The sequence below is a fragment of the Phalacrocorax carbo genome, chromosome 7 (assembly GCF_963921805.1).
Source record: "Phalacrocorax carbo chromosome 7, bPhaCar2.1, whole genome shotgun sequence".
NCBI classification, from domain to species: Eukaryota; Metazoa; Chordata; class Aves; order Suliformes; family Phalacrocoracidae; genus Phalacrocorax; species Phalacrocorax carbo.
The window spans coordinates 11,186,128-11,330,306 of record NC_087519.1 but is presented as its reverse complement, the minus strand read 5'-3'; the positions used below and the strand labels follow the sequence as shown (position 1 = coordinate 11,330,306).

At 39.0% G+C, this 144,179-nt stretch overlaps 1 protein-coding gene across 1 annotated transcript; it reads left to right on the top strand.

The window, feature by feature from the left end:
• Positions 1-85,526: 85,526 nt before the first annotated feature.
• On the top strand, positions 85,527-143,747 carry SH3GL3 (SH3 domain containing GRB2 like 3, endophilin A3). Its single transcript, XM_064456294.1, has 9 exons — positions 85,527-85,692; positions 124,444-124,512; positions 125,756-125,828; positions 127,322-127,465; positions 129,008-129,141; positions 130,546-130,704; positions 134,924-135,027; positions 136,281-136,408; positions 142,956-143,747. Exons 1-9 carry the CDS (start codon positions 85,648-85,650, stop codon positions 143,159-143,161), a joined length of 1,062 nt encoding a protein of 353 aa, XP_064312364.1. The 5' UTR covers positions 85,527-85,647; the 3' UTR covers positions 143,162-143,747.
• The last annotated feature ends 432 nt before the right edge of the window (positions 143,748-144,179 follow it).

The window sequence follows — 144,179 nt, the reverse complement described above, 5'->3', positions numbered from 1 at the left end:
GGCTGAGGATACAGATACTGAAAGGTACTGATGTGATATAAAGCTCCCTTCCTTGTATATGAAGTACCGTACTGATAGAGTCAATTATTTGGGCCATTCATTAAAGTGCTGATGGACTTGGCCCATATAAATTAAAGTTAGTACTCAAATCTCATGAGACAAAGAATGCCCATTTATACATTTATAATGATAGAAAATCACCAGCAAAATAAAAATCTATAGTTTACATCATAAGGCCTTGCAATACTATTGTAACAGTTTGTTCCATAATAAGGCAGTAAAAGTTATTAAACAAACAATGTTTATTTATATAATATAACCCTAGTTAGTATCATGACGGGGGTCTATCTTCCTCTGAGTGCAAATATTTAACTCCCATTAATGTTAACGAGAGGTTACCTAGCTTGTACTTTGGCAAGAGAATAAAACCTGAATTCTAACATTAATCTCAAGCAAGCTTTCAACTTGAAAGAATCTTGAGAGTACCTTGTATTAACACTACCTTTACTGCTTTGAAATCTGGATTTTGCGTGAAGCATATACACAGATAAAAACAACTCGTATTAACATGTTGCACATTTTAGGATAATGGGAAATAATTGTGTGTCACGTTTCTGTAAACTGCATAGATTGCTCTGTGAAGGCACTGATAGCACAGACAATGATAAAATCTTTGAAGAATTCTCTCCATTTCTAAGAACATTTTTTCCCCCTAGCCTTGACTTCACAGAGGAGAATTAACTCATGGCATTTTTCACATTAAGAATTGTGGAGGAAATTCCTGTTATATTTGAAAAAAAATAACTATCTACAGTTTGGGGAATCTCCTTTTTCACATATGCACTCTCACTGAGGACAGTGAGGTAACATAGATATATATTGCAAGTAGAATCTGGCCCTTTTCATTTTGTGAAACTGCTTTGATCATGACTCTCTCAAGACATTATTTTAAACTAGAATGCAATTGACCGCTATTGCACCATATGTTCCTTATGTGTGAGCTCTGTCTTGTTCATTAATTTTTATGCCACTGCTTTTGGAATTCAGCCAGTGTAATGTGGAGGCAATTAGCAATGTCAGAGTGTTCATGCCAGCATATAATGAGAGGGAGAGAGAGGAAAAAAGAAAGAAAGAAAGAGAGAAATGGGGAGATTATACTTGCTGCTAAAGGCAAGGGTCCTCCTCAGAGGGTTTTCTTTCTTTTTTTTTTAATGTTATTTGAAAACTGAAAAATCTAATAAAAACAGACAGGTGACAAGAAATAAAAGTCTTGTTATAGAGTTTTTATGAGTGAGTAAATCTGACTTCTCCCATAGCTTTTTAATATGTTCACCTATTTTCAGAGGACGAAACTGAAGATGCCCTGTGGCCTGATGACCTTGTCTTCTAATCTTACAAACGCTGCAGTCTGCTTTAGCTCTGTTTCAAAATGTTTAATTTTAGACTACAAAAAAAGGATGCATACATATACTAGAACAGAAGTGTACATTAAATAATAAATGTTCCTATGACATAGCATTTACTGACCAAATCTGTGGCTTCTTGATCTCTTAAAAAAAGAACTACTATTGCAAATCTTGCCATCTGATACCCAAGATATTTGCTATTCTTGTTGCTATTTGTGTTTTTTAAATTTTCAAGATAACAATGTAAGACATATGCCTGAAGTTCCAAGGAGTAGTAGACACCTCACTGAAGTATCCACCTCTTCTCATTCTAAGGGTACACACACAGAGACAACCCTCCTTCCCTTCCAGTTTCAGAATATAATTTCTGCCTTATCTCAGGATACAAATGAACCTAACATAAATGCTGCAAAAATTCTGCAGTATTAGGAGTCTTGTGCCCATACGTCCCAAAGCAGAACTCTGCTAGAATTCTCTCTCTCACAGTACCTTCCTGTTGAACTCCGTATTATTCTCCCATGAGACAGAAGACAAAAACCAATTATATATACAGCAACCCTTTCACAGGTCAAGAGTTTATAGAATTTTATTGTTCTTGTGTAAACATCTACACGTATGTTTACAAAGTAGATAACTCAGAAAAACCTGACTAATCAGAAGAATGGCTCAAGCTGCAAAATCTAAATCCATATTCTCCTATGCTTCTTTCCACTTCATATCATATGTGATTCAGGCCCAGCCTTGGTTTCACAGTCCGTTAAGAAGACAGACAACTTTGAATTTTGCTGGGGACACAGTTTTCAGTTCTGTAGTGTTTAATGGTTTAATTATCTATTTGCCTATGGAGTCACTACGCAACTCTGCACTAGTAATACGGTTATTAAGAGAGATCTCCCAGTGCACCCATTTCAATACCAGGTACAGTAGCATGGTGCTGCTTGCGGTAAGGGTCTTGTGGCTTAGTGGCAGCCCTTCACTTTTGAAAGCTCGGCAAGTATATAAAGGTAGTTTCACTAATCCACTTCAATTCCTACTGGATATTTAACCTCATCACAAATCACAGCATCTGGCTAGCTACTCAGGGTACTGTTGTCTTTAAAGAGTTCCACTCAGAGGTTAGCAAAGGCATTGCTCCACTGTATTAACACATAAAGAGCCCAATCCAAAGCCCACTTTGGTCCAAGGCATGGCCTATTGGGCCAAGAAAAAATATATGCAGTTTGCCAGTATGGCCTGCCTAGGATCCAGCTATTGTCATTTGTTCAAACTTCATGAGCAATAGAATTCTGTCAGAGTTTTTAATAAGCTTCTAAAGCAGCTGAAAGAAGTGTCAAAAACTTTCTAAATTGGAAGAGTTTTAGTGAAACTTAGTCAAAACAAATGTTTCGGTAGCATGACATTGGAGAGTTACATTGAAATACTGGAATTAATCAGTTTGAATTAAATTATGAAATATTTTGCTTTGAAAGTACATTTTTTTAGTCCAATTCATTTGGACTTTTATGTATTATATTATATTTACTATCGAGAAATAGAAGTGGAAGAAAGCTGGGAACTTCCAAAAGGACAGATTTCTATAGCTTAGCAGCTTCCACATGCCCATTTGTGTCTTCTTCAGTGGATGCAGTAAGAGACCTGCATGGCTATTTAAATCAAGACTAAACCCCACCTTTATATTAGAGACAAACAAAATCGTATCTACTCATTACTGAACATCTACTTATTCTACTAGTAAGGGGACAAATTATGTGCTGGCCTAAGTCCAACAAAGTCAACTAAATTATCAGAGCAATACAGGTTAACTGATAAGAGTGAACAAAGCATTGACATTTGAAAAGTATGTGCTTCGCTTACTTTCATGTTGTTTGCAGCAGTAATACAGGGGAGTTTCACTTTAATTGCATGTTAAGAATAGAAGAGAAAGGAGAAGGCTTAGAGAGCAGTCATGAGGTGATTGGATTAAGAAACAAAATACAGCACTACTGGGGGTAGCAGGGTAATTCTTCAGTCAAATGTTATTAGAACAATTAATATACTCCCTCCACTGCAAATTAATCCAGTGATTTCAGTTTCTTCTGTTAGTTAAGGTGTTGGTTTGTTGTTTTATTTTTTAAAAGTTTATATATTTGCATGTAACATGCAAAGCCATTTTAGAAAAAATCTTTTATAGCTTTACAGAAATCTTACATTAGTAGCCAATTTTGATCATAGATCATATTAGCACATGGTGTCTCTCAGACATTTGCACTGCAGTTTCAATAGACTGTCCTCCACCTTTTCTGACCACCCGAGAAGAGCGACAGTGAACTCTGCTCACTGAGCCTGTGTAGTCATCTGCCCTGTGGCTCCCCTTCCCTGGCATTCACTTCCCAGGCCCTCCCTGCAACGTTCCTAATGTGTTTAGACACCCAGGGTGCAGGGAGAGGCTGTGCATTAAGCATGAGGCATGACAGAAATGCCAGCTACAATCATAAACATGCCCCAACCAATTCTGCTTCCGATAGAAATTGTGCGTGAGACACAGAGTTGGCAGGAAGCAGTTTCAGGTGCAAATGGCAATAAGTGGAATTTTATTTCTGAAGCAAATCTCTACTTTGCTTCTTACTGTCCTTGGCTAGAGCTCTCTCCAAGGCCAAAGTACTCATACAGTATGAAAGACAAACTCCAATTCTTCTGCCTCAAAATCTAAGGAATGTGCTGCATGCTGCAAAACTGCAGGTGAGCAAGAAACAATGCAAGGAGTCTTAGCCTCTGTGAAGACCTAGGCACCAGTAGTGTTTGGTTGCTCAAAGGATACCCCCTAACAAGTAACATGTAAGCCTCCCAATTGCTATAACTTGCATATGATGCAACCCTGACACTTACTTGGGACAGCACAAGTCTCCCTGAGCTTAACCTCATGCCTGTTTGAAACGTAACTGAAGATTCCCTTCAAGCTGTAGATTTGGCACCAGGGGTTCTATTCTCCTTCTTGAGAGCCCCAGCCAACATATAACCAACAGATACTCCATATCTGTTCAGACAGGTTGGCTGAACTCTGATCACTTCATCCCACTGCAGGATTTGGTGTATCAGACCCACAGCAGGACTGGACATTAGTAGGTACATTCCCAGAGCTACTGCCTAGGTATCGCTGCTACAGAGGCTACTATACCTTCCAAGTCTACACTCTGGCCATGTTTTCAAGCTTCCCCTCTCCAAGTGAAGACCAGAAGGATGCTCAATTCAAAATGAGCTGAAATTCTGAGGTAATCAATTTCAAAATATGTCCAAGACACAAACTGATGTAGTTACACCTTAATGTGATCCACAGCAGTTGCTGGCAGAAGAAAAGAAATCCTGTCTCCAGAGGTCATCCTTTTGCCCACAGTTTTCAGAGGAAGGAGTTGTGATATTTACCTTCTATCCTAGTTCTGAAATGGATCTGCCATGCACTTTTGAGCACATCACCTAAAATATCCATACCTTCATTTTCTCATATACAAGATAAACAACATTATCCATCAGCTGGCCCACTAATCAGGCTGAATTTATTCTTTGTGAGGGACTTGAGAACCTTTGGGATACGGTGCTGTATATAGGAAAATTATTATTACTCCAGTCTGGTAATAACTCCAGAACATCCCAGAGTCTAACAGCAAAGCTCTCCCACTGAACACAAAAAGGGTTTTACAAAAAGTAAAAATTAAAATAGTAAAATAACATAGTAGTTAATTCTCCCGAATGTTCAGTAAGAGACCGGCCTGTCATTTTCATGTGCAGTCATCTGAGTCAGCTCTCCAAGGAGAGCCAAGGGCTAAATTCATCCTTGAGCTATGCTGGCTTCTGCCAACGTAAACCAGGACACATGGCCTCTGCCAGCAAAGCAGGGAGAGGCTGCAGCAGTGGAAAGCACCCACAGCCTTCCTCTTTGTTGGGGGTCTAAATGCAGCAGGAGGACTAAGAGACCAGCCTGGCCAGGGCGGGTTCATAGCCATGGCAAACCAAGATGTCGTGCTGTAAGCATCTTTCGCCGTGGGCTCTATTACAGAGATTGAATCAGATTTTAAAGCAGTCTTTGGCAGAGCCTACTGGAATGAGGAATAATGGTGACCAAACCTCTTAGCAAACCAAGGCAAGGTGAGCTTATAATGGAAGTCTCACTGGTAAACAGAGAAGCAAACCCACCTCTAGGGATCTTGTCCACCTTCAGATTTTTCTGTGCAGTTTGTATCACTGGCCAAGCTTGCTAGCCTGTGTTGCATAACACAACTTAATGTACAGTCAGATTGACCCTGCAATTTAACTGGGAAACAGCTGTGTGACTCAGATGTTTTAAGGAGAGGGCAGAATACTGTGTACAGAAAACTGTCCTCATTCCACCATGAACAAAGGGTGGCAAAAACACAGGCACCTCTGCTACGCCAGCTATATTGCTGCAGCGTAACAGTCCTTACTTGGCACGATATAAAAAAGATCAGCAAAAATAATAGCATTTTACTGTGCTCTTTAGACTGAAAAATCATTTGTATGTTGCCACTGCTGATGGTCCAAAACCACAATGCTGAAACTAAACACGGAATCCAGATTTGAACCTTCATCCAAACCCCACCCTCTGGGTTCAGTCCTTTGTTAGATCTAAGGCTGGAAGGTACCTATTTTCTGTCTTCTGGGAGGCTGGCGTTTTGCAAGGCCTCATCAAATTCATACACTTCACAGCTGAAAATCTTGGGAGGAGAATCTCAGTTTTGATTGCCACAAACCAGACTTGCCAACCTAACTGGCAACCCCCAAACTAAATCTCCACCAGAAGCATGCACCACTGCCCAGTCTCTCCCAGGGTGGAGCTCTGCCAGCAGAAGAGGCCAGCAGCCGCCCAGCTATAGCTCCATTACATTATGAGGACGGCTCCAAGTTTAATCCGGAGGAATACACAAAGATTTGGCTTAATGTAAAGGCTAAATTGTGACTGAGTGTCTCATCTTGGTCCCCATTGGAGCAGAGCCCAAAACCACCACACGCTTTGGCACCATTTGTTGTACTTGGCAATCTTTGCTCAAGCTAGGTGGGTGCATTGGCAGGACTTGTGAGGAACCCCTCCTCTTTAATTGGTGGGAATGTACCTGTAAGGCTGAGCTGTGTTTGGTAAGGCTAAGTGTTCCCGCAAGGGAAAACGACTTGAGACAATGCAGTTGGTGTTTAGAGTAACAAGACAGAGGATGACTGAGGCACTCTTTCATGTTACCTGGAGGGCCCTGTTAAGCTCTTACTGCTCTCTGTTGTTTCACCATGAAACTGTGTCCCTTGCTTTAGTTAAAGGGAAAGCTGATGAAATAGTGAGACAGCCCAAGAGTTTTTTCCCCAATAACTGAAACCTAGTCATATCTAGCTTCAGTCACTACTTCATTCCACATCAGGGGTTAAAAAAACAACAGAAATACAATTTTTGCCATGAATTGTCTAGAGCAAAGAAATTAATAGCTACAACTGCTGCTCTTTTGAATTTATTAAAAGAATTTCTTACGGACAGGAAGATTACATTAAAATTAAACTTTGTTCTACTTACAGGCTGCCTAGTGCCTTTTTTTTATTTGTGTGTGACAAGAGTTGGTGATGATTAAATATCTCCTAAAGCTAAGTATACATTTCATGCATTGACTTGAGAGGTATTAGTTCTACAAGCATGGAATATAAGGGGTTTAAGCTGTGTTGTGATTTTAACATTAGTAGGAGTGTTTTCTCCAAGCCCCATGCCTTTCCATTAGACGACAGAAGGCTGTATATCACTTCCCGCACAAAATTAAAGATGTTCAGAGGTATGTGACCTCTACTGTCTGAGCTAATGGAGTCTCAGATACCTCAAGACTAAAATTATTACAAACAGGTAGCTGAAATATCATATCTCATATTCTATTCAGTAGAGGGCAGTGGTTAGATAAAAGCCATGCACACCTATTAACCTCTTTAAAGTCCTGTCTCCAAACTGGTTGGCTGTCATGAATCTAATGGCAGCAAACACTTGACAGACAGAAACAAGAATGATGGATTCGGGTCTTTTGGTCATGTTCCTCTACTCACACTCTCTCATTTCCCCTCCTACCCCCAACCCCAGCCTTTTTTTTTTCCTGCCATGGTTGGTATCATCAAGGCTGAATGCCTTCTACAAGGTGTTCCCTGAAAAGCTGGCAGGAAATAAAAATGCTCAGAACCTTGTGGGATCAAGTTCTTAATGGCTCTAAATGAGAGTAAAGTAAACACACACACATGTGCATGCATGCACACACACACCTATCATCTATTTGTCAGGTATTTTTACCAGAAAAGGGGAACACTAGCTGGGAAAAGACTGTTGCCTAGTGGCAAGGGCACACAGAAGCATGGTGGGGAGTAAGTTTTGGTGCAGTTCCTGCACTTAGCAAATTAATCAATTCATTATACAGTGTTACAGTTGCAATTAAGCGTAAGTGCCAAGAAATACAGCAAGAATGTTACATTTTACCCCATTACCTCACAATTACACATGCAGTGTCACCTCACAAACACTGATTTCTCAACCTGTGCAACTGGGTAGGAAAAAGATAGGCACATACATTGTTAGAGTATGTAGCACTGTACATTTAAATTTACATACACGAATATATATGAACAACTGTACATATTCTAACTTTCTGACCTAAAATATCTTAGCTTGGCGATCTTAAAGCATACAAGAGAAGAAAAACCCTACTGAACAATGGAGAGATTCCAAGTGGGAGCATAAGGCCAAAGAAGTAGGGCCCAGGTCAGGAATACTGGAAACAATTCTGAAACAACTCTTACTGTATTTGTTTTCAGGGAAAAAAAACCTTGCAGCCCCACTTCTTTTGTTACAGGTGGGGATAATTCTGCCAGAATGGTGTATATCTTTATGCCTTATTACAATTATCTTCAAAGAGAACTACTGTTGCATGTAAGAAACATGGTGTGTGTATGTCTTTACATAGTTATACAAGCTGCTAAATGATGAATGGCAAGAAATACTGATTCATTAAAAAAATATCCCTGGCACCTTAACTGGTGAGGGGTGGAAAAAGGCAATGACTACTACAGGCACAGTTTGCTATAAATGCAAGTTACTGCAACATTTCTAAAGATCAGACAGTTTTACCTGCCTGGCTGCAGAGTGGACAAGACATGCAAGTGGCACACCAGCCTGATTGACGAGTGCTGTCCTGTAAGGCTTTGCCTCAGCACGCCTGCACCTGCATCCCCTCCTTGGTTCTGTAGGCTTCAAGTTCAGTTCAGCATACAGCCTTTCCAGAGACCTATCTGCAATTGTCAGACTTTATAGCTGTTGAATGACACTTCCTATCAGCAGCTACTTAATGAAAGAGGCTTTCCAAGAGAAGGATTAAATGTCAGTCTACTTTGCCCTTCTTCTTTTCTGGAAAACCATGCAGGTCCAAATGAGAAAGAGTATTTAGCTGCTGTCTCACAGGATTCCACCGCAGCCCTTTAAACGTGGCCCAGTTTCATCACTGGGCTGTTTTCTCTTCAGCTAGAATGGATTCACTGGGGAAAAGTGTGATAGCCTTTCCTCCTACCCCACAGCACTGCTGAAGGCACTGCTTGTGTCTTGGGTCATGTGGAAAAGTCGCAGCTCAGTAGCTCAGCCAGCCCACATCCATCTAGCCTTGCTCTTCGGAGCCTCATCCTACTGCTTTTACCAAAAAATTTCTTGAATCAGGAAATATGGCTGGGAAAGATCACAAGTGTGTAATGACTTTTTAAAAAAATGCAGCTTATGCTTCACAGTCTTAATAGTGAAGTACAGCTTTATTCTGCTCCTATTTCCAGCCTTCAATGTTTTGAGCTAAACTTAGCTGAAGAACTTTATTTGCATTGAGGAACAAACCCCATATTTACTATGCCAGATGATGCTATTCTGCTTACATATGTGTTTGTATGTAAGCAATAATGTCATTCACAAGCAATTCCCTTTATTTCCAAGAGACTTTAAATGTAAAAAAAAAAAAAAAAATCACAAAACTAACAAATGTACGCCAGTACAATCTACTGAAGCATATGCTGAATTAAGGTACCTTATAACAGCAGTAAAGAAAGAAAAAGGCACAAACCCAATGCTAACAGTAGAATTAACCATTTGGTTCTTAGTAAGATATTACTGTCCTCTTCGCCAGAGCACCAAAGAAGTTTCTTGTTAGCAAGCTGGCAACATCTGAAGGATCATTTCCTGATTAAGTTGATAGCTGGTGTTCATTGCAATCACTTGAGGATATCTTAGTATCCTGTGCAATTTTAACTCCCCCGTAAAATATCTAGAAGGAAGCCTTGCAGGCTATCTAGCATTGACTCAGCTACTTGGTGACCAGCCGCTTTGCTGTGGTAGCAGTAAACTGCAAAGTCCTGTACTTACAGAACACTAAACAGCAAACCTTTAAGTACAGAAACAATACACTCAGCAACTATTTGTTTGCTGCCTTGTCTCTCTGGGAAAAGCCCTGCAACTTTCTCATAGCCTGCCTAACGAAAGCCCTGCATGGATTTCCTCCCACATGGTACATGGGAACCTACTGCTTTCTCAGAAAGAGCCGTAACTTGTAATCTTTGCCCAGGTTTGTACATCCAGCCATCGGGCTGAGGCTTGGCAGTGGTCAGTATGCAAAATGCTCCCACACACAACTAACCTCAGAGGCAAAATTCATAGAGAATCCACCCCCATGTAGACTGGGGAGGCAAAGCACAGCTGTCTGCAGCTATCCGAAAGTCTCAGGCTTGGTCATCTTGATCTTTTTAATGACCCCGCGTATCAGTAGAATACAGGCATCTGTTCAAAAGAACCTAGCAGCTCCTGACAGAGCAGAGCACACATCAAAGCAGAGTGGGTCAGATTCTGCCCTCACTAGACACATTAATTCAGAATAACTGAAACAAAATCAACAGAATTATCCTTCATTAACACTACAGTAACCAAGACCTAAATTTGCACTGTTCGCTTTTTACTGTAACTTGCGCAGATGTGCCACTTTTTGTACTTCAAAATATCTGTATGCTTTATGGTCTAACTATTTTTCATTTCCTTTGGCAAAATCAAGTGTAGATTCTACAGAAGGCAAGAGACAGACTATATTTCTTTCAGAACTTTGTCACTGGCATTACTGAAATGCCAGCAAATGCCACAGATCTGCAACGCATCTCAGGATGCAAAGAGTTAATCTCCTTTCTCACAGATCATCTATGTCAGTCCAGATGCTTGGTTGTGAGGAAATATAACCCAAGTGCCTGGACTAGTACAGGAGCCTAAAGAATAAAAATATTTTTATGTACTGTGCTTATAAAATATTCTATTTGCTGTGCAGTACCAGTTATATTTAGAACCTTCCTTCAAGGATTTTCTTTTCACATTGAGAAAAATAGATCCATACACTCCTTGTTAAAAACCACCCCTGCCTAAATGTCTAACCTCCTCTGTGAAAACTGATCCTTTGCTGTTGGTCTGCATCTTTATTGTGCCTTCAAACTTCTATGTTAAAATAAAACCGAGACAATGAGAATCACAGTAAAGTGCCACTTAAAGTCAATGTAAAGTTTATAATCCTTTGCAGTCCATTCTTCTATTATACTGATGACAAGTTAATTTGGGTGATAAAATGGAAACAAAAAGCAAGGAAGTAATCCTGTTTTACAGAATATTATTCAAACAATAATAGCTTCCTTCGCATAACACTTATTTCATTCCATCATTACTACTATTATTACTACTATCTTAAGCTATGACAGATTGTGAAGGGTCAAAGATAATTTTTATCAATCAGCCTCCCTTTGTCTTTGGCAGGTTTAATCATGTCACTTGGAATGTAGCACGAGGGGCCTGATGAAATTGGAAAAGCATGTGAAGATAAAAATCACTCTCAGATGAATTCAGACACTTCCTGCCACTCTGCAGATGCCACAGTGCTGCAAGCCACCCTCCCAGGAGAGATGATTCACCTGGAAGGAGGGCCAGGCTCTGCCAGATGTGTAGGAGGCTGCCTGAGACCCACATGCTAACACTGTCTCAATTGTATGAAGCATATGCTTTCAGTCAAGGGTGAAAAATGCAGGCACCAGCACATGCCAAAAGTCTTTCAAGCATGGCCCACCAGTCAGCCTGAAGCTTAATGCACTGATCCATCGAGTCAGCAGATGTGTGTCACCACAGTACAAGTTGAAGCTGGTTAAAGCTATAAAAGAGTGAAGTGACCTAATGCAGACATTCAAATCTCACAAAGAAAACCATATTGTTGTCACTTTGCAGGGCTTAATGTGGGACTTTAAGCACAAACACTGAAAGCCTTCTTGGAGTAAAAAGATACGTTGCTGCGAAAGCATAAATCCCAACCCTGAGCTACACTTGTAGTGATTTCAAGTTGATCTGATAAAAGCATAGCATGGCTTTCCTTTTTAGTACTGCACTTACAAAAAAGAACATCTGCAGAATTTTATTGCTAAAGCCATAAATGCTCCTTATCCGATTGGTATGAGGCAGAAGTCCAAAAATACCTGGATAGAAAGTTTATTTGCAGAGTACCACTATGTACTTGGTAGAGCCAGTGAATTATACAACATATTCTTTCACTCCTGGCAGAGTGCTCTTGATGTGAGCTAGAAGTCCAGCAGCAGAAGCTGGCTCTGTAATGCCTGGGAACTCCTCCCTCCTTTCCATTTAATAATCATTTAGTGGGTACCAGTATTTCCTGACACACTCAAAGTCAAAGCACACTTTACAATGAGAATATTCACCTTGTTCACATGCAGAATGTTTTGTTTAAAGAAACCAGATCTCCTTAGCACTCAAAGATCAGCCCAACACTGGACATGTGCAAACCCACTTCACTGTCAACAGCAGTTGTTTCAAATAGTTTGTGCAGAGGTAGGTGATAAGATGTAGCTCTCACTGGGCAAACACAATTAGGTAGATGTAAAGATTTTTCCTGAAGTCTTTTCTGTCTATCACCTGGAATCCAGTTCACAGAGCTTTCTTAAGTATTCCTGTCTGTAATAGCCAGGTCTCTGGAAGAACACTGATGTTTCACAATGACCTCATTGTGCTTTGACATAGCTTTCCTGAGCTGTGGCCTGTGGCAAACGCACACCTGTTCCATTTATGCCCAAGAGGCCAAAAAAAAAAAGTAACTTCAAATAATATTCAAGTTCAAACAACAAGCAGGGCTCTTCTACCTTAAGAAAAGTCCATCCTGCAATCCATTTTGCAAAAAACGATACCTGGTCATTTAGACATTTTAGTCACCACCACAGATCAGGGTTAAGAAAACCCGTACCAGCTTAAGCGGGGAAACACCCACCATGCACCTGAAGGTTCCCCCCCGCAACTCATTTCCCCATTTATAAGCGTTGAATATTACCACTGCTTAATAACGGAGGCTTTCTGAGCCTAAAATCAGGACTAAGCTGGTAACGGCGCTAGGAACCATACATATGTATTATGAAAATGTCACAAGACCAAAAATCTATATAAGCTAAGTACAGGATGAGAAGCAACAGATATACAAGACACAGATGGTACTGCCAGGAACAGAAGTACAAAGTAAAAAAGTGTGTACATAAATACACACACGTATACACCCCCACCCCCCGTCTCCTGTGTTACTCCTATCCAAATAATTAAGGGTGTTTTAAATTATGTTGATCAAAAAGGTTTTGAATTAATTGGGTTGGGTTTTGGTTTTTTAAAGTTCTCTCCTGATTTTTCCATTGCTCTGCTCACCTGCAATTTATGGTGGGCCAAAAAAGATTTCTGGCAACTGCCTTTATACCAAGTGCCTTTTGCATGCCAGCTATACATTACTTTGCATCATCTACAGTCTCCATTAGCAAATTTGCCCTTTCATCCCAGTAGTACCTATCTACCACTTTGACAGCTTCAGAGGCTTTTCGTCCTCCACCAAAGTACATTTGGGGCTGGTTCCAGGGCAAATTCCTTGATTCTGGTAGTGGGGCACTAGTGAGAAGAAAAAAATAGGAGAAAACAGTTCAGTTGTTTCAAAATAAAATGAATAAGACAAAAGTAGAGCTCCATAACCATGGGGTTTTTTTTCCACAACTCCTTCCTTCTTCTGTCTTATATGAAATAATTGCTGAATACTACTGTCTCTGCTCGAAAACCCTTTGTTCCTCAGAGGGGTAAAGGATGTGCTGTGGCTCCTATGGAAGAGTAACTGAAGGCTGGTAGAAGAATGGAAGTGAAAGGGTCCTTAAGACATCCCCTGTGGTTCTTGAAGGCTTTGTCTTTGACTGTCATGGCAAGACTGGATTCATCAGGAGCTAAAATAATATCAATGCTTGTGCAAGATACTGAAAATGTAAACAGAGATTGGAAGAAAAAGATAACAGAGAAAGAACACAAAAAAAATTAGCAGGTATAAAGTTGAGTTTTGTTACAGTCGAAGATAAAACATGGCTTTGCACTACCTAAACGCCACTGAAACCTCACATGATAGCATTTGTTTTCATGGTTTTACTCTAGCTAATGCCAAGGCAGCATATGTAAAATTAAGTTATTCTTCATTCATAATATGTTTTCCAATTTTCTGCACTATGTGCTGCAGAAGCATTCATTGCTTATTTCTTTTTTGGGACCAATATGAAGAAAATAAATTAAGAGCTCTTCAGGCTTACCACCTTTTTCCCGCCGAGCGCATGGACGCTAGCAAGTACGATAGTAGTACCGCTGTGACACTGATATCAGGTCACGCTCTTGAAGAGTTTAAGGAAGTAAGAAATTCTGCAGAACAACAGAATTGCATTAAGTGATTGAGATATGTTTATGCTTTTTTGCAAAAATAAACTGTTATTAAAGAGTTAAGCCGCTGTATGTGTGGGCGAAATGCTTTCTGTAATTGCTATCTATACACAGATCTTGAGAGAGATGTTGATCTTCTGAAATGAAGGGTGCAGACGCAAGTCTTTTTAAACCAATAAAAATACCAACATTTAAGAGGTTTGGTTTTTTTTTGGCTATAGATCCTTTGTATGTGAATCACTCAGGTCAGATAGAAAATTAAAGACTTCTCCTTGGACAAAACTTTGTCATTTGAACTTCGGAAAATACATGGCTGCCAATAGAAACCTAATCTGTGTTTGACAAAGTGCTCCACTTTCCCATCAGAGAGTCTAACTATATTATTTGTATTTGGAATTCACACATATTAATATTAAAAAAATAATCATGGCTGTCGTCCTCCTGCTTCTTTGGAGTAAGCCATTCTGTAGCACTATGTATGTGACCACACATCTTCCTTTCTTTGAGTTTGATTTTGCAAAACTTTTTCTTCCATGAGTAACCTTCTCTCACACAAGGTTTATCATCATGGACATCTGTACTCAAGTAGGAAAAATACTTCTGAAGACGGAATTAGAGCATGAGTGCCAAGCAAACAGCTGGTGGGCTTACCTAGCCTGCAAAATATCTCCTGGCCCATGGTCTCCCCATGAATGTTGGCTCGTGTCAAAACTGCATAGCAGTGCATGGGGCAGAGTGCTGACTCACACTGTAAGATTTCACAAAGCTCTGCAGACCTGTCTGGAGGTACCAGTTCAAGCCTGGAAGCAGTAAAGTCACATTTGCATTGAATCTTCCTCGTAGGGTTTTAAGCTAGGAAGAAACACTACGCAAGGGTAGCTATGCCACTTCCCCAAAGCAAATCTGCCCCAAACTGGTTCAGACAGTGCCAAATATCAAGGAGCAGTATACTGGTATTCAAATTTAGATTTTATCTGTATATAACTGTGCAGAATTTAGTAACTTTGCTGTAAGTGGCCCTTCTACATGCCAGAATATCAAGTAGATCTGGCATCCGTGGATTATAGATTGATGCCTGCAGTTTGCAATTCCAGGGTTTGCTTCGAAGCTTCACCTTTTTCTCCTTGCAGTGGTTTGACAGTGGTCATGATTCAGCATATTCAACATGCTTAGATCCATCTGGCTTTTCCTTTATCATTTGGAACTGAAGGAAAACAACAAGGACTTTTTCTAGCCCTTTATGTCATGTTAATGGACCAGTTAGATTTTACAGCCCTTGCACTCTTCAGAGGACACAAACGAATTCCTGATCCTGCCCTGCACCCCAAGAGGAATGTTACAATTGTATATAAATAAGTCTCATTTTTCATCCCACCAGAACTATGAAAGTAGACACAAGATGGAGCAACACTTGTGCTCCCCAGGAATGCCAGACAGCATTCAAACAACACTCAGCAGAACCACCCTGAGGTGTATTTGCTCCATATTGTTCCCAGTGCCAGACAGGCCCCCAAATTAACTGTGATCCATTGTTTCACTGAGTTTGAATGTGAGGTCAGTGGGACTTGTCAGAGTCAGCCTTCCTATATTTGTGGAAGGAAATATTTCCTTTTCTTTAATATCTCTTATCTACCCTACCTGTAGACATAGCATTTGTTACAGGTTCAATCAACGAATTAGGATATTTCTCTTAAAATCTGCATTAATTCACTGACTTGACCATACTACTTGTCCAAATATTTTACTTCTTACTCTTTCTGTGTATGAATCTTTATTCCTACACAGTGATCTACCTGTGCTGTTGGTAGTTTTCCGACAATAATTCACTCCAAAAAGGGCACCCTCTCCCCAGGCATGATTAATGACAACTTGATTTGTGTACAACTAGTCTAGTACAGACTATTGGATTCTTTCACTTCAAACAGTCCAAACTGCAAAGATGAACACACAGCATGTTTTGGAAAGGACCATTTGTGGAATAGGACATACATTACAGTCATTCCATGAATGGAGCTGTGACCTCACTGGGTCATTTTAGGAGAACCTTCCACACTTTCAAATGCTAGGGCTGTAGTTAGGCCTAATATATATTCTAGTGTTCCTAATAAATTATTTGCATCCTTATACACATACTGCTTCTACAGAATGTCACAAAATTGGATTATGAGCAACAAAAACCTATGCTGCTACCTTAGGGTTACTCATGGGAACAGGACAATTACTTAGAAATGCTCTTGTAACTAGAAATAATCTGTGGGAGGAGACAATCCAGGCAGCAGTTAATAGTTTTGGGGTTTTTACAGTGGTCTTAGGGATCGGTGTTTCAGTTTAAGACTTGCATTTCACTTAAGCCTTTGCAATGTCCGTCATGATCCAATTGCAAACTGAGTCCTCACAGCTATGCTGGTTCTGCAACCAGGCAAGATATCCCAGCTTCAATAGAAAAGTAATTTTTTCCCCCATATACTATGATGAGGTACAAATTTTGAAGTTGGTATTATTACAGAGATGCCAAAATTGACTTTATTCCCTGCTGAATGCCGTCCCTCTAGGTACATTCAGCAACAGCTATAACTAAACACAACTGGCCATAGTTGGCATGCTGTGATACTACATTTGTTCAAACAGATATTCCACGTAGACTGATGCCAGAACACATGCATGTTCCAACAGTGAAGGCTGTGAAACATCAGGTTGTGACAGCTGGCTTTAAAATAAAAACTGTCCAATGAAATATAGGAAAACATAAACAAGAAGACTCCTGTTAGCTCAGGGTTTCAGTCATTTTCTCAATGCTAGTTATAACTTTGCTATGTCTATACCTGTAACGCATACATAGTTCCACCTATTTATAAAGTGAACAACTGAGTACATGCTGAAGAGTACCTTCTGTGCAGAGAAATAAGAGATAACATCTCTCAGCTTCCTCGTTATTTTAATCACTACAACTTGCACAAAGCAAGTAGAGAGGTCATCAAAATGCTGTGGCAGTGCTCCACGTTCATATTGCAAATACAGAATCAGGAACTTCAAGGTCACAATGTTTGCTGTATTTCTGCTTTCCTCACAGATATCCCCTTGCAGAAACCAGACAGAGTAAAAGACATATGGTCATCAACAGTTTTAGAGCTACAAGACAGTAAGGAATTTCATGAAGAGCTGCAATTTCTAGAAACAGTTCACCTGCAGACAATCTAGAGTGCCACCACTCATCTGATGGGGAAGGATCCACAAGTCCACTTGCTTTTACTCTAGAAGTCTCCTCTATTTACTAATCAGAAAAAGGCAGGTAGCTTGAAAGCTCTGGCCAGCAGGAAGATCATGACTGCAGTTAGGAAACCCATTACACTCCTGCAAGCCTTTTCAGGGAAAAGAGCTGAGAGTCAGGTCTCCAGTTTTCCAAAGATACCTCATTTCAGCCTGTGGCATGAATCAGGTCTTTCCAGAGAATACCTACACACTCTTTCTTAATTTTGCAGTACCTTTCCTGTCATTTAATAATTCAGTATCACTTTGAATGTAAGGCTCTAATTTCTATGAGATGCCAAAATTACCTTTACATTTTCCTCTTTATCTTCCCTGTGCACCCTGTATACCAGCTAGCGCTACAAAAACCCACAAACAAGGTCTTCCCCTGGGGTGTAAAAGACCAACAGAAAAAAACACCATATATCCTTACCTCTTAGAATGAATAATTATTGCAAAAGGGCACTCTTAGGCTTATGAAGAACAGCCGTTTCAAAATATAAAATTATATAAATTAGCCTTTTAATTATTATTTTTGTCTAAAGGTGGAGCTCCTCTAGAAATGAGGGTGAACATTAAAGGTTGGATTGAGAGACAACTCTGCATAATTATTTTTTCCGTCTTAGTACTCATTTTTCCAGTCATTAAATATCTATTTGATAATTTTTTTTCATGTGACATGCTTCTCCTTGACTTACAGCATCATCCCAAGTGAACCACCCAGCATTACTTGATTCTTCACCTCAAACAAGAAGCATGTAACTCAGACTTAAACTCACAAAAATCTCGTTACACAGTATCCTGCTAAACATGATCCAGAGAAATAGGCAAGTCATTACTTCCCGTCTGTCCCCTCCCAGTTATCCCTATTTCCCTGCTGTCATCTCCTCCACCTACATTCTGAAAACATAAATATCTGCTTTTCAGGGTAAGGCTATAATTTTGGGGTAAATAAAAGGGAATCTTGAGAGAAAACTTTACCAGGAATCTAAAAGGAAAACCTGTAGCTTGGGAGTTTAATAAGGGTAAGTTACATGAACTGTCAGTTTGAAGCATATAAATGGTTTATATTTTTGGAAGGAAACAAAACCACTATGTCCTAGCTAACGATTTATTAAATTAGTTGATCCAAAATGATGATCTTTCTATTAAGTATTAAAATGTCTTCTAATAAATATTTTATTAGCTTCCAAGCTCTGTTCTGTATACACAATCAGACAAGTATTATACCTGTATCCTGTAGATACAATGATAGTCTACTGGAAAAGTTGTAGGCTACCCTAGAAAAGAAAAGAATGCCTTCCCAGAGAAAAATGCAGTGGCAACTGTGACTGTATTAAGGGTATGAATAGGCCAAATGGTCAGGTTTTGCGTATCCACTTAATAGGCTTGGGGGCAAATGTTATCTGTTTGGTCTGAGTCTACAACAGCCACTATTTTCACTGGCAAAATAACTCCTCTGGAGCTGTTCTACCAGCGACTCAGGCAGGCTGGGGCTAAGCTGCTGCTCCCTTTTGGGTCCTAAAGACACAAAGAAAGGCAGACAGCAGGGGACAGATGCAGTATTTCCCCCACTGAGTCACCCAGGGCCACAGAAAGCCCTGTGTGAGGCTCCAAGGTGGTGAGAGAGCTGCCTACAGAGTCCCCCTTTACATCTGCAAAAGACATAGTCCGTGTCCAAAAAGCCTTCTCTGCAATAAAGCGTGGGACACACAACTCCCAGTTCTTGATTTACATGAATATACACAGCTTTGATGACAATGGAAATACCTTGGCTTCAAAACTGAGTGTTTTGACAGAAGACCTTACTAGAAGTAGTAAGATAGGTTTTATATATGTTTTATGCTGCTACTGGTCATTGCATTCACTAAACAGTACATTTATAAAACCTAGTTCAAGAATGATTTTTCTAACTTTGAAGTGGTACCAATTACACTGTAAAGGTGCACACTGAAGTAAATATTACAGATTCTATTATTCCTTTTATACAATATTTATTAATATATATTTTATAATATCAACAACATTCTATTTACATAAATATTTTAATTGAAATCAGACAGCAATACAGCCCTTACATTTTATGCTTTGAACTGCACAACCATGACATGGTTTTGTCATTGGTACAGTAGAGCGAGTCTGGTATTTCAGATCAAACACAGTATGTAGTCCAGATGTGTTAGCTGTCACTCTGTGAGTAAACATTTGTGATGGACAATGTGTTAACAACAGATTATAACTCATGATGTTGCATGATGGTTACAAATGGTAGTCCGAGTGTCAGAGATAACACCAGTGAGAAATGCTGGTGGAAGTGATGCAGACTGGTATGTTTACAGTGATTTCTGTCATGTGCCTCCCCTCCATTTACTCTTCCAGGGGGAATCAAATTTGATTTGAACAACTCCCCATAGGGACTATGGTGGAAGCACGGAGCTATTTGATGAGGGGCAGGACTCACACTGAAGCAACAGCTATCAAGGAATGTTAAGCAACGCAATATTAAATTCATAACTGTGCAGTTAAACTATTAAATACGTGCAGGCTTGCCTGAAGTGCTAAGCACATTAATTTATACTGTCATTTATGTGCCCTTTTAAGGGGATACTTGTGAAGTAAGCGTCTTACATTAACAGATATTAAGTGACAAAATGTTTATCAGTCCATACAACAAAGGCAGGACAAGCAATTGTATCTGCAGTTTAAGTTTCTCTCTGCACAGGCTGACCTCATCCTGGGCCAGAAAAGACCCTTCCAAGACAGGGCCACCATTTACGTAAATACTCAGCCTTCAGTTTCCCTTCTGTCACAGGAAGAAGGGGCATCCAACTGCTAACAAGGTATTGTGGCTTTGTGCCCTTGACATACCTCTAGAAAATGGGGGGGGGGGGGGGGGGCAAGGCATGCCATGCAGATCAGTAAGTTCCAGTACTCGTGCAGTGGGCACCTTCTGTCATGCACATACAGCCCAAACAAAAAAGCTCTGCTAAACCGTTGCTGGTTTCATGCAGGGTGAAGCCTGGGTGTGTCTGCACCCTCCTCCTCGAACTGGAAGCAGTGGCAGCAGAAGCTGGGAAAGAAGTTATATTGCAAAGGACAGAAGTACTGAGGCAAATGTCTGTAGTCCTGGCAAGGCATGAAAGATTGCCTGTTTCTTCCAGCCTGGTTAGACTATCTCAGAATCACAGAATGGTGGGGGTTGGAAGGGACCTCTGGAAATCATCTCGCCCAACCCCCCTGCTTCAGCAGGCACACCCAGAGCAGGGGGCACAGGAACGTGTCCAGATGGGCTTTGAATATCTCCAGGGAAGGAGACTCCACAACCTCCCTGGGCAGCCTGTGCCCCTGCTCTGGCATCTTCTATCACTATCAGCTAATTGAGAACAGTTAGTATAGATCCCTAAACTGACTGCATGGCCATCGCTTCTGGCTGTTGAGCTGAATGTAAGCCATTTCATAGTGGTTCCCCCCCCCTTGTTAGAATATGACTGTTGTGATACTCTCCTCCACTTGTCACTCCTGACAACTGAAAATAACAGAGAGTATCTAATACACAATTATGTTCCTGTCAAAGACGTGGAGTCCCAACGCAAGGCTAGATGTGTTACACCATAGAGAATTACAGGTGATTATATAAAGAGGTACATATTCACGTGCTAACAAGTATCACGAGACATGTATGAGAAGAGGGCACTGGTCTATTTTTCTTCCCCATATCTGTTACTATACAACGTAAATTCTGAGCGGCAGGTTACAGCATTCACAGGACCACCCAGCAGCTCAAGCCGCTTAGGTCTGATATAAGATCATGATCCAAATTCTTAAAAAGGGCAGTTTCATTTTTCTTGAATTCAACAACTCACAGAAAAGATACGGTTTTGCATAAATTGTGGTTAAGGAAGCTGCCCATTTTCTTCAGTAAAGAGATGTTTCCTAGTATAAAAGGGACTTGGAAATTTTGGTCTCTTTCAGTATTATCATACACAAAAAAAAGCCTAATCCCAGCTATTCTACCTGAGAAAACACAAAGTCCTTACATGTTACAAACTCACACTTAAAATTTATTAGCCACTCTATCACCTCAGGCTAATCTGCAAAATATCACTGCCTCCAGTTGAATCACACTGATATACGCCAACTGGAGAGATAACTAGTCCATCCTCAATGCCACAAAATTATAATTTTTAGATTTTTATGAAAATATAGCAGATTTAGAAAACTGCAGGAAGCATAAAGTCCACTTCCCGGCATACTGGGGATTGATTTTATTCTTAAAAATTGCCACAATGTATGTTTCTAGTTACGGAGGTGTGCCAGTAGTGCTACAATTAGGGTTATGCTGTCACTTCAATTATAAACCAAATTTTTTGAGGGTTTACTAAACCTCCAGATTAAAAAGAACAGTGTGCTGCAGGCTGAAATATTTTGTACAAGATCTCAGCCAGGGGATAACTTGTTTCCAACATTCTGGAAAAAATGAATCAGGTGCTTCAAATGTTAGAATTTAAATGTGCCTGAATAGACAAAATAAATTAAAAAAAAAGAACATTTTGTTATTAATTCTCAGTGCAAAGCAAGTTGCTTCCTGGTTCCTACCAGAAATACTATGCAGAAGCATGACTGCAGATTATGCAAGTAGAGAGGAAGAATAAGGAAAACAAAATCCCAAATGTTTGTTGGTTTGGGGTTTTTTTGTTGTTTTGGGTTGTTGTTTTTTTTTTTAAAGAAGCACCAAACAGTTCTGTAACTGGGATTGCCTAGATCAAAAAAAGACAGTGACCCTTAAAATTTTAAGGAGGGTGGAACAGCCACCTTTTTTAAAAGTGAGAAGTAGGGCAAAGACCACACAGACAATGTAGGCTTCCCTCACTTGAGTGAAGGATGAGGCAGAGGCGTGACCATTTTCACACGTGCCCACAGTATTGGCAGCTAGTGTTGACATGCCTCAGACTAAGTTTAAACCAAGAATAATATAATGGAAGATGCACAAATCTCAGGGTAGGCTGCAAAATTGAAGTCAGCAGGCAGCTTTATACTGAGATAAATATCTTGCCATGAGCTCTTTGCTGAAAACTCAGTATCTGAGTAAGACAGTTTAAAATGATCCCAGTTAAATTTGCATTAACACTCCTGACTGCAGTGTGGGCATAGTCTCCAAGGCTGAAGACCATTAGTTAAACAGAGAAATGGTACCACACATTGCATAGTAGTGGTTTCTTCATGCTGCCTTTGCTCACTTCTACAAACACTTCTTACAGAGGAGGGATATCTTTTGACCTGAAAATTTATTCCTTGATCCCTCATGCTGGCAGGCTGGTGACGCTGACACCTCTTTGCTATTGAAACAACTATAAAACATACCCATGCAATACAAACAGACCCTTGTTTCTGCATTTCTTGCAGCTTAGAAAGTTCCAGGTCCCACACATTCATTTTTGCCAAATTGGCAGTTGCTAGGAAGCAAATGAAAAATGCTGGCAATGGTTCTGTGGGACTGGGGAACATGCAGGCGGTTTTCCTGCAGCACAGGAAACAGACAGGAATTTTCAAATGACTTTCCAGGCCAGAGACATCCAGGGATGTCTACTAATAAGGAAACCAAAGTAACTGCAAGGAGGTGACAGGAATGAGCTAAACAATAATGATGCAGCATTTATAATTAATTTAAATTGGACACCTTGATTTACTTACCTACTCTAGCTGAAGTTTCTATAGAGGCAGAGAAGTCAGTTAAACACTGATAGCCTGCAGTCTATCACTGCACAGAAGCAGCAAGTTTTTAAATGGGAAGTAGTCAGCCTGAGCCGAAATACAAAGACATAAATTGCAACTGATAATATCAATTAAAGACTCCCTTAATATATGAGAAACAGTTCAACAACTGTTCAGAAAATAATCCAACACTGTATTGCTGCCACACTTCAGCAGCAGTTTCTTTTCTTACACAGAGGAAAACAGCACCAAGCAGAACAACTGTCAGAAACCTGCGAGGTTAAAGGTATACCAATAAACGGAAAGGTCAAAAGCCTATTTTTACAGAGCACCGAGCCTAGCTATTTATTGCTTTGCACTTTTGGGAAAGAGGGGTTGTAAAAAAACCAAAATCCCATACCAAGACACAAGATCAAGCAACTGTACCGAGACTGCTGTTTTCTGAAATATTCTTCTCATACAATAATGAAAAATCACACTTGGTAGCAAATGAAGTGCAACTGGTTTCTGCCCACTGAAGCTAATAGCAATATATCACAGTGGTGAATTCTTGCCATTTAAAATATATGATTTAAACATGTAAAAAATTATTCTGAGTTTCAATTATAAGTACTGTAGATAATGTACTTTTATCTTTGATCACACCATATAGTAATCGATTATACCCAGCCCTCTACGTAGCAGCAGGAGCCTTCTTCATTCCAGCTGCTCGATTCTTGCAAGGAAGTCCATCAGGGCTCTCAAAGGCAACCATAAGCTTCACATTCTGCAACAGCAGAGATTTTGCCCAGGGTGTTTAAGGATCTGCAGCATTTCTCCCCCTCTCCACTTCCTCCACGGTGCTCATTTATAGTAAAATAGGGAAAATGCTGTTGGCAAGGAGATATAGGAACGATTTCCTTCTCTTGCTACTTTGATGATTCCCCTTAGGGGACACAGAACAAAGAAAATCCACACTGGCAGTAGCAGGGAAGATCCAAAAGTCTCTTTTAGGGCAAAGGACACAGGTTGTGAAACAGCTCTCTTCTTCTGGATCTATTCAATACAATTCAATTGTACACTCCATGTACCTGACTGCAGCTTCTTTTATGTTGCTACAGTGCCCGACACCTCATGCAGCGGGGCACTGCATGACCTCTACTTCCAACAGACAACACAGAAGAAAATAAAAAGTAATATTCCCCCCATAAATGCAGAGTTACTACAAAAGGCAATTAGGGGAATTTTCTTCCTTTAGAAATACCAATATTGTCTCAAATTCAGGGATGTTTGTGGAAATTCACCAAGAATTGCTGTCTCTAGTGACACTTAACCATTTTAACACTAGAAATATTGAACCCCTTCCTTAATCCAGGCTTAAGCTGACAAAATATAGACAAGTAATACAGGTAATTTTGCAAAAAGCAGCAAATATCTGAAGTACACATTGTTTTTTGTTAGTCCTTGACCAGAAGACGTGCATTGTAATTGTCTAACACACAACACAGAGCAAGCTAGCCAGGGAAGCAGAGTGATTCATGGGACCTCCGATCATGCAGGGTTCTGTATTTCCAACACTTCAGGAAAACTAAAGCCTGGGAGTTCAGGAAGACTGTTTGCTGGGCTTTCAGCTCTGTGACCTGTATGCAGAAATACTGTACCACATCTGACTTCTAAAACCTGTGATTATTTCCTAGATACACTGTACAGCTGTGAGTCCCTTCCCAAAATACAAGAAAAAAATTGGTTTGGGAAATCCATCAGCTTTTTAACTTAAAGCACCAACATCACCAGCACGTACTTCTCAGTCAACTAGTTGCACCAGGAAAGGCCAGGCTGGGGTGGAATATGTTGCACAGTTCCTGATTCTTTTTGGTCCTCAGTGAGACCCACTGGCATAATTTAAAGCAGGTCTCCATAAGGTCATAAATTGATAAAATATTTCTTACCAATTTTCAAAAGCAAAGATACCTGATCCAAGACTTTTCACAAAGTTTTGAGAAGAACCAAAGCTAACTAAAAGGTTGATTAATATAACAGTATTGAGTCAGAAGCCCCACTTAATTTACAGTGGTACAAATGCAGAATGAATAATTCAACTTGCAAACTCATTCCCTCATGTCTGTTTGTATGTGTGTGCGTATACACAGGGCTACCTGAAAAACAAAAGAATATTCATGTTTTGGCAAAATATTATTTTGCTTTTACTGGCATGTAAGACCAGGCTGCACTAGGCATATTTTAGCAATAATGATCAAAGCACAGGCTTTCCCTGAAGATTAATGACTGGCTAAGAGGATAGTTTGAGGTCTGTTTACCCCAGCTGGTCCTTAATTCCCAGGAAAAGCATCTGCAAAGCTTATTATTGCTATAAACTTAAGACAGAGGGAAGGGTTATGCTGTTTCAAATGATATGTACAATGACTTTTTAGAGACTTAACGTCTTGTATATTAGCCAGACTGTTTAAACCATCTCTTAAAGAACTATTCATCTTGAAAGTAAATAACTTCATACTTCCGTAGCAGCACACTTCATGTAAGCACTGCAAACTCCTTTACAACCAATTCATTAACCCCCCCGCCTGCCTCTATGGCAAGTGAGGAAAGAGATATACAAGGATCATTTCGCTCTTCATTGAAATACAGCTACAACTGGGTGGAGAATGAAAGCTATTTAACAGCAGACAGAACTCCTACGTATTACTTAGGACAGAAAGCAAAGAATATCATATTTACTTTAAACTGAAGAGGGTTTAGCTACATAGAAAGCAACTGCTTATCCTAAAAGAAACTAATGTGTAACACTCTTGGAAAATATGCATGTGGTTTTTCAGACAGATTGTGAATCTCTTATCCACACTGCTGAACAGCTACTCAAAGGAGTAATTGCACTGATTTAATGGAGGAACAGTTCCAGTTTGAGTAAGTAGTTTCCAACCTGAATCTTATTTATCACAGTGGTCAAGAATGTCGTGGCTCACCAGAAGTTCCCAAAAGCCTGCACTTAAGATAGAAATGTTATTTCTTAAAATACATGGAATTCTTACTTATGATGAACTTGCATCTTAAAATACAAAAAACGAACAGCAAAGATAATATGCTAAGCTTAAATTCACATAAAATTCTGGATTATTAATAGTAACAGGCACAAGGAGGGGCTATGGATTTTAAGTTATTGTAATGTGGCAACCCACTGACAGGTTAGATTCAAATCTTGAAGGTGTTTCATTTAATTGTATACATGTTAGCAATCATGTTTAGACTTGAAGTAGGCTATATGCTATACTTTCCTGTATATTTTCCCACAGACATAATCTAAACAACAACAAAACAAGTTGTTTTTAGCATCATTATGAAAAAAAACAAAACAAAACTCGAAGTTCCATATTAAGCATGTGATTCAAACAGTCTCTTTTAAAGGATGAATAAACCAAACAGGATGAATTTATTAAGACTCCAATGATCGAAAGCCTATTCAGGGCCAGCAAAAATATTCATGGTCTTGAATGGGATTTGCATAAGATGAACCCCTTTTCTTCCACAAATAAACCTGATTTGCTATGTAAAGAAAGATTCAGAAAAAATGTGCAATATTTTTGCCACTGAAAAACTCTTTTCTGCTTGCCTCCTAATGAATTTTCTATATCTGTTGCTCTGTTTTAAAAAGACAGGTATAATAATTAATACATTCTCAATTTAGGTCTCTAGATTCTTCATTATCAGTTTGTAAGGTAGAGAGTAGACTAAGTGAACAAAAACAATCCAGCGGATAAAGGTGTAAAAATGTATTTCTAAATATTTTTTCTCATTATCTGAAACAGAGCTCATAAAAAAAATGCATTACAATTCCTCAAGTGCTGCACTCACTTTGGAAAGATACAAAGATTTTTGGAAAACCAGCTTCCAACATGTTTGAATTTACGTGTGTGTCTAGATCCTTTCCTATAATTAAAAAGGCCTTTCAAACCACGAGCCCATGGGCTTTCTGTAGCTAGTAGGAATGATCCTTCTCTCCATGACAACTTCTAGCTTGTTCCAACATATCTCCTAAATGAAGGCATCCATAAATGGAAAAGCAGCTGATCTCATTTTTGCAGGTAGGTGTGATGGAAAACAGCAGAGTAGCCTGGTTGTTAGACACCCATACCTATACTTACGGGCAAAACACTCTTTGGACATTAAAAAGGGCCAATGCCTGATCATGACAAGACATGAGTAACATAATTTGTAAGCATAGTAATGTGTGGTATTTCTAGTCGCACACGCAACTGTGAAGACACCAAAGGAAGCAGAACTCTTTGGCTGGTACATGCTTTCTCAAACCTTTTACTTTCATGCATACAGCAGGGTGGCAGGATAACAAAAGTAAGGATTTGCTTATGAAAATTGCTGATTTTTATGTTTTTATAAACAAACCACATTTATGAAAGATGCTGAGTAGGCTGACATTATTTATCAGCACATCATTATGTGATCTTACAATTCATCACTTCGTTCATATCCTGTTTTATGCATATATAATGAATCCATGTTACTGGGTTTTTTTGGGGGAGGGTTGGGGATTTTTGTTGGTTGGTTTGTTTTTGTTGTTTTAATTTGGCTTTGTACAGCTGAGCCATTGTCTCTGGCTTCAAGCTCCCTCCAGAAGTCCTGACTAGTCCAAAGCTATATAATTTTGAGAGAGAATACCTATGAAATTATGATCCTCTTCTTCTGCTTTGGGGTTGGTTGGTTTTGGTTTTTTTGGTGTTCCCCCCCCCACCCCCCGTATGTTGTTTTAATAAAGTCTTATTGGCTCCAGACAGTTACAGCACATGAGCTCAGATGGTACTATATGAGAACCCAAGCAGACAAAGATAAGATTATACAGAGATCCCAACAAACAGAACTGAAATCAAATGACCTGGCAATCCAAACAAGATTCAGACGGCAAAGATAATCAGAAAGATAATCCACTGAGTAATACATATTTGATACCTAAGTCTTCATTGCTCTTTAGCTTCCATTGTGCCAGGTAGTTCACCTAGACCTGTGCAACCTTAATGTAAAGCGATGCTGAGACAGACTTCACTGTCCAAAGGAAGGTACCAGAAAAGCAGCTACTTCACTGCTCTGAAGCAGATTAATGTGGAATCCCAATCCAATTCTAGCTGCAGAACACTTAGGGAACCTGATAATGCCAGCAATGTTTCAAAACACAATCCTAGCCTAAATCTCAGAAATTACTGCAAATTTCTAAACACATTTGACAAAAGCATCTCCAAAAACAGTAGTTCACAGATGTTCCTGAGTGTATAAACTGATCTGTAGCATTTTTATCATACATCTGGGTGTGGAAAGATGAAAAGAACTACCCAGATGTCAGTGTGAGTAACTGTCTGGCAAAAAACCCTCCCATTTCAAATACCTCAATAGCAGCACAACACTATTTTTCTCCTTCAAAATAATTGCGAATGCAAAAAATCAGATCACCAAAAAAAAGGTAAAAAATAATTTAAATATGGGTTTGAACATATTGTTTTATATGTTAAATATTATATTTTAAAAACCTAATTGTGCTTTTTCCTCAATAAGGCTTTAGCACTGCTCTTGCTCCACAGTCAATATGAGTTTTGTTATAATGATAAGGAAGACAGGATTGGTTCATTGGTTCTTCAGGTCCTGTTACAGAATTTATCCTAATACAAATTAAAAAACCAGCATCCCTGACATCAGCACAAATACCCTCTATTCCTAGGAATGTCATTCACACCCTAATCCACCAAAATGTGTTTCCCAATTTGGAACTTATTATGAATCAGGCTCCAATTTCAGCATCAACTGGGTAAGTTAGAACTTATTCAAGCATAGATATCACATTGAGCTCTGAGCTCTTATGATATTTTTAAAGCAAGCAGTATTTTAGAAACTGGATTGCAGAAAGCAGTTTAACTTTGAAAATACACTACTTTTATTGAAAATAATGGAATTATTATCCAAATAATATATATATTTGTCCAAAAAGGTAGATCATTATCTATAAGACTTCATGTACATCATGCTATATCAGAAAATTTTTTAGATACTAGATATGATGTTGATATTTAAGTGCTAACAGCTTCTATGACTACATCTGTATTCTACTATCATGAAAGATTTATCATTATGCTTTCAGAAAGCAAAGCAGGAAAAGCAATTTTATGCTATAAACGGGACCACTGTTTCGTATTAAACCCTGCAAGTCGGGGTTATGCCATATATCCAGAGTGAAAATTAAGAATACTGGGAAAATCAACAAAGTTCAGTGAATTGCTTCCAATAAGAATAATAAATATTGCTTCAAGAGACAAAAATAATTTAATCCATCCTGTCAAAGAAACAACCAACTTGTTTCACTCAGTTAACATTTATTATATGGGGATATTTTGACAAAAATCCACAGTACTCATTTTGTTCCAACAACTGTAATTATTGCATATTTAGCTGTGTCAGGATAGAAAGAAGTAAAGGATGAAGTTAATTTTATTATTAAAAAAATGCTTGCAGACCTATACTAAAACTTAACTTCCTATAGATGTCAGATGTAAAAAGATGCCAAATCATAAACATAATATGCTTACATTTGAGCTCCATTAACATTATCGGTTAATTATCCAACCTGTCTTTCCTAAAGACAGTTAATTCCCTACTTTCTTCATCTACTGTACCCGTTATATTTATTTGCAAATGAAGGAGCAGAAAGTACATTTATTTAAATGTTATTTACAAGCACTTTCAATGAGCCTCCAATGTAATATATCATCAGCGCAGTCTTTGATTTAATTGTTGCCGTCATTTATTTTTGTGCACTAACACATGTAGGAGTTCCAAATTCCAAAATACTGTTGCCTTTTTTTTTTTGTGCTACATACCAGATTTTGTAACCTGTGTCAAGCTACCTCTGATGCTTACAACTTGTGAACAGAGGCCAACAATGAGCCTCCCCAGACACTAAATCATAATCTTCATGTTTTTCGTATTTCACATTCTAGCCACAGTTTCAACATCCATACCCCGTGACATTAGGGAAGGATAAATCAAGGAGGATGACAGCTCCCTTGTAGAGACTGGTACGGCCCTGGGATCTGCCACACCCAACACCCACAGCTTCTGCCAGATGTCTTGAAGAGTTTTGTGGTATTAACCCTTTCAGGAGTAACTAAGGGGTTTGTGCTGAACCTTTATTAAGCAATTGCTCTTTCCTTTTTTGTTGAAAGGGGAAGCAAAAAACACCCTTGATCCAGCTTAATAAAACTCTAACTGAAAGACAGATAGTGGGCTATCAGTAATAATCAGCAAATGAGTCCTTATATTTTCTTAAAGACAGGAATTAGAAGTTAAGAGTTAGTGTTATGCAACATTCCTTCTTTCATACCATGCTGTGGTCCCACATGTTTATCTAAAATGACACAGTAAAAATTTCAAAACATTTTTATGTTCATTCTTTCAGACGTAGGACACTGCTTTACCTTCTTGGAATCAGAATGTCCATTAACTGCCCTTCAGCCAAACAGACTATTCAGGCCTTAAATCAACAGGATTTCTAATCCAAAATCAGTATGGTAAATGCTACAACCGTTTCTCTGGGTCTGATCTGGCCCCAGGGACATAAATTTGCATGCAACTTCTAAGTTTGTGAATAGTCCCTGGGCTTAAAGATGCACATGTGCTTAAGTACTTTGTTCAGTCTGGGTCTAAGACAGCTACTTTAAAACTAAAACAGAAGCCATATAAAGAATAACATTGTTAAAAACAATTTTCCTCTGTAAATATTGTACTGCAGGAAAAAATATGTAACAACATACCAATGCTTAAAAGCACATACCAACAATACACAACCAGCAGCAAAAAGCCATCAGCCAATATTCATGCCATTTCACACAAAAGGGCAGAATTTAATAAAAAATATAATAATAATAAATTTGAACCGTATCCAAGATTCTTTGTACACTATTGCAGGTAAAAGTGTCTGTGGATATAAACAGCAAGCAAGCGGTCACAGCTCTCAGAGTAAGACTGGCCCCTATTCTTCACCTAGTTTTATTTTATGGATTTGAAAGTCCTTGTCTAGGCAATTTCATTTGTCTCTCCTGTACAAAATGTGTTCACTTCTCCAGTTTGTGTGTGGTTTTTCAGAAAAACAAAAACCTCAGTAGTAAATACTGCAAGGCTAGTGCTATTGACAAATGTGCTTAGGAAAATGGTACTTCCCAAAACTACTTCTGATTTGCTTTCCAATGGGCTAGGACTCAAGCTGAACATCAGTAGTTCTTTAAACAGTTATAAAGAATACATTTCAGGTTTCCATCATTTGTGCAAGAAATTACACTGAAAGTAATAGTTATTTCAGCTCTTGTTGAAAATAAACATACAGTAATCAGGGTTGACCTTGGTCAGAAAAAATTAACGTTGCTGCAACTATTTTTCATTTGGGGAACATACCACGAATAATGTTAAAAACAAAGAAATTATCCACATATCACAAGAAACAAACTCAGATGCAGTTTTTATAATTTAAATTAATTGCTCATAAATATCAACACTGATGGGCTAAGGGATTATCTCATTTACTAACAATTCAAGACAGAGAATTAATATTTCACTGTACGGTTTGCAGCAATATATTGAGAAGAATTTTTTCCCACAAATTTGTTCTTTATACATGTGCTACATGAGTTAAAGGGTTAAGTAACCATTATATTCTAAAGAGCAAACTGTTTGCCTTAGGGCCATCTCCTCCTTACTCCAGATGAATTGCCTGACACTTCATGTATCATACATTACTTTTCACTAGGAAGTAACATTTGGCTCCAGACATGGTGTAAGACCTGACTTTGGAAGTATGAAGCAATATGGGATAGATCAAAAAAATTAAAGTACATCATCATCCGCTAAATGATCTATACCTAAATAGTGAAATACTAATTTCTAAATATGTATGTTTGTACTTAAAAAAAAAGGGCATAGAAGTCTATAATGAGAAATTCAATGCATACTAAGATGAATAAAAGACCAACTGTGAGAATCAATAATCTGACTGACCGGACACTTTTCTGGACTAGAATGAAAGAAATGCAAATGTTATTGAGGGCTTTGCACTAAAAATGTTTGTTAAATATAAGCCAAACACAAGCATAACACTTAAAGTTATCTTTTAAAAGAATTATTATAAACAAGATTTAAGTAGGAACAGTCCAACAAGTAGCTGACAGAAACCGACCTGGGTTTCAGCTCAAAGGCACAGTGTTGATTCTTTTCAGTGTATTCTGCGGAGGAGGGGACGTAAAACTCCTGCTTGGAACAAAAGCAGGAAAGCAAAAGCAAAAACAGTGGCATCAACTTCTGGTTTAGATTTTTTTTGCAACAAAAAACTTATTTAGATACTTATTTCAAACATAACCCTAGATGTGTTGTCACTTGGGTGTCAGAACTTGCTCAGGAAGTACAAAGGCAAAAAAAAAAAAATTCTACTCAACTTTTCCAGGTTATTCAAAAGCCAAATTAATGACTTCTGCAAAAACCTCTAGAAAACCGTAGTATCCAATGATACTATATTAACTTTGTGAACTAAAATACTTCAATAAGTACTTCAGAGCAGTTTACAAAGCTTTGCAAATATTACATGAGACAGCAAACCAATCTTTTGTAATTAGAAAGGGTTTGAAGTTTTTGTTAGGCAGAGATTGAACTTGAAGAATTAGGCTTATATTTTTCTCTTAATGTTAAATATATTTTATTTCGCTGTCTTGCTTCCTAGCAAAACCTATGCTTAATGGATAAGATTTATATAAATGTCCCTCTATAAAAAGATTCAAGCTACAGAGACTAAATTCAGGTGAACAGAACTGGAACTGTGTGCTGCCCCTTTGTGGAGGGCAGCTGCTTCCATTAACTATACATCTGATGCTTCTATGACAGAGTACTAAAAAAGGAATGTGGTTTTTTTTAAAAAAAAATTAAAAATCGGCAGACAAGTTCTGGCCACTGAGGAAAGGACACCAGGTAGTTAAAGCACACCTCTTGAGTGGAGGTTCTGCTCCTGGGCTTGGCCCAATCTCCTCTGTGATCTTAGGCAAGCTGATTGTAAGACACTAGAGGTTTCACGTGCAGCTCCCACTTCCAGTGCTTCACACCTCTGAATCATCAGTGCACCTTCCTCCCTCTCTTCTGTAGTTGTGAAAAAGAATGCTTCATTACCACAAAGGTACAGCAAGGGTTAATTAATAAACCTTTATACAGTGCTTGAGATTGCAGGGCATGCAAGGACTGAACATGAATTTTAATCAAGTTACCTCCATTAGATGAAGGAAGTGGCCAGTATAACAACAGGTACCAGAAGAGAGAGGAGAAAGGATGCCTTTTTCAAACACACTCTGTCCAAAACATTCAGACGGTGTAGAAGAAGAAGAAAAAAAAATTGTTCCTGCTGTGGGGAACAGTGGACAAGAAGCATGCTTATTTCACAGACTTTACAAGAGACAGGGGGATAGGAATAGATGGACCAAAGCAGAAGGGTATAGATCTCAGGAATACAGATTTCTCAACAGCTGTCAGCAAACAGCTACAGCATACCTTTATAGAACATATGTCTGATCTCTTCCCAGTTTGCTTATTTAACAGCCTGTTTATTGTTACCAATAAGCCCAGTGAGGTGGAGATCCCATGTGTGAAGCTCCTTCTACAGGCTTTGCCCTTTAAATCCTGTCGTATAGCCAATGAACGTGGTTCTATGGGTTTTACTTCAGACTTTACTAAAATACATGTTGAAAAAAATAATATACAGGTTGCAAAGTTGAAACGTCACCTGTTAAGAAATGCCAAAGGGCTTCCCTGTATGTGTGCACCACAACTTGGTTTTATGTCTTACAGTATGATTATCCAATTATTCCATTAGAAAGGACAAGAGATGTATCAAAAATCCCCTATAAGTTGGCATTATCCTCTATGTGTGCTGAGTGAACCATGTCCCCTGGAAGGCACATAATGATAAATAATTAAATGAGTACCAAGAATGCAGAAGGCGGCCAGAATAAGACTGTCCAGGCAAACACCATTCCTAATTTGAGAACCTGGCTTTGCAGCCTTTTTTTTTTGTTTGTTTTTAGATAGAAGCACCCCTGAAAGATTAAAAAAACCTTTGCTATTCAAACAGCAACTGAAGAAGTGACCAACTGAAGAACACATCAAATGAGATGGTGTAATTAAGACAATCTACTTCACAGGTAAGCAGTTCAATCTTTTGAAGGTAACTCATGTGCTGATATGGCTACATGAGGGACTGCGAAAAGGGTTCCAGGAAAAAAATAGATGTAAAAGAAAAAAAAAAAAAGATAAAAGTATTTTTGCAGTTTGTAGAGACCTTTGTACATGAAAAGATCACATTCACCTATGAGTAATAAACATAATCAGAAAGTTTGCTCACAAGAGCTCAACCGGGCTTCAGCCTCTCAGTAGTTTAGAAAGAAAAGGCACTCCCAAAACACAGGATGGGATGTCTGAATGCAGGAGGAAAGAAACCTTAAACATTAAGTCATAATGCAAAACCATAGTGTTTGTGTAACTCCTTAAAACTTGAGTGTCAAAGCCAAATCTGAGAATTTACCTTAAATAGCAGAACAAGTATGATGAAACCAGGGGGTCTTCTGGAAGATTCCTGATGGTAAGACTATATTGCTGTCAACTTTTCAGTGATTTCGCATACATACATGTATATTTCAATAATTTCCTATGGCCACAGAAACATTTCCTTAACTGCTATCAAATACAGCAATTAACCATCACCTAAATGCTAACGAGCGTCCTAACAGAACGGGCAAAAAGTCACGTCCTCTGGCAGTTAGAAGGAAAAAACTGAAGAAGTAAAAAAGCCCTAAGGCCAAGAGCACCCTTGTGCCTTCCCGGACCACGGGGAAGGGGGGATTAAGCGTGCCTGCGCCCCTGCGCGTTTCACTCCGCTCCTTCGGGGACGCGGCGACAGGGCCCGTTTTCCCGCCGAAGCGCCGGCCGCGACCTCGCCCGTTCGCGCTCCCGGGGCCGGGGCCGAGGCCGCCCCGCCCCGTCCCTCGCCGCCCCGCTGCACATGTGCGGCTGGGCCGGGAGCGGGCGAGGAGAGCGGCGGCTGGGGAGCCGGCCGTGACCCGCCCCCGTCAGGGACCCGCCGGCCCTCACGAAGGCGCTGTGTCAGCCGCCGGCCCGCCCGAGGGGCTCCAGCGGGGTTTCCCCCCTTCCCAGTGCCGCCCCACAGAAGCCCGAGGTCCCCTCCGGCCGCCGCTGGAGGAGAATCCGCCCGCCCGTTCCGTTAACCCCTCGGGCAGGTACTTACGAGCTCCATGTCCGACGGGACCTCGAAGCACCCGGCGCAGGGGCTGGCCCTGAGGCGACCCGAGACCGGCGGCAGCGCCCCCTCCTCTCCCAGGGCGAGCGGTGCTGCCCCCGCCATGATTTTATGCCCGCTGCCCTGGGCCGGAGGAGGGTGACAGGCTGATTGTCACCTGCGCAGCTGTCACCCCCCCGCTGCGCGGCCCCGCTCCGCCCCGCCACACCTGGGAGCGCTTTGCGGCCCCGGCCCCGGCCCCGGCCCTGGCCCCGGGCGGCGGGAGCCGCCACCCGGCTGCCCGCCTCACCAACCCCACCGCCGCCCCGGCTCCCTCGTGGGGACCTGCCACCTGTGGGGCAGGCTCCTCTCCAGACCCCCGACCCACTAAGGGAGGGTGCTCAGGCCCCTTTGGCAAGAGGTGGCCTTTCCTATCAGTCAGTGTGTCCGCACAGGAAGAGTATAGTGAAAAGTTGGAATTTGACTTCTAAACCAGTGTGAAGTGGGAGTGATGCCACATCAGTGTGTGAAGTTCCATCAGCGTAAAACTTGGGCAAGTGGCAAGGGGATTAAGTTTTTCCTCTTCTTCTAGAGGCTTCCACACCTAAGAAGGGCCACCCATGTGGTCAGGAGGGAAAAGTGAATAGTTGCCTGAATTCCATTTATGTTCCGAAGAAGATGTACTCATTTAGAAATGGTGACTCCAAGGTATGGATCACATGGATCACTATATGTATAAAAAAGAGACTATTGCATAATCATTGTGTGCCATATACAAATTATATTTGTGCATACCATGTACACAAAACACAGGAAAAAATGTCTTAGTGCCTTCTTGCCAAAATAACTGGTGTCTTTTTAACTAGGGTAAAAGGTTATTATACAGTTCTCGAACATTGTTTTGCATGGACATAGTTTCATCTTTACGCTTTTATTATTTGTTAAATAATGTGTACTTAACAAGGGTCACTGTGCGTGATTTCTTGTAGCAACAGGCAAATATAGTTAGATGCTCATGTGATGTACAAAATTTGAACCCTTTAATCACTTTACACCTTCTGCAATCTCATTGAGTCTTAGTGAAACCAGTAACTACAGTCAACCAACTATCCACAGTTAATCACATGAGAAAGTGTTTACAGAATCAACTTACTAATCACACAAAAATATTCAAATAATTAAATAAATTCAGCATATTACAGCAAGCAAACTGAGAATGTAATACAAGGTTTTTGATACATATGATATCTGCACTGAAATTCTTTAATGCCATGTGTTGTTACAACTATTCAGAAAGCAAGCAGCTTCAGGGGAAAAGTCATGTTGATTTAATGCTACAGGCGAAGTTACTACTACGCTTTATTTAATCTTGCAATAAAAATATGGGAAATACACAACAGAAAAAAGTCTTTTAAAGGAATCTTTTGTAAATGTTTAGCATATGATTACCAAAATGGTGAAGTTCACTAAGCCATAATGTTTCTTCTTGAAGTAGATGGGTCTTTTCAAATTAAGAAGGTTTAAAATGCATGTGAATAATAGAGATCTTATAGACAACTCATTCTACACACAACTCTCCTGTTTTATGTCATGATTGTCATGATTCTGAAACAGAATCAAAGAATCTTCAATTTTATAAACAGGAGTTTAAAGAGTCATTGTTTTCCTCTTTGAAATGAATCAATGCTCTAAAAGCATAGTGCTGAAAGGCTGCCAATCAAGTAGTCCAGTAGCACTAGGAAGAGATTAATTCTGTACCTGGAATTGGTGTATATATTTTCCATTCCGTTTAGTGAAAGGGCTGGAATGTGAACTAGTGTTTCCTTCATGGTGCAGTGTTGTGTTAAACCCTGGAGTAATGAGTCAGCCTCCAGAACAGAGGGAGTCTGAATGCAGGACTGTGACCAGCTACGGGTGTTAGTCCACAAAAAGTAAATCAAAATGGGATGTTTGAGATGCTTACTTGCTTGCTTTTTTTTTTTCCCCCGGTATTTTGTTGAATACTAGTACTGGTACCCTGAAATCAATGTGAATATTTGGGAATGAAAATATGTTATGAGCACTTATGTGTACTTTGAAACATGCATATATTAAAATGGAGAGGTGTGTGCTAGCAAGCACAGTCTCCTCACTAGAGAGGTGTAGCCTGAGGTGTAGCCAGAGTTGTAATCTCCAGGTGTGTTCTTTGTACTTTTCAAAGGATGCCTGATCAATAAAAAGAGAATGAAGGCAAGGCGATGGATCTACTTCCACAAACTGGGTTAGCCAGCAGTAACTAGATGAGGAGATTCGTAGTTCCAGACCAGTTTTGTAAACTGTGCCTTTAAATGTTTTCAGAAAAGTTTTATTAAATTGTCTTTTGTTCTTCTGTTGCTCACTGCTGACTGCACAGAACCCCAGGAATGGTTTTCTGAAGAAAAAACCCCAAACCCAGGCCTTTCTGATTATTAATCACACTAAGGTATTTGGTGCAATATATTGGGTCATACTACCAGGATCCATATATTGGGTCATTCTGTTGGGATAATTCAAATTTTGTCATTCACTGTGAAGAAATGTACAAGGAATGGGAGGATGACATCCCCTCCATTCCTTTTGCAGGGCAGCTGAGAAGAAGGCAAGCATTTCTTGCTTGGAGGAATTCAGCCTAGGTTACCAAGCGGGAAAACCAATGCCGAAGGAGGGATTTTTTCCTAAGCAAAACTGTAAGTAAATTGTACTCCTGAAAAATTGTCAGTTTCTAGCTGATGTTCTCGGTCAGAAGTCAATGGCATAGGACATCATGAATATTTGGAATGTTAAAAAACGATCAGAAGGAGCAAAAGTATTACAAGAGTTGGTGCTTTACGCTGCATGTCATGCGAGGTTGCTATTCCAGACAGAAACATACCGAGGTAGGTGACCACACCTCAAATTTTTGGGACAAAAAGGGGCATTGCATCATTCCTTTTGTCCAAGAAAATCTCCACAGGCAACAGTTACAGCTGGTTGATATAACAGGGTTCTACACCTAGAGACTTGCACAAGTAAATGAATTGACTGCTAAATCAGGAAATTGGTAAGCCAGGGAAAGCCCCTTTAAAAGTGTTTGAGAGAATGGCTGGGCCTAGTGGAGTACTTAAAATAACACTAAATTTCAAATAAATACCCAAAGTCCATGGTTAATTTTTATATTTGGCTGAGAAAGAAATGTGCAGAACTGTACCTGTAGAAGATTTTGTCAAGAATCACTTGGAACTTTTTCCAGTCATTTAGAGATTCATGTTACACGATGCTAAATGCAAACCCGGATGAAGTTTTCTTTTTTTCCAGGCTTTTTGAATCTTAAGTATGACTAAATATAACTCTGAAGTAAAAACACAATGACACACAAAACTTAAGGCCAGAGGTTTCATTAACCTATATTATCCAACTTCTTAAATACTGGAGATCATTACCTTTCATTCTCACTGTTGTGTTTAATTCATTAATACACTGCCGCTGCAGACTCCAGCAGCCAAGGAGACATTCCAGACCCCAGATCAGATTATGTTCTGACTCCCTTCACCCTGTGGTTATTTTCTGTTCTCCACGTGTGATGACTTCACTCCATCACAGTCACTCAGATGCTATTACATACTACATACAGGAGAAGCAACATTTGCCCATAATTTCTTCAGAACTGCATTAGAAAAATGAAGGGCTGTACTGAAGAATAAAGAATTCTGAAGAATAAAGGGAACAGGGGTAGCTCTGTTGTGAATCAGCCTTGTCTTATAATAATTACTCTAGTAACTTCATAATAAACATTAGCTATAGCATTTGATAAACAAAGCTTGTAAATTATTTGCATTCTAAAATCTTTGGAAAATGCATCTAAGAATAATCATGGTTCTAACCACTGGGAAAAAAATAATGTGATCCATGCCAGTGGCACATTTTTGTTGAGCCACTGAAGAGTCTCCCTGCATGAATCTTTGGTAGAGCTCGGATTTTTATCATGTGTCAGTATATAAATTCAATAGAATGAACAGCATTTTTTTTTTTTTGAGTAAAAAATTTTATTAATGCCACAGTGACCTCATACAGCTATGATTTGTGCTTTTGGTGTTTTGACTCACCGCAGCTAGTAGATAAGAATGATATGTGTCCAGCTGTAAAGAAATAAACAGTCTAATCATACTGCTGAAAATGATATGGTGCTGTTTCTCTTCTGGTTCATCTTGTTTCCTCTTGTACCTTTACTGCTGGGTGAATGGGCAAGGTTATGCTGTTGTTCAACTAAACAACTGGTTAGCAATGCCACGTCAGCTAAAGAGTCTCTGTCTTAAGACAGCTGATTTTTCTCTCTGTGGGGCCGTAAATGTGAGTGGCAGTGGTGAAATCAGGAATGGCATGAAACAACAACATTCTTAATTTATCATTCTGTGGGTGGCTGTTGGATTGCTGCATCATACAGTGGATCATATGAAATGCAGAAAAAAGGTGTCATAACAAAAAAAGTTATTAATGAATGCTACTTTTCATTAAGGTGTATGAATATATGCTTTTCAAGGGTATGAATTTGTTTTGGGTAATGTCATGGTGTATCAATCCAGAGGAAGTAGCAGGAGGCATTTTGCATGTCCACTGCTGTGTACATATGAGTATTCTGATCAATTTTGTGGGGACTAGGTCCATGGCTCTTTTGCTTCCTCCTGGCTATCTCTGTTACAAACGAAGCAAGAAAAGAGTACTCTGGAATTTTGCTTTCTTCAGGTTATACAAAACAAGAATGAGACTCTTTGTGGGCTCCTCTCTGCCCTGGCAGTGAGACGGCTCTTCCAGAGCTAGTCAGTGGTCAGTGTAATTCTAGTGTTTAAAAAGAAGAAAGAAAGTTTGAGTCATCATGACACAATAACTCATGTAACACTTTCTGAGGCAAACCAGGACTTTTCTGACTGTGTTACAGCTGCACAAGCAGCATATGTCAAGTCCTCACAAATTATATGCTCTTCTGTATCATTATTATCTTTCACTTTGAGCCTTCTTTAATAAAGATCTTACCATGTGGAATTAGAGATGAGTTAGCTTAATTTCTGTAGGAAAGATATTTGAAAGATTTTTAACAGATTAGGAGAAGGAGTACCTAGTAAAAGCATCCTTCAGCCTGATTAGTTGTATACACATGGTTTAGGGAAAAAGAAGTCATGCTTCACTAGCCTTCTGGAACTCTTTGAAGATAACACTGCCAAGATAGGGTATACTGTGGACATTATGTTTTTAGATTTTCAGGACTCATTTGACAATGTTTTACCCAAGAGATTAATGCTTAGAGAGAGGGGAGTGAAGGGGCAAGAGAAAAGTTCGCTCATTAAATTGAAAAGTAGGTCTAAGCAAGAACAATGAGGAGCTAAAAATGTCATTTTTACAGAGGAGGGGAAACAAAATTTGTAAGGCTGCAGCACTTCTGTGTATCAAGCTAACTTGTTTACATAAATGGCTTGAATGGATGTACTCTTTTGAAACTAGAATAGGCTCATTATCATTCATTTGTAGTGCTAAGAAGCCCTAACAAGGTTTGTAATCCCAATGTGCTGAGCACTGAATATGTTAAGAGACTGTCCCTGCAGCCAAGTAGACACTGTAGAATAAAAGTAGAAGGGAAGTTATTTTCCTGATTACATAGAGGAGGTTCTGACGTCTGGGCAGACTTGATCCCAGCCACAGAGTAAAATCAGAAGATCTGATGAGTGAACACATTTTTTCAGACATGAGACCAGATTTCTGATTTGGAGATGATACTTCACAGGAAACAACAGTAAATTCCAAAGAGCAGTGAAGTGCTGAAAACCAAACATTGCCAGCCAACAAATGTGAAATACATTTCCAAATGAATATACATTCTAACCAGAAAAGAGATTTAAAGTTTATTGTAAAAGTATATCTTTTAGCATAACTTATGTGTCTGTAAGACATGTAATTTTTATGTATAAGTGATTTAGAAGAACATATTTATAAGAGTTATCACTTCATGATGTAAAAAATCTTGCAAAAAATGATGCAACATTCCTAATTAAAACTTGCTTAGTTCACATATAGCTTTCTAAGTTAAAGCAATATCTTAATTATTTCTGCATGATTAGTTCTTTTATTGCAGATGCAAAGAGCACTTGTTTTGGCCCACAGCATATAGATAATGGTACAGCAGTGACAAATTGAGTGTTAGAACCATTATGTCTACAAGTTGGGTTTGAAATATCAAACTTTGCAAGACCTGAACATGACCACACACATGAAAATGATGTTCCAAGATGATGACTCCTTCATCCTGTGCATCCACTTCCTAGCATACTAAGCTTAAAACTGTAAGTTGTAGATGATTTTTTCAAAGGGATTGCCTATACTGTAAAAAAGCCCAAACAAACTCTTTTTAGACTAGAGATCCATCTTGCATTCCTATATGCCTTTTACCATATACCTGAGTTAAATACCCTCTTCTGAAAAATGAGACCCTACCCTTCTTCTTTGTTTTTGAGTGCCTAAGAATCCTGCCTGACTACGCCTCTGATACAGGATCCAGATTTACTCTTGCAAAGGAGACTTCATAAGACTTCAGCACAGATAATCCTGATTTACCACGCTATGAAATGGATAAGATTCAAATCTGTCATCTTAAAAAATATTGCTCCTCTCTTCCCATTCTGCTTATCTTCCCCAAGCTTTACTGAGAGTTCTTGGAACTACTTAATGCTCCTCTCTGCCTGTCTGTAGTCCCCTTGCTTTGTGCATGTAGACACATAACTAGCACATAACTGTGGGAAAAAAATCCTGTGAGGCAAGTTAGGGTGGTAGTTTGGAGTGTTCAATACTGCATATTTAATGGTTAGGGTATACGCTCTTACATCTTGGTAAATGTAAGGTAATTTTAGGTAGCTTGCTGCTCCATGAAAGTGGGCTGATCAACCTTGTGCCCACCACAGGAAAACAGTGCACGCAGGAATAGCTACCAGGAATTATCTAATACAGTGTAAATTCTTACCTTTTCTTACTTCACAGTTAATGCCTGGAAATAACTTGTTCTGGTTCCTACGTCTAACCCCTTGAATGGCTGAGTGATCGTAGGAACTAATCCATTCGCTACCTAAAAGAGCTCTCCTTCAGCTGGAGTTGTGCAGGCTAAGGATTTTGATCTTAAAGACAAAGGGTCTAATCCTAGTTCTTTATCGATGTGATTAATGTAATTATGTATTTCTGAGACCATTGTATTCTTTATCCAAGATGATGGCGATAGGGTCTTTTATAATAAGACTCTGATACAGACCTTAGCCGTGCTTAGGTTGGAGGTGCCACACCTTTTATATGGCATAAATAGGTATCTAAGTTAGAAAAGCTGCTCAGTGTGCTGTTATTGCTTGTGTTATGTCCTAAAGGAACATGAGTCAATCAATAATTAAGCCACAAAGTACTGCCTGTTGACATGGCAACATGTTCACAGATGTGACGTGAACTTAATGTCCTTCTTTCATGTCTCCTGTGAAAGTAAAAGTCTCCTAAGCTCAGTAACAAAGAAATGAAGGAGGCATTGGCAGGGGAAAATGAGAAAATAATAAAAAAAGGATTATTTCTTTTAAAAAATTGTGTGCCTTTGAACCTCTTCTCCCTCAAATCCACTGTGTAAATGGTCTCTCTTTTTCTTAGTACCAAGACATTTCCCTAATCAAAAAATCCCCAATCACTTATTGCCAAATCCTTTTTAGAAGTATGAAATGAACTTCCTTATGGATCGTTTTCACGATTGCTTCTTTCCCATGTACTTCACCCCACCCACATTTTTTAATGGAGCTGAAGTGAACACAACACTTTTAGGTTACTTCTGTTTAGGCAAGACTCTGTCTAGCTCCCAAGAATAACATTGGCTGCTGCACCACAGATGAAGGGTTGGCATGAAGGTCCAACTGTGAGGTTGTCATTGTCAGTTGATGCCTGTTGTTCTGAAGACGAAAGAAGAAGCACGAGTTTGTGTGACATCAACTTCCATATGTTGGGATCATTTTTGCTGGCTGTTTCTGCAGCTTCTCTGCACGTGCTCCCATTCTCACATTCTCTCTGCTTGCCAGTTACCCTATTCTCCTCTTGGCTTGCAAGTCTTTCTTCCAAGCTTTCTGCAGCAGATGTTAGTGGGCCTCGCCAACATGTTTTGTTTGCCACATGTGTTGCTACCTGTGTCACAATGGGTGAGGTTCTTTTTTCTTTTTTTCCAGGGCATCTTTTTACTTCTACCTCAGTCAGTCTCTTGATCTTTCACACATTAAAAGTTTACTACATGTTTTTTCCTTTGGGAGCTTGGTGTCCTCCATGCAGAGGACATGTCCAGTCCAGCAAAACTACGCTTTTATAAGATTGCTTCAACACTGTTTGTGCAACCACTTTGCAGAACTTTGTTATTCATGATTTTATCTTGCCACTTGATATGCATAATAGCTTGAAGGTGCCGTTGATTAAATTTTTCCAATGCTTTGATGTACCAGTACTAGCATTTCCATGTTTCTCAGCTCTAGAGTGAGGTGAAAATTAATACACTACAGAAAAGCTAGGGTTTGGTTTTATGTCTAACAGTCTGCTAGTTCCAGATTTATTGGACCTAATTCTCCATCTCAGTCCATCTAAATATACAAAACCTAACTGATGTATAAAAGCCAACTGTTTTGAAACTCATGTTAGGGAGAAACTTTAGATGCAGCTTTTAAAATTCTCCTGTGTAATCCTTGCCCTTTAAGAAATCAGGTAACAGTTTTGATAGCTTAAATTTTATAAAAGTACAAATCTCAGCTGCAGGCTACTGCACAGCTGGGCAGTCTGAATGGTGGACCATATACCCTTCAGCAAGTATTAATCCTAACCTTCCAGAAATAAGATATGTAGAAAACTAATACACAAGTTCAGTGATAAAAAGAGACAGACAAGCCTGCTGACACAGCAGAATGACCTCATACCTCATCAAATATGTCCCCTCTTTTCTCCCTAACCATTTTCTTTTTAATGTATTTTCTTCAGTGTCCTATGTGATTTCAGATGTCTGAGCAGATGAACTTTTCTTTTTAAACAAGAAACCTCTTTCTGCTTGTATCACTTTTCAGAACAACCTTGATAAAAAAACTGTACTCCAGCAATATATTTTGGGTAGGGTCGGGAGCAATTCAAGAACTTACAGTCCTTAACAGCATTTTTGGGTTTAGGTCTTGGCAAAATGTGCAGCTGAATGACATGTCTGCTGTGCCCTTAATAAATAAATTGCTCACTGCCTGTGTTGCTTGCAAACTGACAGCCTTCAGGCAATGCCCAATTGTCCTTTGTAATATTCGAAAGACAGATTTGGTTGAGCTGGAGAAAAGGGCCCAAATCTCCATTTTAAAATACTGACATGGCTTCTACTTTTGCTGTTTTGATTTACTGAAAAATAACATTCTAAGGCTCTTTACTTAAAATTATTCTGTGAATTTTTAACACAAAAATCAGTTAATAAACCTTGCGATACATATAATTTACAAACAAAAGCTAGGCATTTAATGGGATTTCTCCAGGCACATTATAATTATACTTGAACAATAGTCAACAGGGAAGGGAGTGATGGTAGCACCATTAGGAAAAGAGAAGCATGACTGCTACCTATGCAAGACTTAACTTGATGGGAACTCAGCTATTCCCATGGCAATTCAAAACACTGAAATTATATTGATTTAGTACTTGGTGTGCAATCGTGACACCTTTCCTTTTTTTTCTCTCTCTTTTTATTTTTTAGATCTTATTTGAAAAGTATCACATTGACATAAGTGGGTCTCGTTTCTGGAAGAGTTTTATCCCAGGCAATAAAGTTGGAAAGATCAGTCCCTTACAAAATAAATTAATATGTGCAATACCTTTAGTTCACACTCCAGCACATACACATTGTTTAAAAAAAATACGGTAAATTATTTTGTTATTGAATGCATCGAAATCTCTTCTAAGCAGTGAAGTATACTCTATTCTGTGCTTCATTACTTAGAGAGTTTCATTAATTTTGCAAATTACACAGTTACTGTGTTTCATTCATGTGACTTTAATAGCCCCATCTGCTGGCTGAGCACCAGGTAGGAGAATTAGCACATACCTTTGAAGGTCTTTTGTTCTAACAGGGCTTCCAGGAACTTGCTACTGAAATGCTCTGTTTTTTTTCCTAAGTAAGACAAAAGACAGAAAACTGGAAAACTGCATTTTATAGACACATATTGTCTCACATTACTGTGGAATTTATTTTGTGTTTACAAAGTTCTTGCTTTCTGCCAGTGTCAGTCTGCTTTGTTAATGATAAATATGCACTTTTGTTGTTGTAGGGTCTTAATTTCCTAAAACACTTTACTGTTTGCTAAAGGGGAAAGGCATGAAACTGTAGAAATTGGAAGAAAACATCAGATTAAATGTAAATGGAAATGCTCACTGCAAAAGGAACTAAGAAAAGATTTGCTTTCAGATGCAGTGCATCAGTAGCTTTGAGACTGTATTGTGTTCTTCAGAATTTGCCTCATTGCTACCGTTCCCTAGGCATCCATTTATGTTGAAGATAGGATACGTGGCAGGAGAGACTCTGGCTGTGACTCAGTAGGCTCATTTTCGTGTTCTAATGTCCTTTTAATGGAAATAGGTGCCACAAATCTCCCAGAAGTAATGAGGGGGCCAGGATTCATCTCCCTCATTCTTTAAACGGAACTACACTGCACTGCTTTTTGAGGGAAAGCTTCTCATGTTATGTATAGGGCCATGGTACCACTCGTTCTGCATGGATGTAAAGCAGTAGCTTATAGGATAGCTAAGTAGTATGAGCATGTGTTTCTTGTGCATCATTGAAACTGAACACAAAATTGATACTGCATCTGCAGATTGTCTTGAATAAGTATTCTGACTATAAACCTGTGATTTATCTATGTCTTAATACAGAAAAGCACATTAATAGACTTTAATGTGTTAAAGAATTGAATAATATCTTATTTATACAAATATATTATGTAAAAAACCTGACAAATAGCCTGGGAAAGGAAAAGGAAAATCCTGAAAAAGCCAACACTGGGAGAGGATGTTTGTTGGAGGGGTGTCCTAGGATGCAGTCATCTGATTGTGATCACCTTGAAGAAACAAAATCTTGAGGGGGGAGGGAAAAGGATTAATGAAAGTACCTTTGCTACAGTCAATAAGAGAGCCTAAACTGCATTATAACTTCCGATGCTGTCCACTGCAATAAAGATCACCTTGATTCTTTTGCAGTGAGCAGCAAAGAGAACTTTGCTCAATAAGAGCAATCTACCTTTTTCCAAAGTTGATTCCAGTGACTCAAGACAGAAAGAATGATTTAACAGAGTTTAAACAAGCATTAACAGAAAAATAAGTTACCGCAGTCATCCTGTTAATCTGTGGATTCTGGACTGACAAGATACTTGGATGCTTTTTAGGGCAGTGAAGTCTACAAAAGCAACACAAGTCAAAATCACTTATGATATGATGGGCTCAGCAATATAGCAATCCACATTGTCTTATGACTGTGAAGATGTTGAGTCCATCATTGCAAGGAAATTCCAGTGAAACTATTACTCTACTAGTAAATTAAAGTTTACAAAGCCTTGTGAACTTAAATTGGTAAGTAAATATTATCTTTGCTTGCAGCCTGGTCTAAAGATATAGAGGGAATGAGTATCAAAAAGAAATGAAAGATTTCTTTCACAAAGACGAAGTACAGGATTGTGTTCATGCTCTTACAAAAGCTCTTTCAAACATTGGTTGCTGAAATTTTCAAAACACCTAAATGTTTCAGATGAGTTTTACTGAAAATCAGAAGGGCTTGTGGTCCCCATTCACAAAATTGCTTGTGAAAATATCAGCTCCTATCCTAGTTCTATAATAAATAGCACATGACTTACAGGACCAAAGGATAGCTTCCTGCTGAAGATCATGCACAAATACTAGCATACCGTGGAAAATTTTCTGCTGATGTCAGTGCAGAAGATACAACACAGGATGCCATTAACTGCATTAAAACAACACAGATGATTTTAAAAGGAAACCTGGGAAATGCATTCATTGTATGTTCAAGATCAGCATTTTCCAGTTAGTAGTAGTGTTCATATAATATCTTTCTTATTGTGCAAGAAGCTGCTCTTTTTCCTTCCAAATGCATTTAACATAGCGGCCCGAGTAAATCCACCCTGGTGCAAGTTTACCAGCTGCTGTACTTTTTCCCTCCTGCAGAGGTGTTCTTTAATGAACACATGTTTCTTGGTCAGAGGTTGTTTGCTTTATGCCTGACTGCATTTCTTTACAGGCTTAAAAACCCAAATCCTTAAGGCACGAGTGCTGTGTGCATACTTAATGGAAGCCCGATCCTTCAGTGGACAGGTCAAGTGATTATGAATTACTCACTTGTGAAATCCTGAAGTGATATAACCAAAAGGACTGGTGGATCGTAAATACACTGATTTCTGTTTAAAAAACAATTCCATTAATTCAAGCACACAGTTTTAAAATTAACTGAAAGATTTGTAACAAATTTTCCTTGAGAAATAGATACATATATAAAGCTCTTACATAAATAATTTTTACTTTTTAAATATCACATAAAAACATGCAGAGCGGTAACCATCAAAGAAACTGTTACGAACAGCAAGCCTTAAACTTTGTTTTGGTAGGACTGGCAGCTAACACTGACCATTTCTTCACAGCAAAGATCTGAATTTGTCTTTTCCTAAGACTAGCTAATCCTTGCTGTCTTCTTCAGGAATGGTATTCACATCTTTTTGCATTCACTTGCAGAGCAGGTGGCTCAGATCAGCCAAACCTTAATCCTAGCAGACCTTGAACTTACTGGAACACTATTACCCTTCCAGTGGGCTTAGAAGTTTTCTTTCTTTTTCCTGCCATTACTATGATTAATAATGATCTTGACACACAGACACAGATGTGCTCATATACACACTAATAAACACAAATAGAAAACATAATAGATAAAATGCTAAAACCAGAAATCGGTCAGGAGGGCAGAAACCAGCAGTTTTTTTAATGTGGTACAGCAAAAAAAATCATATTTTTACTCAACAAAGGCAGAGTTAGTATTTTGGATAGTCTTACAAGTCAGAAACAAATGCTCTTCATTATCCATTGATTAAAGGAAAGACAATTTCCTAATCTACATTAATTTACTGAACAGCTGGACAAATCTCCAAAACTTTAAAAAAATTATTACCAAATGTTTTGAAATATTCTGTGCTTTGCCTGCCTTAAGTCTGAATGCTGTACAATTTGATTATCTGAGATAACCAATTTGTACTCGGAGTAGCACAGAGCCTGTGACAACACACCTCTTGTGACTATCCATACCTAGTAACCGTTTCTAAAACCCTGAAGTGCCCACTATGGGGTTTGGGTACTGAGACCACTTACGGACACTTTTCCAAATTATGGCTTATTACATTAAGCCTTCTTTTCATGAAACTCTGCTTAACTGTGCATGTGCTGATTGTTTTCTTTGTCATCTGACTTTCAGACTGGTTACTGATCTCCTTTGATATACTGTACATGACATCCTAACAAAACCAAGTCTTTAATCAAAATGATGAGGATTCAAATGTGTGCCACTGTCAGACAGCAGGGTAAGGCTAACATGCAGCAGATGTGTACTTGCAGGTCAGATGGAATGAATGGGTTTAAGACATGCAGTTGGTACAATCTTTAGTTTAACCCTAGATCTGATTGTAAAACCCAGGCAGAACATTTTCACAATGAGCTGTGTTGTTGATTTTAACTGTCAGCTGGCAAAAGACTGGTACAAACATTTTATACATGGGATAGAGCTGACAAGCCTTGAAAGTCACAGTCTAGAAAGCAATAGGAATTCATTTCAGGGAAAAAGACAAATGGCTCTGTGACTATGTTTTTTGCTTTATGACAAGAATCACCTGACTTAGTAGTTTTGTGTAAATATTTTCTTTTCCGTGCAGCTAATCTACAAGGTGTGGAAAAGCAAAAGACACAGCCACATCTGATTGCTTCTAACAGATTTCTAACAGATTTCATTAATGCAAGCACAAAACACTAAGATTGCATAACTGAAATCTGCAGCTGCAAATCAAAAATAACACTCCCTGGTTAGTCAGTTAAGGATCAGGAAGCACCAAGAGCAAATATGTCAGACCATGATCTGCTTTAATATATTTTAGAAGAGAGCTCTCAAATTGAGACATTTAATTGTGTAAGCTGAACTTTTCTCAAGAAAACAATTTATAAACTGTGGGATAGAGTAGCATATCTTCCTCCTACACGCATGCAAAAGTTTTCATCTTAAAACATAGTGTCAGTGTCACTGAGCTCAATGGGAATTGCGGTGCTCCATACTTACTGAGAGGTGTTTTGTTGCAAACCATTTCCAAAGTGACTGATACCACCAGTGTTTAAGCTACAGCATGATTAATTTTCTCAGATTTGTTACAGACATTGAAATTGTGGTAGTAAAGACTGTTCAGGGCACTGCTATTCACTAGGGAAAGTGTTACCAGATAGTATTTTTACTTCATTATAGGGAAGTACAGTAGATATAATTTAATCAACTATAAAAAGAAAGAGGCAGGTTATGCTTTTTGTTCTGCTCTGGGAAAACTGAAATTTTTATGCACTGTAGTGATATTTATTTCATGCTGTTGATTATGAACTGAAGAGTTCTATCCCCCCATTGCTATTGGCAGATGCCAAGAACTTCTGGATTCAAGCTGTGCACTGGTTAATTGTAAGATCCACAAGAAATGCTGATGGCAATAATAATGCTCAGCTGAACAAGCAGTTAAGCACATCTTAACAAGCTATCATGTTGATGAGCCCAGTAGAAATACTGAGGTGGACAAATTAATCAGGGGCAGGGGTTAATTCCTGAGTCCTGCTCAAGATCCCTGAGCAGAATGTATCATGCCAGGGATACAAAGGAACCAGAAAGCTAGTAGGTGTCTCCAGATGTGAATTCCTCTTGAGTAAGAACTTTTCATATACAGCATTTCCAACAGTGTCACTAGTGTGGATGTCCATTGATCCCCAGCTGAAGCATCAGTCCTTTGATGATTATAGGTAGAGGGATTTAATTCACAGTAACCCTAACGGTGCTCTAACATATGCCAGACAATGAAATGGCTTTCGTCAGCCACGAATTTGGGGAAATGTTACAATTTGCAGCTTAATCTTTCACTGAGAATAGTTTTTACTCTTGGACAGAGGTGAATGAGTCCACTGAGGTTAATGAATTCATGAACATGAGTCAGAGATGCAGATCAAAACTCTTGCCTTTATTCTCTTACTGTATACTGAAGTATTTGTAGTTATTGCTTTCCTTTTACTTGGAGAGAATAGCATAGTGATAGCTTTTTTAAGGCATTATAAGAAAAGTATCACTATTGTGTAGTAGTATAGCATAATGGGTCTACCAAAACATGAAATTTGTATCAGAAACACTTTCAAGAGCACTCAGAGACTACAGGGCCCAGTTTTGTACTTGGGTGCCCCACTCAAAACCAGTAGAATTATTTTCAGCAGAAAGCCCATACGTGACGAGTACCATTTCCTTTGTGATGGCAACACTCCATATATTGCAGTTCACCTGCACCCGGGGATCTTTGGGCAAAGAAAAGAATCCATTTCTATATTTTTCCTTATTCTATTGGGAAGAATTCTGTTGAAGTTTTGTATGAGAAAAGGTAACTACTGAAAATGTAACGTCACCTTTGTGATCTTAGCATGTTTTCTTCAGTTTTGTTCAGCACATGGAAAACTGAGAACTGGAGGCCACGATGAGTGTGCACCATTATCAGAGAGTAAAGCATAACATGCAGATGCACGGTGCTGTAGTAGTTGAGGATGGGAAATTTATTTCTGTCTTTGTGAACACTGTAGTTAAGTTATACACCATACACGTTAATAAATCAATATATTCACATATTGCTGAAGAGGTATTATGCTCCATAGTATTTATATATGTTATCATGGAGCATTATGGCACGTCACCAGGTAGTCCCTATTTTATTCTATCAGCATACTCTGACATACTGTAATTTCAAGCATCTGTATAACCTAGAAGATAACTTATGCCACCCGTGTATATGATGTCCAGCAGCAGTGACTGCCAATGGACACTCCATATTTTACTATTGCAAAATATTCTAAACCCAAATCCTCTTCTCGGTGGCATCTAGACTGGGCCCTGTAGTCTCCGAGTGCTCTTGTAAGGCATTTTTGATAGAAATTTCATGCTTTGGTAGACCCATTATGCTATATGACTAAATGCAATGATACACTTTGTAGAAGGGTTGACATAGCATGGTCAGCACAGGGTTTGCCTTTAAAGTGCACTGTGGAAAAGTTTTGGTTTAGGCTATAAATGCTCTGCAGAGAATATTGTCTAGCTCTTGCCATCTTTGCTTTCTATAATTGAGTATAGACCCACTAACTTCTGACTGAGCATCTAACCTAGATATCAGATTCTCAGATACACATTCTTCTCTTAAAAATCAAAAAGGAAGAGTTGCACGTTATTGCTAACCACCAACTACACACCTTCCCTGTGACGAAGAATGTTATCGGAAGTCAACATCTACACTTCTGTCTTTTAATCTTATGTCTCTGTACAGCTCCATGATAGTAATATTGGCTACCTCCTCTCACGTACCTTATGATTCTTCCATCCAGGACCTCAAATCTCCCACCTGGGCTTCCTTGTCCTTTCTCGCTGCCCATACACAGTATCCTGAGGTCTCACTGCTATACCTAATTACTAGCTGGGCAAGAGGCAGCATGTCCTGTGGCTGGTTATGAGCTGTATGTGTGTTGATTGTCCAGCTGGTAAGCCAGACAAAACAGAACTTTTGAGTTCATGTTGCAGTTTTTCCCTTAATGAGCCCAGTCATCTATCTAGTCATCAGTTTTCATGTAGCTGGGTAGAACCGAATATCTTTGAGATCGCTGCTCTTCTATCAAATTTGTTTGAGATTGGCCAATAGATTCAAAAGTTAGTGGGAAAGACAGAAAACATGGTTGCATAAGCTTGGGATGATCAGGTTAGGAACACAGTAATGCTTTCTGAGTACTAGACTAGGCGAGTGTACTGCTTAGGTGTGTACTCACTAGGCTAAACTAGACAAACAGATTCAGAGATCAGATAGTTTCCTAAACACTGTAAATAATGCTATCCCAGAAATTGGTCAAAGGAGACCTGCTTATGTCAGCATACTCACATTGCCTCTCCGTCCACATTTTGTGTCATGGATAACTTTGAAACTAGCACAGTCTCTAAGGCTAATTATAATAGCATCTAGGGGAAAGTTTTAGCATTGTAGAAATGTGCAGCAGAACCCCCATATGCTACATTTGGGAAAGGATTTTTGAAGAAGCGGTAATAAACTCAGTTGTTTCATTTAGTTCTTTGTTGAATGAGAACCATCTATGGTGTGCTGGTTGTTCAACTGGTACATATTATCCTTCAGATAATAAGTAGGCAGAATATGTAACTGAATTTTATTTGAGGTTTGAATGCTCCTACCTACTTGCTCCATAAAGGTTTACCATCTTGGAATGACCGCTGTTATGCCAAAGGGAACAGGCCAATCCATTTTAACAAAGTGTGCCATATGAATTCTTGCTGTAAATCCCCTGCAACCAGTGGAGTTAACAGTGGTTACAAATTTCACCCACAAAATTAATAATTTTTTTCCCATATGTGTTCTGTAAACAATATTTTGAAAATACTCATTAAACTTCTCAATCTCAACACAGTAGACATCCCATGCTTGAACTTTATGTAGATTAATTAATATAAAGATTCTGTCTGTGAATTTATTTATGTAACAAGATTTTGATGCCTTGATTCACCAACGTAGAGGTCACCTGCTGATGTCTCAGTGCTGTTCAGGGCTTTTTTTTTTTTCTTTTCCATTTCTGATTGGCAGGCTCAAAAACAACATGATTCCTCAATAAATTATGGTCCTGTGCTAGACATGGAGATATAGAAACATAGATGCATACCTATATATGTATAAATTTTTATGTATGTTTTGACTGGCATACTAGTACATGTCAGTTAACAATAGGATCAAATCTTCATTCAGTTTTGAGAATAGCATATCATATGATCTGGCTGTGAAGAGGACATAGTCTGTAGGTCTTTGATGTAATATTTCTAATGTCTTTGTAATGGCTGTATACATACAGTTTTTCATTAAAAAATCATAATCTTTACTTCAAAAGAAGAGCTCTTACCAAAGAGCCTCTTATGCTGGAAAATTTGTGAAGATGCAAATCAGTCAAAATAAAATGAATGCCTCCTTGCCTTAATGAAGAGCTAATTCAGTTCCTTTGAATTCAGTGTTATTGAGCTGCTTCTCTCCAGTCTTATATGACTCGTAATATGTGATTTGAAAGAGCAGGAATATATGGACACATTTACAGGACTGTTCCTGTAGCAGCAACCAACTATGGTTAGTTCAGTTGGAACAACTGTCTTTAATGCACTGTTTTAATTAGATTAACTAACTTACACTCTTACCTAAAAACTCAGGTAGGACTTGCTGGTAAATTCGATTGGCTGTATTTGTCTTTTAAATTGAAACTTTTTAAAATCTACGATTTATAAGAGGCTAATTAATTTATAGAATTGGTAGACTGCTATTTACTTTACATGGTGATTAATTAGCCTGATTATAAATAGGAAACATTTTTTAAGTCTTCTGCTATCACAAAGCAGTTTGCAAAGTCAGCATTACATAGAATAAAAATGTCAAACAGAAATACATCTGTCTCTTGTAGTTCTCTGATCACCAGATGTGCCTGTTTCCCTGTTTTTCTTCTGAAAAAAACCCCCAACTTAATTGTGACCTTCTTTTGTGCTAAAGTATGTCCCTCTTAAATTCCCATTTTTTTCTTTTTTAAGAGGTAGTCATAGGCAGATCACAAACTTGAGGGTGCATATATTGGCCTTTACATAAAGCCTCTGAGGGAAAATGCATCTATTTCTTCAGCTTAGTTTCTGTAGAGGCAAAATAAGTCAAATGTGTAAAATTTAGATACAGAGTTCACAGATTGTCCTTCACAGATGAAATCAAATTAAGGCTCTCTGAATAACCCAAATAAACAAACTTATTTGATGATGGATGTCCTGAATTTAGCTGAAAAAGTTAGCAGTTTGTGTTGGGATCTGGCTTATATTAATGCAGATAGAAGGCCGCCATCCTAGAAATATTTTACTGTATCAACACCAGGATTTATTTGTGTAACCTGTGCTAAGCTGTGGGCCTTTAGAGTAATTGATTTCTGAGATCAATTGCACAAATATATCTACTGCAATTCCATGTTACAGAACTAGACCTCAGTGTACCAGTCCTCATAAATAACTAAGAAAAAAATTTTCACTGAAATTATAAGCATTTTACAAACACCAGTGACATTTTTTTGCAGCAGTTTCCAGGGGGCATTGAGCAATGCTTGTAAATTGCCACCGTATTTTTAGGATGCAAAAAGATGGGTCTCTGTTTAGTTCAACTGAGAAGTGGAGGCGATACTGCTACTGGATTCCAGTGCAGGACCAAATTCATTGGGCCATTAATTTTGCTTTGCATCACTGCCTCAACACAAAGCAGACTTAATGCTACATTAACTGGCAGACCAATGGTTCACAGTGTCTTGGAGAATCCAGGTGGTGCAGCTCTGGTGAAATGGCTTGTATAGTCCCTTCCATGCAGTTTCAGTGTGGATGTTGAGCAATAGAGGGTGGGCAAAAGCAGGGGCAGATTAAGTTTTCAGTATAATTTTTTTCATAAACTCAGAGCTTCCAAAATTCTGTGGCTAGGTAAGAATCTCAGCTTTCCTTTAAAAACTAAGTCTCAGAAGCCATAAAGTAAATCAAAAGAAAAACAGACAGATATTAATCTTGTGATGTTTGATCCAGTTTTGTGTTTTGGGAACTGGCTTCTGGTTTTTGAACACCTGGATTTGGCAAGACTGCTATCATGCCTGGAACAACATACCCAAAGAGTTTTCTTACTATCACTATTCCCCTCCCACTCCCTTTCAGGCAAATGAACTAATTTGAAACAATATTTCAATGCATTTTTTTCATTGAGGTGGCTAATAGCCTACTATAAGCAGAAAGAATATCTCTAAAAGTCCAAATAAATAGCTGAATAATGTGCTCTCCACAAAGTGATCCAAATCTTTTGTAAAACAAAATATTAAATATTAATTCATCTACTTACCTACCTAAGCCTAAGTTTAGGATTCATTGTTTCACAGAATCACAGAATCACAGGGGTTGGAAGGGACCTCTGGAGATCATCTCGCCCAACCCCCCTGCTTGAGCAGGCACACCCAGAGCAGGGGGCACAGGAACATGACCAGGTGGGGTTTGGATGTCTCCAGGGAAGGGACTCCACAGCCTCCCTGGGCAGCCTGTGCCCCTGCTCTGGCACCCTCACAGTGAAGAAGTTTTTTCTCATGTTTAGGTGGAACTTCCTGTGTTCCAGCTTGTGCCGGTTGCCCCTTGTTCTGTCACTGGGCACCACTGAAAAGAGTCCAGTCCCATCCTCTTGACACCCACCCTTTAGATATTTACAAGCATTGATAAGATCCCCTCTCAGTCTTCTCTTGTCCAGGCTGAACAAGCCCAAGTCTCTCAGCCTTTCCTCATAGTCCCCTGATAATCTTGGTAGCTCTCCACTGGACTTGCTTGAGCAGTTCCACATCCTTCTTAAACTGGGGGGCCCAAAACTGGACACAGTACTCCAAATGTGGTCTCATAGGGCTGAATGGTGTAACTGAGATTCTAGGGGCTATCAGTTCTCACGCTTTAATGAGTGCCTTGACAGCATCAGGATATACATTAGAAATGTTTTATATGGTACTACAGAAAATGCGGGAAAGAATATTCAGTACATGATTTTGTACTGTTTGTCAGCTTAAGAAAGTAAAAAGCTGAGTGTATACATTTATTTAAATTAGATAGGCTTTAAAGACCCTGAATTCCCAGACCCGTCAGAACTAAATCCTAAAATGTGTTCTGGTAATCAGCAGTTTGACTGAAGTAAAGCACGCATTTGCAGTTTTTTGCTGGATCAGTATCACATTAGAGGTATCCTGCAGATTTGTGTCTAAATGTCCTGAAATTTTACAACAGTTACTTATAATCCCAAATCAGAAAACAAAAATATTGCATAAGAACTTGAAATGGAGGAAAAGGCTTTAAAATCCTAAGTTTTTGAATAATGGGATCCTATTTTGATATTTGCAAATGCACTTTATTAAAGACTTAGGATTTAATAAAAGAAATTTCTTTAAAACTTTACAGTTTATCTTAGTATGAATTAAGGAACATTTTGAAATACCTATTCTTCTGTTAAAATGCACTTTAGAAGGTTCCATGAATCTTATTATTTACTGAATGGACCAGAGTGATTCACTCAGAAAAGTTAAGGGGTATCAAGTAAAAAAGTATTTAGGGATTTCTTTAAATGTCTGTTATTCACTCAACAGACTGGAACTGCTTCTCTATTGTACTCATACCTAGGGACCTCTGTTGATAGTTATTCAGCTGTTTTGTATAAGAAGATATCTGTATGCTAAGAATTCATTAACAGATCATGAGTGGAAGAATTTCATGTGCTCTGAGTGGCTTTTAATGTGGTAATATACCATGCATGTCTTTTACTGAAATACCTGGTTTACTTTTCTGATTTTTTTTTTGGTGACTTGCTCTTTTATTTAAAGACCTAAATGCAGTGGTCGGTAGGACTAGAGAGCTCAGAATGTTAGTAATGAGATGTGGAGGCTTTTTCTTCTAGGTCACTGGCATGAATTTGACCCTGGTTAGTAATAATGGAGAGTCATTATCAGCTGGTGACTGTTTGGTGGCCTACGACATACAAGCTGGTGGTTTCACTTTGTGTAATGACCCATGGCTGTGTACACATATACACAGTCTTCAGTTAAAACATGTGCAAATAGCTTGGAAAATACCATATATCTCATGATTGAAGTTCAAAACTCAGGCTGAAAGGTCATCTGTGGTGGCAATTAAGAGTGACAGCCACAGAGAACGAGGTGCTCACCCGCAGTCTCACAGGTCATTTGCTTCTGCTTGGACGGTGGTATGTACAGATTTAAGGCAGAATAGCACAAAATAATGGATAAGTACTAAATTCATTCTATAGAAGATGAAGTTAGGAAGAAAAGACCTTACAGGTGTGGACCCTGTAAGCAAAAAGGAGGGAAGCAGAAAATAAAGGGGAAGAAAGCCTGGGGAAAAAAAAAAAAAGTAGTGGAAAAGGGAAGATATGGAATGGTAAAATAGAAATAATGGTAACATTGAAAAATGTAAAACAGCAAACACACTGCTGGCCTGTGCTTCCCAAAACACCTGACCTCTCTCCCCACCTCCTTTTCAGAATTAATCTACTTCCTGTGAAAAGATGGCTTGTTATATAAGAAGAAAAATTCAGCGAAGTATTTAAGCACATTTTTCACTTTTGGCAGTGAAACTTCCTGCTTGTTTCAGCAGGGTGACTGTCATCCTTTACATTAGGTATTTGCTTATCTACCTTACCAAAGAGAAGTTTCATAATTATGCTGTTCAGACTAAGTGAAGGGCTTGGTTATGATGATGGATGGTGACTTTACTACATCATCAGCAAGCAGCATGATGACTAGGAAATTAGCAAGGAGTAACAAAGAAATAAGATCCCCACTGATGTGATATGAACTTCAGAGAGGGTTGGGAGGGCTTTTGGGGCAAACACATGCTGGGTCAGGATTTTCCACAAACTGGTTCACCCATCTCGACAGTTACTGTTAAATATCTGTGACATACATGAGCTGATTCAATGGTGAAAGGCTTAAAGATCAGGCTGGGTTGACATTTTTCTTGTAAGGCTCAATATCATGAAAATATTCGAAGTGTAAAGAGCTGTAGAACTGGCTAGTTTCACATGTCATACTGATGCTGTGTGGCTTTGTAAAAGAACTGATACACTTTGACGCTCTAGGCCTGAAGCAAATACAAAGCATAGGACTTCTGAGCAGCATGGTAAGAGACCGTGAAGCAGCAGCACAGAGCACCAGGTAAGAACAAATTCCTGGCTGTATTCCATTTCCCTGTCACACTGTGTATGCTTAATAAACTGTTTTTACAGTAGTGATAGGATATGACTGCCACCTGCATGCTATGTAATATGTATACTCTACAGTAAGAACATTTAGCAGCTGCAAGATATAACTAGTTTAAGCCTCGAATGCCTGGATGTTCTTAGGTGAGCTCACTACTTTCTAAGCTGTAAAAATGTTTAATCCCTGTGTCACTTTATATTATTTTGTAGTTACTATTGTCAGTGGGTTGACAAAGGCACATATCCAGGGGCAGTATCTGGCCTATCATATTTAGTAGGATATGATTCCTCAACTAGAGACACTACAACCTCATAAGGCCACATATTCTGTTTTGTTTTTGCATCTGAAATGTGAGAGAGTAGATCTTCTTTTGCAGAGCTGTAATTGCCAACTCTGTGACAAACATATGTAAGCTCAGTGCTGATGCATGATAACTCACAGATGCTAAGGCCACATTTTGGTTTAAGAACTTTAAACAAATAACCAACTGACAGCTTAGCAATGTATTCTTGTCTGACGCTTTTGACCGGCACATAGATGGAAAGCCGTTTGGAACAGAAAATAATCTCTCATTTGGTAATTTTATGAGGCCCTGTTCCTAACTAAAGTTCTACTGAAAAATTATTATTATATTATTTAATGATTTTTTAAACTAAGAATAGTGCAAACAGTGTAAGTGGTTTATATTAAGTTCTGAGACTTATTAATACATCTTGGATAAAAGTACATTTCTCCTCTTTAATCTCTTCTGCTTCCCCTTTTTGAGTTTGCAGTCACTTTTCTTTAAGCTTCAGTTATATTACCTCCTCAACCTTGCAGTAGATTCTGCTCTGCTCAAAGGCAAATCTTTATGCTGTAGTTAGCAGGGGACTGTTTGTGTGTAGGTCTTCACTTCCCACTCATTTTGGTACTTCTTACAATAAACTTGGCAAAGCTAAGGCTTTTTATATATCAATTATAGTTTTGTCTTTTACAGTCCTCCATTGCTAAATAAGAAAGCCAAGCATCCTTCACAAATAGAGGAAGCATCTTGCTGCTTTCCAATAGGCAACCACAGACACTTCATACGTAACCATTGATTTTCTATCCAGGGATATGTAGGAAATCTTACAAAGAGCATGAGTAAGGACGCATCTAATAACATGTCAGACTTTTCCTGTTTCCACACTTGAATGCTCAGTCCAGAATACTGATCCCTGCACCAGAGAACAGCCACAGTTTACAAAGTCAATATATACTGTATGAAGTAGCTGTATAGTTATGATAGTTACCACAGGGAATGAAACCTAAAATTTTCAGATGCAAGCAGAGGGCATAGGCATGATCTGACTTTTCTCTGAAGTAGGCTCAGCTAGAGGAAAAATATTGATTTTCACCACAGCCATCCTTCCTTCAAAAGTTATTTCATGTTTGAAAGGAATGCATGAGGCTATAGAGGAAAAGAAAAAGGGTGATTTTTTAATCTTAATTCATTATTTTACTTACAGGATTCAGTTATTTTATGTTTGTTCTTCCTTAAACAAAAGCAACTAAACCAGAAAATGTTCTTTAACTGCAATGTTTGATGCATACTGCATTCGAAGTTATCAATTAGTATCAGTGGTCAGTCATGCAGTCATGCTTTCTTCCAAATAGGTGTTGCAGACATCAAACAAAAAATGTAAAAATAACTTAAACTTGAAAGTTTTAGTTTGTTGCATAAAGCACCCAAATGTTAACAAATTTCTGTGAACCAAGTGCTAAGTCTTAAATCTGCAAAGACTGAAACTCACTTTTCTAAGGCTACGTGCAAACGGCCAGCTCCACTTCATGAGGTCTTTGCAGACTGAAATCAATTGCTTGGTGTCAAAACCCTTTAGTCAATACTGGCTTTCAGTAGGAGAAAGGCTGCTGGACTTGGTGGACTACTGGTCAAATGCAGAATATGTTTGTTATTGGGGTTGGGTGGTTTTTGATAGAACACATTTATACAGAAATGCAGGTGCCATCCTTTCAGATGGGGCAAATGAAAAGTGGAGGATGATGCTGGGGAAGTAGATATGCAGATCACATTCTCTAAGCCCCCGAAAGATCTAGTTTTGCCTGTGTTCCTACACTCATTTTTTCAGTGTAAGCAATTGATAGCTTGATATTCACGAGCACTAGGAAAAAATGAAGTAAAATCAGTTCAAAAAGAGTATGCTACGTAATTCTCATGATATGGCATTTACTTGAGATAACTACCTGTTTTAGAAATAGACAGTCATTGTGTAACAAAAACAGAATCAGACCCTGTATCCAAATAAAAACATAACTGCATTGTAGCATATTTTGTGAATTCTAGTATTATTCCGGTCTTTTTTGAAAAAAAAAAGTAACCTTTTTTAAAATTATTTTAAACAGTTCCACTTGGCGTTCTTTTTGCTCATTCTTCTGAAGAATTTCTGCCTGAAGCACACCTACAGTTCAGTCATGAAACATAGCAAGGTATCAGCATTCTCCAGTACTGCAGCCACTCCGATCACTGCTGTGTGAACAGCTGAGAGTGCATTTTTTTAATATTCACAACTAAAAATACTTCAGCACTTAAAAGTGCTCAGTTGTGCAAGCCTTCCTTGGCCAGGACATTTCTCAAAAGTCCAGTGCAATTCTAAACGTAGTAGGATTCCAGATTCAAAATAAAAATCTTGGGGATGTACTTCAGGGGGTAAAGAATCCAAAGCAATAAATGAACTGCAAGGAAAAAAATCCTTTTTTAATTTAACAAATGGTAACAAAACAAATAATCTTAAAAATACTATCAAAATACAGTACTGCTCTGTATTTCTAAGAAGCTAACGCCTTATGCAGGAAATACATACGTAATTAACGTTTACTAAAGCAAAAGCCCAAACCTGCATTTTTTGCCCATTCCAAACTTCTGCTGACTTCAGGCAAACATAAGTGCTTTAAAAATATCCTACTTTTTAATGAAAAATAAATACAGAGTTAATAATAATGTAAGGAAGCATGAACCTTACTAATACAGCACCTATACAAATTTACTACCGATCATGTAAGCGTGGATATAGTATGACGTATGCAACAAAAGGTCATGGATATTAACAGAAATTAAAATGTGATTTCAGTGATAGACTTCAACAGATCCTGCTAAAGAAGGTGGGCTGCAAACCCAGTGAGTCCAGCAGAGGGTATTAGATGACCTAAATGCAAGGTTGTTCATTCCTCAGTTGACTCTGAAGTAAAACAATTCTGCATGAACTGAATATACCAATGTTTTCAGCCACTGATACTTAGAACACTTAATTTTTAATATTTAGAATATTAAATATTTGCATATTATTAAGTGGGTGAATAGTTTTCTGGTTGTTCAGCTGTTAATAGTAATTACTGATCCTTAGAAACAAACATGCCAAACATAACAGTACAGGAATATATATGCTGAGGCTGCCTGACAGAGCACTGTCATGGCAGGAAGTACACAAATACTGGTTCAGTACTTCAAGAGTATTTTTAGGCATGGCAGTTTGTTAGTCCTAAAATAAAGTAAAACTTATAAGTTTTGTATAAGTTATAAAACAGTAAGGAGAAAATCCAGACATTTAATTATATAATAATTTTAATATTTTTTTGTTATTATTTGTTCAATTTATAAAAACACCACATTTAAATTAGATGGGTTTATGTGTAGCTCATCTATACTTAGTATACCTACCTCCCAACAGAGATTTTTAAAAGACAGTGAGAAAAACATCTTCCTCTTTGTTGTCAGCTAATTTTGTTTTGTGCTTACCACTGCAGTCTCATTTGAACTGAAGGATGCATAGGTTGTAAGGTATGAGATATAGAATGTGATTTTATATTTTCTACATGACACAACAGACAATTAAAGCACTAAATCAGCTTGTGAAAGAATTCTGTTGCTCTTATCACAGTACACATGGTAAAAAAATGCACCCAAAAGTTTTAGATTTTTTTTTTTAACTCTTGAGGCCAATTAGTCTAGCCAGGTGAAAAAAAAAGACAGGGAAATGAGCCATCAAATTGAACTCTTAATTCTTCAGAGAAGTTCATCACTGGAAGAGTGCTGCTACATACAGTGATAAGGCCTTAGTGTATATTGGTTCTTGTCTACTCAGTTGTTCATTCTTCCAGCAAATTCATCTCATGTCTCTTGCTTCAGTAGCTTCTGCATTTAAGACAAATCAAAACATGTAGATGGTCAAGCGTTTACAGTTCCTTCTTCAAACTGGCTCACAAAACACCAATGACTGTGTCTTCTTCATGAGATAATGAACAATGAAAATCCATGGCATGAAATTGGACTTTTTTGAGCTTCTTAATGGAGGCAAAGAACTGAAATAGGAGAGGAAAACAACAGTTTCATTATTAAAACAATCGGAGTAACTAGTCTAGTGTTAAGACACTTAATCTAGTCTTAAGATACTGCTTCTATTCCAACATGAAATGTAAACCCCCCCCATTCTAGGAGCAACTCTTTTCCAGATTCACATGGCAAACACCATTGTGTTCAGTTGTAGGGTAGGTTTCTGAGCCACAGTAATTTCAATGCCACAAGGAGCATGGGCTGTTAAGTAAGTAGTAGAACCTGGCTAATTCACATCAGTGGTTCAAAGCAACAATGCCTATTACTGAAATTTGTAAATTAGTAAGTTATCAAGCAGCATGGCCCATTTTTACAATTTTCCCATGAACGTTAATGATATTTGATGTTTTTTTAAAGTCTGCTCCTGCAGGCTAATGAATAGATACAAGCTTCAGCTTCCATAAAACAAAAAAAAGTTCTAGCCTTTATGGTTAGAGATAAAACATGTAAACATGAGCCAACTGAACCCTAGAGTATCAAAAAACAGAAGGCAAATAAGCAGAACCCCAAATTTATTTATTTATTTTCTAAAGATCTGGCAAGCATCAAACTAATCTTTTGATATTTGACGGACCACTTTATGCTTTTTAAACACCTGTAGTTAGCAATATTGAACTGGCACAGTATGAAACAGAAAAGCATTCCAAATATCATTGTACCAGATCCTGATTTTGCAAGTCGATAAACACTATCCAGTGGGAGCTTACGGCACTGTGCAAGTTTGAACCTTTATTTAATAGATGCAGTTTAATATTAATTATTTATTAAAATATAGTGTAAAATATTCCTTTTTTCCTGTATAAAATTAAAGTAGTCCTTGTAATTTGAAACCTGAGCACAGCTCTCTAATTTAGCACAGCACACAATTATAGAGTTAAGCACGTGTGAAAATGCTGAATCAGCTTTTTTTCTTCTGTGTATGCTGAGAAATAGGGAGGAATCTCCATATTACTTAAAGTTTCATTTAATCATTCATTTAAGAAGAAAACATTACAGAAATAAAAGGGACAGTGGGGTCCAAAAGTGTTGGAGGCACAAATCTTCAAAGACTGTGACCCATTTTATTGCATGTGAGAGATCGTCAGGCTCCTCAGAATGCATCCATGAACAAATTTATTCAATAAGTTTCTGTATGTAGATTCCAGTTTGTGCAAATAATGAAGTAACATTTGTAACAGATTTGGCTTTCTAAGCCTTGTTGACCGAGTAGAATATGGCTCATTTTCCTTCAGGATCATTGCAGGAATCTCAGCTAAAACCTTACATCTGCCAGAATACAGGATTAGACAAATTGGCAGGTGGTAATAGATTCAGAAGTTAAAAGGAAACAAACTGAGCAGCAGGATAAAATCAGGGCAAGGTAATTAACATTCTGTTTATATTTTCAAAGAAGAAACAACAGGAAAAGAACAGATGCCGGTTCAGATTTGTGGGCACTCCCAGGAATTTTTTGCTTTAGGTAAAACAGTAAGAACTGCCCAGAAGCTGCGGGACTCAACTGGGCACTCTGGTGAAAGAGGTCAGATTGCACTGAGAAGCAAGAGGCATAGAAGGGTGTCATTTAATACACATGGCTGCTTCCTGCACAAAACTGTTTCTCAGTTGCAGATGCGCTTGTGGAAAAAAAATATCACCAGGGAGCAACTAGATTTTAGAAATTATAATATAAATTAAAAGTGATATCAGAGCTATTGGGAATTTGTTTAATAAGGCAGATTTTAGTCTGGCATCATACCTTAACACACCCGAAGGTATATAGTCAGCCCAAGAGCTACAGGGAAAAGCAGAACAATCACGCAGCAATCAGTCATTTTTTAAAATACCACATGGGGCATATGGCAGAGAACTGAGATTATTCTGCCTACAGAACATACTGCCAATATGGTGTTCTTTTAGCGGCTGATTCAGAAGTCAGTTGGATGGAGAGGGGATTGGGCTGATACCAAAAGATGTAAGGTTTTGGAGACCTTACCAAAGGAAAGAGAAACCAGATATAAAATGTTGGCCCCAGTGAGGGCTATAGCAAAATTCCCAACTGTCCAAGATGGACCAGATCATTAGTGATGAAGTGTCCCTGCAGCTGTCAAATAAGCTTCAGTTTCACCCTGTTGGCCACAGGCTTGATCTAGTGACTGCTGCGGTCTTTGTAAGTTTTTTTCAATAATCTCAGTGAGCTTTAAAACATATTCCCATTCAGGATCTGTAGCCTTTCACCTATAGTGAGCACAAGAACTACCTATGCATCTGATTTTCACTTCTACACAATTAATATTAAAATAATTTTAACAGTTTGTTTGAATTGTATCAGAAGTTTTATTTAGGCCTGTAAATACATAGCAGTTGTATTCTGTTCTAGGGAAAGAAAAAGAAAAAGTTTAGATGTCAGTGAAAGGAAATGTTGAGGCAAAATACCTTGCAATATTGACTCTGCAGGCTCAAAAGGTAAGAATGTAACCTCTAATTTCACACATATTTAAAGTGAAGCTCTGGGCAAAAGAGTACTGTGACACAGACTTTCAGAGAGGTGTCTGGTCTGAACACCTGGCAGCAGGTGAGGCGTTTGGCTAAGGCACAACTATGGAACCTGAGAAAGAGGTCCAGTGCCCTTTCTTGATATCACTTGCTAGGTCAAGCCCTTTAACCAGTCTGTATCTCAATCCTTTCACTGGTAAAATAGGGATCATATTCCCCAATTGCATGATGAGTTAAATATCACATAATCCTGTACATTTATAAATGCGTTGTAATCATTCACTGTGAGATCATATAGAATTGCAAGGTAAAGCATAATCCAAATACAAGCTAACAAAAGTCAAAGCTTTTCATGCAGTCCTAAGAGTACCCAATATGACTCATTTGGAATAAAATTATAATTCCAGCCCATTACATACATACATGCAATGCTACTGTTACGCCATCTCAAGTTTCTTATGACAATATTAATCTACTTGCAATGGATTGTAGCATGGTGCTACAAGGTCTTCTTGTCTTAAGAGCGAACCTGTTGATTTTCATTTATATTAATCCAGTGTAGCATTCATGGCAAGGTTTTATTTTACATGAACAGATTTGATTGTTAAGGCAGCAGTGTTTGTTTGCTGTTGTCTTTCTGTTGTTACCTTATGTTAGGTAGTAAAATATGTATAATATTTCATGACTTTTAGCTACATATTTTAAAGTTTTACTGATAATCTTTTATAGTAAACTGATTTTGCTCTGAGATGTGGTGGCTACACTGTTTTTTAAAAGTCGTAATATTTTCCTTTTAAAATTTTTTTAAATACAGAACACAAAGTGAGATTAAAAGCAAATTTCATTTGTACAATTGATTTTCAATTTATTGTTTCTGTGTGCTGCTCTTCCAGAGAACCTAGGTATATACATTTTATACATATTTTGTTCTTCCAGAATTACCCCTGTGCAGGTACGCAAGGAGAAGCGGGGCATAGAGGGTGAGTTTACATTTCCTCCCCTTTATTTTGTTAAGAATTTTATCAACTTGTTTTTAGCTGCATTGTGCGTAACTCTATGCTATATAATGTCAGGAACATTTTGCTGAAATCAAGTTTAGCTATTTTTCTAGTATACTGAGCTAGAAAGACAGTCATCTTTCTTTCACTAACTCAGTTCTTTCTAACCCCATGACCCAGATCCCAGGGAGTTTCCTTAAGCTCAGAAATACTATTTATTTCACAGGACAGTCTGTACATTTGTGCTACTTCTACATTTTATTTATTGTTTTCTTTATTGAAGGCATTTTCATCTAGTTGTTTATATATTTTTTCTGTTTGTTTGCTTCTGTTTTAAAGCAAAGCTAAAATAATAACAATTCCTGGTTTATCAACATGCCTTAGTTGGCCTGTCATCTTTCTTTTACTAAACTTGCCAAAGGAATTTTAAAATAAAGATGTTATTGAAAAATGAAATTTCAGGGCATTATCCTATAGCATATGAAGTAGATTTAGAGGACATTTACCCAACTTAAATAGGCAACGTAACAACAGGCAGAAGGTATTTCACTCCGTAAATTGGAAGGAAATCAGTGGAAGCTAATAGATTTATAAAATAAATTATTATAATTACTATAAATAAATTATAAGCAGGTACACTGGAGCTTATAAATAAACCCCATATCCCTCTAGATGGTTCCAACAGGCTAATCTTAGGAATCTATGTATCAGTCAACAAGAGCAAAGATGCTGCAACATTACATGGATAGAGATCGCCTGATATTCCTGGCACTTACCAAATGTTCCTTAATTTATGGAAACCAAATTTCAGCACAGACAGGACTGCACTTCGTGTAGTGACAAAATGCCCAATGTGCCATTCTAAAAAAGATGCATTTTTAGACATCAGGGGAAACTGCAGTTAGCCTCCATCTCGCTGGAGGTCAGGAAATCTAAAGCTCATGGAAGTACTACAAAGCAGTTTTGTATTTAATCAACCTTTCAAGAAAAGTTGAAACAGTAGGTGGTATCAGGAACATTTGAATAGCCCCCTTTAAATCAGATTCTACTGTATTCGTTTGCTGAACAAGTTTTCACCAGTTTATCTGGAATTCTATGTATTGATTTAAGTCATGCTTCAGTAAATGTTCAACATGACTTCAATGGATGAGTGAGTTTACATTTATGGTTGCTCAGTTTAGTAGCAGGCAGTGCTTCTAATCCCTGTGGAGCTGCTATTAGCCATTGGTTGACCTGAAATTCACATGAGTTGGCTTTAATTCAGAGCTTGGTCTGCTCTGCATGCTTTGCTGGTTTGGGGTGTTTTTTGTTTAAATTTTGACCAGTTGCTTAAGCCAGTTTTTCTTGAGTTTTTCTTCTTATTCTTGAGAATATATTTTCTAAAAAGGGGAACAGATTACTTTATAATAACTGAGAGTTTGTAGAAATAGTATTAAAAGAAGCTTTTTTGAAGTAAATTGAATGGACACTTTTGCCTTCAGATTTACATTGTCTTGCTAGAACTAACCTTCCTTCTTTTTTTAGGATTTCTGTTTTGAAAATACTAACAAATGCCAAGATAAGGAACTGAGAAAAAAGCAATGGGCAAACAAGAATGATCCTATGTTTGAATAAAAATAACAGTAGCCCACTCACATATCACATGGGTGGAGACCATGATGTCTAATGCCTGTGCTAGCTTCTCGTTTATGTTCTTTGTCATTGGACACTAGGAGAAGAAGCAAACACAGCCCTTTAGAAAAACACCTTTCTACATCCCTGAACTATATTGACTGTATCTCACCTTTGAGTTTTCTCCTCTGTGGACATACATAATTTCTCCTTAAGCGATCACCCTGGCTAAAAGTTTGCTAAATGGGAATCTGCGGTAATCCAAAAGTAATAATGATTTTGAAAGAAAAATGAGATTAAAATGAAAGGAATTATTTTCTTAACATATAGAGAGTTGTCTTCTTGTGAGGCCTTCTTAGCCTAATTACAGGCATATCTTACATCTTTTAAAATTCTCTTTTTTCCCTAACCCTTGCAGTCAGCCTATCTCTATTGCAGGGATATCTGGATAGCAATCCTTTTCTGGCCTGAAGGCATCTTATTACCCCTTGTGAACTGGTGGGGCCACAGGTATAGGTTCATTTCCTCCAGTGGTTTTCAGTATCTATACCCAAATTTTGAGACCCTTTGTAATAGGGGAATGTTAGGATTTGCTCCAGGATTGATCAGCAGTGATCTACTAACCCTTTAATAGTGATTAATAAGTGTCTTTAAAAAAATTTAACTCTCTAGTTGAGGCATACCTTGTTGCAGACCATGGCTTGTCATCTTTGTCTCAGGCCTCTCTAAACCTTGCTTACCTACTAAACTATTTTTCCATCTCAAAAGAAAATTGAATTAAGTACCAGCTCTAGAGCCTGCATTTACAATCAAATAACTAACAGGTAATGACTGACAGACATGCTGCTGCACTGTTAACCTTACACAAAGCCCTCTCCAGCCAAATGAGAACAACAGCAGAGACGGGAGCTCACTGCAGTAGGATGACCTTTGAAATTTAATTGAGACCGTTTGAATGAGCAATGTGGAACCTGTAGCCTTGCTCTCAGAGTATCTTAGCTAAGGCAGGCATTCTTTGCTCTTCCCTGCCTCCCACCTGCCAGACTTCCCTCCCAATCTTTACAAGATGTCCATATCCCAGGGCCCAGCCTGCAGTGCTCTTTTCTGCTTGTTGCAGGGTATGACACATTTGATATTGCTTGCCTGTCTGTGACAGTACTTTGTAGCTGTCCTTGGATGATCATGCCATTTCTTGTGCTTATTGTCTTTAGGCTTGGGCCAGGGACAAGAGGATGAGCAGAAAGGGAAGCAAGTGAGTGCTTTCTGTATGGCCTCTAACATCAGCGTGTTTTGCTCTTTGCCTGTGAGGAATATTCTGAGTGTCCAGACAGTGTAATTAACTTCCAAAGTTACTGGAGGGAACACCTGTCATGGTTTTAATAATGACCCTTAGAAACTTAATGTGACTTTTTTTTTAGTATCATTTGGGGCCTGACAGGCTAAATTTTGATTAGGCTGCAGAAGGGTTGCATTTTATATTATAAAAATTTATGCCTGTGTGTGGCTTGCAGAAAAGTATCTGAAAGCAGTGTGCAATCCTAAGTAAAGAAAAGTTTTCTTTTTTGTACACTATGCTTAAGAAGCAAACACCTTTCCTCCACTGTTCTAAGAAGGGAAATATTGCTGTTGAGGTAAAGGTCTGAGATATTTTCCAGAATAGGGAGTATTTCTCTATGCTTTTATTGCAGATTTCTTTGTATTTATCTGATTGAAAACTATTGGTGATGGGACAAGTCTGTGATTTGCAAGAACAACTAGCTTTAGAAGATCCTAGTCTATATTCCCCATGTGTGAAAATCTCCCTAGCTGGCACTGCAAGGGCAGAATCTTAATGCACTTCTTCAGTTTTCTTCTGTACAGCATTGGTCTGATGTGGCCCTACCTTTTTACTAGCTAATCAATGTCCACAGGGACTGAAGATGGGTAAGTAGCTATTCCACTTATCTTGTACATGTCCATATACGAAGATACATGGTTACTCACGACGGAGATGGACAGGAAATAACAGTGAGGGGAAGATCTTTACCTCATTAGTAACATTACATTTCCTATAGTGCATATTTTTCATATATTAAAAGTTAATAAGACAGTGTTAGCTTACAAGTCTTAAAAAGATATGTGATCATAGTAAATGTGTCTAGAGGTTTGGAGAATATTACTCAGATATTTTAAATCATATCCAGAACTCTTTCCTTCATATTCTTTATATGTCAAACAATAGTATTTTTTGTTCCTTGTTTAAATCTTAAGGGCTGCAGCTACCATAAGAAAATTAATGTTTCATATTATATTGGTTATTTCAGTTGTACTTTGAGGCTCCGGTCATGAATGGGGCTTTGGGATAGCAGGTGTGGTGCAACACATTTAGCAGGATAGCTTTGGCTCAAAAGACACTGAAATATGCCTGGACAAGACTCATAGAAGTCCTGATGCATCCCTTTTATAGATAAGTAACAAATAGATAAAATTATGCACTAAGTTAGTAACTGAGATACAATAGAAGTGAATAAAATCTTTGGGAAAGGCTCTGTTTATCATTCCTATAGGTATTGTGTATGTTTTGCGGTGGGCACACTGTCAACCAAAGCTAAGTTTAACATGCACATAAAAGGTACTTTGTTGGCATCTTTTCCTTGCCATTATATCAAAATTACTGTAGCTCAGCTCCCATTGCTTCAGATTGCTTCTTCCATATATGAACAAAGTGTTGCTTGTAAGAACAGATAAGAACCAAGAATATATTTGGCACCATATAAATAATACTTAATTTTTCATCCTTTTATAAATAACTCTTGTGCATTCTTCTCTCAAGTTTACACACATACCTGGATAGAGTTCTGTTTAACATATATATTTCCTCCATTGTTTAGAGAGAATATATAGAGAGGAGAACTTTTCAATTAACTGTACATACTCCAAGAGTTATAAAGGTCAGTCACTTCTCAGGAAGCTTTGGAACTCTTGTAAAATGTTTCCATGTATTTACGTATCTGAAAATATGGAGCAAAAAAGTAGAATAACGATGTTGACAAAGAGGATCCCTCAAAGGGTAAAAATATAAGGAAAAACCCAATAAAGAAGATAACAGGCATTGTCTCAAGTCTAGCCCTGTGTGGTAGACTCACAGCCTTAAGTAAAACATTGACTGCACTGTGGTTGTCTTCTGTGCCAAGGGTAATTTTTGGGAAGATTTTTGAGGAAAATCCAGCCAGGTGCAATGGCCTTTGTGTTGTACTCAGAGTCTGATCAGCTGATGCTCTTTATTTTTGTTAGCTATTAGCATTAAACACACTTCTTGAAACTAGCTGGATTAGTTCCTTGCATGGCATCTAACTGTCCAGTAAGCAGCTGTAATTGCTGCGAGGGTGGAGAAGATTACAATATTCTCGTAACAGTCCCTCTTGTATAAAACATCGAGTAAAGACTGTTATATTTCTAGTTATGTGGGTGATTTTAGGTAGTTGGGCATAGAGGCTAAAGAGACAATTTCTGCAAAACTCCAGCAGGAAGATTAAGTCCTCTGATCAGATTTCTGGTGAGATTTAAGGTATTTATTGTAGCCTGTGGTGATGCTACCTTCACTATTTTGTGATAGACGTAGAAATTTTTTACTATACGGCCATGTTTTTTATACTGAACAGACAATAGCACTAAACTGATTTTCTAAAAAAGGCTTTCTTATGCAATATCCATCAAGAATGTGAGGACTGTAATTTAACCTTTTATTCTTAGTGTTGACATTGTTGCTTGCCTTGTTTTTATGCAGTTCACTGGAAGTTATGTTTGCAGCAGAATGCAGACTCTCTGTGGGTCAGTTTTTAAACATCTTTGCTAGGCTAAGCAGTTTGAGTCCTGAGAGTAGGAGATATGGGCTCACTACCAGAGTAGTTTTACACAAATGCAAACACTTCAATCAATTATTTTCCTTTTTACTTATTTTTTTTAACTTTATTTGTGATGGCTGTATATGGTCTGCATAAAAGTGGAGAAGTAGTTGGAATGTTTACTTTATCACCAAGTTTGTACGATAACATTTTCTATAAACCACCTTTTTTTAGGGTTTCAAAAGAGTAAAATTGATTAGATGCATATTTTCTGCATTATACAACAGATCACACCCAGCTGCACAGCTTTTCTCAGGTAAGTGAACTATTATATATTCCTCTTTCTCTTCCCTTCCCCATCTCCCTTAAATAATAAGGAAAACCAGACATCTATCTGCATGAGGCTTGTTTTAAAGTCAGTGCACAGGTCCATGGAAAATACATACCTAGTTACTAGGGTTTATCCACTGAGGCCAGAAAGCATAGATAGCTCTGATAATGAAATAGGATTTTCTTACTACACCGAAAAAAAAATTCCTCAGACTCAAAGATAAATCAAAGGCAAGTGGCACCCTGGTGGACCAGACAGCCCATTGGCAGCCCAGTCACATGAGAGCCTCAGAGGTCACTACCTCAGTGTGAGCAGAGCTGTTTGTAGCGTTCACTGTGGAGTTCCACATCACAGCTAAATCAGAATACTTAATAGTCTGGCACCCAAATTTCACGTTTCCAGCCTCAGTCCTTATGCGAGCCTCTCTTGCACTGCTTTGGAAGCTACCCCTTTGAGTCGTAAAACGTGGATACACATTCCTATGTTTTGACAACTCCAAAAAAGTTAATTTAGATCCAGCATGAAGAGACTGTTCTAACTGTGTTGATGTACAGGTAGGTGAATTTTATTGCAAGAAAGTATGCTGTCCTCACAGCAGATACTCTGAAATGAGGAGGAAAGACTAATCATAGCGAAATCTTTATTAATTATGTACTTTTTTCTTCCAGTCTATGATACAACTAGGGCCATTACAGAATTTTTCTCAGAAGCCAACATTTTTAGATTATTAACTGTTTTTGAGTAGAGTATCTGCTTTGTATGAATTATTTTTTTTTTTTTTTTAGGATGCTTTGATTTCTTGTGGGGTAATGGAAATGTAGGTCATACGCTTGAACCGATTCCCACATACATTCCATATTCTACCCATCCATAAGTTTGGATTTTGAAAAGTCACAATGGATTTTATGAACTTTCTGAATTTGTGGCTCATGTCCCTGTTTGAATGACAGACTGTCCTCACTGCTAAAGGAGACTGTGGTGCATTGCAGGAGATGTAGGTCGACAGGAATGTTCAATCTATACAGGAGATCAGGAGCCAAGAAATACTTGAATACAGCTCCCACGGCTAAGCAGGGCTCTGAGCACCTCACTTAATCTAGTGTGGCCACTCCCCATCTGTAAATTGACATACACTTCCTTGTTTCACAAAGGCTTCAAGAGGATAAAAATCTGTGAAAGTTATGAGATTCTCAGATACTGTGATAAGTCCCAGGATAAACAAATGTTGAATGCAAAACAGCAGCTTACAGGGTACATATTCAAGGGCATGTGGAATGAATTAGAAAGATGAAGAGAGGGAGCTGAAGAATAAGAACGGGAAGAAGCAGAAGGGAGGAAGGATAGACAGTAACAGTGCAAGTCAGGCAGCATGACTGGAGGCTATGGGAGAGTCACACAGAGTCCTAGTATGCTTTGAGTTCATGTTGCAAACAATGTTGTAAATATATCTAAAGCAAACTGAGCCAATGGCTTACTAATCTGAGGTTTTTGCAAAATTCTAATGTTGACATTTTCATGAAGTGGCCAAGAGTAAATCCCAAAGAAAGGACATTACTGTGTGCATTCAGAGCGTGAGCAGATATATTAAACCTAGGTTTTATTTAATATCTCACAAGACTTTTCTTTGGGGGGGGCAATAATAACCAGGTTAATTATTTTTTTTTCTGTACTGTGCCTTATTTTCTCTGCCAGTAGTGTGAGGGAAAAGAGCAAGTCTGGATATATACACATGCACATGTGTAAATAAGCAGGGAATAAAGCCATACATCCTTCCTTAGCTGCCTTTTCCCATCTTTTTTTTTTTTTTTTTTTTGGCTAGAGTGCATATTATGAAACTGTGTACTGCATACTGGGAACAGATCAATGGATTATTTTTCCAACAATGGAATAAAAAAGATTAAACATTCACTCATTAAAAAACAAATCCCTTTTTAGAACTGCAGGTTAAGCAATATGGATAGATTAGACAGAGAACCTGTTGCTGTTTTTCAAAGAAGTGAAGAGTGTGGTCAGTAAGGAAGAGGGAAAAGCTATTTGGCACTGCAAAAAAGAGGTGACAAAATTCAGAAGAGAAAATGTAGGATGCATGTAGAGAAAGCTCTTAAGACAGTGAAATCAGGTAGTTGGTTTTATCTTCCTACTGGAATAGGTGGAAAGCCTGCTATTGGGATGAAGAGTATATGTCCTTTTTGTTCCAGAACATATTGGATGAGATACATTCCTGTGCAAAAGGAGATAACTCCCAGCTAAGCTCTCCAAAAAGGACTTAAGCAATGCACAGTGATTTATATTGGCTTTCTGCACTAGAGGTTGTCAAAATTGCCACTGGTCATATCAATGACAAGACTCCACTCGACTCAGTGAAACAACAGTGCAAATTAGGTGTACTGATGTTGCAAAACATCTTTCATCAGTGAGGAGCCAAATGGCTTAATGTTAAATGGAAGAACCTGACACAAATAATTTCTCATGATTTCCTGAGGAATGTCTCAACTTGGAGTCACTCTAAGGTATGTAATGCTCATGCCATTTAAAGTAAACTGGGCTGCCTTAGAAGCAGATGAATAGTTTAGTAAGTTTTGCTCTTTGCAGTGATACGCTTTCTACTGAAAACAATGAACATTAAGAAATTAACTGGCTTAGGTACTTCTCCGTGTCACACTTGGCATATACATGTATTGTAGGCATCTTCCTCCCCACAAACCCCAAAATTTCATTGATATTTTTAATCTCCAGAAGGAAATTTTAAAATGCTACTTAGATGCTGTTTGAAATCCTGTTAGGTACCTCATCTGCATTTATGTGTCTAGATACCATTTAAAATCTGCTGCTAGAAGCCTATGTGACACTTAAAATAGAACTTCAAGAATGTTGTAGTTTTTATGGTCGGATCTTAATGAAAAGTATCATATTTTAAAATCCTATAGGCAGAATCATTAAGAAAAAAACAAACCACGACTGAAAATGGTGACAAAGGGGGAAGATTAGACTTTGTGTTATACTTTGAAAATTCTCTGTGCCAGTCACCAAGCAAGGTAGATTTTGAGAGGCAAGATTCTAAGTCCACTGAAATTAGCAGAAGTGCTCTCTGATTTCAGTGGGCTTCACACCACACCCTTCACTAAAGTATACTCTGACAGCCTTACACACTGTTCAGTGCATTTTATTTGAATGAAAGTGAAAACTAATGCAAGTGTCAAGAGAAAAACAGTTAAAAATTAAACAGGTGATACAGAGCTGCTGAACAACTGATGAAGGAGGTGGCTAAGTACCCAGAGGTGTTTGGGAGGAAAAATGCAGATTTGAATAAACACATTTAAAATAATGAAATGTATCAAAGGCATCCAGAATGCCAGTGTAGGGTTGTGTTCATAGATAAATTCCAAAACACAGTATTCTGGAATTTGTCATCAAAATCCTTTGATATTGAAGTTTATAGGTTCTGAATGGCATGACGCGTTTTCTCATTACGTGAAGGAAATATAATAAGGGGTATGCGTTCCCAGATTCTTTAAGTAGGTTTTAGTTTAAAAAGAAGATTGGTATATAGAATTAAGTTAACCTCACAACTTATTTTCTCCACATCTGTTTTGCATAATGGTTTTAAGTTCAGGATTCCCCCCTACTCCCCTTTCCTCCTGAAGCAGTGGAAGGTCAGTGCCATCTACAGATTGGAGATAGTATGACTAATATTAAATCGTTGGAACAGTTTCTCTCATGTGAACCATTTTTCTCTCTTTGCTTTGAGCACTTGTCTCCTCAGCCCCTCCTTCCCCTTAAAAAGCCGACAAAGTCACCCAACACACACTATAGCCTCTGTGGCACCCTGATCACAACCACCCTCATTAAAGGAAAAGCATAGTACTTTAAGAATCTTAAAAGCCCTGTAATGTTTTAAGTCAAAGTTGAAAGAAAAAAAAAAAGCGGGATTCACAAATATGCTTTCCATTACCTAGTATATATGTCAAAATTTATTATACATGTCAAAATTATAAATGGCTTCTTGCAGATTTCTCAGAGAGCAGCTGAGAAAAATAGCAAACTCTATGGATATTTGTATAGATGGATTGAGTCAGTGGGTACCTGCTTTCCGTGTATCACTGCCTGGGTCATATTTGCAAGGGGACCTATCAGGAAAAACAAGCAAGTATGGTGCTGCAGGAAGAGCAGAGCTATAGTTTAAACTCAATTTAATCCCCATCTTTTATTTCCTTCCTCCAAAGAAGGGAGTAAAAAAAATCTGATAAAGCTTCACGTTATTTTTTATTGCAGAAGAACCACACATTTGCAGCATGTAGAAACCCATTATGTTTAACATAACTTTAAAAAGGAAAAATAAGAAAATTCATCATTTCTCTCCTGTATCTTCCATATTCAGATAGAAAGTTTTTAACTGTAAGGAAAATTTCTATCAAACAAGGCAGACAGTGGTTATTAACATACAAGAGCTGTCACTATTTTTAATCTCTTCCAGTGCATGTTGCTTCACTGAATCCTTGAAGTCAGTGCATATCTGTCAGCATTAAAAAATATTAGAATCACGGATTGGGCAAATTAAAAGTGGTCCAGTGTCTACATTAAGGTTAAGTGATTTTTCAGTTTGCATAAAATTTCTACCATGTTAGACTTGACACAGTAAAGAAATTGATAGGCAGAACCAAAAAGAACCTGAGAAAAGATGACTGATTTCCTACTGGTGTATCTAAGTGTAGGATTGGGCTCACTGAAATTATTTTTAACTAGGACTTGAGAATTTAAGTCTGCCAGAGATCACACAGCTGCAATAACTAGGTAAAAAAGATAAGGGATAAGTTAGATGCAGTAGGGTTAAAGCAGTCTGTAACTGCAGGGGATTTCAGCTACTGTGGTCCCGAATAGTCTTCTTCATGCTCTGGAGAAATGCTGCTTATTTGCTTCTCCAGGTGAGAGAAATTCCCTGGCTTGTTTCTCCTGCTGTCATCCTAGCAGCTAGAGTAGCATTTTACTTTGATCTGGGAGTCCATTACACCATGATAATATGATTGCTCCAAGGAATGTGTTCTGGTACGTACAACATACTTTTACCTGTGCTAGCAACCCCAAACAACTGTAATTTTATCGCTGGAGAAGTTCAAGCAAAAAAAGCAACAACTAATCTGGTCTGATCACAGGGAAGGAAGGGTCTCTGACTCCAAAAACCTTTACCATCATTGTTTTGCAGGACCAGTTTCCTCTTTAAAGTCCTGGCTTGCTGAATTGCAGAAGAATGTACACCTGGCTGCCTTAAAATCTTTTGAAAATTCAAACCCCAGTTTACAAGAGCAGCTTTCAAAAAATACAGGCTGAAAGTCTGGGCCCAACTGAAGTCAGTGGCAAAAGTCCTGCCAGCTTCAGTAAGGTCAGAATTTCATTCATGATATTGATTCAGCTGCTACCTTTAAATACAACAGTTTTCAGGTTGTTTCAACAGAAAGTCAATGTCAGATGTGTTTATTATTTTAAACTACGCAATTTCTTGAGAAGAGTAAATATCTGAGTACCTTTACGTTTCAACGAGCAAGCTAGGAAGTCTGTCAGGAGGCATGTCTGTGTTTCACGCGTTTAACATATATTTAATTGAAATAGTTATCTGGTAACTACGGAATGAAAGCTGTGCTTTTTCCCATACCGCTTTCAAAGGGCGTTTCGATACATAGCCAGAAGGTGGCATTCATGGTTAACATACAGGAACCAATATATGCTACTCCTCCTTTGCATGTGAGGTTTCTTACTATAGTGGCAGTTACTCATGATGCTTGAACTACTGCAATAAACTTGATTTATGTATTCTTTGTTTCACAAGGAGTGGCAGAGTTATCCAGTAGTAGACATTAATCATCATGCTGAGACAGCAGGGACCTGGCAAGTTGTATTCATCTTCCTGTAAAGTATTTGATAGTAAAAGTCCTTGTCTTCAGTTACATCATTTTAGTCCTCCAAATAAGCCAGTTTCCAATAATTCTTTGACCACTATAATACGCACTATTATCAGAACAGTTAGGAAATTCAAGAAAAAAAGAAAACTTGAATTTTATCTAGTCAATGAATCTTAATCAGATTTTTCAAAGTTTTTGTGATCCAGTCAGTTTATGGAGTATTGCCATATTTAACATCTGTGTCACATCATGCCTTTCCTGTTGCCTCACTGATCAACAGACAACATGTGATGATTCCCAGATGTTCAAACATGGCAGATCCCAAAAGACCTATTAAATTACACTGAAAGTAAAGCAACATCTATGCTGTAAAAGTTTTGTGAAAATCAGGTATCTCTGAATATTCACAAACTTGCTACAAGACACTTACTGGTATTCAAATTGCTTTTAAACATCAGTCAAATTCTGTGAAGTGGCCACACTGTGCATTATATAAGGGCACTGTGTCACAGAGTTGATATGACTTTTTGTCCTGTAATATGAAGCAACTTATATAGAATTAGGCATATATTTATACACGGAGAAGATAAACCACTGGATTTTTAACTTTGCTTTATTTTTACCTATTTGTCTCCTTTTATTACATACAGTCTGTGTTCTTTCAGATGTTTGCTCAGATTTTTTGCTGATTATGTTTTTTCCCTGAAAAAGCTGAATGAATTATCATCAAAGAAGCTTGTGCATTGAACTCTCTAAGCAAGGCAAGGCAGCACATGTTGTTCTTCACTGTGTCCTTTTTCCACTGAAAAGATTATAAAGACCAAAACTTATTAAGATGATACTTAAAGCTTTTTTCTGTAACTGAAGAGCAGTTACGTGAAATTCTAGATTGGATTTCAAACAGTAAATGTGATCCAGTTAATGCCAGAGCGCTACAACATTTTGCTTTGGAACAGCCATCACCATTTATGATTCAGTAGTTTTAACATGAAGACGAATATCCTTTACACCTTCCTGAAGCTAGCATTACTCTTCTAGCAACATTTCAGTTTCAAATTTTGTGCTGGCTGTGGCGTTGTCAACAATGAGAATGTAATCATTTTCTGATGAGCACAGGTGGTGGTGTGCAGAAAATTAGTAGCTCTATTTTGTCATCTGTGAAGTAGCAGCACAGAACTCAGGTGCACTTTTTGAAGTCAGAGCAACATTTCTGCACAATACCACATTGACTCATTTCAAGGGATAGTTTATTTTGCCTTACTTTTTAATAAAAAGGAACACAGCTACTTTAGAAAGGCCAGCAAAAGAGGGCTGTTCCTTATGTAGTTTTTGTCTTAAATATGTTTTAAAAGTAGGTTGTTATTTCTTCCCCAGAAAGGAGGTTAAGAAATTTCAATTCAGGAATGGCTACATATTTATTTTTGGTATTTTCAAGAGAAAAGCTTTTCTTTTTTTTCCCTTATCCTTAGTGAAAGAAATTTGTGCGTCCATTTCAAAACCCAGCCTTTTGTTACGATTTGTTACCTTGCTGTACAACCATGAGGAAGCTCCACTTGGGAACAACCTTCTCCAGTTCCCCCTCGCTGGCCGGGCTCCTGGTTAGACTACATCTCCCACAGCGCAATACGCTACTCCCGGACGAAACACAGGCAGAGAGGCTCACCTTGGCACTCACGTGGACACAGATGCATTAAGAGAGCCGTAGTCCCGTGAGGGGATACAGCCTGATGGGGAGGCTCAAGCAGGCAAACCAGGTGCTTGTGGGAAGTAATGCTGCTGTACTGAAAACGATGAGATTTGAAGTCGAAATAAATTTTTTTCCGGTTTGGTCAGAAAACTGAATTATTTCCATTTGGGACAAATAGACCTACCCAAAGGAAAACATCTTACAGTTTTTTTCAATGGTTTGTCAAGTTAGAAATCTCAAGCACGGAGTAAATAAAAATGCTCTGGGTATCCAGGATTAGCACTCACTAATACTCTATTATTTCCAAATTTGTCTCCACTGTGGCATAATTTTGGATGTTCACATCTTTATTCTAATTTAAACACGTTACTCATTTTTGTTGAACAGTCAAGAGTTGTCTGTGAGTCTGTGAGCACTGACTGCCTAGGTATATGTTAATAGTAAAAATTATTATTTTTAAAGTGCTATCAGAAACAACATAGGCACCTAATAGTTACAAGGTCTCCAAGTAGGAGCTGTTCGGAGTCCATCCGCATAGTATAATTTGCAAGATTAGGATTGCAACATTTTTATAAGCTGCAGTGTGGCGGACCTGCATGCACAAAAAAGTAGGTTGTTGAGTTTTCAAAATCAGAGTACCTAGTTATAGCATATGGATATGTAACTTTAAAAAATACCTATGCCTGTATTTTGAGTTAACTTAAAATGCTTGTATGTCTTCTTAAAAGAAACGTGTGGTTAAAATTAATGGCATAAGACCTAGCAAGCTTTTGTTTTGTTGTTGACACTTGCAGAACAACAGCCAGAGATTTAGCAAAGTAAGTGAGGATAGGGGGTATCTGCAGGATCCTGGAGAAGCACATGGAATACAAACACAGGAAGGAGACAAGAAGAGAAACAAAGTTCTGCATAACGGTAAAGCAACACATATGGAAAGTCAGCTTGAGAAGAACAATCACATATGCCAAAAATAATTCACTAGCTACATTTAGTTAGAAGATCTGGGAAGCAAACATAAGCATCCTAAACAAATGAAGTAGGTTAGCCAGAGTGTCTGCTGGCCCGAGGGTCACATATTCCTGCTCTAACTGCCAGCAGCGTCCGTGTGGAATGGGGAGCTTTCCAAGTTCTGGCCAGTGCTGGCTGCGTAAAGACGACTGTTCTTTTCCCTTTCTTATGAAATGTATACTGCAGTGCAAAGCCATGTCAGAAATACCTGAGCTAGTTTATCTGCACAGAAAGTGCTATGATATGTGCAATTGCTTGTTTGTGTTCTAGGAGTAAAACCACAGTGTTAGCTTGCTCCTGTACATGAATGTATTTTCACATCACAAACTTTTTTTTTTGTTTACTTTTAAATAATAATTTCATTTAAGTATGTAGAAAAGGTGCTAAAACAGGCTCATGAGATGTCCTTACTGTCTTGGGCATATTTGGCAGAAGGAGTCTCTTCTGATGTTACTGGAGTAGTTTGCTGTTGGCATTGTTTACCCAGTGTCAGCTCCCAGGTTTGTCCTGCAACGTCAAACCTGGGAGCTGACACCAGAAAAATAATGAAATGAATGAAATTTGGCACCAATTTAATCCAGCGCTGTAGTCCTTTGGATTTCACTCTGGAACACTACATTATACATGACTTCATTTACTTGGGTCAATACTCAAGTATCAGTGTCAATTCAGGGGTTTTTTTCTCCTCTTTTTTTTAGAATTCTGGAACCAGATGCACTCACATCTTTTTAGAAGAGCACACAACCTTCTATCTGAGCCTGCTTTAATTTTAAAGCTTTCTACAAGTTTGCTTTTGTAGGGCAACTGTTCTTTCAAGCGGCATACTTCTCCTAGAGGATCACCTTTTCAGAATGCTTATTTTCTAAGAACTAGTGTTCAAATATAGTCTTTTCCCATGACCAAAAAAACCACAGTCTATGATCACAATTTGGACTATTAACATGAAAAAATAACCAGCTAATCTGCACTGCCATCAAATACATATAGTCCTTATGGACTGTTAGTGACTATCGTATCTGTGCCTGAAAGTCTTGCTCACTTTTGTTTGTGTAACTCTCCACCCCTTCCCTCCTATTCAACATAGTCCAGTGGATGTACCATTTCTGATGTAGCAATTCTTTTTCAAGCTGAAAGCCACAAAAGCCTATAGAAATGTCAGGTTTGGGGTGGGGTGGGGTGTGTGTTGTGTGTTTGTTTTGGGGGTGGTTTTTTTCCTGGGTTTTTTTTTTTTTTTTTCTTGCTTTTGCTGTCCTTCCCTATTGCTGGGATTTTGAAGATGAAGTTTGGGAAATCAGACTTCTTCAACTTGTAGAGAATTCATGTGTAGTTTCCATTTATTTTTATATTATGAATCCAGAATTTGGGGCTGCTAATCTCGAATTCAACTACAGATGAAAACCTCCTTTATGGGTCTTTCATAGGTTTCTCTCAAAGACCTCGATCTTGGTAAGCAATAACTTGGTAACTCAATAGGCTGGTTTCTCCGTGGTTATTCTTGTCCTGGATCAGGTGACTACATCCAAAGTCTCTTTCTAATGCCATGTGTAGAAATTTATTGCAAAGTAAGTTGTTTTGAATATTTAAGCCTTAAGGAATGAATAAGTGCTTTACTTAGACAGCGTGGCCCAGGATCAAATCCAATAGAATTTAATCACAAACTCATTTTTCCTCCCCTTTTTGGTGTGTATTCTTTTGTGGCAGTAACTATGAAAGACCCAGATCATATTTCACCAATAGATTTCTCATTACTTTTAAGATACATTCAAGCAAACATGGATGTATTTGTCTTCAAATGCCAAGTAATTTCAACTGCTAAGATGCCTCTGGATAATTTTTAAAATATTTCTAGTTTTCATTCTGCTAAAAACCTACTACTTTGTATGGCTGCTATCACAATTGCAGCTCTTAGAAGTAAGATAATTTGTACATTGAAAACCAAATGCCCATAAGGTTTTTGCCACATCTTTAGACTGAGTTTCTGCTGACTGTTGTTTTTACTTCACGTTAGCTGCACTGAAATCCAAGTGAATTATGAATTTATCCAAGTATCTGTCTTGTTTGAATTTCACAGAACCAATTTTCAAGCCCAGTTCTCCCATATAAGTAGCCAGTGTGTATTTTTTAGTAACTGCCTTGATTTGAGCCTGGCTAGGAGTTCTCAGTTTGTACAAGCTTCACTGTCCTTTTCAGCACATGTTGGAGCCATTATCTGTCATTCTCACGCACTTTGAGATTTCCTGAGTAGTGGGACTGTAACTGCTGTTTAAATATCCAGAACCTTTGCTCTGAAGACCCCCTCTTCCCAATCTCTCTGAAGCGTTTTTCACTATGCCCTTGTAGTACTATGCCCTGGCCTGTCTTCTGCTTGTACCAGTTCTTCTTAATATGATTTTCCTTCCATCATGTCAGCACTTATCTGAACCACTACCCATAATTTTTGTACTATTTCTGATTTCCCTCATTTTACCGACTGAATTAGTAACTTTTTGTAAAACTTAAGGAATGTCATCCAGCAAATCACAATTCCTTGTTTCCATGAGAAATAACTATATCTGTGATTATAAAGCTCTTACTTAGCCAGCATATATTACTAGCTACAAGCTAGAATTTTTCCTTATATCTGAAATGAATACCGGTCTCTTTCTCTGGGTGTCTCTACAAAATCATTAACACATGGTCCATTCAGGTTGTCTCACTAATTAGGTTTTCACCTTGCCTGTATCATTGAGCAATTAGGCTATGAAGTTGAATTTCCACAGGGCATTTCCCACTTGCAGATTCTTGTATTGCTTCAGCAGAGACAGCATGGCTGCTACCCTCGGGTTACCAGATTAATAAAAAAAGAAAAAAAGAAGCTGTAGACATATAGCATTACTCAAGTTCTTTATCTAATCCAATTTTACAGCTAACAGCCTCAGTGACTCCATAATCCATTGATTCCCCTCCACAGTCACTTATTTCACACTCCTCCTTTCTTTGCTTCTGGTCCACCCTTTCTTAAAGCTGCAGATTAGCCAAAGCTTTCTCTCCCTAATTCCAGGGTACTGTAAGAGGTGGCTTTAATACCCTTTACAGAACTCCAGTTTTTTAATTTAGGCCTTATTTTCTCATCTGAGATCTCTGCAAACATGCCGCTAATTGAAGCTGTGCCCAATTTGGCCTGGACCATTAATATCTTGCTCCCTGTTTCACTGGGGAGGAGAAATTGGTGCTGAAGTGCGTGTGGTGTAAACATGTTTACTTGTAAAGAGGCTGAAAATTCTCTTTTCCTAGACACAGGTGGCACCAGATAGCCTGGTGATTGCAGACCCCTTGCAAATATTACCTAGTCCAAAAATCTGGAAGACCTTTAGCTTACAGTTTGTCTTCCAGAGTAAATGTTGACTGTTGCTATCCCCTTGGCTTTCTCTTTCGTCTCTTCTGCCTCTCCCATACAGACAGTCCTTTATCAAATAATGGCCAATGGGAGTTCCTTAATTCATTAATATGTCTATCTGTACACTTTGTTTCAGACTGGTATATAATTGTTTGTAACAGGTGGGACAGGGATTCCTTCATCCCAATTTATAACACAAAAATTACTCTGAAAGTTCTTGTATTTTTTGCCACTGTCTCCTTGCTATGCTAAAGAAGTAACTGTAACACACTCTGGAAATGCCTTTCTCTCTCAACCTAATAAAAATGCAGTAAGCATGGCAGTGAGTAACACTGAGTGCCCTGCTGCAGCCAGCAAAGGTTATCTCTGAACTGCTTCCCAGGTCCGTGCAAAAGTTTTAGCTGAATCATAACTCCCAAGGGATCTTACAGCCAGGATCCAGCAGCATATTGCAAAGCATATCTTCTCCAGAATCTAAGTGTAGTGTGGAAGTGCTTTACCAGCTTAGGCATAACCCCATCTCAGGGTTGTATCAGCACATCGCTCACAGGCAGTTATATTTAAGCATACAATGAGTCCATCCTATACCAACCATGCAAACAATGAAACCATTCTTTCAGCATAGCTCTTCCTATCACATCTGTTCCTCCAGGAGGGAGGCGGTGCCTTTCAGAACCTTGAGCTGCATAAATGCAGCTATGGAGTCAAACCACCAAGGGGATCTTGTTCTGATGTATAGTGCCAACCAGCCACATTCTGGACCACTGCAAGAGCTTTCATGTGTTAAAAGCTACAATTTAATTATGGTGTATCATGATAGATTTGAGGCGAATGAGCTCAACTAGAGAAGCTACATGGAAACACAAGAAATGAGAGCTATAAAGAAAACACCGGAGCCTTATTAGGAATAAGGCTAGTTAGATGAAATCGAAGCCGTAACAGGCCTTTTGGTGGTTAAGCACGTATCTTGTGTTCGGAAGGATGCCCTTGCCGTGGCCGTGCTGCCACCTGCGGGCGGGGTTCCTCCCGGCCCCCCCGGGCGGGCACCTTCCCGCTGGGCGCGGGGGCGCCCCCGCAGGCGGCCTCCCTTCCCGTAACCCCGTTACCCCCTTCCCGTTACCCCCTTCCCGTTATCCCGTTACCCCCATCCCCTCTATCCTTATCCCCTTCCCCGCTGTCGCCATGCGACAGCGCGCCGTGGGCGTCTCCGAGCGCTCTCATTTGCATAGACCCCGCCACGGGCCAATAGGCAGGCGACTCTGGCTGTGTCGTTTGCATGGGCCGCGGCGGCAGCCAATGGGGCGGCAGCGGCCGAGCCGGCCGGCAAGGCGATGTTTCCCCCGGCCCGGCCCGGCGCGGCGCGGCGCGGGTGAGTGACAGGGCGGGAGGCCGGGCCGCCCAGGGAGCCGCGGGGACCTGCCGGCCGCTCGGCCTGGGCAGCGCCGTCGCCTCGGGGTGAAAGATGTCGGTGGCGGGGCTCAAGAAACAGTTTCACAAAGCCAGCCAGGTAAGCGGAGCGGTGGCAGAGCCCCGGAGGGGGCTGCGCTCTGGAGGGGCGGCTCGCCCGGCGTCCGCTCTCGCCCGCCCGCCGCAAGGCGCCGCGGGTTCCTCGACCTTCTCCTTCGGGGCGGCGGCATCCCTCCCTGGCACCCTGGGGAGCGTTCCCGCCAGCTTTACCTCCCGGTCCTCCCTCTTGGCTGGTGCCTCCCAGCCTTCTGTGCCGGCCCTTACAAGAGAGGGGTGCCTTTCTTTGCCTGGGGCTTCTTCTCCTTCCGCCGCCTGGGGCTTCGGGTCTTCGGGTCTTCCTTTTAGTTATTAATGTCTCTTATTTGATGCTGATTTGTGTTTGTACTCTGGGGCCTCAGTTAAAGACATAGGCTGTAGGGTACCATCTTTCCCCTGAAGAGTTCATTGTGGTGTTCTGCAAACTCCTGGTTTGTTATCCTGCCTGGCATAGAGCGTATTTGCCCTATAGAGGGTATCATATGTTTCTAGAGTTTTCCCTCCTTTTCTTGATGCTGTACTTTTCCTGGGTGAACCTTCACCTTCTCCTGACCCCTTTCCCTCCTGTTCTCTTTTCTATGATGTGTTTCTGTTTAATACTTCTGCCGATTTCTCTTAGAGAAGCCCCTGTCTCTCAAGCCGGTGGGCTGGTTGCACTACATAGCGCGCTAGTACCGACCCACGGCCCTGCGTTGGTATGGCAGCTTCAGGAGGTGACAGCAGTGGGATTCTTCTCGCTGAGGGTGTTTGGAAGCCTCAGCTGCTTTGCTTGCTTGTTCCAAGCCTGAGAGACCTGTATTTCCATTGGCTCTCAATAATGATAGTAGTGATACTGAAATTAGTGTCTGTAACCTGTTCAGTCAAACTGGGCAGCTGCTCTTGCCTTGGTGAGAATCAAGAAAAGAAAGGTTCCCCGAGTGCTTAGCTGTCATCTTCAGATATTTGGCTTGTCAGCAGCCCAAATGCAGAATGTGTACTTCGTTTGGATATGAAGATGCTAAATATTTGTATCTAATGTTTATTTTCAGTAGTGTTCTTTCATGTTATGTATGGATCTTGAAAAATGTAATGAATCTGTATCTTTTAACTTTTGCTGTGTCTTTGAGAAAATGTGGGACTTCCAGGGTAAACAAATCCAAGGGCAATTTATAAAAGGTTGTGCCTTGTTTTCCACCTAACTTAGGCTGGTAAGTGATGGAGCCTTTGCTATGGTGAGTTTGTAACTTGAGAAGCAGAAGGTATTTAACTGAGCAAGTTAGAGAGGTAACCACAAGTGCTGTCTTGTCCAGCAACTGGTAACAGTAAAAGTTGTTTAAACCTGTCCAGATGTCAGGTAAACAAAAAAAAAAAAGGAAGGAGGGAATCTGATAAGGTAGTAGTAATGGCAAAAAGGAACAATAGAATATATTGAAGTTGACTGTACGTTTGTTGAAAAGTTGTGTTATGATTTCCAGTATTCATTACAGTAAGGAACAGCAAAGCATAACTCTGTATTCTTCTCAGGGTGTGTCAATGGTAGAGTTTCCACTTACTTTCAACGACAGGTCTAAGCAAGGAATTTGAAATAAGTTGATTGAAAAAGTCCCTGTTCAGGGAAAGAAATACTGTTTCGTAGGAAATCAATGTGCATGTAAAAGATATTGGAATTGGATTTGTTTTGGTGGTTGAGGAAACATAAGATGCTTCTTAAGAGCTCTTTCTGGGAGAATTCAGATAAGATGTTCGGTAAAGTAGTAATGGAAAAAATAACAGAGGAAATAACATATGTGCAGTTGATCAAAACATCCAGGTCTAAATAATGGATGCTAAATGGCAAAGCAAGCAAATGCAGAGCATGAAAGAGGTATTTCTCAACAGAACACTTGTTAAATCTCCAAGTACTGTAGGATCACTTAAGCAGACATATACCTTTGTGTATTGAATGCATGAGAGATGCCAAGGGTAACTTAACAGCAGAGACAGGCATTGCTTGGGGAAAGAATGAAATTAATTCCTTTAGTGTTCCCAAAGCAGAATGGGGGCAGATGACAAAAACTGGCAGATTTCCCAGAGGACATTGAGGAATACTGAAGGGAATGAGACTTGTGCCAGGACATGTGATTAAAGAACAAGAATAATATTTGAAGGATGGCAGAACCTAAGGACAAAAATCTGAAGGATGAAGGAAGTGGGTTAAGACAGTCTGTATTTAACAATTCATTCAGAAATGTGAATAAATATCGAAGAATTGACAAGATCCATATATATTTTCAAAAGATACTATTTCCATGTTAAAATAGACTTGTGTTCAACTGAAATAAACCACAGTTCTAACAGAAATATAGAGTAATATAGACATATAGAAAGATTAAAAAAAATAAAATAAATGGTGTTATTCTATAACTCTGTACAGTCTACCTGAACCACTTAACTGTTGCAGAACTGTTTTTTGCAAAAGAAAAGCATTCTTTTTTTTTTGTTTTGTGTTGCTTTTTTTTTCTTTCTTTTTTTTTGTAAAAAGCCTGCCTCTTCTGTATGTCTTTATGTACAGCTTCTGCTTTAACTAGCAGTGATCGCCTTTGTGTGTGGGCTTAAATTCTGAGTTTAGAGAGTCCATGAAAAAAGCAAACAATACTTACAATTTTATACAGGCAGTTGAGGTTTCTGGGATTCTTGTTTGGTGCATGTCAGCTTGGTTTATCTAGAGTTACAGTTAAGTAAATAAGTGTTTGCTTTATAAAAGGTCAGCAGCTAACTTTTTACAGTTTTTAAAGCTGTCACCAAAATCAGGCATGACACAGTATTGCAGGCTTCGTTGGTGTAGTAAATCATTACCATGTCCCCACTTGTAATCCATTAATGCACAATAAGTGTTCTTGATGGCTTTCTCCTAGAATTTTTTACCCAATTGTAATTTTTTTCCAGTGAAAACAGTGTGTGTGTATATATAGGTTTTCACCTAAATATCTGGTAGCAATATTCAGAAGACAACTCTTGAGTTATGAGCATCTGTTGGAGTTACTGCACTAAATTCTGCACCCCAGAGTGAGTGGTATTTTAACTATCTTTACATATTCCAATATATAAAGCTGCAATTCTGCTCCATTATATGTACACTAATAATTGCTCCTTCTGGTGTTGGAACTGATAGGCCCAAAGCTTTATATATAACCCAAAGGTTGTATCTCTGTTATGTAATAGGTAATAGGTTTCAGGTACACTAGAATTTTCTTTAAATTGAAACAGTCAAGTTTACTGGAATGAGGATCACTTCCGTTCTGTCCAGTTAATATCAGGATTGATCCCTTGAGTATAACTCATTTGACTAATGAAATACCAAGCAGAACCTGTGTGGCATCTTACCACCTCTCTCTGGCTGGTATGGGAAGGCAGGCTGTTTCTCAGAGCTGGTTAACTCATGTGCAAGTCTCATGGAATTCAGCTTTTTTCTGTTTTATAATGTATCTTAATGTATTTTTTTTTTAAATTAACCTTCAGGGAGTTCTCTTATGAAAATTTGTCTCCTGTCACTTTCAGCCTCTCACATATCTTATCTGTTTTCCTGTTTTCAGTTTCAAACCTTTTGATGTAGGTGGGTGTATCTCTGCCTAATGTTTTGTAGGCCTTGTTCTCATGGTGGTTGCGCATGTGGGATAACCCAGATGGTGGGAGGACTGCATCTTCTGATGCATACTGGGAGTATTTTTAGAGTGGTGTTTCTGTTTAGAAGAGCAGTAAGTGTAGAGAGCGAATAAGAAAGCCTTAATAGGCAGCAGATGCTATTATAATTTCTGCTGTGCTCTGAAACTGCAGCCAGGCTAGTATCTCTGTCTTAAGATGTGTGATTTTTCAAAGTAGTTGGAGGCTAGTGAGCTGAGAACCTCCCTCCCTCAGGGTGTTTTGACAGCTCAGCCGTGATGCTGGCATAGGAAATCTGCCGTTGACCTTGAATTCACATTTTGTGGGTGGTGTTTTTTTTTTTTTTTTTTTTACTTAATTGTAGCTAAAGTCTGTGTATAGCAGCAGTCTAATTATCAACAGTTTATTCACAGTGTATTTCTTAGGCTTAGCTTCTCAGTGATAGTAGAAATTAATACTTTTTTTGAGGAAACACATGGCTACCAATTATTGTGAATATCTTATTTGTAATGTAGGCATCAACAGTTATTGTTAGCCTATGCAGACTGGTTTCTTAAACCTTCTGCTATTGTCCGTGAAGAAAGAGAGGCTCTAAGAGAGTGTGACTCAGGAACTGGCTCTATTGTCTATAGATCAGATTTTCTAACCAAAACAACCAAAATCTGTTACAACATTTTTCGCCTTCTGAAAGTGATTTAACTTATTGTAATAAAGTATATGCTCTGTGCTCGTGTTCTTATATGGTGTTGGTCTTTTCAAGTACTGCAGCTTTTTTTAGCAGTGTGTTTAAAGGCGTTTTTCTATTTTTTTTATTTTGGCTATCACCAACAGTTGCAGGGATGCTGCTTCTTCTCTCCCAGATTTCTGCTTTTACTCTATTGATTTATGTGGCATTTAATCCAATCTGTTGGAATGAAGACCAGATCAGAACCAAGACCTTCTTGTTCCCCAGACAGAATAAGTCTTGTGATTGGGTTTTGTTGAGTGTTTTGGGTTTGTTTTTTTGTTGTTGTCCTGATCATTTTTCTTTTATGTTGTATTTGAATGATACTAGCCTAGACATAATATTTAAGCCTTTTTAAAAGTCCATGTTGACATTAACTTAATATGCAAAAACTTCATTTACACAAGTGCTTGCTAGCAAAGGAAGTACTTTGGTAAACTAAGGATGAGACAAAGTTTTTAAAAAGATAACCTGAACTTGCCAGTGAGACACGAAGATAGGACTATAAGCTGTTATCATACAGTCTGTTAGATATACTGTGCTGTCACATCCAACCTGAATTGGGCAGGATGAATCCAAGACCTTTGGAGAGAGAGAGAGAGAGAGAGAGAGTGCTTCTCTCCTGTCTTAGTTTTTATTAGATAATAGGATGTATTATTTTGCAAATATTATAGAATTGTGGGGCTAGATGGTGGTGAAAGGACATTAGAATTTAGTTTATTGTCCGAGATGTTTTGAAATGTGTGATTATACTACTTGTACATGTTTCAGAAAGGAGAGAAGCCCTCAGATACTGGCAAGGACAAAAATTAACATTCTTCTATTGTCTGTGTATATGTAGATATCTAATTAGACAGTATTGTTTGGTTTTACCTGTGTCATGGCTGGAGACTACTGTTATGCAATCCAGCAATTATAAAACTATGAGGTAGATGATACACTGCTCATCTTAAATTCCTACGATGATGTGAGGAGGGACTGAGGGTTTGTGTAAATCTTTAGAGACTTGTTTGTTCATGGAGTATTTGTTGGGTGGTCTGTTTTGTTTGTTTCTTTTTTGGTGGAGAACTTAATGCTTGCAAAAGAAGTCCTGGTTTTGCACTTTCTTTCAAAGCAAAATTATTAATAAGGGGGGGGTGGGAAATGTGGTCCTGTGGCAAAGACAGGCATGGATTTAGGCTGGGGGGGAGAGGCAGGGTGCAGTAAGGGAATGGTAACCTGCACTTCACCCCTCTTCCTTTGGCGTTAGTAAGGCTAACTCCCTCACTTTTGAGTTGTGTGGCTGACTTCTGGTTGTGCAGCCCACCCTAATTATGCTGAAACTTGCTTCCTGGGACTAAAGTACTGGGCTAAGAAGTAGGAAATAGAAAGACAGCTCCTTGTGGCATGAAGGTAATTTTCAATATTAAAAACAAGGTCCGATGGAGTTGGGAGGAAGGGGAAACTAGCACTTAAGATTTAGGTTTACAGTTGTATTTACAATTGTATTTATCCCATGCTAAGTAGTCTGCCAGTAAGGCATAACTGTAGGAAAAAGAAACTTTGAGTGCATCAGTCAGCGTACAAATTGGCAGAAGATAGCAATCGTGTGCCTCTGCAACCTTTAACAATGCAGCTCTCAAAGCTTGACTACGTGGATCATAACACTGTAAATTAGGAATCTAGCAGAGATGCAGCTACAATTTGGAAGGTTATATTTTACACATAAAATATTTATATATAAAAATCTGAATGGCATTGCAGTAGACAATAGTATACTATAATGGAATGGAAGCTAAACTTTCTCCTTGAATGCATCTCCTTTTATAGGCTTTGCTTTGCTGAAGAGTGTTGCATAGGCATCCTGAAAGTTCAAGCGAGAGCTGGCGCTACATCTTTAACTCATGCTGTTGCCTGAGTCATTGCGGCACATGCTGGGTAATATATTGCAGTGCAGTCTCCTGAACATCCTGCAATGCTGAAAAACAGACAAGTGAAGCACAGCACCAGCATTGCATTAAGATTTTCTTTAGCGTCATAATGCTAAGCCCTACTTGAAGTTGCTTAAATATCTTGAATGAATACATTTCTACCAAGAAGTTGCATTCCTATACAGAATTTGGGACAGACTTTGTAATATACGTATAGGAGGACAAATTCTGCTTAGCTTTACTGATAGAAATCTGAGATGACTCAATGAAGGGTCTCTTACATAGGACCGTGCAGCATAACCGTATAACTCAGAGCAGAATCTGGCCTATAAAATCTCAGTCCAAGTGCTTGCTTCCTGTTAAGACAGTTGTATATATTCAGTGGCACAATATAGCTGCAGTTCCAGAGCAAACTATTGCTGAAGAATAGAAGTGGGTTTTTTGTATACCTTTTTCTCTGTTGTGCTATCCAAACACCGATACTTTCTATAAGCATACAATTAACTCAAGTTACAAAATATGTCCTGTTCTTCTTCTGTAAGAACCCTATAAAACTCAGACTTTGTCGTATAATGATATTGCTAAGAACAAACTGCTTCTGTTTAGGTTAATGCCACTTTCACCCCAGCATATTGTGATAGTCTAATGCTATACTGTGCTGCGTTCTCATTGTTAGTCTCTTTCCTGTTCATGGAAGGGAAGCCACTGCTGGAGTTTTATGACTAGATGAAAGTTGAAGATGCAGGTTTTAACAACGCTTTTAACAAGTCCAGTTAGAAAAGGGCTAATCAAATGTTAGATTACACCTTGAATTCTATTTTGTAGAGCCCTAGTGTCCTATCACTGTGTACATGTTTCTATTATTAAAGTTATTAAGAGTTGTATGCATTGCTGGGAGAATATACCAGTCAATTTCTTGCAACATCTCAAATATCAGCAGCTGTGTATCTGAAACACAAAAATAACTTGGCCTTACATGCTTTCTATTCAAAGGACAATGCTAAGCCTCTGACGAAAATTAATTCTGTTTCTGTACTACCCTAATTAAATTACATTTTTGATACTGTACCTGTGTTTAATGAACTGCAACGACACAGTGAAATTAGCCTGGTTAGGAACTGAACACGATTATGGGAATCCAGGACTCAAAGGAAATCAAGGGGATCTAAAATTACTTTCTCTACGATTGGTAGTGGTTCTGTTCTTGTGCAGTCAGGTTACAGATATAAGGTGAAAAAGTGGTGGAATTTTTTCCTTTTTGCTTGGTAAAAAAAAAATAATTTAAAAACAAGTATAAATGGTCCTAGGTAGTAACGACAACCCCTTTATTCCTTTGTGAATGCTTTGGAAATACAGGTAGGTCTCGCTGTTCCCATTTTTTTTTTAAATATAGATGCAAATAAATAAAGTACTTGAAGGTGACGTGACTTCAAGGTTAAGGCACTGGTCAGTGGCAGAACCAAAAGCAGATTATGTGCTTCCAGACTATAGATGCAATGTCTAGTCATTAGAAATTCTGCTTTCAAACTTTGTTGGGGTTTGAAAAGGTATGTAGAAGAACCACGTCACATTCACTGTGGGGTTTTTAAAATTCTCCTTTATGTTGCATAAGGTGTATCGATAAATATGAATTGTAGGTATGAGCTTGGATTAAAGCCTCTGTATAAGTGGGGTGTAATCCCACTGACCCAAAGTTCAGCAGAGCCGAACATGGTATTTTCACCTAACTTAACTGTTTTTAATACCTCTCTGGAACTGGCAAGCAATGTTTTGGAGACTAGGATTTCCAGGTAATGATATCTCCTCAGCAGAGAATAAGTGTGGGGGGAAAAAAATCACTTAGTGACATAAATAAAATGTGGTTTGGAGGTCAGAAAGTAATTGTTTTGATTCAAAATTGTGAATTTCCCTTTTGCAGTCCTGTTGAGAGGTCTAGAAAGTGAAATTTGGTGCCTGTGCCGCCTGCACAGTCAGAGATGCCACAAACATGGGAAAGCTTTCTCTTTCCCGCAGAGAATGTAGCACCTGTCAGCTTGGCTTGTGGGTCACAGTAGCTGTTTCCATGGTGGGAGCAGAAGAAGCCTCATTAGAGTAAATTATTAATCAAAGACTATAACTTTTCATCAATTCAGAACCAGCAGTTCCAGTCTGCTTTCTGGGAATTCCTTCCAAAGAAAATACTAAGATTTTTAAAGACGTCAGGATGAATTCTGCTTTTGGTATAAGCTGCTTGGATGTCTGCCTGGAGGCACGGGAACATAGCAACTGTTACTTACCTTTAAAGATTAACTGTTTATAATTTTACGGCTTTAGCATCTGAATACTCCCTACCTGTTTTTTTCCCCTGTAAATTGCAGTAAACACCTAAAAGCACTTTGTTAGTGTTGGAGGTGGGGCTTTTTTTGCTTTTCTGGGGGATGGGGAGAGCAAGCAAAACTTCTTCATTTCCCTGGTCATCTTACAGCTCTCCTCATGCTCAGAGACCACTGACATTGTTCCTCAGTGGAACTCTCCCTTCCTTGTACTGTTCAATGTAAGTTTTTGAAAGTGTCTGTCATAGTATTCTAATTTAATAGGAAGGAAAAACTTCTGTGGTGAGCAGTAGGAAAGAGAGGCACACACACAGAGGTATGTGGTAAGCTTAGGCAGGCAGGGAGGTCACTGCAGAAATACCTTCATATTTGAGGAAATATGTTGCAAAAGAGACTCCAAGTTAAATGTCTTTAGTGGATACTTTCATAAGTAGTTTAGCTCTATATGTTTTTTTCAAACGATACCCTTGGTTACTGCTTTCATTTATTCTGAAAGGGCCGGGTACAGGAGCGCTACTCACAAGGGGGCTGAAGGCACTGATAAACCCGAAACTTGCTCAGCTGACAGCCTTGTAAATGGTTGATGCAGTAGCATGGCAGATGGTTGCCCCAGGGTGTATGTATAGTACCAACAGATCAGATGGAGGATGTAGTCATCCTTTTTATACCTGTAAGAAGCAAGAGGAAACTCAGTTTGACCACTAGTGGTTGTGTCAGGAGCTTCCGTGCCCGACTCTTCAAGAAATGAGGCATGTAGTTTGCAAAACTATTCTGTGACACAGATTAGGGAGAATGTTTAATTGTGTGGGGAAGGCTGTCAGGAAATGATAAACTGGCTTTGGCTACCTGAATGAGTATACAGTGAAAAAAGTTGGCTCTTAATTTTAACTGATTTGTTGAGATTTGTTTTATTTTGTTTTGTTCCAGTCCTGACCCTTTGTTTGCTCGGTTCCATTTGCCATTACACATGTAATTTCTTTTTAGAAGTTAGATGTCCCAATTCATGCTGCCATTTAATATGCTGTCTTGGAGAGATTCCTTTCTTTATCTTCCATAATGTAAAAGTATTCTAATAATGCAAGAACTCAGACTATGTTTCTGCGATTGCCTTGTACACTTAGAGGGAGCATAGCCTTTCATATCAGCAAAATGGATCTTGTGTAGTTTCTACAAAGTACATATCTATTTTCTGGGTTTTTTTTTTTTGTTTTCTGTTTTGTTTTTTTTTTAACACATTAGCAAATTATCTTGGGTGTTCAGCCATTGAGATATTTTATATGGTCACAAGCTATGAAGATTTTATCCATTTAGATATCCTTGCACTTTCATTGAGGTAAACAATAAAATATTATATTCTGGATCTATTTAGCTGGTGGGGGAAAAAACCCAAGCAGTTTCCCTTTGAGGTCTTGTGATTCCTGTGATTTGTCAAAAATATATTTGGGATGTGAGAAGGCTTTTGACTAAAGGCTTAGTTCGCTACTCCCACTGAAATCTGTTGAATGAGACAGTGAATGCTAGAATTTGAGGTGAGCAGACTATCATATACTAGAAATATTTCTTGCTTTTTACTTTCTCAGCTCTCATCTGGTGCTTTGGTGGAATCACTGACCCACCAAAATAGTCAGTAAAGCAGGGGTGTATAAAGTAACACGAATGGAAAGGAAAACAGAAGGACCCACAATTACAGATTTGGCCCAACCTAAATATGTGTTAGTGTAAGGGGATCTGATTTCCCAAAGACATTGTATTCTTGTTTATTAGTGTGATTAAATCTACGGTCTGTGTTCAAAAGTAAGGATCCCATGGATTTATCTACTATAGAGTCACGAAAATTACAACTGTGTCCATCTGGCCTAAGAGCTGTGGTCTGCAGGTCAAATGAGCACGTTTGCTATGTTCTGTTGCTGTTTGTGGTTAAATGTGAGGTCATTAGGTTCAGCAGGTTTTTTGGATGTGACTTGTTTGTGATAGAAGAATATTTCTTATTGTTTCCAGCTTCTTTCCAAAGGTGGAGCAAAAAGGACTTTTTCAAGGTGGTTTTAGTTTTATGCAAAATCTATTCAACAACTTGAAGAACAGCTATATTTTTACAGTTAATATAATATTAGTAAAATCTTGAAATGCACTGGAATTTAAAAATCCCTAAAGCTCATAGGTATGAACTGCCTTACCTGTCTCTGTCTCTGAAAGTTCTGGGCCCCAGTTTTACTGTGGGGAATTGGAAACTCATGATAGTGCTTCCATTATTATGTATAAATAGAGTTCATATGTAACCTGTATTTCCTCCCCCACCACCTCTAAGCCTTTGGACAGAAAAACTCCTCTAGATAGCCTCTGCCCAAAATATATTTGCAAGACATTCTTAAAAGGCAAAAAAATCTGCCCTTCAGTTTCCAAGCTTGTATGTCTGAGCAAACGTTTCCTGTAGAACTGATATTTCACTGTGTGGAATGACACTTGCCCTGAGCAGTGCTGCCCTGGGTCGCTGACTCTCTGTTGGAGGTCTAGGCTGAATAACGTGGGTTCTTTGAGATATATTCACTGCTTCTTAAGTTGCTTTTTTGACATTACCTTTGTGGAAATGGTCTTTAAAGCTTCTTCATTAGTTATTGGTGTGCTTGTGAGTTCTAGTCAGGTAAGTGTGGGATTGCAGAAATTGAGCCTTTCTGTGTAGGATTGCACCCTGCTGCAAAGAAGAAAGAACAAGTTCAGACCAAGAAGTCTTGTGCTATTGATAGCTTGCATAGCAGATTTGTGACTTTGCACTTAGCACCTCTTTGTCTATCAGCATGTTTGGGAAGCAGCCAGAAGACTAGTACGGCTCACTTTATCTGATGAACAAAAAATTCATTTATACAATGGGAAAAGATGCCCATAAATATAGCTGCTCTTGCACAACAGTAGTAATGCTTCTGGGAATTGTGGGTTTTTTTGATTAGATTAAAATTACATTTGTTAAGAAAATGAAGAAATTATTTGGGGGGGGGGAAGGTGAAACTTTATGAAGTCATCTTGCCAAGTATTGTCAATTTATTTGATGCTTTATTCAAAACAATATGAAATTGGAAAAATTATAGTTTTTGAAAAGCCTTGTTTTGGATGAAAGAAGTTTGTTTTTGAAGATAGTATGTATTGTTTTGGAACGTTTCTTATTTTATGATCCAAAATAGTAACTGCTTGCCTTGTTAATTACATTTCATAATAAATCATCTAAGTTCAGCAGATGTTCAGTTGTTGCCAATGTATGTGAGACTGAGTAAATTTTATGTTTTGTTCATCACTTGGAACATGTAAAATACACCAAATGGACTAGCTTTGCATCAGCATTTTTGCGTATATGAAGCATTGACACTAATTCTAGTAATGCTTATTATTATTCTAGCAGGTGACTGAAATAAATACATGGTCTGGCCAAAATTACTGTTTTAGATTGGTGCAAAAGAAAACTGGGTTTTTGTCAATTTGCCAGTAATGGTCTAAATTTAAGTGACTTGCATATACAGAAATTGCAAGTGTTGGTATGCCAGTTGTAATTACCACTCAGAAAACACTGCTGTGCAAAAGCATGTCTAATTCTTTTCCTCTTCTAGTATCCTTGGAAGTTTACATCTTTCTATGTGTTTGCAGTAATGCAGTTACAAAGCTGCATTCAGTGCATTCACAAGGTTTGCTCAAAATAGTGTTGAAATGTTATTAAAAAAATTAAATTGCTGTATTTCCATAACCCAAAAAGTAACTGTAAAATGAACTAGGTAATGCAGACATCGTTGCAACTCCTGTCAGGGCTTTAATTTATGCATTGCTTTCTCATGGCACATCTTACAGGGGCTGAAAAGTAGGAAGTCTTGCTTTTCTTTGTACTTACTTTTCCAAGCAGTGATTTCAGGTTTTGGAAAACTCTGATTCTGTCTATTACATGATTCAGAGTTGTATTATTAATAATGGAGAACACATTTCTATAAGTATATTCTTAAATCTTGACCAAATGTATCTGATAGTTAAAGGACCAGATCTACTGCTTTGTTTGGTATGAAGAATGCAAGAATTGTGACATTTTCATTGCAAGTGAGTTTGTTAGTGATGGAGACTTGCCCTTCAGTGATCTCTTCAGCTGTGGTTAAAGGTCACTTTTTCATGGGACTTGGCATGTTTTGCTAGTGATGGATGTACTGCCTTTTTTGTAGGAATCTCTTGCTGTAGAGGGCTATGCCAGTACAGAGGAGGCCAATGCCTTTTGACCTCATTTGCACTAGTGCTTCAGAGCTCGTTGGAGACTTCTGCAGAGGTCTGTGGTGTTCTGTGTGTAAATTATGCTTTGAAAATTTTCCAGTGTTCTCTGTCGATTGTTTAAAGATGGAATTTGATAACAACAAAATACAGACAATTCTGTATGCGCGCTGAGAGAAGTTCCTTTCCGTTCCCATGGATGAAGTCAGTGATGCATTTCTGCAGTGCTGCTGTTACCACTAGGAAGAACTGTGCCTTGTGGAGATTCAGGAGAGTGTGGGCCTTTCTTGGAAGTGTGGCTGGGAACTGCATTTTAGTTTGTGGTATTGCATGTAACAGCGTGTTGCTGCCTAAAACCACTAGTATGTTTTGAAATGGAGTTACGAAAATAAGGCAAAAAGGTACAGAGACTTCCTCTCCAGACTAGTCACAGTGAACACAGTGACGAAAAGAATTGTTGTTTGGTTTTCTGTTTTGTTTCGATTTTTAAAATACTTTTCGCTGTGATACTTGGAGTTTTTCTATTAAGTGAATGAAAGGAGCATGGATTATTAAAAACTTTCAGATACACAAGAGCGTTTGAGAGTTCTTTGTTCCATTTAGGTTTTGCAACTCATGATGAGCACAGGTTGCATTAGCAAAGAGAATGAGATATCTTAAGTCCTTTTGTTTTTTTCCCATGGGTGTTGTTGCTAAGGGCCTCGCATAAATCCCAGAGAAGTCAGCAGTGCTGCAGAGCTGCTGGGAGCATATTGTTGCATTTTTCAAAATATTTGAGTAGAGAGATTGTAACATGATTAAAAAACTGAGTTGCCTTTGTAGTGGACCCAGGAACAGGAAGCACATTACTTCAGTGTTCTAATGCTGAACATACATTAACTTAAAGGCTTGTGAAAACTATCAACTAAGGTGCCTTTAAAAAAAAGAAACAAACAAACAGGAAACCTTTCAAGCAGAGGAGACAAAAAACCCTTGCTGATTCAAAGGGAAAATTTGCAATGCATGGATAGCAGGAACAGGTGGATTGCCTTGAGTAGCAAGTAACAGGGTCTGACTGCATGGCAGAAGAATATAGGTGTTTCACAATGTCCTAAAAACAGAGGAAACTACAGGACTGGCTGCTCAAAAGAAGTAGGAGTGATGCCACTTAAATCAAAATAATGTGCAGCGAAATGTAAGGGTAAGAGAAGGAGTTGTCAATCCATTCTATAGTGACAATAAAATCCACAAGGCTAGCATAAGTGCTAAAAAATGTAACTTGATTATGTGGGAATGGGATTCTGTAAGAATTACTGCCTGATGGAAAGTAATTTCTGAAAGAGCAATAGATATTATTGGCCACTTTTCATGCACACAACATAGACTTGCTGACAAACGTTATGCTGAAGTGGGGATGAGCAATAGTATGGTAATGTAGGGAGAAGTTAATTCTAAACCAAGTCAACCAAAAATTATGATTTTGACCGTCTGTGTATCTGGTTATATACAACTTCTGTTGACAGTCTGGTTGTTCTGCTTCCTCTGTACAGCTCACTTGGGGCTCTGTAGTGGATGATCTTGACCACATTTTTAACTGATAAAGGATACACTACAACTGTCACTTTAAACTGTGGTGCTGCCAAGGAGGTTTTTCCTTTAGATAAATACATAGTTGTATAGTAACCTGTAAAAACTAAAAATGGTACTCTTTGCTATTCACGGTGTAACTTTCAGTGCTCACAGCTTTTGAACTTAAGACAAATTTAAGAATATTTAACCCAAATACAAAAGCTTTGAACTTAAAGCTGTAAATCACTACTTAAGTGCCCACATTTTGTCTACATTATTTCACCTGTGGTTGGTCTGTATTGGTGCTTAGAAGTATTTGTCAGGTAATTTCTAAGACTCATTTACTTCTTGTGGTGTTGAAAGTATAATGAGACAGGTCTGACTTAAGTGAAGATGATGTAAGTGTATTCTAACTTCTAGAAATCAGAATTAGGTCAAGCCAAAAACTGAGTAAAAACCCCTGACATTTTCCTAGCCCTTGCTTTGACAGGGCTCTCTGACTGTTGTGGCTAAGTGATCCTTTTAGCCTTGCATGTGGACATTGAGGATGTGCATAAGGCATAAAATAAGGGAGAGGTGGTAGGTGCTTGGTGTCCTGGTAAGGAGGCCCAATGTACTTGGCCTTAACAAAAACAAACCAACAAAAAAAAAAAAACCCAAACACCAACCAAACAAAAAAAACTCCAACACAAAGAACAACAGTTTTAGACCACAGCTGATTTTTTTTTTTTTTAATTTAAATGGGTTTTCAGCAACGCCATCTAATAAGCAGAAATCTCTGGTCATGGAAAATGCAGGAGGGCAACTGGATGTTCATGAATTATGCAGTACAGTTAAGTGTTTTCATGAAGAAAAAATTATTTAAATGTTTTAAGTATTTTAATTGCCTATTCTGCACATGCAAGCTATGATTCATGTGTTGACTGATCTCTCTTATTTGAGGAACTATGATTTAATGTTTTGTTTCAAATGATGTAAAAGAAATAACAACACTAGCACATGTTACTTTACAGAATAGCCAGTTGTAGCATTTTTCTGTTAACAACTCTTACCAAACCAGGCTTCATACCCGATCCAGCTACAGGGTAATAATACTGAGCTTTGGTTCCATGAAGCCTTGAAGTATTTGCTACATCCATGGGTAGCTCTGGGACTGTTCACATGCTGAAAGCTGGCTAGACTCCTTCCTGAGTTCAGGCCTGTGCTATGATCAGTGACATACTTAATATTAGCTTTTACAAGAGCCAGTGGGAGCCCTCTTGCCTGAATAAGCTACGGTAGTTTAACCTGAGAAAACAGCGAAGGATTCATTTTCTGGGGTTAATTCCAGGGCGTTGTGCTGGAACTGGTCAGATAACGTTCTGGGAACGTGAAGTGCAATAGATTCCTCTTAGAAGCTATGAATCAGAGTAGTGTGCTCTTCCAGAGCTATGACTGACAATATCCCAATATTTTCTAGAATAAGGCAAAGCACAGATTTTTCACTAGACTGAGAGACAATTGCTGGATGTCATGTGAAAAGGACAGAAATGAAGAGATATCGAGTGGACAAGGTAATGTAAAGGTTACTTAGTTTAGGACAGAGAGGTCATTAAAGAAGTCAGACTACCTGAGTGAATGATTAGATTGTTTTTAGTGCTCATACCTTTCCACTGCATATGGAAGTACTATGTTTATGGAATTGGCTTTAAGAGCTGGATGCCATCAGACTGAGGATGCAGTTGCATGGCAACTTGCATCACCCTAAATCTAGGCCAACGTAGAATCTCTCTACACCCAGAGTAAGGTCCTTCCCACTTCCTTGAGTCAGCTCTGAGTGCTTGTGTGATCACACTAAGCTGACAGAGGCAGCCTATCCGTCTGAGAACTAACCCAGCTCAAATGTGTGATGAGCTTTCAGGTGGGTTAACTCGCTGAAGCAGCTCACAGCGTAGTCGCATGAGAGCTAGTACCAATGCAAGGGAAGTGGTGGGATTGTCTCAACAGGGATGAAAGGGGTTTAGAGAAGGCTAAGCAGCTGTGGAAAAATACCTTAATAAATGTTAGAATGTTATGTTCACATTCAGAGTAGAATAAACCATGCTTTATGCAAGACTTGTATCTGATTGATGGCGTTAATGATTAGCCAACGAGAGATGTCTGCTACCAGTTCCCCCTGGGTTTAGTGCTGACTATCCTGATTATGATAATAATCATATGAGGGCAAACAAAGGAGACAAAAATATCTATCTATACTCTAGCAAGCCTGTATTCCAAACAGAGCACGAGTGGTTAAAGTAAAACGGTGGTCAACCTGGATGTAGGTAAAAGGAATGTTCTTGGTGAAAGCAGCACCTCAAGCCATATAACCTGTAAATCCTTTGAGTTGTAGGGCTTACACAATGAGATCTGAGAGTCTTCAGTCCGACTTCAGAGGAAAGCTGAGAATGCTGTTGAAGGAGGGAGAAGGAAACATATATTTTTCTGAGTGGAGGAAAGAAGGCCCTTAATTCAACTGTGGACAATATCAGAGGAAGGAAGTTCTGCTCAATTAGAGTAAGAACTAGTGTGACAAATGATTTAGAACAGAGAGATAAGGTAGGGTAAAGTTATAAAATGATGTTAGAGATAGGAAGAGGTAAACTAACTGATAAAAATAAATGTGGTATAACCTTTCATGTTGTTCCAATACTCTTTGGGTAAAACTACTTTGACAATTATATGTTAGTATCCGTAACAGCAATCTTTAAATTCTGTTGTGAGAGACGTCTAAGGTAGAAACATCTTAAATCACACAGGAGTTGGAGTAAGTAAGATATCAGGACCTTTCACATTATTACTTGGAAAGGAAGTGTGTAAAGGGAGTTATTTAAATCTCTAATTTTAAGGGTTTTGTTTTATAGCATAATCACCCTTTCTCATCTTCGCAGTGGGCATGTATGAGTATGTCAAAGGGAAGCCACACCTTCCTGACAAGCACAGAGAACAACTTTAGAAAGAGGGATTGTTTTAAGGCCAAATCGGGATTGTATTGCTGCCAAGTGAATTTTTGCACCAGGAGCTTGTGGAGGGAGGAAGAAGTGTTAATGTGATAACAGCCAGTGGAACTCACTCTGCGTGAAATTTGTCATTCACAGCTCTAGATCCTCTCCATGCAGAGTAAAGGAGATGAAATATTGCCTGGTGGTTATACCTGAAACAAGATGCCTAAACAGTTACAGGAAATGGTTCTGGCAGGGTACGTACCCAGCACGGAGTCTTGCTGCTTGTCCTTTGTCACCCTGCAGAAGGGCTGTCTCTGTGGTGCACCCACTACTACTGCTTGTCTGCAGTGCTCGGGCACATGCTGTCTCAGTATATTCTGGCTGGATAAGCAAGTGACAAACAGATCATAGTTTGGAATAAAAATCCCCAGATTTTACTTTTCAAAGAAATTCAGAATGTTTTCTTTAACAAATGTTTGGAACTGAGCAAGGAGTCAGTGAAACTATAAAAGTGAGAAAGGGTATGAACTAAAGTTTGGGGTTTTTTTTTGTTTGTTTTTTTTATGGCCCTTTGATGGCTTTATCCTTCTGTTTTTATGATATGCTCACTTCCACAAGTAGCAAGGTTTTAAAGAGATTAGGAAACCATATTTTAGATTTGCAGAATGAAATACTGAAGTAAAAGAGTGATTCTCTCTGTGTGGAGCTTTATGGTTTCATGTATGTCATCGTTCTTGGCTACGTGAACTCTCAGATCAATGAATTTGATTGAATTTTTGTCAGAGACTTCAGTGTAACAGTGGACAGTCTTGAGTCTCACACTTTATTACATAGTCTTTTAAGTGGGCTTGCAGAGCAAATAACGTGTCTGCATCTAAACATCTAGATAGGTTAGTTTACATTTGAATTCTTATGAAGATGTTTGCCTTTTGAGATGTGTACAATACTGATTACTTTCAATTTATCAGTTTATAAATGCATGTGTAGTCATCAGTGTTGATTGGGAAACAGTGGAGGTTTGTCAGGAAAGCCTTCAAGGTTTTGCAATACAAAGTAGTTCTTGTTGTACAATGCATGTGCTAAAGAATAGCTTTAGCAGACAAGTTTGACTAAAATGCTCAGTAATACTGTGACGTGTCACCGCCTGGTGCAAAATGAGTCACTCTCTATAGAAATGCAAAATTGCATTATAGAGTCCAGAGTCTTGTACTTCATTTGTATATGCACAAGAATGTCCTTTGTCCGTGATAGTTTTTTTCCAATATCTGTATGCATTCAATTTAAGCTCATAGACACCATGCTGAGTATTGGTGCATACACCTTCACATGCTAATGAACTGTTTGATTTGCATCATTTGCCTCTGTTTTCTGTGGGTTCAGTATCTTACTGTCCTTTTTCAGTGCTCTTTGAGATATGATTGAAGATGAGGTATGATTGTCAAACTGGAATGGCTGTTTTGTGATATGTAGAATACTGGCCTCAGAGCTGCGTTTATTTGGGCTTGTCCAGAATGATTTTTCATGTTCTATCTGGACAGTTGCAATGAGTAGGAAAGGTTATTTAGTGCTGCTTGGAAGGACCATAGCTAGAAATCATCAAAGGGCAGTCTGAAACTTTTCTGTGCAGAGATCGGGAACAAGTTTGGAGAAAGCGTGAGTGATAAGTTACGTAGCTCTGTGATTTATACAGTGGCATGGAGATGAAGGCTTTCTTTAGGCATAGGATTTTGCTCTCTGAAAGGGGGCTGGGTTTTGCCCCAGGTAAGTTGGATTTATTGGCAAGGAGTAGGAGGCTTGTAGAAATCTTGAAAAACTATGAGTTTGCAATGGGAAGGACTTGGTTTCTGGAATGTACTTCTCTGTTTTTGCTGCCTCCAAAGTTCGGTAGTTGCCAATGGCATCAAGAATAAAAGCACTGTGGTTTAGAAATTCCTGTGTGGGGCCTGCATTGATTGCTTTTTCAGCCCACTGGTGCCGTCAGACAGTTTAAGTGAAAACTGCAGTGTTAGTGGGGTGCACTGAGAAAACCTATCCAGGTACCTGGAAAGGATGTCAAGTCTGATATGGATTTCAGGTTTAAAACATTTGAGATGGTAGATCACCATGTTCAAAGGAAAGACTTCAAATCACAGTGTGTCTCAGAATTGTAGCACTAGAAGCAGCAGCTATGCCCAAGTTAAGCTGGTGTAAGAGCCAATAGGACCTAAAGATAAAAGTCCATCTTCAGGATAATGGTATTACTACAGCAGATTGTCTGGGTAAGTTAATACCAAGCTCCATCAATCATTGGGTGGTCCAGCTCATTTGTCAGGGAACAGTGGGGGAAGAATTGTGTTTGAATTGTTCTTTACTGGAGTTCAAATTCTTTGGCCAGAATGGCTTAGAATAGCAAACACCAGGTCACACTGCTGTTGAGATGTGCTGGATGTTGCTGGAACCAAGCTTCTGCTTTGTGACAGCTGCTCTTTTTTCCTTTAAATGTACAACACACACTTCTTTTCATGTTATTCAGCAGCTAGAGTTTAAGCTCTGTGCTAGTGGTTAAAAAGAATAAAGAATATGTGTAATTAGGAAGCTGAAGAAGCTGCTATATGTTATGGGAAAGAAATAAAAGATGACACTTTTACAGCTACAGTTGAGGGTTTTGCCAAAATGATCTGCATACGGTTACTGATTGCTTAATATTTTTCTGTCAAAGAAGCTTAGTAAAGAAAATTATCTTAAACAAGTACTGTATGCATTATAAGATAAAGGACCTAGTCTTTTAAGTTTAGAAGTGGTGGAGTACATTCCTTTAAAAGTTTCCTGCTAGAATAACATTAAACATTATGTATGCTTCTAGCTCGTGTATTTGTCTAGTAATCTTACCTTTTAAAACTGCAGGGTCTGACCTGGAGCTTAAATCAAAAAGTGTTTTGCTGCTGACACATCTGAAGGCAGGAGAAGACTCAAGTCCGATCTGAAAATTGAAGGATTTAGACAAGATGTCATCAGCATGTATTAAGCGACAGACTTCTAATTGGAGACCTTTACTTTGGCAGATGGTGTAGAACTCATGGTGTATTGCATTTTCTGAACCTGGCATTGCAATACTTTTATAAGCCGTTCACAGTTAATATAAGTGGTGACACATATCTGTTGTGTTCTAAGTTCAAGTGTCCATGCATCTGAGGGAAAGTGCTGTTGCAATTTAAAGACAGAAGGTCAGATTTAATGAAACAGAGAGTCATAAAGAATGCATATCTTTGTGACAGAAAGCAAAGCTGATAGGAAGTTGCTTTTCAAGCAAAGGTTTGTTGTAACTCTCCTTGAAAGCAAAGGTGGTTCTACCTATTTCTAGCTGTTTTTCCCTCCCTCTCCATTTATTATTATCTGTTTCTCAAAATAACAGCAAGTACATGATCTTCTCTGGGATGTTTGCTACAGTATTTCTGTCCTAGGACTCTTCATTCTTTCAAACTTGAGTTAGAGACTATATAAATCAAAAGTATAAACCCAGTCTTGCACTTTGATAAAAGAAAATGAGAGTGTAACAATAAACTGCTCCTGAGCAGAGGACTGAAAAGAACAAAAGTAGATGCAGCTCTTGCTGGGAACAGAAGACAGACTAGCAGGGGAAAAGAAGCGGAGGGGTGGAGGCTGGTTTGTGAGAGAGAATATTTAGGAGGGAAGGCTGGATGAATTATCGTAATCTGTAGATGCACAAAGTAACTGGTCATTCTAAAAAGTTTTACTTCCTGCCTAAGTATAAATTCTCTGAACAATTTATCAAGCCACTGCTCAAAGCTGTGGGAATATTTTTATTTTTTCTTTCTTGACGCTTATGCAGCAAACTGGAACCATAGCTGGGTGGTTCTCTGGTCCTCTGACTTGGGCTTAACTAACATGATGATTAGACCTTTTGCTGGTAAGTTTTATCTTTAAGTGATTTAATCATTAATTGTTCAATAGGACCAATATATACTGAAGACAAGGCCAGAGGGGACACAAGGGCATCTGAAAAAACTCCATAAGCCCCCATTCATAAAAGTATCTATATGAGAAATTTGGCGATGACCTTGTTAGTAGGCTTTTCTTTTGTGAGCAGTTTGTTTTTAAATGGTAAAAACCCTGTTCCTCAATGCAAACCACAACTGGCTCTCACTGTGTGACTGTAAATCTGAAGTTATGAAACTAGTGACTTAAGTAAATATATAATTTACAAACTGTCAAACAAATCTCTGGAGCTAACCTGTCTAATAGACATGGCGTTACATCAGTGGGTGCCCTTATTTCAGATTGACAGGGCTATATCAATCTATATCAAATTCCAAAATGGGAGAAAGCTTAGAGGTAAAAGCAAATTTATCTTCTCTGCCATTTGAACCTGAGTTGAATAAACCAGGGTGAACTCATATTAAAAATAGACTTAAAAGCAATGAAGTATGGTCCAAATGAGTTCAGTTTGTGTCAGTATATGTAAATATAAGAAAGCTATTTAAAAAAATCTATATATGTCAGATTCCCTGGGTTTTTTTGATTTATATACATTCATTGTGATTTAAAAAGAAAACAAACCATAACCTCTCTGTTTATATTCAGTTAGCAATGGAACATTTGCATCACGTTAGTGGGAAAATGATTCAACTACTTGAAACTACTGTCAAAGCAGAAAATAAACACACTAAAGAAAAGACTTCTCTTCTTGCCTACTCGCTATTGCACTTCTAAATCTCTTTGGGATATCACTCCCAAATCATAGGAAAAAATACAAAATCATTTAAATAACGATGTTTCCTTTTGTTATTATTTTTCTTTTAAATGGAATCAACCCCTCCCCTCCAGGCTAGTTGTGATAGTAGTTAAATTACTGTTTTCACCAGCTGGTAAACGAATAGCCTATCCAGGACTTATCTTTCGTTCCCATGCTTATGCAGATGCCAGCTGAAATCCATATGGTCTGTAATAATAGGCCCTGAAGAGTTAGAGTTAATCCCTAGTTAAAATATGTAAAGAAAATTATACCAAGAGCAGTATTTTCTATGGCAAAGATGCTGCTATAGAATGTGCAGAATTTCAGAAGTTAAAAGGCATTTGCCTGACTAAATTTGAATATATCTCTAAGGAAGAAATGAACAACTAATAATCTGTTGTCCCAGACAAGACACAATTAGGAAATATTAGAAACCATGTGACAGTGACATTATGGTAACAGCAAGCAAGGCGCTTGCCTTCCTGCACTTCCTGTATCACCTTCATTAGTGTTTCTGCCCCTGGCCTGCATGCACCATAGGAAATGGTATTGCTCTATTTGCAGTAGCAATACACTGTGCAGGAAGAAGATACAGAAAAGGATCTTTAAAAGAAGTTTAGAAATAGTAGTTGACCTGTTTGCTTATAGACTCCTGTAGCTGAGCAATACTTGGTTTGGTTTCAGTTCACTGTGAATGCACATACATCCCAAAATTAAATGGAACCTGTTAGAAAAAATAAAAACATACCTCACTCTACTGGCTTTAATCTCTAGGTGTTTTTGGAACGTTAATGGAAAATATAAACCATACAAAACCGTAAGCCCTATGCAGAGGTAATCAGTAGGCTTTTCTTATTTGTTTACAAGGGGGAAAACCAGCTTTGTTCATTTAGGCTTGGTGTTTAGTCTTGATCTGCAGCGCTGGTGAAGTACTTTCCCTTACATCCAGACTTGCACACTGGAGAATTGCATTATCTGATGTCTGAAGCCCCAAGTGGTGCAGCAGGGAGTATTGCTTGAGTGCTGTGATGGGTAGCTTGGACTTAGCTATGCTAATAATTTTATTTTTGCACAATGTAAGAGGGAGATGATAAATATATGGTAATAAGACCAAATGCCTTGCTGTGATCAGAGCCAGCATTTGTATTTTATGCTACTGCCTCTTTATTCCATCCCTGTCCTACTGGCTTTAGTAGAAAAAGCCGTTTTCTTTTGAAAATTCCGTGGTTCAGCAGTGTCAATATTTTGCACGTGAGCGGTGCTTTAGCATTGATGGAAAATGGACTCTAGATGGATTTAAATCTAAAACCACAATATCCTGGAATCTGTTTCATGAAACCATCTATTTGAAGGGCTATTCATGGAAGAAAATTAATAGGTAAGATTGATGGAAGAAAATGGAAAAAATTGCCCTTCTTTTCTCTCCCTTTGAGGAGCTCTGAGCTACTTGCTGGCAGCTGCTGGAGACTGCCAGCTCAAATGCTTCCCGCTTTCTGTGTGCGTGGTTTGCTCAGGGTCTTACATACAGCATAGATGGGAGAGAAGTGTGTGTCAGAGAAAAAGGAAACAGAAACATAATGCAAAGAGAGGTAAGTCATAAGGGGTGAGCCAACAAAAAACAAACTAAATGGAAGCAGTGGTAATGAAAAAAGGCTAAATTGAACTGACTGATTTGAAAAGAAGTGCAGAGGTACCAGTGCTCAGTGCATGAGGAGAAAACGTGCCTCGGGATGCACGGTTGGCTTAATGTTTCTGTGAGAGAGAAAAATCAACGAAGATTAGTAGAAATACTTGAGATCGGAGAAGGTGGCAGCTCTGCACTTCTGTACTGTAACGTGAGGTGAGGATGCAAACAGGAGTGCCAGGAAAACCTGACGCAGTTTAGTGCTTTAATAGAGCTGACTGCCCTGGCACAGAGCTGTGCGTCATACAATAGTTGTCAGTGGTAAAGTGATTTTCTTGCTCTCCCTTTCCCTGCTGCTTGTTTCAATTTTTGAGCAACTGAACCAAGCTCACTTCTCAATTTCATGAAGACAATGATATTCTAACAAAGACCAGACTTTGTTCCTGGTATTTGAACTTGTGGCATTGATTTAATCTTGATGCCACAGATGAACATCAATTTTGCTGCCTCTTTCCCAGGAAGGCAAGCAGTGTTTATACTCAGGCTTGCACCAAGAGCTTCAGCAAGCTTTTAATTGTCACCAGGGCTCTGAGAACCCAGCTGGTAGCGGCTGCCTAGGGAATACACTGAATTGCTACATCACTTCTTGCCAGGGACATGTTTCATTCCTGTGCTGCTTTTCCAGCATCAGAACTGTGTTGGCTGTCAGAGTATGATTGGTACAGCTAAGGGCCACCTCTTGCCAAAGGCTCTGAAACTGGGATCCTCAGGCTGAAAGGAAAATTTGCGGCAAACCTCTATTGAAAGTAGAGCTAAATTCTCACAGATTCACAAATGAAATACATAAATCTAAAGTGGTAGTGTTTCAAATAGGATTTCAAATGAGATGATTATGAAGCATTAAATGTGCTACCTTTTCAAAAGTAATATTTTCTGCCATGGTTTCCTTTAAGATTGAATTTTTGCAAACTCTGGTACTAGTGATACAGGTAGAGAAGTACCAACTTGAGCTAATTTTACTAGCACAAAGGACTGGGATTTGAGAGGTCAAAGGAGGCGGGTAGGGGGCTCCTGGAAGAAATTACTGAATCCATTACAGAAAAAGAATGGTGTAGAAAACATGACTTCTGTTTGTAATTTTATATTATTACATGTGCCTTTTGGGTAGGTAGGATTGCCACAGCTTTACAAATAATCATACAGTATTTCTTTGTAAAAGTGTGTCTGTTTATTTGCACTGGCAGAGTGCTTCCAAGCCAGGAGCTATTGTTCTGAGCTTTGTTGTACAAGTCTGCCCTCTTTCTAGAGTGCTCAACTTTTTGTGTACTTTTTAAACACATAGCTTATTTTTGTGGAAAATCACTTGCTGATTGCCAGAACTCTTAATGCCATGTGAAATGTATTGGGCCACAGTGCTATGGATCTTTATATATACATGGTGGTCTGCAAATAAGCGTTGGGGTCTGGACGTGCATGGGTAACTCCGTAGTCAAGCAGTAGTTTAAATATTGGCAATTTCTGAAGTGTTTACTATGTGATAATTGTAGACAATACACAGTCCTAAAACACTTGTATGCCCTAAAGTGTACTGATGGCTCTACATTGTGGATGCATAGATTGTTTAAGAAAATACCCACCACCTATCCAGTCATTATTTATAAATGTAAATAAGAGAAGATTTTGCTATGCTGTGCTAGAAGAAACACAAGGACAAAGTATTGTTTGAAAAGAAGGCATTAAGTAATAAGATTGTAGTAGTAGGTAGTTTAGCTGCTGTCAGCTGTTTATGACTAGAATCTGAAATTAAACAGAGCTTGTATTTTGGCAGTGTTAAGTCCTGTGTGCTTCTCTGATGAGTCTCTTGGGCTAGACTCTTAAGAAGTATTTACATGCCTAGAGATTTAGATAAGCACTTCGTGGGCTTTTCAGAAGTATCCAGGTCCCTAATACCTCTTGTGTTGCTTGAGGGGATATGGTGGCGGCAGGGAGAGGGAGGTGTACCTGCGTGCACGCATGCGTGCGTACATATAAAAGCTGTTGATTAATTCTATTCTTTTGAAGCAAAAGCATATTCAATTAATAGGAATGAACGTTCCATCCCAGTCTGCTGAGTCATTGAGTTATTTCACAAATGCTGTTTTTTCTTGTATCTGCCTTCCTATCGTTTTTTGTTTTATTGTTTTCCCTCACTTGCTGTATTTGTGAGGCAAAGGGGAAACTTGTTAATCCTGTTACCTTCTGACATGCGTGAAAAAGGTTATCCTTTGACACATATCAGCAAGTTTGATGGCATGATGTTATGATATTTATTGCTAAGACATCAATTTTGCAAATTCCAGCTTAGCATGGTTTTGTTGCTGAGCTCTGACAGATCAACAATTAAGGAAAAAAAAGCTAAAGTGACTGAAAAAAAAGTGTAAAAGTGACTGAACTAAGGAATATTTGGTAAAAAATTGCCCTTATGTTTCTGCTAATTGTTCGTTGATCTTCCAATCAGCACAAGAGAGCAAGTCTTTTCTGTTTACTTGCACAATCAGTATTTAACATTTTGGTTACTGATGCGTTTTGAAATGTTGCCTCACTGTAACTGTATGTGAGATTGTTTATGGCAGCAGGAAACCAAGATAATTTTGCAGATTTTAAAAGTGTTATCACTCAGAATTTGAAAATCTGAAGCATCTAGTCATATCAGTTTAGGCATGGAAAATGGGTGTGGACAGTTTTCATGTCACTTTTCTAAAAGACTGTCTACAATAAATTTTTTTTTTTGTATGGATTGTAAGCTCATTTTTAAATTTTGCTCTCTAACAATATCTGGAATTGCATTCTTTAATAAATTTAATGATTGTGCACGAATTCACAACTCACAATTTGTATCCTGTAAACATAACTTTCACTTGCTTTGCCTGTTCAGAAATACATATAGAATATTTTATGTAAGACAGCATTCTTCAGGGCAAAGGGTGGAGACCTGGGACTCTGATACTCTAATTTCAGAGTTACCACTTGTTTAATTTACTGTGTGACCAAGGAAAAGTCAGTTTAACCCAAATTCAGTCAAGTATTTAGTTTCTTCCCCTAAATTACTGGCATATTTGGAGCTTGGCTGTGTGGTTCAATCTGTACCAATTTGTTCCTCATTTTTCTTGGAGCATCAAAAGCTACAGCAGTGGCTAATAAGTAGCTCTTGCTGAGAGCAGAAAGCCTGGAATCCGGACCTGTGAACAAGCAGTATCAGCAGCACAAATAACACGGGCTTTCTTTTAATGAGAGACTTGAGACCTTTGGAGTGTCACAGAAAGAGTCGAACTGTCCATTACACAGTGAAGATAAAATATTCTGGAATATGTTAACAACTTTAAAAGAGCATGCTTTCTTAGAGACAGCACTCTTCCCAATGTGCAGACTTCTTTGTAAGTCTAGATTAGAAAGTCTATATTTACACATACTTTGGCTGGATTTTGTTAATAACATTAATTTAAAAGGCTGCCTGATTGTGTACTGACTGGATCAGCTCAGTACAGGATTTTGAGTGTTGACCGAGTAACGCAAGTGGCCAGCATTCCTGACGCTACTTGGAATTCTCTTTCTGGCACAGACTTCTTGCATCTAGTTTTCTGCAGGCAACTTTAAGGGGTATCAGAACTAGAATGCAAATTATTAAAAAACATTCTGGCAAAAAAATTACCTATGAGAAATATATTAGAAAGAGCATAGGAATCATGGAGTATGTTTGGAGTATTGCTGTCAAAGAAAGGAGTTATAAATTTTTTTTTCCACAGATATAGTAAATAACAACCTGAGAGTCATAAATAATATTTCACTAGATGTTGTTGTTGATTTTCATAAACTGCAGGACCATGACTGGCATGTTGTCCTGTTTCTACAGATGACTTTGTTGTTTAATGCCAGAAACTTCATCTTACCGTATCAGCTGTAGACCTTTTCTTAGAGTGCAAGGCGTTACTGCATCGTTTACTACTTGCTTTAGAGATGATGAGTTTCTAAAGAACATGCGCAGAATGTTACAGGTCTGTCAGTGCCTTTGATATACTTGTGTCTGTTTCCTTTTTTTAAATTTTTTTTTTCCTTGAAAGAGCAGGAATCAAAAAATGTTTCATGCATCCTAGCGTTATGTCAGCAGAAAGAATTGCAAGGATGCTAGGAACTCACAGAGGTGGTCAAACACCCACATCGTGTATATGGTATGGCAGATCTATGTGTGCAGCACGCATTAGCTTTGTCAAAATGGTGTGCCCTTCTCTTTTGAAAAATTTCTGTTGTGGTAATACTGCCAGCTGGCAGAATCTCTTGTTTAGACTACTCAGAATCATATAGGTTGTTCAACTAATCACATGCTTAACGGTTTTTTACTTCCATCTTTTTTTTTGATTGTGTAACTCCTTCCTGAAGAAGAGAAGGTGCTCATCAACCAGTAGCCTCATTTATGTCATGTTCTTGGATTCTGTGCCTTCTCCCTTTTCTTCAATGTGGTTTCCCAGGCAAAGGCTGTTAGATTGATTAAATACATTTTGACATGTGCCTTCAACAGTCCTTATTAATGCAAATTGATCTAAGTTAGGAGAGATCACACTAAGTGGTACAGAACTGTACATAAACGAATTTAAATCGGTGGAAATTCTTGTCTGCATAGTTATGAGTCTCTAACACTATTAGTTTGAAAGCAGAACTCCAGCTGGTCAGTTGGTGAGATTTTTTTTGCTGATAGACATCTTGGATTGTCTGTGAGGTGTGTCTAGACTGCCTGCTGAAAATCCTACCTGAGCGGGGAGTTCTGCCATTGCTCCAATGTTCCTGTATGTAGCAGTTTGTAAGGGCTTTCTTGATCCCAGAATACATGGCCTGCACTATTTGACCTTCCTTTCTAAATAAAACTAAGCTGCCACTCCTGAACCTTTGCCAGAACTGTGCTGTTGCAGCTCAATGGCTGTGGCTGTTCATTGATTCAGCGTGGTAGCTGCAGACCTTACGTTCCATGATGTGAATGGGTATTTTTTTTCTGTATGAGCATATGGGGAGTTTTGATGGACTGGGTCTGCTCTTGTTGATATTGGCAGCTGTAGAGTTGACTGTAGTGGCCTTAGATGATTGTCTGGCTAGACTTCTCTATACTTTGGGTCATGCTCAGCTGTGAAATATTTGCTGCATGTTAGGAGGTAATACCTCCTTAGTAATACCACTTTACGTAGATCTGCATATGACCCATTAACAGTGACGTGCTTGAAGCTGAGTTAATGCTACACCAGCTTACAGAACATTGTCATGCAGGATTTATGCATATGGAAGCACCCTCTGATCCCCATTTCCTAGGCAAGTCACATTGCAAACATATATTCTTCTATTCCTCTGTATCTGGTTGTATCCTTTTTATAAGTCAGTTCATCTGTCTTCCCAAAAATAATCTACTCTGATCTTGTTGCTCCTGTTTGTCTGAGAAGTTACAAGTAATGAAATAAAGGGTTCATAAATGTTAGTGAGAGAGGAATGTTCTTCATGAATATAAACACTCTAGCAGTACTTTCATGCATTTCTTTAACTTTGTGAGATTCAGAGATCTCTTGGTAGAATAAGTATGTTTTGCTTCTTGGGAAACAGGCCCTTGAGATTCCTGGTGTTTAGATGGCCTGGGGCTTTTTTTAATGCAAATGAAATTTCCTACCTAAATCTGGGCTCTGAAAATGAAATGGGGCTCAGTTTTTATTTTTCATGTTTAGAAGCTGTATGAAATTTTTAAAATTAGGAAATATTTAAGAAATATTTTAATATTTATCTTAACGTGTCCTTAAATGTAACGCATTTCTATATATATATTTAAAATCCTTCATATTTTTAAAAGATACAGCTCTCTGGTATTTGGATTTTTGTTGGCTGCTAGGACAAGACTTGCTATTGGATCTGTCAGAAACCCCTAAAGGAAGTTTAGATGTAGGGCATGCCCTTTCTTTACTCATGATAGTGTGAACATAGTCATGAGCTGTTCTGAAATACAGACACATCCTACAGTTCATACTTTATATTTCTGCTTTTAAATATCCGGGAATAAAGATCTTCAGTGAAACACTAGGACATGAATTCCTATGGCCATGGATGTAGTGTTCTGGAGTTCTGGTTAAGCTGTTCATGATGGATAATGAATTACAAGAGAATCATCCAACTGTATGCAATGCTTTCTTGACTTCCTGCATTTATATAAAAACATACTCTGCTGTAGGTGCTGCCAGAATGCTGCTTTAATTTTGGTATCCACAATATAATTTTTAATCAATGTTAATGTCTCACATAAATTCCAAAATATTACATTTTATCATTATGCATAAACTGTCAGCAAAAGAGAAAGCTTCACTTTCTTAAATACCCATATACAGAATCACAGAATGGAGGGGTTGGAAGGGACCTCTGGAGACCATCTCGCCCAACCCCCCTGCTTGAGCAGGCACACCCAGAGCAGGGGCACAGGAACGCGTCCAGGCGGGGTTTGAGTGTCTCCAGGGAAGGGACTCCACAGCCTCCCTGGGCAGCCTGTGCCCCTGCTATGGCACCCTCACAGGAAAAGTTGTTTCTCATGTTTAGGTGGAACTTCCTGTGTTCCAACTTGTGCCCGTAGCCCCTTGGCCTGTCATTGGGCACCACTGGAAAGAGTCCAGTCCCATTGTCCTGGCGCCCAACCTTTAGATATTTATAGGTGTTGATGAAAACCCCTCTGTCTTGTCCAGGCTGAACAAGCCCAAGTCTTTCAGCCTTTCCTCATAGGGAGATGCTCCAGTCCCCTGATCATCTTCATAGCTCTCCGCTGGACTTGTTTGAGCAGTTCTGCGTCCTTCTTAAACTGGGGAGCCCAAAACTGGACACAGTACTCGAAACGTGGTCTCACTAGGGCAGAGTAGAGGGGGAGGATAACCTCTCTAGATCTGCTGGCCACAGTCCTTTTAATGCAGCCCAGGATAGTGTTGGCCTTCTTGGCCACAAGGGCACAGTGCTGGCTTATGGTCAGTTTGTTGTCCACCAGCACTCCCAGGTCCTTCAACAACTGATGTTGAATTCAGAGCTATTCTGTACCACTCATGTAGTCATGAGAGCAATAACAAATATTTGATTTTTAGGGCATAGCTTCTTGCACTCCATAATTTTGATTAAATAGCAGGAGGAGCCATTTCAGCTGCTTCATTGATTTTTTTTAAAAAAACAACCCACTTCTCTCTGCTCTCAGAAATCTTTTTTACTGTTTCCCCAAGTGCTTTGGGGAAAATCTGTGCTACTGCTAGCTGAATGTTTAGTAAAAGAAAAAAGTTATAAAATACTCCCTGTAAAGGTGATGACCCTTTGCGCCTGATATTGTGAGGTGCTGAGCACTCTGGTCTTGATCCAGCAAAGCAATTAAGCACCTACTGAAGCATGAACTTCCATGATTTGCTGGGAGTAAGCCAGAGTGTTCCATATTTGCAAGACTGAAACATGCACTTTGTAGTAGATCTCTTATTTATTTTAGGGGGCAGAATAAATCCTTTTTTTTTTTTTTTTTTAAGTACATCAGAGCAAGAGTATTTTTGTTTTCTTTGAAAACACGACGTACTGAGGCAACCAAAAAGTTGTTGCCATTGTTCAGTGCTTAACCTCTAAAAGAAGAGGTTTGTATTTTCTCCAGAGCATTAGGATAGTATGAGATGTGTCAATGTAATTAAAAGAACAGCTTCAAGTCCTGGTATGTCTTTATAATTTGGCTGTTTCCTTTGGTGTATTTTTTTTAAGGAGCCTGAGAAAAATACCTTTTTAGGTATATATTACCCATTTTTTTTTTCAGATTATTTTCCACTTTTAGTGGCTCTGACATCCTTGTGTCTGCATGGCTCCAGGCCCTGTCTTGGGACATTCTTGGTGCAGGAGAGACCTGAAGAGGCTGCCATTCTCATACCTGCTTGGTTTCAGCATTCTCTGCAGCTGTTTTAGGGGCCATGTGCTCTGTTTCTTTAGTCTTTTGTTTAGGCCTGTGTTCGAAAATGTGATTTTGGTTTACTTTCTCAGTGTGGGGCACTTCTTTTTCTTCTGAGTACTCAGACCTTCAGCAGATCTCTAGAAGTCAGTCACAGGGGTGTCTATAAGCTGCCCATTCATTTTGGATGCTCACCTACTTAGGAAAGCAGAATATTTTATTCTTTTTTTTAAATAATATTTTTCTATCACAGTGGCAAACTTTGTGCAGATGGCTCTGCCAGCGTGCACTCCTTTATGTTATTAAAGATGTGATAAGATGCAAGACGCTAAGTAAGCTATGTTGTAGGTTCAAGTTCTTGGTAGTCTGCACTACGTGCACTAGTCGTAACTTTCTTTTTGAGCGTGGGAATTAGCAATCTATATGAAATATAGCAATTGGGAAAGAGGAAAAACAGGTAATATACGTAACATTGTAGCAGAACTCAGAAGTACAAAACTGGAAATTACAGATACTTGAGGTTAAACTTCTTTTGACGTAGACGACAGGCTGTCATCTTAGTTCTCTAATCTGACGGAACATTCTGGAAAAGGACAAAAAAGAAAATATCTCTCCCTTCAGGAGGCTGAACATGCAAGAAAATTATACTTTAGCCAGAAGACATCTTGCCAGCCACCTTATTCTTCCCATTGCTTATGATAGGCTTTAAGATTCTTCAGAAGCCTATTAGTATTGTCACATTGCATTAAAATCCCTTTGCATAATAGTTAAACACCAAACGAAACAGTTACATGGCTGCAGGGCAGTAACTGAAAGTTTTAATGATTTATTAAGGGAAGCATAACTATTATGCGTTAACCATACTGGAATGTAGTGTTTTGTACTAAGGACTGTATTTAAAGATATATTTAACGTATTTGTGCAGTTTGGCCAAGTTATATGTTTCTGTGGGAAACGTAGCCATACAGTGAGATTATTTCCTGGCTTTCTATATGTTAACTTTGGGATGAACTTATTAGTTTTCCCTGTTGAATGCTTGCTTCCTTTCTAGAAAGAGGGAAATAAATTTAAAGTGTTTTCATAGTTTGGCTTTTTTGTTAAAAGATTGTTCCTAAAATCTAGATTTTTGCCTCATGGGTTTAACAGTGTGTGTATTTATGACAAATATAGGAATTTTCCATCCCATTAAAGTTTCAACAGATAATTTCAGCAGATACTCCTTAGAATAAAATAAATGCTATTACTTGGTGAAGTGTCATTAAAAACTCTTAAGTCTTTAATGGGATATGATACCTTTCGTTCATTATGTACTATTTGATGATTTCGTGGCCAGTTATGTACAAGAGTTTTGCTGAGCAGTTAAGGACTTTTTCAGCTCCGCTTGTTTCAACAGTAGCTGAATAACAACAAAAAAACTGTGATGGTTCAATCCCAGTTAATGACTGTTGCAAAAGAAAGGCAAAACAAATGAAGCAGAAGGTCAGAGCATGTGTGCAAGTATTGGCTGGCAAGAATCCTATTGACTTGTATTATAAAATACCCAGTGGATATATTAAAAAAATAGGGTAATTGTTTTGAGAGTTTTATCAGCTCTCTGTTGATCTGGGATATTTTTGGCAGTTTCTCATGTTCAGTAACCTTCCATAGTGAAGTATGAAGAAGTACTGTAATTTAGTGGATATGATGTACAAAACATTAGTAAAAGACAGCATTTTTCTGAAGCTTGTTTTTGTAATCGATATGAGAATGGAGAAATGTACTATTCCTGTGCAATAAGAAGGATAAATCTTAACATACTTCAAATAAAATTACTGAAAAGTTACATGAAAGCTTGAGGCTTGTTTCATTTCGAGTTTTCATGAGCCGTAGATTTTAGTTCAAGCTGTAGACAGTGTGCTGTGTTCGTGCTTCATTACAACAAAACAAATCAAAAGAAAATTACATTATTTCAAAGAAATTAGAGTAACAAAACAAGTGTGAGAACAAAATCTGAATATTAGGTTTATGGAAAAATGTTTTCTCAGAATTTCTTGGAATATAAATTCTTTAGCTGATAAATATTTAGTCTTTTAAGACTGTATAACAAAATGGCAATTTGCATTTTGAACAGTATCTGGATATACAGAAGTTAAACAGAAATCATAATACCTGGATATGTTTCTTTCAAAACCTATGGTTTTTTCCAGATTTGTCATCCTAGAAAATTTCACATAAGCCCACCAGAGATTCTTGGATTGTCTATAATACAACATCATATTTAATTTTTCAGTGTTAAAAAAACCAGTAGGATCTAGGAAGAAGTTATGAGCAAGGAGTGTTTGTGTACAAACTGCAGTATTTCTTCAGGTGAAAAGCCCTTCTATTATATAAAGCATGCAAGTTCTACAATAAAAGGTAGTTTGCTATCGTGTATAACTACAAATGAGGGTTGATAATACAACGGCTGATTTGAAAGTGGTTTTATGTTCATATTCAGGGTTGGGTTTTTTTTTTTCCCTACCTGCTAACTCTAATAGGTCAACTGTGATGGAGGGAGTTGCATAGACACCCAAGAGGAAGAAATCTTTCTCATTTCACAGCTATTCTCTGGGTGTAAATTTTGATCCAGAGGAAACTTAATTAGCTCCACCAGAAATATGACTAATGATGGCTTTACCTTCCGACCTGGCTGTGGAATAGTAAGGTAGTGGTGGCCCCCATTGGGGAACTGGTTTTTTTCAGAGCCCCAGATTCTGGCTCTGGCCCTGTCTAGTGAAAAGGTGCTGAATCTGTGGCACCCAGCTACTGATTTGGAGATTACGGATTCTTCCTGTACAAATATTTCCAAGCTCCCTCCGAGTACATGCCTTACGTGATGGTAGCAGTTTCACCTTTGATTAGCTGGCTTGTAAAAACTGATAGATATCGCCACGTAATTACACAGCCCCGTAGTTGGGCATGCTTCTTCTATTTAAGTTCAAAGCATTTTGCAGCTTGAAATAATGCATGTAAATCATGCTCAGCAAATAGTCAAAGAACTAAAACTCAGCAGTTGTCCCCTTTGTGCATCTATTTTCAATAATTAATTTGGTATCCTGTGACTTTTAATTGGGAGAGTAGGGTGTTGATGCTAATTTTACAACTCCTAAATTCATAATAATCAGAACAAAAGCTTTTGTGTTCCTAAATGTGAGACTAGTAAAGCTGATACCAATTATACCAGTATGAAATAAACTGTAGTGGTATAAAATTTAATGATAACCATTGGAACTTTATACCAATTTTTACTGTCAGGAGCACAGACAGCTTACAGACTTTAAGGCATAATTTTTTATGGCATCTCTGAGCACCAAGGTAGTCTCCTTTTTCAAAGGAATTTAGAGTTCAGAGTAAATATCGAAGAATTGTCACCTTGGACTAAAAATTTTAGTGTAATTAATGTTTGCATAGAACAAGTATGTGAACAAACTTTCTATGGTCAGTGCTTTTGCTCCTAGATGTAGGTCTGTGTTAGGTTGTTTTCAGAGTATGTATGAAATTGTGCCTGCAGATCCCATGGCTGACTCTATGGACTTGCACTCACATGTACTGCAAATACAGAATTAGAATTGGAGTCAGGTAGGTCAGAAGGGCCCTCCAGAAAGCATCTACTCTAGCTTCCCACTTGAAGCACGTCCTGTTCAAGCAGGTTGCTTAGGGCCTTGTCCAGGCAAGGTTTGAATGTCTTCAAGTATGGGAGCGCCACACCTTCTCTGGGCAGCCTGTTCTTGTGTTTGACCACCATCTTGATTGTGTTTTTTCTTCTTTTTTCCTTCCTTTTTAACAGGTTTGAATTTCTTGCTTTCTAACTTCTGACTGTTGCTTCTTGTCTTTCCACAAGATTCAGACTCCATCTCTTCATAGGCTCCCACTAGGTAGATACCCACTTAACCTCTTCTAAAGGCTGAACAAACTCAGCTCTCTGTATGCCATGTGCTCCGTCCCCTGCTCACATCAGTGGCCTTCCACCAGACTCGCCCAGGATGTCAGTGTCTTGTACTGGGGAGCCCAAACTGGACACCTACTGCAAATTTAGTCTCACAAGTGCTAAATAGAGGAAAATGATCACTTCCCTGGACCTGCTCTCTGTGATGTTGCTAATAAAGCCCAGTATGGGGTTGGCTTTCTTCACCTCAGGGGCACACTTCTGACTTATGTTCAACTTGTTTTCCACCAGTACTACAGGTGTTATTCTGCAGAGCTGTTTTGTAGCCAGCTGGACTCCAGCCTGTGCTGTTGCATGGGGATATTCCATTGCAGGTGCAGGACTTTGCATTTTTATGTTTGAACTTCATGAAGTTCTTGTCAGCCCATTTTTTCGAGCCTGTCAAGGCCCTTATGAGGAGCAGTCCCACCATCTGGTGTATCGCCTGCTCCCCGCAAGCTGATGTCCTCCAGACTCTCAGGGAGTGTACTCTATTCCATCATCCAAGTTGTTAATTAAATTACTCCATTATTCTCTGCAATTGTAGATGCAGAATCTATCTCTGAAAGCTGGTGTGTAGAAGTCTCAGTTGTTCTGTGACCGTCTGGATCTAACTTAGATGCTTTCCTTATTCCACGCTACTTCAGCAAGTCCAGTGATCCCCTTGAAAGGAGTAACGCAGTGTTGCTGCAAATAGTTTCTCCCTCTGTGAGTGGCATCAAGTTTTATCCATTCAAAACACAGTGAAGAGTTTTGCAATGTTTCAGAAGATAAAACTAAACTTGGGTGGCAGAATCTGAGCAGATGTGCAGAGGGCGAGCAGGCCGCAGCCTGGTGCTGAGGCGCACATATGTCTTCACGGAGAGTGCAGCCTCACCAGCCAAGTGCAAATGCCTGGATCAGCAGCTGCAATCCTGGCAAAAACAGCAACAACACTGTAAGCCTAAGTTTCAGGCTGTTGTTTGAGGGAGGTGTGTGTGACCATGTATGGCCATCAATAAGCCAGGGAGAACTAAGGGATGCCAATGGATAAATAGTGTATGCCCTAAGACATTTCCTGAAAACATATCAACTTCAAGTGTATCTGTTGAGAAATTGGATTTTTCAGACTAACTTTGTCAGCCTTCCTATGAACCGGTGGAGTTCTCTCTGGCATTATTTTTAGTGTGTGAATTTTCTACTCTTTCACTTGTGCTTCTTGTTATAACATTCAGACCTGTTCTCCCTAAGAGTGGGATATTCTATTATTTCAGTCATTTGGTGCAGTAGTTTATTATTAATTATGCTTCCACAGTTGAGCAGTCATGTTGCTTCATTGCATTTATTCTTTGCCAACAGAAAAATTGGTTATTTGTAATGAGGCAGCTATGGGTTGCTACTGAATGTGGATTTTGCAACTTCAGCCTGAGAAGGATAATTCCCCCACTGCACTCAGCCTTTGAAAAGAGATCACCATGAGAGGTTTCAGGAAACTGCAGATCTATTCATTGCCTGCTGGAGAAAGAAAACGTGTGAGGCTGTGGAAAATGGCATTGATTATTTTAGAAAGTAACATTGCACAGAAAGGACACAGACACTGCCAGTATAAAGAAGCTGCATAATTTCTGATAGGCTGCTTTTCATGCAGCCTTTTCATGCACCTTTCTCCGTCGGTGCTCAGGGACTCCTCAGATGTACCTGTAGAAGAGACCCAGGCAGTGTCCCACTCCCTGCGTGGCCTCAGGTTGCTTCTCTGCTGTGAAGTCCTACAGCAGCAAGACAGTGACCCACAGGAACTCAGTGGTACTTGGACTTCTCCATCTCTGTTTTATCTGCTTTTGTGCTTGTTCCATCAGTGCTCTGGAAGAGAAATAATCTTGACATGTTTGTGGGCTGCTTGGCATGTTAAGCGTAAAGACTGAGTCCTACTGTAAAGACAAAAGAAATAATTAGCAGTACGGCTCTCTGAACTCACATTTTCCCTTAAGCAGGTCTGTTCTTTTGGCTGTGTGGTAGCACTGATGTTGATGCAAGGTCAGCCGCCACTGAGCTCCCAGCTCTGCTTCATCAGCTTGACGCTGTTTTTTGGCAAGGCAACGCGCTCCCTCCACACCTGTGTGGTGCAGGCTGTGACCGAAAGAAGGGAACTGTTGCGCTACAAAGAGCCGTGACCCATTTTCAGATTGTGCAAGTCTCCAAGGCTATTTCAATTCAGTGAGATGAATTCCCTTTCAGAAGGTGCTGAGGATAAACAAAACACTTTATTGGGGGCAGGTTTGGGGAACACCAGCAGTCAGTGAGCTAGGCCTGGGTTTTACACTATGCCGTTACAAGATTCAGTGATAAAAGTAAATTCAAACAGAGAAATGTGTAGCATTTTTGCAGGAATTGTCCTAGGAATTTATGTTTCATATTTGTTGAATATGTGTTAAACCACTTCTCTCATAGTGGAGCGATGCTTTCGAAGGCTGTTTCACACTGGCTAGGGATCTGGCTTTCGTTTCATGCTGTTGCAGTGTGGGTACCACGCACTGCAAGAAGCAGGTAGCAGAGTTCTGCTTCAGTGCTTGTTCCTAGCCATGACTTAGTGAGGACCAAACTCAGGTCTGACAACGTGGAGTTTTTACACAACATTGGACAATGTTTCAGCATCTTAAGAAGATTTACTGAAATGCTCTATTTAAAATTGGTACATTGTGTTCTTGAAGAATGCATGGAATTTTTGTCTTCAGTGTCATAAAGATGCTCAGTCACACAGGTGGGCTACAGTGCAGCATTTTTCATGAGTCTGTTCCTTCCACAGAACTGCACACAACTCCCAGCAGCAGCAGTGGGAATTGTATCCCTGAGCCTAATGGCATACAGGATCAGAAGGTACTCGGAAGTACAGAGCTGGAGAGACCCTTGGAAGAGTTACTCTGGATTTATCTGCAGTCAGACCCTGGTCCCTGTGCCTGAAGTCTGCAGTGTAGACATTCCTTTAGGGTACAAACTGTTTAGGCATGAGAAATTATTTTTTTGTTTGACTGTTGTAAATTCATATCAGGTATAATTTTCTCTCTTGAAATGAGAGCTTCACTTCCAAGACTAAGGTTACTCTTCTCTTGCACAGTTGCCTCAAATGGTTCCTACATATTTTCTAATCTGCAGTGACTTCCCGTGACTGAGATATTTATTCTGTAATTAAGTAATTTTTTTTTTTTGTTAAATTTGTGTTTTTACAGTTGTTCAGTGAAAAAATAAGTGGGGCAGAAGGAACAAAGTTAGATGAAGAATTTCAAGAGATGGAAAGGGTAAGGAAAACAACATTATGTTTTTCAATATTAAGCAATTGCAGAATCAAAAATGTTTCATGTTTCAAGTAATAGAACGGTATTGAAGATTTACATGACAGGAACCTCCTCTGTTTTATTTATTTTTCCTTGAGCCTTGTCAGCTCAGCCAAGGGAGAAGAGACATCCACAAAGGTTGTCTGAGCAGAGGAAGCAGGTTCCACTGACACCTCTCCCAGTGAAGAGGAACTCCTCCAAGAATGGTGAAGAGCATCAGGAGTGGCCTTTCTCCTCTGTGTGGGAGATTAGAGAGAGAACTGTTCAGTGAGCCTTTGCAAATATCACAAAGCCTTCCCATCTGACATTATTAATGATAAAAATCTTAACTATTAGGGTCAAAATTTCTCTTGATGCAGAATTATTTCTTATTTTAAATCCATGTTCAGAAATTTACATGAATTGTTGTGGAAATGGAGATGTTTGCTATCCACTTATTAGCTGTTATGTTGCAAATTAAATAATTTTACTTCCAGTTTCTGGTTTTTCAGCTTTTATGTGCTTTCTTTATTGCCCTTGTCTTTCTGTGTATTTTTTAAATGTTCATAGTAGACCTAGGTCACAGCTTTTATTGTTGGCAGATTAAGGAAGAAAGTCTTGTGAGAGTTGTTTTTTTTTCCAACATGCACTTTTGAATTTATGATCCAAACAAGTTTCTAGGTTTTAGTTTCTTGGCTACAGAATAATTATTTCCTTTCTCTGCATTGTAAGAGGAAAAATAATGTGCAGGCCCTAAGGGAGGAAAAGAGAGGCAAACCAGAAATGTGATTTTTATAGCATTTTAGAAACTCTTCAATGGGAAGACAGTGCAAACTACTGCTTTAAATGTCCCTGACCCCAAGACTGTGAGGGTCATGTTCAGTGTTTTTAACCTGTTTAGAAAAGCGTTTTTAGTAACAACTGTTGGGCTGGCCAGAAAACTGTAGTCTAGAATGTGTAAGCAGTAGTCAAGACTGATGGACTGGAAAGGCAAGCGCACATTTGTACTTAAAACCCTCTATCCTTCCCAATACTACCTGCCAATGAATATGTTTTTGGTAAAATCCTGTCATAACTATGACATGACTATTTACTTTAAGCTACAGTATTTGCTTTATTTTTTAAAAAATTTCATGATCAGCTAGGATAGTATAGTATGTCTAATAAAATGATAAACTTTCTAATAATTGATTTGTTTTTTGCTAACTGTGTTACTTTTCTTTTTCAGAAAATTGATGTTACTAATAAAGCTGTAGCGGAGCTTCTATCCAAATCCACAGAGTATCTCCAGCCAAATCCAGGTAGGATAGGAACAGTAGGTGTTGGATTTTGCTGAACATTGTTGTCTTATTTGGAAATTCATCCTAGGTAAATAAAAACTAATTAGGTTATTGTTGTGAGGCTTGTGTGTGTCCTAGAGAAATTTACCTGTATGTGCATTGAGCAACTGTAAAGTTGATATGCGTTAAGTGTGATCTGGGATGCATTCGACTTGCAGCACACAGTGCATGTGGTTTACTGGGCATGTGTAGGTTGTGCATGCATGGCATGTCTTAGGCAGCTTGGTCCTGTGGTACAGCACGTGTGTTCATATTCGTGCCAGATTTGCTGGAGTGGGATATAGATCGCTAAAGTGAAGAGAACACCAACATGTTTTTTTAGCAGAGATATAAAAAGCCATTGAATTTAACTTGGATGCTGCTGCCATCAGAGGTACTGGTTATGTAGCTATGGGGAAGAGGGCTGTTACTTGCTTACCCAGAATTTGAATTAGGTTGTGCATTTTCTGGACATTGCTAGGTCTCAGTGGATTTTGGATTGTCAGTTAACAGAGGTTTTTCAAATCTTGTTTTAAGAAACAAGAAAGGAGACGCGTTTCCATTTGCAGTTAGTCACAAAGTTTGTGTTATGACACTGTCCAAACCAGCTGTTAGAACCACCTTCATTTTCTTGAGAACTCTCTGAATTCCAGTTTATTCAGCTACACCAGTGACTTCAGAGATGGCGATTTCTTGTGGGTATCTTATGAGATGCACATATCTGAAAAAGTTTAATGGGTTATGCCTACATGGGGATGGTAGGACTCAGTCTTTTACCAAGGCCCAGCCAGGATGTGTAAGATGAAGCTTGCCATCGTGGTTCACATTCCTCAGGAATGCCTTGGCCATGCCTGTTTCTTTGTTGAAGAAGCTGTTGCATGGTTATAGTAAGGAGTGGATTGGATAAAACTCTCCCAGAATAAATGAGTGCTTTTGTCATGATATGTGCAGGATAACAGTAAAATAACTTGTATGTACCAGGCCATTCTGTGGAATAAATTTCTACTGTCTTGATTACTGGAACCAAAAAAAAAAAAGGGGGGTGAGGGGAAGGTCTGCAAAGCTCTCACAAGCAAGAGAGTGAGAGCATGAAATTGGCTTTAGCTGTGCTTGTATCTATCCTGTGTTTTCTTTCTGCAATACTTCTAACCAAGGAGTTCACAAGCGTCAATGTTCAAAAGAATGTGAGTATTGGTGAATATCCACAGAAGGTGACAAGCACTACGTATCTGCCTGGAGAAATGATGCTCATTTGGTTAGGAATAAAAAAGTTTCATGTGACCCATATTATTGAATGGAATCGTATTTCAACTTTTGACTGTGAAGTACTGAGAACAAAAACCTTATGAATCTACAGACCAGCATATTGCGTTCCTTCGTGACATTACTTGTTAAATGATTTATTGCTTTAAATATATTAATTTTTAAAGTGTTTTTATAACTCTTGTTCTTTTCTTTTTTAATGTTGTTATTAGCATACAGAGCCAAGCTGGGAATGCTGAACACCATGTCAAAGATCAGAGGACAAGTAAAAACTACAGGCTATCCTCAGACAGAGGGACTCCTAGGAGACTGCATGATACGGTATGGCAGAGAGCTTGGCGATGATTCTATGTTTGGTGAGTTTGTGTATCTCCTCTGTGAATATTTCAGCATAAAGTTCTTTGCAGAACATGACTCAGTGACATAACCTATGTAAATAGCTACTGCAGGTAAGAGGGAAAGTTAAGTACGGTGATCGGGGGTGGGTGATATAATTAGCAAAACGTGATGCTTCTGCATATTTGTCCACCTTTGTTGCAGGTTGCCAGACCTGAATAATTTAGGGTGATTAAGGTGATTCTTAGGTATTTCTTTTAGCCTTTAAATAAAAACGGTTATCCTATTTTGACAAGTAAACTAAAGGAAAAAAGTTCTCATGGAAAAAATAAAGAGTAACTTTGGGTGATTGGTGGAGGTTTTTTTGGTTTGGCTTTTTTTTTAATGATCTGGTATTTCTGTACTTTGGAGCAGTGCATCTTAAATACGCATTTTCTTGTTTTCGTGAAAATGAACTCTAGCTTGGCCATGTTAAAATTTTTCAGTAAATAAAATCTTACCTATTCCCTCTCAAAATATGCTGGTACTTCACAGCCAAAATCTTGACAGGGGCCTTGTTTGGTGAGCATGCATAGTGTGAGGGCTTAGCTGGAATGAATTTGAAACATTGTCACAGTGTTACTCGGTGGGTGCTTTTTGATATGGCTGGGATTAAGAAAGAACCAGGGAGAAATACCTGAGAAGAGGGAAACCCTGGTTTGGGGAAAGAGAGAGGACTAGGGCTAGGAGAGCGCGGTATGGGCTGGGACTGCGTACAGAAGCCAATATGCAACTGGCTGGCTTTATGTACTGTTACTAATATTTGCAATTTTATGCACCATGATTGTCTTGAAATAGTAACAGCTATGTAGGTGTAGGGACCTCGCGCTTGAGCCCCAGTAGGTGCTGCACAGGGAAAGATGCTGTTGATAGCCAAAAACTTGTTTATTCTCCTCATGAAGTGTGAAGTAGCACAACTCATCTGTGAGCTGGATGTGTTTGTGTTTTTAGCAAAAGCAGCAGGGATAGTAAATAAAATTAGGAAAGGGGAAAGGACATTTCAAACACTGTTCTACCTGCTGATACTTACATGCTTAATAGAATACACAGCTATGTTAAATAGGTGGTTTTAAAGAAGCAGCAACAATTCTGACAAAAAGGAGGTTTGGGAAAAAACATGCTGTATATAAGGAAGCTGTAAAACTTGTTTTTGTGATTAAAAAGTTACTTTCTCTGTATTTAATAATATCATGAAAGTTGTACAAATTGATCAGCTTGGTTTGTAGCTCTCAAAGAGAAGGATGTTTGTAACTTATACAAATACAGTAGGGAAAACAGTTTTGTTGGTTGTGGTTTCTTTTTTTTCCCCCTAGGGCATCAGGGGAAAAAACAAAGTATACTTTGGACCAAAAAATTTTCAGTTCTAGTTTTCTGTAGGGGACAAGCAAGTGCATAGCTTGCATTATCTTTTTACTCTTCAAGGGCCTGCAGCAGATACAAAGATACCTGTTTGAAATAGCTGTTTCATAAAAGTTTCTGATTTTACATATATTGATATATAAGTAGCCTATTCTTTACCATAGGCCTTGCACTACTGGATGCTGGTGAAAGCATGAAGCAAATGGCAGAGGTGAAGGACTCACTTGATATTAATGTCAAACAAAATTTTATTGATCCTCTACAGTTATTGCAGGACAAAGATTTAAAAGAGATTGGGGTAAGTTTTCCAGAGTAAAGCTTCACTTATTTATAATCAGAGTCAATCAAACTCCAGTTCCCCAAGATATTTTTTCTTGAAAGCAATAAGGTAAATAAATTTCACTGCATTAAGTTTGGCTCTCTAGCAAAACAGCGATGAAATCTGCTTAAAATCAATGCTTAGCTATTTCTCACTTGTCGAACTTACTCAATTTGCTATATTGCTTGTACATTCAGTACAAGAAGGATAGTGAAGAAAATTATATTCTTTATTTTCAGCTATCTTTTTTTAACTAACATTTTTATTAATTCTTACGAACACGTGAGTGGGCTGTGATTTACTGCAACTGATTATCCTGTCTTGCCATCTCTGTCAGCCTAAAGCTGTTTATAACAGAGGATGGATATAACTGTTGAAAAAGGCTATTCAGGGCAGTCACAGAATGATTTGAGAAGTGCCATAAAATACTCAAGTGCCATATGGCATTATAGGAAAAACATAGGAAGCTGAGAAATGCATTTTTAACCTTTAGAGTTAAGTTTTTCAGTGTTTTTGTTTACAATGTAAGAATTCAAAGAAAGTCAGGCAGTCTCTTTCTGAGTCTGTTTATTCCATAAGACTTGGGTAATAAGCAAGTTAAAACCCTGATGAGATGCAGAAATGAAGGTTATTTTATTTGTTTACACATAAATGGATGTGGAAAACATAGCAAAAAGATAGTAACAATGTTTTGATGTCTGTAGCTGTCTCCTGTGATACATAACTGTTTTCAGTTGTAGTTCTTCTGAACTGATGAAAAGAAATTGTTTCACGTTAGCTTTAATGAGCGTTTTGTACTGTCACTTTGAGTCCATTCTGTAAGTCTGTCAGTGCTATGATTCTTGGCAACAGAAAAGCTTATGTAGTTATATCAGATAGAAGTGTCAAGTTGACACCTAACAAAAAAGGCAAGAATACAAGATTTGTTGGAGCACTGCTTATGAAATGAGAGGGGAAAATAACCCTTTACCTTTTAGCTGTCATATTGCAAATAATTCAAGAGGTAAACTTGAATTAAGTCTAGAACTTGGGGGGATACACATATTTAGATTGGATCCTGCTTCTCATTTAGACAATCCGAAGTGTTGCACTTTTAGTCAAGTCCATGAGTTGGACGTCCAACTTTAGCAAATCATGGTAGCCAGTTCTTCAAGTGTTACAAGTGGCTGTTTATTTAAACTCTATACAGTTTAAAATTTCATTCATGTATAAAGTCCTAGACTTACCTGATGCTGCCACAGATCAAAGGGATGAACCGGATAATCTCTTGAGACTTGTATTTCTTTGATTTTGTGTACCTCTATATTTGCATCCATAATTGAAATTTTCTTAAATCACAATGCATTTCTTTGGACCTCCTCATAAATGTTCTGTCTTATTTAGCATCATTTGAAGAAACTGGAAGGACGCCGTTTGGATTATGATTATAAAAAGAAGCGTCTTGGAAAGATACCAGACGAAGAAGTTAAACAAGCAGTAGAAAAATTTGAAGAGTCAAAGGAACTGGCTGAAAGAAGCATGTTCCATTTCTTAGAAAATGATGTAAGTCTGTCCTACATTTTTGTTTGCTGCAGTACATCCAGGAGGGCAATGTATGTGGGATTGGATAAAGCCTGTCCCATCCTTCCTAGGAGGTAAGGTCCGAAAGCAGAAAGTATGTCTCTTTCGTCTTTTAATCTCCTGTGAGAAAGGAATGTAATGCACAGCAGTAAATGGGAGAACTCAGGAATTCAGGAATTTCTTCTGGAGATACAGTAGCTCAGACAAAATTGTCACAGAGGTCTTAAGTAGTTTTATACTCTATAAGCAATGAAGTATCTAACAGTAGAATGCGGTTTGATCAGTAGGAGGGAGAAGGTTGGGAGATTAACAGGGTCACAGACTAGCTGCTGAAACTATGAGCAAGTGTATGTTCCCTGTGCATTCGTAATTGTAGCTCACTTATAGTCAAAACTTTGCTGCTGATTTGAAGTTTCTGGATGATTTTACCTCTGAAAATCATTATTATTACTATTTCGCTCTGAAAATTACTCCATAGAGGTTGTTTGTGGCTTGGGCTCAGGTATGTGGACTTTGGCTCAAAGTCCCAAGTTGGTAATGAAATTATGTGTAAATAAGGTGCAGCTGTGGTCATTCAGAATAATCCTCTCTTCTGTCCATACACAGAGAAATAGCAGGATGTGCTTTCTTCCATGGAATTGTAGGAAAAGAGAACTGGACCTATTTGAGCCTATTGCAGAGCTTTCTTCTGTAGATGTAGCATCACAGAAAACATGCTTAGAAAGGAACTGTGCTGTCTTCTGTGAGCAAACTGCAACAAGGAGCTGTTAAGTGGAAATATTGAACTGCAAGCAACTTCTCCCTCTCTGCACACCTGTGTAATGGCCAGTTATAAACTAGCCTGTAGCTCCTAAACTGTTTGTGAGTCGGACCCATTTGTTACAGCAGTGTATAAGTCAGTAAGCCTCTTGCTGTTTTACCAGTACAAGTTATATGAGGACACCAAGAAATTGCAATGTTCTCTATCAAAAATTTCAGCACACTGTTCTGCTGTAGGCTTTACCAATTGCCTGGTCGCAGTGTATTTGTTTTGTGATTCTGCCTTGCAAAGGCAGCTGAGAAATGTTTCAGATGGTGTTTATCATTAGTCAAAGCACCAAACTGAGGATAAAACAGTGCGTGGATTAAAATTATTTAGCTGAGCCGCAAGAGAAATGATGAGTTATACTTTCTACTATAACTAATTCTGCCTTTGGGAGGGGGTGAACTGCATGTCCCTTTGGGGTTTTCCATACCCACTTTCTATTGTTTCTGTTTCAAGAAAACTCTGTGCCCCTTCCCTTCCATTTTCCGTGCTGACCCAATCTGTCCATCCTGCTCAAACTTCTCACAGAATAGTGGGGGTTGGAAGGGACCTCTGGAGATCATCTCACCCAACCCCCTGCTTGAGCAGGCACACCCAGAGCAGGGGGCACAGGAACGCGTCCAGGCGGGGTTTGGGTGTCTCCAGGGAAGGGACTCCACAGCCTCCCTGAGCAGCCTGTGCCCCTGCTCTGGCACCCTCACAGGAAATAAATTTTTTCTCATGTTTAGGTGGAACTTCCTGTGTTCCAACTTGTGCCAGTTGCCCCTTGTCCTGTCACTGAGCACCACTGAAAAGAGTCCAGTCCCATCCTCTTGACACCCACCCTTTAGATATTTACAAGCATTGATAAGATCCCCTCTCAGTCTTCTCTTGTCCAGGCTGAACAAGCCCAAGTCTTTCAGCCTTTCCTCATAAGGGAGATGCTCCAGTCCCCTGATCATCTTCATAGCTCTCTGCTGGACTTGTTCAAGGAGTTCCACATCCTTCTTAAACTGGGGGACCCAAAACTGGACATAGGACTCAAAATGTGGTCTCACCAGGGCACAGTAGAGGGGGAGGATAACCTTCGACCTGCTGGCCACATTCCTTTTAATGCATCCCAGGATATTGTTGGCCTTCTTGGCCAAATGGGCACATTGCTGGCTCATGGTCAGTTTGTTGTCCACCAGCGCTCCCAGGTCTTTCTCAGCAGAGCCACTTTCCAGTAATTCAGCCCCCAACCTGTACTGGTGCCTGGGGTTGTTCCTCCCCAGGTACAGGACCTTGCACTTGCTCTTGTTGAATTCCATGAGGTTCTCCTCAGCCCAGCTCTCCAGCCTGTCCAGGTCTCGCTGGATGGCAGCACAGCCTTCAGGTGTATCAGCCACTCCTCCCAGCTTGGGATCATCAGTGAACTTGCTGAGGTTACACTCCATCCCATTTTTCAGGTCACTGATGAATACATTGAACAGGACTGGACCCAGCACAGACCTCTGGGGAACACCGGTAGTGACAGGCCTCCACCCAGAATCTGCCCCATTGATCACAACCCTCTGAGCTCTGTTGTTCAGTCAGTTTTCAATCCACCTCACTGTCCTCTCATTTAACCCGCACTTCCTTAGCTTGCCTGTGAGGATGCTATGGGAGACAGTGTCAAATGCCTTAGTGAAGTCAAGATAGACAACATCCACTGCTCTCCCTTTGTTGACCCAGCTAGTCATGCCATCACAGAAGGCTATCAGGTTGGTCAAGCATGATCTTCCCTTGGTGAATCTATGTTGACTACTTCTGATAACCTTCTTGTCCTCTACATGCCTGGAGATGACCTCCAGGATGAACTGCTCATTCACCTTTCCAGGGCTGAAGGTGAGGCTGACTGGTCTATAGTTTCCCAGGTCTTCCTTCTTGCCCTTTTTGAAGATTGGAGTGACATTACAGCCTTGTTGTCTAACGCAGACTGCCTTGCTGGGTTTGCAGAGATCTTAACTGCATTTGCTTCCTTCCCATCCTTTCCAATTCCCCAGATGTCTCCCTTTCTTGGTCTCCTTGCCCTGCAATCTCTGAGCTGTGGTTCCCAACCGTGTTGCCAGGTGCCTTTCCCAGAATCAGTTTTGATCTACATCTCTTCCTCAGGTTTTTGCACAGCCAGTTCCAGAGCTCCCGCATAGGCACTGTTGCATGCACTTGTTATCAGATCTATCTTCTTGCCCTTCCCACTCAGCCAGTCCCAGGCTCCTCTTGCTGAGTGGCTTTTAGTCCCTCAGGTTTCTCTGGCTCTCTCCCAGTCTCTCTTCCTCTCTCTCTCCTCCTAATTCACAATTCCATATCCCTCCTGGCTCTTAGTCATCTTGTTTGGACAGTCCTTGTCTATCCATTTTCTCTGACCACACCGTCCAAAGCCCAGGCACTTCATGCGTTGTCCTCAGCTGGTTTACATTACTCTCTTTTGACTGTGGTGGAATTGTACCAGCTGTTGATTTGGTTCTGTGCATTTCATTTCCGTATGCTGTGTGACAATGTTTGGCTCTCTTGGACTCCCGGCAGAATCGCTAATAATCTTTTTAACCAAGTAAAAGCAGACAAAGTATAGTACAAAATTGCCATGGGTCCATAAAACATTTGCAGAAAGTTTAGTTGGATACCTTCTTGTGATCCAGTGTCTGAAGACATGATGGAATGTAAATATGTCAGACTTCTTGGGGTCTGTCTTCTTAATGCTGTCTTAAAGGAAGAGGACCAATAAACATCTGCTCTATCCCCAGTATAGCTTGAACTTTTCAGGTTGTGTTAGGGGAATGAGATTATTTGTTACTTCATGAATAAAAATATTTTGATTTTTCTTTCTCCTTCACATTCTCCCTTTCCTCAGCTTTCATATTTTTGAGTGATTGGCTGATACTTTTTTAAATCCAAGTAGATAAATCATGTTTCATTTATTGGTTTATAAATGCTGCCATCTAGTGAGGTAAGTCCAGATCATTTCAGGCTCAGTTTGTAAACATTGCTGATAAACACTAATGGGTCTAAGAGCTGTCACAGTGTAATTTCTTCCAATGTTGCTGATCAGAAAAGCCCCACTTTCACCTGCTAAGGGGTCATGTCCTTTTAACTGTTTCAGGCTAGGGTGTTGACAGACAGCTGGCTTGGAAGTTGAAAGCAGAAGGGGATTTGCACATTGTGAAAGGAAATGACTCAAGGACCCAGCCCTGAGTTGATGAACTAGAAGTTACACCTTAGTTTTGTTCAGTTTCCAACTGGTAATTTCTTTGATAGAATCACGTATGCTCTTTTTCAATAGCCTGTGCAAGGTATCATGGTCTTTTGCGATACCAGGTCTGGTTTGAATAATCTGTTTGTTTATCCTTCAGCTGAATGTACTGCAGGCTCCTTACGACTGTTTTCCTCTCTATATTTCAGGTAGAACAAGTTAGCCAGTTGGCTGTGTTCGTAGAAGCAGCACTAGATTACCATAAACAGTCCACAGAAATTTTGGAGGATCTGCAGAGCAAGCTGCAAAACCGGTAAGACAGAACCCATCAGAAAACTTTGAACCTCTCTTGCAGCTGAGGTTCATGAATGCAAAAAGTCACTGAAGCAACAGATCTTGTCGCACCACATCACAGATGCACATTTGCTGTGCTCTGTGCCTTACTGGACTTCATTGCTTTAAATCATTGCCACCTGGCAACTTTATGCTGTGCTGTGAGCCTTTAATGTAATGCAGGATCTGCCCAGAAAGCTTTGAGTGTGTGCAGAATCTCTCACATCTGTCGAGGTTAATCAGGACAGCCTCCATTTGTTTCTAGGTTTATTTAAATATGCATGCTTTGAGTTGTGTTTTGGAGGCTTTGCTGAGAAGTTGGCCTATTTTCATTGAGATTAAGGAGTATAACAAAATTCTGCAGCAGAGTAAGGAAATAGCCAGCTGACTAGGAGCACAGCTGTGGTGCAAAGCACCTATAAAAGGTCCAGATACTTTGTGTCATCCTAATAGAAAAAAAAAAAGAAGTACTGCTGTCATTAATTTGCTATATGTCACTTGGAGAACCAGCAGAGAACAGGAGACCTAAATGACTTGAGTGTCACTATAGCATAAGCTAACATTATGGTCGCAGAGTTGAAGTAACTGTTTGGGGCTGTCCTGAGATCAGGGAGGACATGGTGGCTGTATTAGCATAGGGGTAGCTGTGCCTGTAGACACCCTGCACTGTGCCAGCGGGAGGGACCTGTGAGACAAGGAGGTCTCGGCTGGGTCACATGCACATACAGAAAGAGGTATTGAGACAGCTGTGCTGACCAAATGGTTGTTTCCCATTTTCTCTAAAAAAATGGTAATGTGTGAGATGCAGTCCTTGCACCTCTGTCCTGGCTGGGTTTCTGCATATGTCATTTGCAGTTGAGCCTTCCAGAGAGTTCATTCTTGAAACTTCTGCTGAACTCAGTGGCAGCTGTGGATGCGCAGCACTTCTCAGACTTAGGCTGTTAAGCTTTATGCCTCTGTCAGCAGGACCAAAGCATTAAATAAAATAGGGTCTTGCTGAAATTCAAGTACTGCGTGAGAATTGAGCAGCTTTTAGATCTAATAAAGACCTTCCTTCCCCTACCCCTACACCCCCCCCCCCCCGCCAAACCCCCCCAAAAAAGGCTAAAAACAAAACCAGCAGAAGGGTGTTTTTCCCCACCTTTCAAACACCAAAGCACTGAACCTGAGCGGAAGCTCCACAAGTGTTTCTTCCTGCAAGTGAATCTCTTGCCACTCCTCTCTGTGTTCCAGAATAAATGTAGCATCTAGTCGGCCTAAACGTGAATTTAAGCCAAAGCCTATAATAACTACAACTCTGGAAGTTGGTGATAATCAGCAGCACAATGGGATTGCCTACAGTTCTTCCATAAAATCATCAGGTAAGTCTATGACCACAGAATTAACATGTCAATAGATGTTTTGCCAGATTGTTGCTTGAGGTATTCCTTGTACCATAAGAACAATGGATCCGTGAAACATCCATATCCATGCATCTGACTCAAATTTGTTTCCAAGATTTGGAAGTAGAATTGTGAAGCAGGGTTCCTCTCAACAGTCTCTCACCCATCTTATTATTTAGAAATTTAGGTGTGGCATTCTGCTTGGTCTTTTAGGTTCTCTGTATTGCCACTGAGGGTGGGAGGAGAGAGAGGGAGAGGCACTTGCAGAAAACAGTTCATTTCTTGCAAAGACAGATGCCTAAGGTGGGTGTGTTAGATTACTGGAATATCTCCAGATGCTAATTTCTCTCCACAGTCTAAGACCATAAATGATCAGTACAGGATCTTAACTATTAGCCACGTAAAATTCAGAGAGATGACTCCCACCCTTACTGATTTTTTTTTTTAACATATTTTACCTTACTCTTCCCTGAAGTATGCACCAAAGTGTGTGCATTTATGAACTGAAGTACTTAGGTACCTATTGGTGTGGGAGTAGGATCTCCTTCTTTGACTCGCCCCTGATTCCACAAAAAAAAAAAAAAAAAAAAATCAACTGTTGAAAGCCCTTGAAAGTTCTGTGAATGATAATAATTATTAAGGTTGCATTACTCATTGAACTAGCTTTTCCTCATCTCATGAATAAAATTCTTTTGCTCTATCTTCTTAATTACTACAGTGGTGATTAAAGAAGATGAGTTAAAAAAAAAAAAAACTCCACACAAAAGGCAACAATATTCAAAGAAAAGAGAATGAACAAGCCAACTTTTTCCATAAACATTATTTGTAAGGAAAATAGAGGGGGAATCAATGAGCCAAAGATTCCATTCTCTACTTGGCATGGTTTCTAAGATCTTTTTTTATTTTTTTTTCCTGTTCCCTCCAGTCTTGTTCCTTTTTAAAGGTTGTTGGGCAAGAAATGAGAGAACTAAAGGTGGAAGAAAAAGCTTGGAGCTGTAACTTCATGCTCCTTCTAATGTCTCTTTAATTTTCTTGCACTCTGTTACAAGGTGAAGGTATTACACAATCCATACTGAAGGGGATTTGCAGTAGTTTGGCAGCATAAATTCACCCAGCAAGATCTAACTTCTTTATTTCTTTTGTTCTTGGTGCTGGTTTTGGCTGGGATAGAGTTAATTTTCTCCATAGTAGCCTGTATGGGGCTATGGTTTGGATTTGTGCTGAAAACAGTGTTGATAAGACAGGGATGTTCTAGCTGTTGCTCAGCAGGGCTTACACACAGTCAAGGCCCTTGCTGCCTCTCACCCCACCCCACCAGCGAGGGGCTGGGGGGCACAAGGGGTTGGGAGGGGACACGGCTGGGACAGCTGACCCAAGGGATGTTCCACACCATATGACATCATGCTCAGCATATAAAGGTGGGGGAAGAAGAAGGAACGGGAGGACATTTGGAGTGATGGTGTTTGTCTTCCCAAGTAACCATTACTTGGGATGTTACAATGGAGCCCTGCTGTCCTGGAGATGGCTGAACACCTGCCTGACAATGGGAAGGAGGAGGGAGTGAATTTCTTGTTTTGCTTTGCTTGTGTGTGTGGCTTTTGCTTTCCCTATTAAACTGTTTTTGATCTCAGCCCATGAGTTTTCTCACTTTTACCCTTCTGATTCTCTCCCCCACCCCACTGCGGGGACAGTGAGCAAGTGGCTGTCTGGTGCTTGGTTGCTGGCTGGGATTAAACCATGACAGTGCTTCAGGCTACTTGAGGGTGTGTTAGTGAAGCTCCCCATGCTGCCCGAATGGTAAAAGCAGTTTTGTGTTGCTGTCAAATGTGGGATCGAGGGAGACAACCCCCTCTCTGCACACTCCTCTCAATTCAGACCAGCGGTTCCCAAGACATACGGCACAAGGACACATTTCATTCAAAGTACTGGGGATGTTTGCAGCAATCAATAACTTTCTAGTTATTTTCACAGCACATCTGGATGAAAGCAGCAAAACCTTTGCAACCTTTATTAGAAATTCAGCATAAAATTTCTAGGCCCCTGTCAATTACTTGTCAAGTTATATAGACTTTATTTTTTCTGCTATGCATGTGCAGTGGAGAAAGGACATTCAGGTTCAGCATTTGTATATAAACTAGCATGTCAAAGCAGAGATAAAACAGCACACATATTACAGTGGTTTGTTATTGCCATGAAGCAATTGATCCAGGATGTCCTTCAAGGGTGATCAATCCTGCCTTTGGGAGAAAGGCAGACTAGATGACTTCTCAAGGTTGCTTCCAGCCCACATAGTTAAATAAAAGCCAGTTTTAATGAGCTAAAATTCAGTGAATGAACTGAAAAACAAATGATCACTGATCTCTAAGATAAGAAAGGAAAGGGCCACTTCCATTCATTGATTCCATTCATGGACTACTGCATCAACTGCTTGCATATCACTAAATGATGGCTTTTCACTTACTAGCACTCAGTGCTGTCAAAATAGAAAAGAAATAAAACAACCATGACAGAGATGAAAAGGAGAAATGGGATATATTTAATAATTGTTGCTATGCTTAGTGTTGCTAATAATATCAGAAAGACCACTTATCATGTTGTTTTCCTCCTGAAGAAGCTATGGCCACTGTGCTTACCTCCCCAGCAGGTACAATTATCAGTGAAATCATTGTTCATTGTTGTTTTTCTCTTCCTGTTCCATACTCAAAAGTTATCCATATGGATTTCTGTGGAGCTGCAGTGGAGTCAATATACACTGCTTGTACATGGGGAAACCTTTCTGTTCTTGTCTAAAATCAGAATCATGAACCAGATTAGATTGATGGTCTGTGTTTTAGAAATGTGAACCAGGCAGCTCTAAGCAAAACTGCTAAATGTTTTAAGGTCTCCATGTGATAGGGGGGATAGCGTCATGATCACCCTCTTTCTTCCTGTTTAGAAAACTGACCTCTTCATCCTACACAAACAAGCACTTCCCTGCTTGATTTCCCCTGTTCACGCATTGACCCTATCAAAACATAAACCTTTAACTTCTCTGACAGTCACTCAAGGTAAGTAGTATCTTAGTATTCAGCGAACCCATGGAAATCAACAGGACAGGTCAAAGTAAGCTGTGGTACATTCAGCACAACTACCACAGTCCGGTTCTGAGTGCTAACATGGCTTTTCCTGTGTTTCACCATGGCTTTGCAGGTTAAGTATCAGCTTCTTGGAGCAGAAATAGGATTTTCCTTTGTACAGTCCCTAACACATGGGGAATATTTACTACTAATGACTTGCATGCATTTGCATTGCTAGATTCACAGAAACCTCATCCTAATTTGTGAATTATTTAGCTGTTTGATTAAGCACAGAAAACAAATCTGCGTTTTTGTTCTAATTCATTGTTATCCTCACTAATCAGATGAGACTGTGAGCACTACCTGGTTCATTTTAGAACTTTCTTCAAATGCTGTGTTATGTCTTGCCTCTCGATATTTTTGTTTGTCAGGTTTGACTATATGATATGAAATAAATGGGTCTGGTTGCCATGTGGTAGAATTTAACGTAAGCATCTAAATGTTTACTCACCTGAGCTGTGAGGGAGACTTGGATTAATTATCTTAGCAAGCTTCCAGTTGTTGATTATGACAGTATAATTTTGCTACCATATGTATACAACATGGTAGAGAAGACAGAGTAGATGCAGGTACAGGCAGCAACTCCCTTTGAGGAAAACAAACAAACAAACAAAAAATCAAACCAGCATTGAATGGCATTCTGGTTTAATTCTGTAACGCTCCAGAAATCACAGACAGCTTCTTACTTAGCCTGGTTTTGGGGTGGTTTTTTCCATTTGTGCTGTCCAGGTTTGAGTGGTCTGGAGATTAATGAGAAGCCATCTTTGACTGTGACAGTGAAGTGTGGCAGTTTAGCTCCACATCTGGAAGAATTAAGGAGGCATCCATGGTGTTGCAATTTAACATAAACCCTGTTTGCAGAAAAAAAGTGCAATTCCTTTAGCTTAAATCTCTGCAGCAGGAAAGGATGTGCAAGTATTTAACAGACAGGAAGAGGCTGGAACCATGCTGCCAATTCTGTGATGTTAAACAGTGCATGTTGCAGACTGTCAGGCAGTGCTGCCCCCATTACCTTTGTCAGGGAAGCTTTCTTTCATTGGATTATACAGTAGCAGCAGCTGCCTGACTCTAATGAAGACTTTGATCCTGCAGCCTGGAGTGAAACTGCTTGTACTGGCTGTGACTGTTATTTAAAAATCTTTCCAGGCTGCCAGACACTTCAGTTCTTTGGAGCTTAAAATGAACCAAATGTGATCCATCTCATACCAGGTACCTTACTGTCAGGAATTAACTGGCTTGCAATAATAAATTAGCCTCATCAGAGCAGCTGGGCAAAGCAAGGAATTTTGTCAGTTATTCAGCGTGCTGCCTTCTGCTGTTGACAGTTCCAGTGAGCTGGTACCAGTTCTACCTTGGCAAAGACCGAAAATAACTCAGCTGGTTTTGAACACAATTAGAGCTTTATTGTTGGGAAACTGTGGCTCATTTTCTTTTTTTCTGCTTGGACTGTTTCAGCAGAAATATATCCAGAACCAACCTTTCACCTGTGTCACTGTATTAGACTAAACTTAATTTAGTTTGTTCTTGCAAAACTTTGTCACTACCCAGTGCCTTTCACAGGCAGAGGACTAGTCCGGCGTTGTTACAGCAGTGTTCTGGGGAGGTTTGCTGAGCGGGATCTCTGTGTTGACAGCTCTCTGCCATTGTTATAAATAAAAGCTCCCTTTTATTGTTGTAAAGGATAAAACATACCCGCAAAATAGAAAAGTAATTCCTACTTCCCAGTTTCAACACCAACTATTACCCCTGATTGTATCATGGCCAATTAAAAAGATGCTTTCACCTGTTGTCATTTACAGATCACCAGAATAGTTGTCAGCGGGTTTCCTAAGAGACCTCTCCTCATCCCTTTTACTAGAAAACGCCTGAACAGTTATTTTCAGTGGTTTCCTACACACTACCATAATTAGCAGATTGAAATGTATTTTGCATGCATTTTTAACATCTTAGCTGTCATATCTGTATTGCATTACCAATTGTGTGCATATTTATCCAGACAAAAATTATTCTTCAAGGTGATTGCATGATTAGCATGTGTGATAGCTGGGAGAGAGAGTCAAGACTAGAGTCTTTGAGAATTGTTGCAAATGAGACAACCCAAATAACCTAGCATTTAAGAGGTCTAACTGCTTTAATATAAATACCAGAGTGTTCTAGAGTTGTCATGCTAGAATGTGTTTCACTACTATTTACATGGCAGCAGCGTGAAATCTTTTCTCCTGTTCTTCCTTTACATTTCAGATTAGCAGACTTTTACCTGGATATGCTGTATATGTTTTCAAAAATCTGTTATGGTGAACTTCAGCTGAACCTCTGGCTAGTCCTTGGCCGCAGGGCTTTACAGTTTGAATACTAGATTACATTTTATTAAAATAAGTTATTATTCATAAATATGAATGAACACGTGTATCCATAGCACAAATCCAAGCCAATTAACACACCTTCATGAGAATATCTTTAAAAAAGATGACTGCATTTACAAGGCTAACTTCTTCTAATGGTGATTGTTTTGTACTTTATGTTTGTATTTACTTGTTTTCCTACAAATATATGTACTTACTATTATGTTGCATATGGTACTGTTAATATTTTAAAAGACTAATTTAGAATGACGATCTTTATAGCAGGACAAACAGCATAAGTCACAAGAACAACCACATACTGTATCAGAAAGCTGTTTTCATCTGTAAAAATAGTTTGATGGGCCCCATTGTTCCTGGCATAACCTTTGCTTTAGTTCAGATGAAGGATGTGCACAACAAAGGATTTCAACACATGACCTTGGGGAGCAGTAACGTAGAAATGACTGTTGCTGCTCAGGTGAGGGTGGGAGCCTTAATGCCGGAGCAGCTGTGGAAGCCTTGCTGCTGCAAATGCACATGTAGTGCAAACATCCACGCAGCTGCCTCTGGGCTCTAAGTGTGTGTTTGTAGGACTGACTCTGAGCCCCTGCCTGCTGGTGCGGATTCACACAGTAGCAGTGTGCTGCAGTGCAAGTTGTTTAAATGATTACTTGTCACTTCTATTGACTTGTCTACTTCCTCAACTCCTACCCTTCCCATTTCTCTAGCCACGGCTGCAAAGAGACCACGCTGATTTTGACATCCGTGATTACTCAGACTATCAGTTAAACATCCTTTTGAACAGGAAGGCACCTAGTAATGGAAATCAAGTAGCAGCTCAACAGAATGGGGGAGACACTTATGCGTTAAACTAATGATCACTAGTATTTTTTATATGTAGAAGGACAAGATGATAATGGGTGAAAGCAATGGAAAAAAAAACATTGGGGAGGGGAAATTCATGACAGCAGGGCCACAGGTTTTGACCCATTGTTTTATACTAAGTGACTGGTGGGATGCTGTGAATCTCTATTAATATGGGGTGTTTTTTTTCTGTCACTGGGGCAGGTTCTTCAATGCACATGGATCAGCCTTGCTGCCAAGCTCTCTATGACTTTGAGCCAGAAAATGAAGGCGAGCTTGGGTTTAAGGAAGGGGACATCATAACTTTGACCAATCAGATTGATGAGAATTGGTATGAGGGGATGTTAAATGGAGAGTCTGGCTTCTTCCCTATTAACTATGTTGAAGTGATGGTTCCCTTGCCTCAGTGATTGTGTCATTCAAGCTGTGAACATGATTTCATGACTGAAATGGATTCACAAATGTTGTCAGTGTGGCATTCTGTGAAAGCCTTGCTATTCGACTGACTTACTGACTTTTGTATGCGTCTTTTAAAAATGTATTTATTTTATATTCAAAAAATATTTTACCTTCCCTGACTCCATCAACCTGCAAAAAAACCCATACCCAGTTTTTTTGCTTTGTGCCTTGAAGATCACTGTATGAAGTGTTTACTGGTAGCTCACTGTTTTTCCAAAACTGTTTCCTTGCTATTGTATGTGGATTTTTCTTTTTATCTTTGGCTGCAATGATTTTACTATTGAAAACCAGTTTTAAAGATACTCTAAGTGAAGCTAACTGTAACCAGTTCCTAAGTTACTGATGTCATTAAGCTCTTTTCATCTATCACACTGTAATTTATTGTGAGCAAGTTAATCCATGTTTCACATTGTATGTTGACAAAAGGCAAAGTGGTGGTTGTCAATATTATGATGTTGTACTAAGTACAAGTCCTCAGCATTGAAAATTCCTATACTTTACTGACCAAACTGAATAAATATTCCTGTGGGATAAGAACAGTGCTTGCTGCTTCTATTCCTGTAGTTCTGGCATTTGTTTTTGAGCCAGGGGTTACTTTTGTTAAATATATCAGCTTTCAGTGAAGAAAACCATGCTGCATTAGAAATGTATGAATAAATCCTAAGTATTAGTTTTATGACACTTCATCCACTAAAGTTTTAATAATCTTGCTCTCTCCCTACTCATTATAAATGCTACATAATGTCTTAAAATTTTTTTCTAGCAGGAAGAGACATTCCTTTGAAATAAGTACAAACTGATCCTAGCTCCACAGGGTTTGTATAGAACTCCCTTGAGATGAGTAGGTGAGTATCACTGGTGACCCCTGCAAACAAATGAACAGTCAGTACACTTTCAAATAAAGTGAGGGAGAGGGAAGAAAAAATGCTAAGTGGAAAAGGAAAAACATGCTGTAACTGTAAATATGCA

Coding starts and splice junctions, on each gene's coding strand:
- SH3GL3 (XM_064456294.1), top strand. CDS start 85,648: ATGTCGGTGGCGGGGCTCAAGAAACAGTTTCACAAAGCCAGCCAG. Junction 124,513..125,755: donor AATTTCAAGAGATGGAAAGG/GTAAGGAAAACA, acceptor TTTCTTTTTCAG/AAAATTGATGTTACTAATAA. Junction 125,829..127,321: donor GTATCTCCAGCCAAATCCAG/GTAGGATAGGAA, acceptor TGTTGTTATTAG/CATACAGAGCCAAGCTGGGA.